A 116,737-nucleotide genomic window follows, 5' to 3' on the forward strand; every position below is an offset into this window, starting at 1 on the left:
AGTTAACAGGAGTTAACTTGCTGTGGTGGGCTGTGGGAAGTGGATGACTCAGCAGGCAAACCACCTGTTCCAGACTGGTGGTTGGCACAGCATCTTTCTTGCATATCAGGCAGACACAAGGGAAGGGAAAAAAGGGTTATTTTAACTCACATAACCATGGTTTCAGCTCTGTGTTCAGCAAAGAGAAAAGGGAAGGCTGTCCTGTGTTTTGGACCAAGGGACTAATTCTGTTTGATTTCCCTTAGAGAAGACTGATTGCCAACTTTTCCATTCCTTGGAACAAGGGGTCTGGCTTAATTTATTTTCAGCACCCTTCAGGAAATGAGGCTGTTAGGTTTATTGTCCTTAAGCTAGAAGACAATTTCAGTTTCTTTAGTAGGTGTAGGGACATGGTTACTAAATTTACTGTGCTTTATCCAAAGGTTTGAGCCTTGGAGCAAGTCTGTTATTCCCTGATGCCTCAGTGTGTCTTTGGCTGAAATCTGCCAGCTCGAACCATGACCTGCCACCGTGAGCAAAGACCTTACACAGACAGCCACCTTCAGTTGGCTCTGGTAAAAGAGAAATCCTGAGAGCTGTGTGTATCTCCATGTGAGCGCAGCAGTGGTATCAGTTCAGGGCAGTGAGTGCAAAAGTGATTAAGGAGGCTGGTTTACAGCAACATGCCAGTCTCCTACAAGACAAAAAGAAAATCCAGATAGCATTACACAAGAGAAAGGTACATTTCTTTCTCTGATCTCTTTAGTGCTTACAAGATTTAGATAACATGCTTATCATGAGGCAAACGGAGATATTTTGCAAGTTTTACTTGGTGTGGTAACAACTGTTACCCTTTATATCTTTGTAAATACCCTAGAGTTCACAAGAGTAAGCGCATAAATAAAGTGAACAAACACAGCTTAACTCCAAAACCTCTTGGCTTTTCATGTATATCTCTAATTAAGTGATGAGGATGAATCCTTGTGAGGTAGTAGTAAAATACAATTATTTAAATAAATATCTGACAAAAGAGTCATATGGCCAGAATAAATTACCATGATATTTTTAATTACTGAAGTAAGTTTTGGTAGGAGGGAATGGATAATATTAAAAGATTTAATTAGTGAATTCAGAGAGGGAGTATTTACAGCACTAACACCACCAACAAAAAATTTAACATAATTAGAGATCAAAGAAACTCTACCAGGCAAGCAAGACCCTTCTTGCAGAAGAAGATGTGGTCTCCTAGTCTTTAATTCTTGCTTTTCTCTCCTTTAATTTTTTTCCCAAGTACTTTTGTTTCCTCTAGAATATTTAACCATAGGTAATTAAATAATTTTTGTAAGGGATCAAATAATATGCAGCAGTTGTCTGTTGGTTCTACAGAAGCTAAACATCAGAAATGGCTGAAGAATCCTGACTTCACAATCCCACTTCATATGAGAGCAACAGGGGAAGGGGGGGCTAAATAACATCACTGTTATTTAGCTCATATGCTTGTTTGAATTTTTTTCTCAAGGTACATAAAGGGTCCTTCTGACCTGGGTAATTTCAGCAGTGCTTTGACATGGTTGGTCTATGAAGTTATAGGGCAGAGGCCTTGTTCTACCTTGGCCTAGTCCTGTGCCTTTTGATGACTCTCAGGCATGTGCAGAGTTTAGAATAGGAAACCTGCCAAGAGGCAAAAATTAAGTAGATTAATTAGATGCAATGAATTAGACGGACATTTTTGAGGATTTTTTTTTTTTCTACATGGAAGAATTTTCTTCCACCCAAATGCGTCATATTTACTTCTGCAATTTCTCTGACTTGATCCATGTTTCCTGTCTGCACTCAAGAACCTGTTCCGGTCACCGAAAAGGATCCTTTTTCTGTCTAGACTGAAGGCAAAGAGAGACTATCTAATAAAAATATTCAGGAGAGGAATTTATTTTCATGAAATTTATCTCCATTTCTCCTTCCCCACATTTTCTGTCAGAATTTGAAACCATATGGATAGAAAATATGAAAAAAAAAGTTTATAAAAAGTCAATTAAAATTTCCAGATGAAGAAAAATGTAAAACTTGTTCTAATATATATTAGATCTTTGAGATTCCTGCACAATCCTCCAGGAGAGGGAAATAACAAAATGAATAAAAGGCATTCCTCTTCAGTAATATTTTTGTAACTTGACAAACCTAAAATTCATCTACAAAAGTGACTATGTACTGAGTAAACCACGTAGAACTTCTGTACCAGCCCCAGACAACATTAGAATGTCTCTAAAAGTTTTTGTTGTACAGTTTAAAATTAGTTATTAAAAGCATTTATTATCAACAAATTACATGTTGGAACAGGAGAACAACATGGTCTCATTTTTCTCCAGATTTCTGTGAGCTCCAAAGGGCTCTCTCCTTGACCACCTTCCCTCCTCCCCTTGGAGAGGGCACCTCCTCTCTGGGGAAGGTTGTCTGTAAACACAAGCTCAACTGCGGAGGACTCAAATCCACTTGTCTGCTCCCTTCTGTCCCAGCCCAAAGATCAGCCTGCTTCTTTCTGAATGTCTCGCCACCGGCTCAAGCTCAGTACAGCTCACCAGAGCTCTTAATCTGTCTTCTAAGCTCTCATTGCTACTGCTTTTTCCAGTCTGTGGCTAACATCATTGGCTCATCTGTTGCCTGGGCCTTGAATTTGCCCAATACCTTCAATCTAGGATTTTCTCCACCTCAGCTTCTCGTATGAAGGCTCTGTGTAAATTTTGACACACAAAAATTTAAACCTTTGACCTTCCTCATACTTACACACACCTAAAATTACCAGTCCACCTTTCACCCTTCCACCACAAGATGCTTCTCCCTGGTTTTGACAGAGTCTATTTCCTGCTTGTTCCTCCGTGCCCAAAGATGTAAGCAGATTTCCTGTCTTCTCCCATCTTTCCATCAGCTCCCCTGTCATCAAGCACAACATAATTCTCGTCTATGTAGATTGCAGCCCCACTGCCATCTCGGACAACCCATGGCACCAGTTGTCATCACACAGTTGTAAACCTCATCACATCAGTAATGTCCTCTTCCTACACTGCTCTGCCAATCAGGGAGAAGCTCTCTGTAAAAATATACAGCACTCTGCCACTACGCACCTTCAACATTTCCCCGTGAGCTTTCCTTTTTCACAGTCTGCAAAAAATGGGTGGCTGGCAATCTGCAAGTATTACATTCACAGTGACCAGTAACATCATATTATTTTCCTCCACGTCTCTGAATGTAGCCACCTGTTGTTTTGCGTTTTGTTTTTTTGATTGAAAGCATTAGATCATAAATGCATGGAGTTTTGCTACCACTTGGGCCTGTGTGGAAAATGGCACAGTACAATGGCCCTGGTCTACATCTGAATTACACAGACTCTGCAGTACTAGAAATACAAAGATTTCATATTCAGCTATACAGATCTTTGGAATGCATTATTCAATTTCAGGACTAGGTTTGAGTCATTCTCCTTTAGAGAAGAGGTTAAAGTTAAAAAAGAGGCTAAATGTTAAAAAGCCCCCATGCATTATTTACAAATATAATTATTTAGTGTCTACCAAAATCAGACACCTTTCTTAAAGGCACTTCTGAAATTGAATTTTCTTTAATTCTTCTTAGTTTTGCCTTCATTGTAGAATTGTAGCAATACTTTAAATGAATAATTATCCAGGGTGACTAGAGCACTACTGTATGTGATAACCTTGCACACTCTCCAATGCAGTTTGAATTTCAAATTTGGTGGTCACTGAATTGCATAGACTTTTCTGTATTTTTCTATCCCCATGTATTGAGATGTTCTTCTCAAAGACATGTGCAAGTCTCTCTTGGAAGCACATTTCTGCAGGGATCTATAGTTGCTATAGTGTTATAATCCAAACCAAATATTTTCTGAGGCATAATAGAAAGCTCTATTTGTAAGCTATTTGAACACATAAATTCAAAAAGTATTAAATATGAGTAGATGATGACTGCAGAAGAAAATATTTCTAGATGTGGAGTCTTTTAAAAGGAGCTAAAATTGTTTTTTCTTTCCAAGAAAAATATATCAGTTTCCCTATGTTTAGTATATTTCAAATTCTGTCAACAAGTTATAAGCTGGTAAAAAGAAGCTGCCTTCTGTTCTTCTCACTGCCAAGATTAGGGATGACATTTCTATCCTCTTGAAATCAGTGACAAAACCTCCTTTGACTTCAATAGGCAAAAGATTTCATCCAAAGCAAGAAAATTATTATCCTTAAGTTTTCAGAACTGAAAAGAATTAAAAGCCTCCTTCCAATTCATACTTATCTCCATTTTCAGATACTGCCATGCAAGAATTAATTATACCGTCATCAATTTCAATAGAAAGTTTGTTTTAGTTGATTTTGATGCCTGAAGATGGAAATCAGCTTATGAAGTGTTTTACAGCATGCAACAACAATAAAAGATTCTTCACAAAGGCAAAAGCAAATGTAGAAAAGTGAACGCCTATCTTTCCATTTTATTAATATGGATTTGCTACCTTTCTACACAAAAGAATTAATATAATTTCTTTATATAGAAAATTATACTTATAAAGATAGTTCTTTTTGCGGAGCGATGTTTGGTGGGAGGAGGTTTTGTCAGGAGGAAGGGCTGATTCAAGGATCAGTGAAATGGGGGAAAAAAGTAGACATGAAAACTTCTATTGACTTTGTTGGACTTTATGTCACACTCTTCTCCCCTGTTAAATACTGTGTAGGAATAAAAGTTCAAATTCTTCTAACTTTTCTGCAAGAACCTTCTTAAGAAGGACAGCAAAATACATGAGCCATGGAGTCCCATCTGAATTGTATAAGATTAGGATAAATTTCCAGAAATACCTAAGTAAGTATAACGCAGGTGTCAAGAATACACAGTGATTTGGTGCATAAGTAGGCACCAGATCTACAAACCTCGCAAACACCGGAGATCTCTGTGATAACTTATAAATGACACAAGCTCACCAAATTCAGTAAGAGCTGAGACTGGGTATCTACCCAGCGACACAAGAGTGCAGATTTTACTATGTGATCTCTAGTTTTTGGCAAATCCTTATTTTAATGGCAAATTATCTGATACAAATTTAAGATTTAAAAAAAAAGGTGTAACTAAAAAAAATTTGGTCATCAGTCTCTTCTAGGATTACAATTTTGTTCATTCTTCATCTCACAAGAAAGGTCACTGCAGAATGAAAAATTCCTTTTAAGAAAAGTTATTTTTAATTGGGTGTACTGATACTATGATCTGTGTGTTCATCCTCATACATCAATTTAGGTAAGTTTATCACACCATAAATATGGTTTAGATTGCCTAGCTGATGAAATACTATTTAATACTACTTTGCAATTGCTATTCCATACTAACGCTTCACAGACATCACTACATCACTTAACTGACTTCACAGGACCTGCAGTGTAAGCACACCAATGCACAGCCCCAGGGCATGCTAGAGTATGATTCTGCAGCATGACACTGACTTTAGTGCACCCCTCCTATTCCGCGGTGTGCAGAGCAGTTTACCACAATGAAATATTGCTTTGCTTGGTCATACATTCAAATATTGGCCAGACCTATGTCATGTAGTAGTTTCTGTAACTGAGATAATAAAACCATATTTTGTCACGTAAGCCACTTCGCAATTCAGCTCAAAAAACAAGCAACCCTTTAATTATCCATAAACAATATACAATGATCGTAATTAATGTGTGCAGTAGATTAACATAATTTAGGAATCAAAGATTCAGTGAAAATCAACAGGATTTAGGCTCTTAAGTCAGTGCTTCCAAAATAGCAACTCATCAGGGCAGATAATTTGAGAGTCACATTCCTCTGCAACTCGAGTTATTTGCACACCTCAGCACATGCTCATAGTAGCATAAGACTGAGGTTCTGCTGACACCTGTTGATAAATGTCTGAACAGCAGAACTGCTGTCTTACAATTAGGTAAATGAAATAAAAAACATGTAAGAAAACAGGAGTAGAGGTACAGACCTGTCTTCATTCTATAACAGAAAAGTTTCCAGTCATTGCTAAGTTATAATGGGAGTGAGGTTGGGGAAAGGACAAAAAGGAAAGGTAAAAACAAAATTTGCTGCTAGATTTTCTGTCAGATCTGACAGGGTGATGAAGTCACTTCCTACTGAGTCAATATACTACTTGCAGTTAGTCATTGTGGAGAGGCTGACTAAGCTGAAAGAGATTTGCTAATGACTGGATGATCAGCAGAAGTATAATTAATATCAGCAGAGACCAGTATCTGTTTTTCAAATTATCAGAATCATGCTAACATGGGAGTGTGATGACATAGACTACTGAGAGATTTTCAAACTTTCTGTTTTAAATATAGGAAGATTGTTTTTGGCTTACTCAGCAGCTTATCCTCAAAACTCAGTAAATATCATATCTGAACTCTGCTGGTTTTGGTTAGGCCCAAGAAAAGGGAAAATTTTAGTAGAAACTTTTCACTACAATACTAAACAATTAAGATAGACTTCAAATTTTCAGTTACAGCACAGTCTTAACATGAATCAATTTTAACTTTGTGTTAAGTAAACACACTGTAAAAGGGAGAAGATTGCTAGAGCTTTCATTATAAGAATTTTTGTTATTAGACTGCACAGTACACTCCCTTTTATCTGAATGGGGAGTGCATGGTGTCAGGTAAGAAAAACATGTTTTGGGCAGTGTTTTAGACACTATATAAATCTGTATTAACTGCTTTTCTGATAAGAAAAGATCAGACAATGTAGATTTGCTCCTTTTACTGTTGTTCATGTGTGATTCTTTCCTTCTCAAGCCCCGCTTCATCCCCCCTCCTCTCCCCACAAGAAACAAAGGAGAAATTTACAGTAAAGAGAAAATTCACTTTCTGTCCCTGGTGCTCACCTTTAGAAGAAAATTACTGCTTGTAAAATACAGGTCCAAAGATCTTATCTTGGACAACTGTGTACTTGGGTTTCTTTGTACATTCCCTCCTTCTCTGTATCCAGGGTGAATTGGAAGGTATCATAATGGATGATTGCTGTGCTTCCTGGATGCTTGCCAGCTCATTCAGGAATTACCCTGCTCTGCACTGAAAGGGCTGCTGAAGCCTGAAAAACCACGGGCACTGCCATGTGCCAGCTGCCAGCTGTGCAGCAGCGTGCAACCAGACTGCCCTCTCCCGCCAGCTCAGGACTCTGCAGCTGTGTGAAGCACAGCTGCCCAAAACTTCCAATACACCTCAGACTGGCTGCTTTTACAGCATAAAGCTCATCTGCGCTGATGTTGCAGGAATGCCCAAGATATTGGGACGTACAGCTGCTCAGTCAGAGCTACTCACAAGCCTTGACCAAGCTGCTAAACATCCAGATATTCCGGACAAACATAAAATACATTCATCTAGGACAACACCTTGAGGCTGAAAAAGACATTTTCATCAGACAAACTGCAGCTCTGAATCAGATGCAAGGTCTTCGCTGCCTGTGAAGTTGCAGTCGAGACTGCTCAAAACTCCCAGATGTACTGTGCACATACAGCTTGTTTGTGTAGCCCACAGGCAAGTTGAATGCTTGACAGAGGTATTGAACTAATAATTCTCCATATGATGCAAATTTCTGTGCATATATAATTCTGTCTGAAAAGCTTTAGTCAGAAACAGCCTTTGCCTGCCAGTATTTACCTGAGCAAGTTGCTTAGACAATTAACAAGCTTTTATGAGCATTGGGCACATGAAGACATTGCCACTAACCACCTTGCTGGTGGCATGTTCTTGAGCTCTGGAACAAAAGGTGTAGTTGGCAGCTGTCCTGCAGCCTTGCAAAGGGAGAAGATGAGCAGAGAAAAAAGTTCAGAAGGAGAAGTGACCAAAAGAGAAGGGATGAGAGACAAGAAGCCATGTAGGTGTTGTTTAGCGTGTAAGCAGAGTTGATGAACGCAGTTATGTCACTTAGTAAGAGTTATCATTATTTCCTGGCATATTTCCTCATATTTACACAACCCTCAGCCTCCCCACAGGATCTCCAATTAGAGACAGTAACTCTTTCCATTAAGAGTAGGCAATCGAGGCACAGTTCTGAGCAGGTAATTATAAAGGTTTCATGCCATTTTGGAAATGCTTTAGATCATTGTCATTTCAGGCAGTTACTTTATTTGCAACCATGAGCATTTTTGGGGCTGATCAGACTTTAAACACCACCACATGCAAACCTCCATGTCTCCAGCTGGTGCCATGCACCACATATACACACGAGTTTACCCTGAATGAGAAGCTGGGGTAAAGTCCTCCCCAGGCTGACAGGACAGCATGGCAAGGGCTCCTGGCAGCAACTTCATTTGGAGGAAAAGCAGTTCATCCATCTTACTAGCCAAACCATCATCTGCCCCCTGCATGTTTCTGGTGTATGGGAGGAGTGCACTGGGTCTCTTCCTTGGATGTAAAATGTTTGCAAGTTTTCTGACCTAGGAAACCCTATTGTAGAATAACCACTACGTGGATGAGCCTGAGGTCACCCACTTGCAACACCTTTGCCGGATGCACGTTCATCCAGACCTGCTGCACAGGCCAGAGCCTGCAGTGGCACCAGACTGTAGCCCCTGACAGCGGGAGTGAGGGGGATGAGCACCAGCCACCAGGGCTGTGCACTTGGAGTGGCCATCTTCACTGGGACTGGGTGGCCAACTTTTCCTTTGTTTTTAGGGTGAAGGGGAGTCTCTGGCAACTTGTAGAAGTGTGTTGGATGGAAATGTTCTAAAGGTTTGGGTGGACCAAGCCAGGTTTAGCCTGGAGGAGGCTCAGGGGTGACCTTACCACCCTCTACAACTACCGGAAAGGAGGTTGTAACCAGGTGGGAGTTGGGCTCTTCCACCAGCAATAGGAAAAGAGAACATAGTCTTAAGCTGAGCCAGGAGAGATTTAGATTGAACATTAGGAAGAATTTCTTCACAGAAAGGGTGATTAGACATTGGAATGGGCTGGCCCGGTTGGTGGTGGAGTCACTGTCCCTGGAGGTGTTCAAGGAAAGACTGGACGTGGCACTTAGTGCAGTGGTCTAGTTGACATGGTGGTATTCGGTCATAAGTTAGACTCGATGATCTCAGAGGTCTTTTCCAGCATACTCGATTCTGTGATCTGTGCCTCGGCTTCGAGCTGCCGAGCCCCTCCCCAGGAATCAGCTGCTGTTTTCGAGGCAGCTCTGCAGGTCAGACCCTCTGCCAACGCTCAGGAACCGAAAGGAAAAAGAATGAAAATCTAAGATTTAAATTTGTATTATTATTATTATTATTTTGGAAACGTTCATTACAAGGAGGATGAGACCCGAGCGGTGCCCGACACACGGCTCCGCCGGAGCTGGGTGAGCAGGAGGGGTTAGCAGAGACCGGGGGCAGCGGTGACGGGCGGGACGAGCCCTCGGCCCGGCCCCTCCTGTGCCGCCGGTGCCGCGCGTGCCCGGCAGGGGGCGCCACGTATGGCGGCGGCGCTCCGCCTGTGCCGCGCTGCGTGCCTGCTGCCGGCTGCTGCCGCCACGGCCCGAGCCACAGCCACGGCCCCGCCGCCGCCGCCGCGCCTCTCCGCCTCCTCCTCCACCTCAGCCTCCTGCTCATCCTCCTTCTCTTCCTCCTCCTCCTCCTCTTCTTCTCGCCGCTCTCCGCCGCCGCCCGCCATGCAGGCCTTCCAGTACCCCGAGGTGTACCGCGACGAGACCGCCGTGAGTACGGCACTGGCCGGGGCAGCCCCCGGCGTGCGGCGGCCGCCGGGCCTGGGCGCGGGGCTCTCCGCTGGCCGGGTCGCCTGGGGGCGGGTGTTGCTGCCCCGGCTCTCGGGGCTTTGTTCGGCTCCAGCCTGCTCCGTGCGGAGGTCTCGGGCTTGTCACGCCTGCGGGCCGCGGCGGCTGCCGGGGGCTGGTTGGGGCGGGATTCGGGGCCTGGCGCCGGTGCCCCCGGGCACGTCCCGCGTGTGCGGGGCCGGCCGGGGCCGCAGGAGCAGCCGAGCCCACGGCGGATCCCGGGGCTTCGGCACCACTGCATGTGGCAGGGAAAGCCCAGGCCTCCGCCGGGGCTGGAGTAGCGTCAGCAGAGGAACAAATAGTCTATTTATATAGGATGGCACATCTGTAACATAGTCCTATCTCCTCATGTTCCGACCGTAACTGGATACACAAGGATTACGGTGTTAGTTTGAGTAAAATGTGTTCGGTTTTTTTTCCCTTCTGCAAAGCGCTGTGCTTTGGGCACCGGCCCGGTAATTATTTACAGAACTAACATCGCATTTAAACCAAAATGTTTGCCCCCATGAGCCAAAGCTGTAAAAACTAAAGTATTTATTTTCGTAGTTGGCTAAAAGGCTGAACTGTGCAAGTCCTAACAGGAGGTATCTAGTCCTGTTTTGTATACTGAAGGAAGTAAGCAGGTTAATTCAACCACGTGGATTAGTCTTTTGTGGGTTTTTTTGCTTGCTTGTTGTTTTGGGGGTGGTTTTTGGTTGGAGGTTTTTTTAATTATTATTTATATATGTACATTATGCACATGTTCGTGGGCAACAATAGTAGGGAGGACTAAACTAGAGACAGTTCGTGTAACCAGGAACCACATTTGGAGTACCTCCAGTAATCAGGTTTGATAATTTGGCTCCAACACCTGGATTTGGAGGAAGCTTTAGGTTGTTTGATTTTTTTAGGGATATTGGTTTAGTGGGGTAGATTTTTTACTTACTAATCTATCTTGTGGTAGGACTGAATGTTCATTTCACCCTTTTTCTGGTGCTCTGTGTTTTTTCTGAGGACTACTCTTAGTGATGCCTTAGTGCCATCACCAAAGAATGGTTATATTAGCAACTCACCTGGGAGCAATGTGTTGCTTTTCTCTTTCTTTGCTCCTTAGCACTGTATGTTTTCGTGAAATTCCGAATACCCTTCATCGTGATGACTATCATTCCTTGATGGACCGAGTTTGCTTGCGAGTATGTCTCTTTAAAAATTATTGTCTTTTATGAATTCAGGTGCAGGATTACCATGGATGTAAAATAAGCGACCCATACTGCTGGCTTGAAGATCCTGATAGCGAACAGACAAAGGTAACCTTTCCTTGTATGAGAATAACTGTTTTCACATGGTTCTCCTTTATAGAGTCTGTTTTGAAGAACCTGCCAGTACTTTCTGAAAAGTTACATAGTGAATGGAAGTGTAGTTCATGTGATACTCATGGCGCCAAGAGCAATGCTGTTATTTTGTCCCTGTATTTTAGTGGGAGAAAGGTCAGATGGGGCTTGGAGCAACCTGGACTACTGGAAAGTGTCCCTGCACTGGCAGGGGGCTTGGAACTAGATGATTTTTAAGGTCCATTCTGACTCAAACCATTCTGTGGTTCTGTGAAAGACTGGAACACTTTGTATAACCTAGATCACAGAATTTGCAAAATTAAGGCCTTGTTTATCTTGCACCCATTTTTCTTAGACAATTTGAATGCTCAAAGTGGTGTTGTCACACTGAAGAGACACACTCAGATTTCAGAGTGCTTTATCCACTGTCCTAAGTACATCTAAAATTGCCATAATAAAATAGTTAGGAAAGGGTAGAAAGAAAACTTCTTTGGCTTGCTTTTCATACAGTGATCGAGTGTGTGAGTATATTTTTTTGTTTAATCCTTTTTAAAAGCAAAATAAAAACAAAAACATTTTCCTTCCTGAAGTTAGGCTTTTTTAGTGTCTGCTATTATAGATTGCAGGTGTTGCGGTGTTTTCAGCCTGCAGTCTGGTATAGCTGGACTGTGCTGTTGGAATCGGTCTTTCGCTGAGAGAGAATCCTGAAAAGTGATAGGAACGACTGTGAGCTAGGTCCTCTGATATTAATGGCATAGGGACTTACAGGGGTGGTGGCCTGAAAGTGGTAGGTGACCTTGTGGAAGAGGTTTCCTCTGTAATGGCTAGTAACTTTGTGATAATTGTAGTTCCAGATCTAAAACACTGGTGTCTATCCAGTATGCATGGCTTTGTCAGGAAGATGATGGAGGGCAGGATCTCCCTTCAAAAATATCCCACAGTGTAGCTTTCCATTAGTGAGATTCCTTCTAGGTTCTGTCATGTATGTGCTTACTTAATACACCTTGATGAGCCTGAGGTTGATCAAATTGAACTTATTGTAACTGTCAAGAAAAAATAAAATGTGTACAGTTAGGAACTCATTCCCTACTTATAAATCTGTTAGCGTATTTAAAGACTCATGGGATTAAAAAGCTTGGTTTGGGATCTGGTTTTAGTGAAAAACTCTGCCATGGATGTTAATACTGAAAATTATATATTTAGGAAGTTGGGAGAATTTTGATTTTTTAATTCTGGTATCTTTCAGAAACAGTGAACATAGGATAGTCTTGAGGGGGATATATGTGTGGGAGGTATGGTTACATCTTTTTTTTCATGGAGGCCTTACAGATACCTATTAAAGTGGTTTTTGGGATGCTGTGAAAGAGCTGTGATTGTGAAAATGCCAAGACATGATTTTTGTGTCCCTGTGTTCAATACTGTAGCCACATGCTGTGAACAGGTTGGGTGAGAACAGCTGGAGGACAGAGAACTGCATTCTCCAGAGGCTGTAGTTTATATAGGAGGCAAAATAAGGAATGAGGGATTAGAACATCCTCATAACAGTGCAGCAGCCCAGACACAAGATGTCGTATTGGTGGAATGAAGATCTTGTTATATCTTACTTGCCTACACTAAAAAAACGCATGCCTTGGCAGTGCAGCAGTAGTATGACACAGAGTGGAGAGAGTTCCTGTATGTGTAAGTATGCAAGGATATCATCTTATTCCAAAGTTTCAGGAGTTACAGAACAAAAGGGAGTAAAAGTATTTTGCTGTTTTACTTCTTTCTTAAAAGAGGTCAGAAAACGATGGTCTTGAAGTGCTAAACTCCTTGGATCTCCTTTATCATTCACTTCTTTGTGCTCTGCAGCAGAGGTTGCTGATGACCACTCTTTCTTGCTAGCTTTTAATAGTTTTATCTCCCAAGTTCTTGAGATGGTTTGCAGGACTCCTGCAGAACAGCCATTCTGAACCTACCAGATCAAAAAATAACCAGACACTGCTATAGAGACAGTTGAATGACCATATGGGCTTCAGAGAGAATATGGAGCGTGCTTTGTAGGCTTTTCAGACCTTCATGTCACTGACCTTGAGACATTTGTCCTTCCCATTCTTCTTCCAAGTCACTCTCTCTGTCCTTATATAGTCCTTTATATCCCAAATCTGCATTCATTTTTTGGAAAAGCAAATATACCCTGTGTACACCTCCAACATAATGCTACCTTTAATTTTCTACATATTAAGTACTGAACTAGAAGAAGAATTCCTTGGACATTTATGCTCATCTGTAGTGAAAGAGCCCCTATTCAGTTCCCGTTTACAACACGCTTGCTTGATTTGAGTAGGTGTAACTTGATTTATGCCAAGAGGGAAGAATGAACATCATTCATTTATTGTTAGAATCTTTTCTCATATGCAAACAATCAAAATTATTTGAATGCGTGCTGTCAAATACATACAAAAATATGTTGGAATTCTACTTTTCTACGTGTAGCAGAAATAGTTGTGTCAACTATTGGTGTGCTCACAGAAAATAAATGAATAGGCTTCACTTAGTTTCTGTTTTGAGTCAGTGAAACATAAAGTTTGCTATTCCCTGAAGCATGGGGAAATAAGCAGGTGAGATTGGTTTTAGCTCTGAAATGTTCATGGTAGTTTCACCTGATGTTCACTGTAGCTAATACTGAAGGAAATTAGAACAGTTATGAGTATAAAAAAGTCATATTTGGCTTTTGCTTCAGCTAGTCCAAATTATCTTGTGGACCTTGATAGTTAGCAGTTTACAAGCAAGTGAACACAGAAGGGTAGAATTTTTTTGTAATTGGCTTAATCAGGTATTTTTGCAGAAAGAGTAGACTGCAGATTGTGCTGTACCTGTTCAATTGTAGTTTGAATGTTTCCATTAAGCCAAGTGGCTGTGTAGTTGCCGTCCCTCTCATTCTTGTGCTGACATGAATGCTTCTGTCCCTCCATTGCATGGGTACAGACATCACAAGGTGATATTTTGGGAGGGAAGACTTTAATGGATTAGTTTTCTATTGACATACATGGTTCATATAGGTCACCCCAAGGCCACATGATAGTTGGATCTAAGATGTTTCAAGAAGGGGATCTTTCCTTTTCTAGCCACCCACACTCTACTTTTAATTAGGTGAAAGTCAGATAGATCTAGAAATTTTTCAGCCAGGTCACCAGGATGATCTTATTCTGTATGCGGTGCATTTATCTGCTACAGAAAGGAGGTTATTGAAATCTACATGTGGCTAAGCAGGACTGTTTCTTGTCAAATGCGCAGTCTTAAGAGTCGATTAAGCCAATCATCAAGTCACATCCTCAGTCTTTTGTGCAAAAGCTGTTATTCAAGAAGTATGAACTTTCATATTAACAGTCTATGTTCTTTACTACATCCCTTTTTTCCCCTGTGTGTGCTTGGTTGGAGCAACCAAGGGCAGCTATAAGCAAGCAAAACTCCCTTCTCCAGATTCACAAATGAAAATTAACCCCTGGGCAGATGGGGAAGTTCCTATTAGACTGTGGAGAAAGGAAGTGTAGAATGTGGGTTCATGCTCTGCTACTGTTCAGCCACTGACTTTTAAGACAAAATGAGGAAACATCCCTGGCATAGTTAAAATCTGCTACACTGGTAAAATGCTTCTGGTAATGACGTAGGCCACAATTGCAAAACCACACTTTCACTGTTGTTTTAGGTTTGGCTTGGCTGGACTTTTCAACTTCTTGGTTTGTTTTAACACTTTGTGGGAAATAAGCTGGGAGATAAGCTCTTTTTTAGACTGCAGCAAAGTCTTTTGCTACTATGTCAGTCATATATAGCACCCTAACTCACTGATGGTGTAGCAGCTAGTTCCAGAGATAAGGGATGGACAAGGGATGAGAAAGCAGGGATCATGTAAGGTCAGGTTGTACTATTATGAACACGTGTATGCTTGGATTAAGACTAGAATCAAAACTCTCAAAAATACAATTAAGTGGATTTTTAGTTACTAGAGACCAGTGTTTAGTTCACATTTTGATACATTTCTAATTGCACTTAATTTTTCTTTGTAAATACCAAAAAAGTAAATTCCAAGAGGCAAGCCACAAGAAGTCTGATTAGTTTTAATTTGTAATACTTAACAAAGGTATGTGCCCTCTTGTAGGAGTTGCACTGAACTACCTTTTACTGAGAATGTATATATGAACTGTAAATATTTTGCAGACAAATAACAAAGACTAGTAGTGTTAAACCAGTTTGTATTCTGAGACTTCTCCATGGAAAGTATGCTGTGAGTGGAAATCATTGTCTTGAGAGAGTGTCTTAGTGGATTGTAGAAAGCTGATAGGTTTTAAAATGGCATGGTCAAAAAAAGCTTGTGTTTCTTAGATGAAATTTAATTACACTTTTTAAAAAAAACAAAAACAACAATTGGCCTGCTCGAGTAATGGCCAAACACTTCAGCCTCAAGTAGAGCATCTCTACTCTTAGTACAGTGCTTTAGACCCTTACTCTGTTCTTTCTTCTGCTAGCAAATTCTGTCCTGGTTCAAACCTTATGACAGATTGTCAGATGCAGGTATAATAAAAATCTTTCTCTTTAGGTTCATGAAGATGTACAGTTACTGTTAGCCCTGTAGCATGAGTGGCACATGTTTTGCTCACCGTGGTGGATGGAGTTGTTTACTGTGAGAGTTTCTGGTGACATATGTTCCTGTACCTCACCTAGAGCAATATTTCAATTAGGTATTGCTTTTTGAACATGAGTGCAACCTCATGCTCAAAGGTGCAAGAACAGAAAGTTGCCAAACTGGACCGGATTCTTCTCAGTGGAACTCTTTCAAAAACCTGTAATTCCTTCCTCCTTTTTCAGACAGCAGTGGCACTCCCCTTTTCATATAATCTTGGAATATTTGGTGCATATTAAGAGGAAATGAGAAAAATACGTCAAATTCCTGTAAAAGCAAAATTACTAATGATTCAGTTGTGAGTGCAATAATTAGTATGTAACCATGCTTTTATGCAGTGAAGGCTTGTAAGAAAAAATTTGTGTCTCCTCCTTGAATACCAGTAATGAAAGCAAATGTGGTAAGGTGTGTCTGCAGTTAAAAGTGAGTAATGTACAGTTCCAGTATACCCTTGCAGTGGTGGTGTAATTTCGATTGTGTTATTGATAGATGAAAAAAATACGTGTGCCAGTTTCTGTCCACTGAATGCAAATGAAAAGTGCTTTTGCCCATCCAGTACAATGGATGGTTGTATACATGTTTTTATAAGCCATTTTTTCTCTGAAAATGTCACAGCCCTTGGAGAAGTTAGTTTATTTGTGTAGGATCCACTGTCTAGATTTTTGTGTATGTAGTCTGAAATTCATGTGTTTCCATTTAGAGAAAACAAATTCAGAGACACATAATTCTTAGGTAGATTTGGTTAAATTCTTTCATCATCTGATGGGGAGAACAGTTATAGCACTGCAATGTGGACGCTGCACGCTGTTTTGACTTATCACTGGGATGTGCTGTGTACATATTAATTCTTCACTTGAAGAATTAATAAATGACTAAACATTGGTAGCAATTGGTATATGTGTGCCAGGTACTCTCTCTGACAGCAGCTGGCTTTTCTGAAGAACTGCAAAACACATTTGTAGCCCTACTGTCCTGTAGTTCCTGTCCTGCGACGAAGTGTAACTCAGATGTTACAATGCATTGATCTGATTGCTGTGTGACAGATTTGGGACAGGTAGAAACAGTAGCCTCTTTCAAAGCAACTGAGAAAGAGACCTGTGTATGCAGGAGATGAATAGACAGGGTTTCATGCTCTAGGCAAGAGGCTGGAGTCCAAGAGCGATACTGCTGCTGTCACTGCGACATTTGGCTGTGTATTACAGCCACGCAGTGTCCTGTCCTACCTACTTCATGTTAGATTCAGAAAGGCCTGCTTGTTAGCAGCTGTGATTCACCTTAAGATGCTTAGCTATTAATTTTATGTTAATGTACCATGCTATAAATAGGGATGGCGAAACACCAGTAGAGTACCCCATTTTCCATGCATGCCATGGGAGTGGCAACCTCTAGCAAACAGCTGGTGTGGTAATGATTTTGACCACTGTCCTTAAGTGTTTGTGACAGGGAGTTGGAATGTTTTAAAGAAACCAGACTTCTCAAAGCTTTCAGAAATTGCATATTTTTGCCTTTTGTAACTAAGAATTGATCTGTGTACAGCACTTTGGCCTTCTCAGGAAATACTGGCTGGGACTAATTCTGTGTGTTATGTTAATAATATGAACAGATGATGCATGTGAGATTTTGTATCATCTTCCCAGCTCCTGAAATGATAGTGCAGTCTGTGGGCAATATTAACCATTTAGGCAAATATAAAGAGAGTTTTTAAAAGCATGGGGTGTTTTTTTGGGTTGTGTTTTTGGATTTTTGTTTTGTTTGTTTTTGTTTTGCTTGATTGTTTTTTATTTGTTAGGGGTTTCTTTGGTAGTTGGGATTTGGTTTTTTTTGTTTTTAAGGAGAATGGCAGGAATGTCTTGTCTTTTGGCTGGTTACCCCTGTGCATGCCCTGGAGAGACATTAGTCAAGATATAAGTTCAGTCTTATTACAGAATTGTGGTATAATGCAAATAAGCATGTAAGATTCTTCAGGTATGATACTGCACAACCTATGTGTGCAGAAAGATATCTGTGATGCATTGCTTCTGAAAACATTTCCTGTAGAAAATGTGCATTTCTACTTGAGTTCATATTTTTTTTGGGGGGGGATTGCTTTCTTTCAGGCATTTGTGGATGCTCAGAACAAGCTTACAGTACCCTTTCTCGAAAAGTGTCCTGTCAGAGGACTGTTCAAAGAACGAATGACTGAACTTTACGATTATCCTAAGTACGGTTGCCACTTCAAGAGAGGAAAAAGGTATGTGAGGAACGTCTTGGTGATGAATGTGAAGCAAGTCAGAAGCAACTACTAATTGGGAAAACAAATTATAAATTATATTTGTATTTATTCTTTTATAGTTCAGAAGTAGGAAAAGTAAGCCAAAGTTAACAAGTGTGGTTGCATGATGCTGAGCACAAGATGCTTGACTGTCCTCTTCTTGTTCTTTTGTTGTCTTTTCTTTCTGTAGGAAGAACTGTGAGTTTATCAGAACTCGGACAACTTTGTAGAATAATTATAGTAAAAGTAAGGCTTTGAGGAGTTCCTTTCGGGCCTGGTCATCCTGGAAACAGCATAAGTCTGTCATGTTGTTCCAAATATTTGCTAAAATACTGCTCTTATGTTGGTCATTCTTTTAGCAGCTGGTAGGTTTCTTTTGTTTAGTCATAGCCAGTGAAAAGCAGTGGGAATTCCTTTGTGAAAAACTGCTTCTTTATTTGCATGATGATAAGGGAAAAATAATTTGGAGGATTTAAGAGTACTGATGCAAAAAGATCTGTTTTTTAAGAAACAAACAAATCCTGCTATGTTCCAATGTCTAGTCTGCTTGTATCCCTGTTTTAATTCTGTGGCTAGGTAGAGAGATGGTGCTTCTGTGGCTTACCGAAGATTACGAGACTGCAGCTGCTACTGAATTTTGTGTGACTTCTGTTAGAAACACTATCAGGCTTCTAAAGAAAGGGAGTAAAGGGATGAAATGCTTGTTAACTTAGTAACATCTGAAGATTGTTTTAGCAATTGAAAAAGGTAGAGGGAACAAGCAGCCATTCTTAATTGTGGGAAACACAAATAAGGTTTTTCAATATTTTCGATTTGTTTGATCCTGGTTGAGTGGTATGCCAGGTATGTTTTCACCATCATCCATGGATCATGAGAAAGAGCAGAGGATGTCTCATTGTCTTAAGATTTCTGCACAGATATTGAGGGAAATTTGCTTTAGTTATCTGTGCTGTGGGGAAGGTGTAGATATAGATAGAGAGAGAAATTCTGTACTATGTGGGGTTTTGTGAAAGAATAATGTGGGCAGTGAACCCAAGTTGATGTTGATTTCAATTGTCACAGATATAGCTCAGCATGTCAGTGTATAGAGGTGTCAGGTTTAAGCCCAGAATCAGTGGAGATTTTTAGGACAATGCTGCATCCAGGGAAGTATGCCTTATTGAGAGAGTCAGGCAAAGCTTATTAGTTTGTATGTGATGCATCCAGCTGTAGCTATGCTGAAGCAGATTCTAGAGCAGGCCTGGTCAATGACTGCTCTAGATTCTCTGCAGTGCAAACATGTCTGGATGTGGTTACCTTCAATGCTGTTAAGGCTTGATGTTGCAGAAGTGCTCATGGCAGTAGTCTTCACTACAAGATACAAAGTCTTAATTTGATGCAGCTGACTGTCCTCCAGGAAGAACACTTATGCCAGGAGCTTAATGTGCTTATGATTTACGACACTTTACTCTGATCGTAATAGATGTCTCTTTGGTCTTTCTGAGTGATACTCTATTTCTTGGCATGTGCTGAAGTTTAATCAGAACAATTTAAAAATAATACAAAACCCCCCTATATTATGATGTTTGAGGCAATCAAGAGGGCTTTACCAAGTTAAGTAACACTAAGTAAGGGGTGAGGGAAGGAACTGTTCTGTTTGAAGAACCATCCAAACTTCCCATGACACTTAAAAATTCTGAAATTTAATTACTCCGGTTTAGTGCTGAAGAACAGCTGATAAAGGACAGTGTCTCAAGAGTTCTGCAGAATCTGCATACAGGAGTACTGGGAGGTGCTGTACCTGTCACATTGTTTGAGGTTTGCTTCCTATCTTGTTGCCCAGCATTGCAGAGGTGAAATAGACAAGAAAATGCCTGGTCAAACTGAAAATTCCTTTTCTTTTCCTTCTATTTTTTTGAATCTTTCAGTTTTGCACTTGCTGAACATTACTGTTACTACTTGAGCATATTACTAGCTCGGACTGTTAGCCAGGCCTTTGTGAGTACAGTTTCCCCTTCTTGGCTTTACCAGGTTCCCATGCTTGTATCCAAGTACTGGTTGGTCTTAGGGGATAGATGAACTTATTTTTAGATTTGAATATTGCCCCATAAATTCCCCTGTTCCCCCAGGTGAGGCTGCTATTTGGTTTATTAAGTCACAGGTTTGTGTAGCAAAGTTCTGAGAAGGAAGAAAAGTGTAATACCTCTGTCTTGTGTAGAATATGGGTATTAATTTCTTTGAGGTCTGTAGTGTTTTGTGATGTGAAGAGTATCGCTCGCTAAAGACAATTCTGTAGTTCCTACAACTCTTTCAAACACTGTTTTAGGGACATTAGTAAATACAGATTAAATAGTTTTGGTTCTGTTTCATTTGAACATAAGTCTACCACTCAATATGGATTGAAAGCAGCTATATGAATGACAAAGTTGAGAACTTAAGGAATGGGAACATGTGCCAGTTCTTGTAACAGGGAAATGCTGTGGCTGCCAGAGATGTTTAACACAGACAGTTATGTCAAGTTTATAGTATACTAGGCGTTCTTTGAAATGCACTGTGGCAAACGCAGCTTTTTATTTTTAAATAATGGTTTGGATGCATCCTACGGTCTCTAGCCATGATTCCTACTCTGCTGCGGAGCTTGTGTTTCCCTTATATATTTATCTGCTTTTATTTCCTTCATGACAATCTCATACAAGTTTTTTTGTGCTTGCCTAACTGAAAATCAAGAGTTTTCCTGCTTATTTTCCCCTCTTGTGTTCTTTTAGGTATTTTCACTTTTACAATACAGGACTGCAGAACCAGCGAGTTTTATATGTACAGGACTCCTTGGATGCTGATGCCAAAGTTTTTCTTGATCCAAATAAACTTTCTGATGATGGCACTGTGGCTTTACGAGGTTAGTGAGACCGCGGTTCTCAGGCTTCAGCAGACATTGGAATTTAATCAAAGTAATCACAGTAACCGTATGGGGATTTATATAGTGTTTCAGAAGAACACTTCTAAGTCTACACTGTATCAACAATTAGCTTGGTTCAGTTTCATTGTGCTTTTTTTTGCAACTCTGTAGCAACCTTCCACTGAAATATGAACAGGTCTTGAGGCTGTCCATAGAAAGGACAAAAAGTTTATGTGTTTTTATTGACAAGTTGTCTTAAAATTGTATTTTACATCTTTAACACAAGCCACCAAGTTAAAAAAGTAAGAGACTGTGAAGGAATATGGCATTAAGTTTTATGAGAATCACAACATTTCTTGTTTTCACTAGGGCTGTAATTTCTGTTAGCTGTCCCTTTCCCACTTGCTAGTGACTTAATGTAAAAGCAAGATTCTTGTATCTAGAAGTCCTATAAGTCTGTTCAAGGCCAGTTAATAAAAACAGAAGACGGAAATAGTGAATGTGTCTCTAAGTGTGACCTAGTTGAAAAGAATCAATGTGACTTTTTTTAGTGAGCAGTCCTGCCTTGAACTATAGATGTAAGGAATTGGGTTCATATGTTTTTAAAAGTCTTACGGCAAAGTCTTCTTCCAAATGCATTTAGAAAACCAACAGCCGTGTAACCAGAGGGAAAACTCATGGTGTGGATAAATGATTGATTTAAGGGCAGGGAAAGGAATTACTGATGGGCTGTCAAAGTGGAAATCATCAGTAAAGTTCTGTTAGGGACTATGCTAGGACTTGCAGTGTTCAGTACATATTAGAAAAAGGATTGAACCTTGAGGTTGCAGAGTTTGGTGACAATACGAAGTTATTCCAGGTAAAGGCTGAGGAATGGCTGAAGAGCTACAGGAAAACCTTAATAATAGTGAGTGGGCAATAAATTGTCAGGTAGAAGTCTATGTGCAGATAATTAAGTGATGCACAGGGGGCAAACAGTCCTAATCTCATTTGTAGGGGAATGGATAGAATGAACTCTCGAGCTGCTATGATCACGTGATTGCCAATGCTTAGACTGTAATACATAGTTCCATGAAAATGTCAGCCTGCTTCTCGTTAGAAGCCGAACAAGCACATCAAATACCAATTTATTTGTCAGGGAGAAATTAATCCCTGGAAGTGTTCAAGGAACGACTGGATGTGGCACTTAGTGCTATGCTTTAGTTGTCAAGATGGTGTTCGGTACAACTTGGTGATCTTGGAAGTCTTTTCCAACCTTAATGATTCTATGATTCTATGAAATAGAGTACAGAACAGAAGACATCATTTCATTAGCAACCCAGGAGTTTATACCATAGCGTGGGATACTAAATATGGTTCCAGTCTCCTCAGCTCAAAATGGGCTCTGAAATACTATTTGGAGGAGAGCAGTAGGAACGATCAAGGGTATGGAGCAAAGGTCAGAAAAAACTGAGTGTGCCTGGATCAATCAGCTTGGAAAAGGGACAATTTAGCAAGGATATAATAGAGGTCTACAGAATCATTTGTGGCATGGAGCACGGACAGAGGAAATAGGAGTTGATTAGTTGGTTTTTCTATTACAAGAATGAGGGGATATCAAATGAAGGCAATGGGAGTTGAGTCCAAAGCAAACAGAAGAAAATGACTTTAAACTGAGAGTAGGTTTAGATTGGATATTAGAAAGAAGTTCTTTACTGTGAGGGTGGTGAGGCATTGCAACAGATTGCCCAGAAAAGTTGTGGATGCCCCATCCCTGGGAGTGTTCAAGACCAAGCTCTACAGGGCTTTGAGTAACCTTTTTCTTGTGGAAGGTGCCCCTGTCTACAGCATGGGACTAGAAACTAGATTATCTTGAAGGTCCCTTTCAACCCAAACCATTCTATGATTATAAGATCGTTCTTATTCATGTAGGCATCACATTGTGGTTACTCCTGAGGACAGCTAAGTGGAATTTTACTCTGAATCAGTGGCCACTCCTATGTTCTTATAGGGAGAATAGTGAGTGCACAGTAGTACCTCTCAAACCTATGATGTCTTTGAAATACGACTTTTTTTTGGTCATTTTTTGGTGAATACTTTCAGGTCCATACAGGCCTATGATAATTCAGTCTCTTGACTTGAATTGGTTTGCAAGTAGTGAATTCCATCCTTATCAACTATGACAGAAACTCTTCTGAATTTTTTTCAGAATAGTGCTTTCCTCACAGTTTGGATAAAGTGAGGAAATATCAGAGGTCTTATCTGAGAATACTGGTGATTAATACATTTGTGTACTAGTGGCAGAGCTTTCCAGTTACTTCAGTTTTTGTGGTTTTGCAGCATCTAGTTTTCAGTGACTCCATTTTTTAAGTGGTATTTACATTATTTGAGGATACATTGCTTGCATCGCAGTTTCTGTGGGCTTCTTTGATACTGTTTCTCTCTGAAAATACCACTTTTAAGTTCTCTACTTGTGTCCATTTTCATTTTCCAACTCTTCCCCCCAGACTCAGGAAAGTAGAAGAAATATGACTCAAATCATAATTCAGATGTTGAGCATAAGTTATGCTACTGAACATGAATACTTACTGAATATCCTTGCCTAAACTTGGATCTGTGAACAAATTGATAAAAGTGCTGTGCATCCCAAGTCATAGCAGATGTAGTTGCTTGCACTGTCTTTTAGAAAATAAACCGTCTTCTCTCAGTGTTTGGTGAACACAGTTCTTTTAACTAGTATCCCAATTTCATCTGTTTTCCATTGGGATTTGTCTAGCATGTAGTAGATGATAAAAAGATGTGTGGCAAAATAACTAGCACTTTTTTGAAAATACTGTTTCCTTGTGCTGCTTTTCACTTCATCTTGTTTCTTTCCAATTTCCTAGGTTATGCATTCAGTGAAGACGGTGAATACTTCGCATATGGCCTGAGTTCTAGTGGCTCTGATTGGGTTACTATCAAGTTTATGAAAGTAGAAGGTCCTGAGGATCTTCCAGATACACTGGAGAGAGTTAAATTCAGTTGCATGGTATGGACCCATGATGGAAGAGGCATATTCTACAACTGCTATCCAAAACAAGATGGGAAAAGTGATGGTAAGTATGAGTGTGCTAATTGCATGCTATGTGGAAGCAAAATGACCTTTGCACTACATTGGTGCAACAAATGTTTCACTTTATACTGAACTAATTAGCTGTACTAGTTTATACAGTTAGAGATCAAACTACGCCTTGTATGGCCAAAGCCTGTGCTCAGTTACTGTGAGTATCTTCTTGGCTCCTGTTTTTCTTTTAAAAGTTTGATATTCCTTTTCTTTTTGTCTGGAATGATTTACTTAGCTTTCATACAGGGTTCTATTGGGTAGAATTAGATGTCTGGTGACAGCTTACTTAGATCTTTCCCCTTATGTATTTGTGTGGGCATAGATGAGCTGGTTTGGGATGCTGACCTGATGAATAGCAATCTGACGCATAAGGCTTTTGTTATTCGACCAGATTAATTCGTCTGTGGTTCACAGTACAACAACACAAAATGTTTATGCTAGCAGAAGTCGAGGAGCAGCACACAAAGTGGAATAAAGTGCTGAGAAGCGTCAGCAGGAAAGGCATTTAGCAGCTCTTACTATAAGGCAGAACTACTGAAAAGTTTTCTGGAGCTGTGCTCTTTGTTAAACTGGAGAGAACCTGAATTTTGCCTCTGTATTTGCTCTTGAAGCCTATCATTTTGCCTAACTTGCAAGATAGATACCCACCTTTTTTTTTTGTTGGGGTTTTTTTACCTCATATTTGTAGTTCAGAAGCTGGAGTGTTGGAAAACATTGCAAGAAGAAAATTACAAAAAAGTTGTAACTCCTCAGTGCTTTAAAATACACCACTTTTATATTTTCAACAAATGGAAATATGAAGGTTTTCAGAAATGTTAATTAGCAGTAAATCTCCCCTTAGTTGCTCAGGGTAAAATGGGAGTGAAAACATCATTAGAGGGGTTGTTTTTCCTTGCTTTGCTTGCTTGTATTTCTAGAAAACAAAGCTTGAAATGATAAATATTAAATGTGAAGAACATACTATCAGCAATAAAAGGAAAGGGTAACTGTTTGAAGAGGTTTGCAGTGTGAAGTTTTATTTTGTTTTGGAGGAGGGTGTTTGTTTGGAGGGGAATGGCTGTAGTTTGGAACCATTCCTAGTTCTCTCTGCTGAATTTCTCTTTCATATACAAAGGGATACAGATATTTCTAAGGGTTGCATATGGTTATTGCTGGATTTCTTTGAGAACTAATTGGTTTAAATATCTGCATTTCACTAGGCACTGAGACCTCTACTAATTTGCACCAAAAGTTGTATTATCACGTATTAGGAACTAACCAGTCAGAAGATATCCTATGTGCTGAATTTCCTGATGAACCAAAATGGATGGGTGGAGCTGAGGTATGGTAAACATCCTGCAGCTTGTCATTGTCATGTTCTGTGTTTCAGATTCTAACTGATAGTAGGTGTTAAATGGAAAACATTTTATTAAAAGAACATGTTTTATTAGTGTTGTAGAGGTGACAGTTGAACTAAGAATCGTTGATTAAGAATTCCCAAAAATAAGACTATCTGGTTTGCTTTAAATCAATCCTCCAGCCTGTAATGACACAATCTCATATGCTTTTTCTTCATTGAGGTCATTCTGCCTGATACACATTCCAAGACAGAGAAGGATCTTTTGAGAGATAATGTGTCACTGTTCTTGTTTCTTCTTCGTCGATGTTTAGCCCGATGTTTAGCAAAAAGCTTGTTCCAATAATCAGCGTATCTGGATATTCCCTGCCATATATTTATTTTGTTTATTTTCGTTGTGTCTTTCCTGAAAAATAAATATGTCTATTCTGCTTAATTAAAGAATGGAGACATACAGTTCAAAATCTGCTAATACTGTGTGCACAACTGGAGAATTCTAGGTTTCCCTGCAAAAAGTTTTATCAACACAGATAGAGTACAGACTGTGTTGTTGGAAATGGAACCAGTGACTGCTAGTGCAATTGATTTCTTAAGCTTATTTTGTTGAACTACTACTATATAGTGCAAAGGTTTTGTAATTAATATGTGGTTCATTCTTCATATTAGGTTTAACGGTGCTCAATTCAGTGTACTAAGTGCTATTGGAATGGAGTGTTGGTCATTCTGTTTATCAAGGAACTGATGTTTTTCCAGTGGATGAATTCTCCTAGCTACTATGTTTAATCAATACATTTTGTTTCTATATAGGGTCTTTTTTGGTCTGATGCTTTTGATAAATATGAAGTGTTTTTACTCTGATTTGGGTCCTAGACTACTTTTCCCTGAGAGTGTCCCTCTTAAAAAATTTGATCATCAGTCTGTGTCACTTTTCAACACATTAACCCATGAAAATGTTGGTGGGAGTCTTTTCTGTGGGCTGCAAGAAAACAGATCCTTTCAGAGAATTTGAACAGTGAGATTTAAAATAAGACAGTGAGTGAGAACATGAAGGGCTTCCCAGCAAAGTGATGACACTGAGCTTTCTCTATATAAATCAGATTTATCTGTAGGTTCTGTGAATAACAAAAACCTTTTTTACACAATCTGATGTATTCATGAAACATACATTTAACAACTGACCTGAATATCAGTGTAAACTTGCAAACAGGGCTTTGGATTTATTTTTTTTTTTTTTTAATTTTCAAAAACTAGTCAGTTCTGTTGAGTTTAACTGGCAATAAAATGGAATTTAGAAATCATTATCCTTATTTTCCCCTAGTTCCATGAATAAATGGACTTTCTGTTGGTGACAGATGTCTTGTAGTGATGTATCCACTGATTCACATGAGTGATGTTCATTATTATTATTATTTCTTTCCAGTATCATGAGCTAAACTCCACATGTTGTTGAGAAGGCAAATTCATTTTCCATGGGGGAGGACTGTTGCAGTCTGATTCATTAGGCTCTTGCTGTAGAAGGGGAAGATGAAAGAATATGGTGCAGCTATGAGTTCTGAAACCAGTGGAGTTGAAACAGCCCCATAACTCTTGGGAAGGTGGGGAGGGTGGTGAATAGAGAAAACACCTCCCTCCTGTGGGTTCTTGTTTAATAGATTTCTATCATAGAATGGTATGGCTGCTTATGACTGTTTTCTTGACCTCTAGGAGGCATAAATGTCCAGAGATGTTCCATAAATGCTATTTTAAGGAGTGGTAAAACAGAGATCCGCCTCAGAAAATAATCATGAACTTATCTAAGTGAGAGTACTTTGAAACAGCTGATATTCTGAGGTTGTGCTGTGAGCTCCAGCTGTAAAATATGGCTCTGTTATAGTGATAGTAATGAAAAAATGGATTTTAATGGCCAGGAGAAAAAATATTCTGCAATAAAAAAACCCAAAACCAAATTAAACAGTGCAGTTGCAAAATGTGGTTTCATCCTTGTGCAGCAGGTCAAAAAATCTTCTTTTCAGGCCATTCCAACAAGTTTTCTGGTGAATGTTTTAAAGTGTTTGAGGACATGGAAGACCACAAAGTAATGGGGGAAAAGTTAAAATATTGTTAGTAAAAATCAAATTATATCTCTTTTTGGTGCTTCCTTGGTGCCGATATGCTGCCATAGATTTTAAAATACACAGCTCAACATGCTGTGAAATGAATGCTTTCATGCATTCCTATCAGATAAATAAATAAATGTTTTAATTTTAGCAGCCTTACTGGTCCAAATAGGTAGAGCCCTCTATAAATTGGATTCTTTTTATGTTTTACACAAGCTTCAATGAAAACAGTTGGATTATGGTGTAGGAGTTCTAATCTCAACTACCAGACCTTTCTCTATGGTGGGGCTTGAGTTGAAACTTTCATACTCAGAGCAGAATTTGCAGGTCTCGCAACCACTGGACCAAGAAAGAGAAATAGAAATTCCAAGCTTGCAAGTGAAAAGCACTGAGAAGGAGATCCTTCAGAGACTGCAGCAGTAATAATGTTGCCACGATACTTCAGAAAAAATGAGTAATCTCAGGTACTGTAGGAAGTCAGAGTGGTGTGTATTCTTAATGGAGAAAAGAAACTAGGTCACTGATGAGGACAAAAGAGGCTTGTATAAAATTCTGTCAACTTAATATATGTACAAGACAATATGCAAGAAAATAGCTTCGGAGTTTTTTTCCTCATTACACATTCAACACCAGCCCCAAGTATGCTTGATTTAAACAAAATCTGTGGTGCTGAAAATGCTATTGGCAGAGAAATATATATATATTTCCAGTTCTTCACTTGAAGGGATTACATGTTTATCTGTTTATTTTTAGTCATACGTATAAGTTTTGAAAAAGAGCCTATGAAACCTTTTTTTAGTTTAGAGAAAGCATGTGCATTTCTGGTACAGATTCTAGGATGATGGGGGAGTTGGGAAGAGAAGGGATGGAGTTTAATTGAATAAACATCCCAGTAGAGGGCAGTCTGCTATGAAGATTTTAAAACCTTTGCAATGTCTTAGCTACTCTGGAAAAAGGAACATCCCATGCTTCTCTGTTTAAGTGGCATGTTCTTGCTTCTTCTTCAGACTGACTGAGCATATCTCTCTTTTGCAGACAGGCTGTTATTCTCAGAGTTAAACAATAAGTTATATAAGAGTCTTTCATGGCTGGTAGTGTTAAAAGTCCCTGTGGTACTGGCAGCAAAGTAAACAGGAGAGAAAGGAGGGGGCGAGGGGAACTCTCCTAGCCCAATTCTGCCAGCAGTAAAACAAGTACAATTTTTCATGTTGTTGTTTAACAAGCACTGCCTCTGAATTGGCTATTTTTTTTTAATTTTTTATTTTATATTTAGAGTTGTCACTTAACATCAGTGGCTCTTAACTAGGGAGGTGATCTTGCAAATGAAATTCAGAGCACAGAGGGGTAAGCTGTGCTAGGAGAAAGTGTGCTGGCTGTGGTGTGTTTTCACTGCAGGAACATTGACATGCAGCATGCTCAGGGGAAGAGTGAGTAGCATGGAGGGGAAGGGCTGAAAACATTGTCAGCTTGCTCAAGTGAGACATACTGATGGTTAAAACAGGGCTGTGGGAATTTTTCTAAAGCCTTACACTATCTTTGTCAAGCCAGGATCTGGAATAGAAAGCCTACTATGACTATCTTCCTGCAGCCCTGGCAATAGGTCTGGAGAATTTTACTATCAAGAAACAACCAGGTAGTAGTTTTATTATTTATTTATTTTACTATAAGCTGAAGGCCATGGTAAAAGTTGTGTGTGATGTTTCTGACATCAGAAGATTACTGATTTTATTCTGGCTAGACTTAAGAAAGAGAATGGATGTAAATATGCATGTACGTATTGCTGGGGTCCTCTTCTGAACAGGGCTGCCTGGTGTCCTGTTGGAATTGAAACAGTTGTCAGCCCAATGATCTAGGGTCAAAATCCCACTTCTGTGGCTCTGGTAGGGCTCCTTCAGCCTCAAACTTAGCAGAGGCTCAGAAGAATATGGTCAGAATAGAAAGGCTCTTTATACCAGCACATGATATCTAAAATCCCAGAAGAAAAATCCAGCTGGAATAAGGAATTTAAATTAATGCCCAGTGCAAGTTTTCTAACCGGGGAAGTGGGTGGATAAAACATATCAGACTGTCATTTACATATGATCGTATCCGTGTCCTGCATAAGGTATGTTGGGTCTGCTCTCAGAATGTAGTAAGTAGTTTCTGTTGGACCTGATCCTGAAATTATGCAATCCTGTGATCACCCATCATGATGGTTTCTGAAGTCTAGTCGATTAAGCCAGTACTCTGCAAATAGAAAACAAACAAAGCCTTTGCAGCCTGAGAGTACCAGCTTTGGGTGGCTTGGATTGTTCAGATGGTCCCAAGAGGTCGCTATTTGAAAGGGAGTTCTTGCCCCAGTCCTCAAAGTCTCAAAAAACTGCTAGAACATAAAATGTGACAGGAGGTATGAGCAAACTTCAGTGACTTACTGGAACCACTGCAAAGGTAATATCAAAACATAGCTTTATGTTCCTTTCATTAAAAAAAAAAAAAACTACACCTCTTCCCTCCCCAAGAAAAAAAAAAAAAAAAACCAAAAAAACTCCAACCCTTCACAATCATTTTATCTAATGAAAAAATTTAGATAATAAAAGTGGAGTTTGAAAGGCTGGGAGATTACAGTGGGGGTTCTTTGTGATCATGCAGGCAGATCTTTGTGGCATGGGAACATGTGCACATCTGTGATATTAGAACACTTGAGGATGTTCAGACAGCATAATTGCTCTTTACTGATCAAATGTTTCAGCAAATGGTACAGAAATTTTTTCTTTTTTCTTGTAGAAGCCATGTGCTTTTTGGTTTTTTCCTTAAATAACAACAGATAGGTAATTTCTGCATCAAGTGAAATTTTTCTTGTATGTGAAATCTTCTTAGTTGAGTCATATTCAGGGTCAGTGTTATGCAAAAGTGCAGTATATATGTAAAGTTAAGGAAGTAACTGATGTTATGACTGTTTTATTGCGGTGACTAGGTACATCCCTAAATGTAGATTAAAAAAAAAAATCTAGTCAGTCACTCTGTGTTTTTAAGCTGTTACATCCATAACATATAGTGAAAATTGTGGCAATGTTAAAATGCAGCTTATTGATGCAATGAGTTTTTAGTTCCTAGTTATTAAAGCCATGCATTGCACAGTTGCATCTCTCTTGCCACCCATCTTTCTTTCTCTGGATGCTTTCATCTTCCGTGGCTGGATACACGGAGTCCAGTTAGTAATTTGACCTTTTGGCTGTGTTTGAAAGTTTTGATTCTGTTTGTGATTTTTGTGAACTTCAGTGTTTATTTTTTTCTATGAGATTGATTTGATGTATTTCATTGGAAATGCGTTAGATAGCAATGCAAAGGGCACTAGTGCATGAAGAACAGTAGTTTGCCAAATAACCACAGATAAAGATCAGGCTGTAGATTATCATGGTGTTAATGTCTGCAGTTAAAGAAGAGAGTTTATCTTTTCCTATATACAGGCATATTATCTAATAACTGAATTTTACTTTTTTAATTTTTAGAACATTGTTATGCAGAAACAAATTATGCAGTAATTAGAGTTTTTTCCCACCTTGAAAATAAAAAGGGGAAAGGCAGTAAAACTTGTAGTTTATCCTCTTAAAAAGGAATGCCTTAGTATGATACTATGTACTCAAAGGGCCCCTATTTGTGAACTAAATATAAAGAACTCTTCCTTGTCCTAAATCTGGCAGTGGTGATTTTCCAGGTAGTGTTTAAAGAACTTGCGTTAATAGTCACTGGGGTTGCTGGCATGCACATTACTTGGAAGTAGAGCACTCTGATGTCTGTCCTATTGTCATTTTAGTTGAGGGGTAATACATAAAGCCAGGAAGTCTGAAAACCACCTGCCTTCTCCTGTTCGTTCTTTTTGTTGTTGTTGTTTGTTTAATTATGTATGAATTTTTGGTCTGAAATGTGCTGCTACTAGACAAAATATTTAACTTTGCTTTTGCTGTGGATCCTAATAAAGCTTTGGCATTCCTTATATGGCTTGTATGATGAATCAATTGGATTTTGTAATGAAAGAAAATATTTAAGTGATTACAAGATTCCTTTTACTAATTGGGCTTTAAATAATTTTTCTTATTTTGATAATCATTGATTTATTGAAATTGCAGGTAAATCACTTCATCTCTTAATGCTTACCTAAGCTGTGCTTACTTTTCATCAAACTGAAGAAAAACAGGTAGCATTGAAACAAAATTGCTAAGGGAAAAAAAACAATTCACAGAAAATACTCCTCTAGAAACTAAAACTCCTCTATAAAGGTTTTACTTTAAAGAGTTTGATGCTTGAAAGATTAAATAAAATAGTACTTGGGAGCACAGCTGTCTTAATGATACTGCTGTGCATGTTAATGTGTATGGTGTAATGATGGTCATAACGAATGTTTAAGAAATAATAAATATAACAAATTCAAAATTGCCAAGTGACTGAATGGCAGTAGTGAAACTAAAAGCTATGTACCAATGTCAGCTCTTTGAAGTAATCCTTCCTTTACTAGTGCCGAGTTAGGGATTATGTGTTGTGCTGTGTTATGCTGATAAAATCATTGTTATGCTGAAGGTTTTTCAAAGCTCTAATTGAAAGGCTACAGGATCTTTTCTGTCCTGCTTTGACAGATCCTAAATGTTGTTTTGAGAGTTGCAATTGCTTTATAACTTCCTTACTTTTACCAGTGGGTGTTGTTCGAAATGATAGTAATTATTTTAATGAGAGAAATGTGCACTGAGTGGCATTCCAGAGCTCCTTCAGAAATTATTGAAATGTGTTTCCTTTTCAGTTTAGATGGAGGAAACCAGGTCTGACATTACAGCTGTCTCCCTTATGCTGAACCATGAATGCATTCTAAGATTTGACTGAGATGTTAGTGTGAAATTTCAGTTCATAAATTTGTGAGCCAAGAACAAGGATTGCAGTTCAGCTCATGAAGATGATGTAGCTGTATAAGAATAACCCAAATGGTAGTTGGTAAATCCTATTTCCTTTTGCCATCCTGAAACCCAGGATACTGTCTGTTTACAGTATAGAGTCAGTGGCATTCAGGCTGTGATTCCACATTCGTCAGTGCTGCAATCTGAGCTGCCTTAAGCAATCTCTGCCCCTATTATTCATGTTTCCAGCTGCTTGGTGCAGTGTGTTAGCTTGACCATTTGTGCAACTGCACAATGAGTGGACCAAGATAGTAATATGGCAGAGGGACTTCTTTTATTATTTTTCGTTTTTTGTTGTGTTTAGTCTTTTTTTTTTTATTTCCTCCTTCCCCTCCTGGATTCTTTGTTTTGTTTATTTTGGATTTTTTTTTTTTATTTTTTTTGTTTAACATGCTATTTTTTCAACTGGATCAGTTCCCCAGACTGGTTTACTTCACAAATGGCAGATGCTTGTACTGACATGACATGGGGAATGAACTTGCATGGATACAAGCAAGTATAGCAGTAGAAAGAGCTAGAGGTAGAGACCTCCTAAGCTGATACTGCTGCCAAGATTTGCTCACCAAACTGTAACTTTGCAACGTGAATGTCTAAATCTAGGGTATAATGCTAAACATTTTAGCGTGCTGCAGTCAACTGTATCTTGTCCTGTTTCTGTCAAATTCCTTTGGGTTATGGAACGCACTGATGTAAGAATAGCTTTAGACAGACATAATTGGTATCCCACCAGCAAGATGCATTGGGAGTTCCTACTTCAAATTAAACATAAACTGCTATCAACTCTTAACCAGTCCAGCTGGGAATAATGAAGGAAAAACTCATTAGATGTACTCAGATTTGCTGTCATCAGAGGTTCTGAATTGCCTTTGTAACAACAGAAATTTGCAAGTCAGTGTTCTTTCTTGGGGAAAGCAATCGGTCTTCTCTTAACTGTTTAATTCACAGTATCAAAGAACAGATTTACACAGGTTCTGACTGTGACTGAAAGACTTTTGTGTGTCATACTCTGAAGTTTAACTGAAATTTATATTTCTATATACCACTTAAATTACTAGATATGTTTTTTGAGTTTGGGAGGAAGAGGAGGAAACTTGGTGCTTTTACAGGTATGGACAGATGTTTAAGCAGTGCATTGCAGTAATTTTCTTAATTACAACTGACACCTTCAGTTATTGTTTCTCTAATAAAACACTTATGATGCTTCTTTCAAGACAGATCACCTAATCTTGGCTTCCTTTTCTGGATAGACTCCCTTCTAGGAAGGAGGAAACAATGTCTCAATTTTGCAGATTACCCAATTAAAGCTATCTTTGCTGTTTCATATAATGGGGCTTTTTTTTGGTCCAGTAGGAATCTTAGGTGTTCCTTTCTATTTGTGTTGTGAGATTTCAGCTCTGTAGATATTTTTTAGTCATATAATTAGTTGTTAACAAAATACCTGTAAAAAATACAACTTGGAAACACTCATTTGGGGTTTGTTTTTGTTTTGAGGACTCTCTGATTGTCGGGGCTTTTTTGTCAGCTTTCGTACACTGACATTTGTCTCTATTCTACTAGGTCCTCTTCTTGTGTCTTCAGAACTGTGGATTTGTTTGAATAGCAGTATCGTTAGAACCTAATTCTTTGCAAATTTATTTTCCTTAACTCATTCTACAGATATTTTGCACAACTAATGTTACAAATATTAACCAAAATATGTCTAAGAAGTAGTGACAATGTATGAATAAGAATCCTTTGAAGATGTGTTTAGGGCCAAGTGGAAAGTTGCCAGAACCCAGATTCATGTTTTTTGATTAGGGGTTTAAATTTCCATTAGATATTGTCGTGTAAGGACAATATGGACAGGAAATTGCCTGTGTCAGCTCAGTTCATTAAACATCTATGGTACTTATGGAATATGCTCAAAACAGCTCAGTTAGGAGTGGGAAACTTTAAGTTGATGACTTCTTGTTACTTCCTGCCTTTCCTTGTTGGGCTTGCACTTTCAAAAGCTTTGCCAGGAAACAGAGTATGTTTGGAAAGCCCAAGTAGCAAGAAGGATTCATTTTGAAAATTTTATCGTGTGTTATGCATGTGCAAAAGTGAACCAGAAGCTTCAGAAAATTTATAACTTAATGCTCATTTAACAGCAGCACTAGATTTTTGTGTGTGTAAACGTAATGAAAAGGTCAAAAATCAAAATTCTGAGTGTCATATAGTTTGCCATAGTAGGCAAAGCAAGGGCGAGGAGGTGCTCCAGGTGCTGGAGTAGAGATTGCCCTGCAGACTGTGCTGAAGACCACGGTGAAGCAGGCTGTGCCCCTGCAGCCTACGGAGGTCCATAGTGGAGGAGATATCTGCTGTGACTTATTTAGACACCTGTTTAGCTGGAATACATTTAATAATAATAAACTTTCTCTGTTTTAATTCATGGTGAAAATAAACAGATAATGCTGTTTGGTTTTGATCTCCTGAAACGTTAGCAGACTGTACTTACTTTATTTATTGATGTAAGTGATAAATGTGGGTTCTTGGTGAGTTCTCATATTCCATTCGTGTCTGTTTACTCAGCTAACTGTAGAAACAATTCATTTTTTCCTCGGGGTTTAGGTAGTAACTTTTCAAGTTAGACTTTTTTTTTCTCCAGAGGATGAATTTTCTTTGATTTTTCTGTAACTTCTTATAGGTGTCGGATGATGGTCGATATGTCTTGCTGTCTATTAGAGAAGGCTGTGATCCAGTGAACAGACTGTGGTACTGTGATCTACAAAGAGAATCTCAGGGTATATCTGGTATGTGTTTTCTTGCTTTCTAAGTTTTGCTTCATTTTAAGGCAATGTATGACTTGAATTACTTTGTTTAAATATATGTATTTCAATATGCCTATTGCTTAACCTCCTTAATGCAGAGATCATGAGAAAAAATAAGCACTGCTTCCTTCTGCTAGCATTCCATTTTCTGTTATATATCAGTAGATGGAAAACTCTGTTCATAGTTCTGTGGTTTGTTTAAAAGGTCTCAATGAAAAATCGATGTAATATAGGCAGCCTTACCCAGTGTATGTTTCATTTCATTCTACCCCACTAGTACTTTTCCATGTTTAATTTCTTTTTTGTATTTTAAAATAATTTAATTTAATTTAATAATTTAAAATAATTCATGTCTCCCTTCAAGCACTAATAACCTTTTTTCAAAAAAACATAGCTGCTTTATGGATAACATTTTTTTCTTCATATAGTACTAGGAAATGAACACAAATCTTCTGATTTTGTTTTGTAGCAACACTGTTATTACAGTAGAAGTATCTGCTCATACTTCGAATACACTTTCATGGAATGTTCCTTCCTTGCTTTCTAGTTGGATTAGTGTTTGGTTGTGTATTTGGCTTTTTAGCCTCAATGGTATGGGATGAAAGTATGGCACTTTGCTCCATGTGGCTGTTGTTGATGGTTGGCATAGTTAGCTGTTTTATTGATTGGTGGTTTTCTATTTCCAGAGTATTGGATTATTGAAATGTCATCTTCGATATGTGCTTTGCGTACAACACAACTCAGCTTTTTTCCATTCTTTGCAACTTTGTTTTTGTTAAATACTGGATCTCAAGAAACTTCTTCTTTTGTTTATTAACAGAATATTCTAGGCCTAGGAGTGTGATTAGGACTGATAGAAGCTTTGCAATATGGAGTGTATAGTTCTGTTTCACCCTGCCTTTATTGCACTAGGTGGTAGTTGTGTTCTTCCCTTAGTTCATCAACAAGTCTTAGTACAATATTTTGCATTTTGGTGAGTTTGGTGTTATTGATGATAGTTAACAGTTTTATACTCCTTTCTGGGAGTAATTTTTTGAGGCATGTCACACGCTCATTTTATAAAGGATATTTCTTAATTACTTCTAAACTTGTCTTGAACAGCTGTAGTTGTTTAATGCCCTCTTGAATGCAGGAAGTTGCAGGCCTAGTCAAAGTCATTACGTGCTTTCTATGCAATTATATTTCAAACATAAAATTGTGTAGATAAACTCTTTAGTATAGTGAAGCATTTTTGTAAATGATAAATTGCATTGTCATTCAAGTTGACACTCTCCAGCTGGAGACAGAATACATGAAAAGCATAGCTCTCCTCCCATATTCACCCTCCCATTTATAGAGACACTGGACAACTTTGAAGAGAATACTATCATCAAGCCTTGAAATGACCATGAATGAGATAATGAAGCATCTATTTTGTACTACCTGGTATAAGGTAAACCTACAGTTTAACCTTTTCCAGGCTTGAAAATGCTTCTTTAAAAAAGTGTTTTCTCTGAACCAGTCTTTGATTTGTCTTGCTACTTGTTTGTCGTTGGACAGGAGTTATGCAATCCTTCGAAATTCTCCCTTTTTGCCTATAAAAGGAAAGATCTAGCTGTAACCATTTGTTTGCACAAATTCCCTATTCTATAAAGTTAGGAACTCTCCAGATCTGTCTCACTAAGTTGCCAAGTGCACTTTCATTACAAAGACTCTTCTTTACCCATGTCTTACCTCCATGTTAGTGAGCACAGGCTTAACAGTAAATGTCTGGGATACTTCCTAAAGTTGATCTTCTGTGGAACTGTAAATATGCTGAACCTTCAGCTTTTGGTGGCCAAAGGCAATAAGTTGAGCAAGCAGTAATATATGTAAGCTTAAATTTTGGCTCTATTAATCTAGCCCACAAGAGGTGTAATTTCAGTTCAACTTTTAATTTTCTGAGACAGCAAGTGTAGAACAGGTTGCTTGTGAAGTTAGGAGAAATTAATGCCAAATTTCAGTTAAGCTGTTCTAGACAAGTAAATGAGCAGCTCTGGAGTAGTGGAGTTAAATGGCAAATCTGTTTCTTAAGACTTGCATTTAACTGCTGGTGGTACAGGCTGCTCAGTAATATATCAAGATATGTTCAGATGGGTTAAGTGATGCTTAGAGAATTATGTATAACAGTAGCATATTCTTAACAAAACCGTGAGATACAAAAATACTGGCTCTTGTTACGCTATCTTTGGAATGCAGTGTTAGTACAATCATCTGCGTAAGTATCAAACTATACCTCGTTATGAAATTTTAGGAGAATCAAGTGACTTTGAAAAGTATCTCTACTTTTAAAACATGTTACATGATCCTTCTGTCTTTTGGAACAGACTTTATTTATGAGTAGATCTCATACCTTTGGTGACATCTAAGATAGTTCTTGCCTTCAGAACTATTGAATGTTTAATCTATGACTTTCTACTTGAATTGTTTACAATTATATATTTGTTCAAGAAGCCATTCTAGTGTTCAGAATACCACATCTTAGTTTTGAAAAAAAAAAATACAAAGGAAGAAAAAAGTAGGCTACCTAGTGCTTTTCCAGTCTCCTTGGTGGTACTTGATATAGATAAATAATTAGATTTTCAAGCACATTTTTTTTCCCTACTTGCTCATTTAATCCAGGTTGTCCAAGAATACTCTAGTTCTTTAGAAAATTTTCTCTTTATGCTAGAGATCTTTTAAGTCTCAAACCTCTTTAGACTTATACAGAGACAATCAAACACAAAAAGCAATGAGGCCTTTTCGAAAGGTAACAGTTATATTTTACATAGAATCCATTAGTTATACCACATGTTTCTTTGTAAGGAAGTAAAAGCAACTGCTAAGCAAAAGCTAATGGGTGAGATTCAAATTCTTATGAAGTTTGTGGCAAAACCCTAATTGTACAATGACATGCTTCAACAGATTGTTTTCAGTGCTCCTCTGTAGCATATATGGTTTATAAAATAGTGTTTCAATCATGTAATCATGGATTTATCTTTTTTAAAATATTTTGTGTCCCAAGGTAAACATATCACTGTGTAGTTTGAAATGCTACATATAAAACCAGGAGTGAAGAAATCTTTGGTTACTTAGACTTGCACAAAAATGCAAAGAACGGATTCCCATCTGTGACTTATTAACTAAAAAACCTGTTTCAAAGTGTTATGTTAGCTACATCAGGGACACCTTTCTTGATTTTTGATTGCTAGTTGTGATTTGTTTTCCTTTGACAGGAGGAAATCAAATATCTTTATCGTTTAAAGAATTTTCGTTAAAAAGACCATGTTCTCATAGTCAACAAAACCATCCACTGAAAAGTGAATTTGTTTTCCTTCTAATCCACTGAGGCCTTGTGGAATTAACTGCAGTTCTGTTACTGTTTCTTAGAGATGATGGTTGCAATGATAAAAGCTTCTTATTTGGCCACTTGCAAACAAATGACTGTGAAGAACTCAAGAAGTTCAGTGTGGCAGCATTAGTACTGACTGCCAAAATGCCAGGTGGTCATCTGCAGGAAAACTGCAGGAATGTCTATCAAAATGCAATTCCTTATGGATATAGATTAATAGTTCATTTCCAAGATAAACTTGTATTTTTGCTGGAAATAAATCCATATTTCGTGACTTAAGAAAAGTAATTGGGAATAATTTGTCTAAATTATTTGATCTTGTCTAATTGCAGTGTCTTCGTTCTTGTTTTGTGGAGAATGAAAATACAAACTGAAACCCGCGACACTAGGGAACTGTAAGAGAACAGAGGAAAATATATTTGGCCTCTTCAAAGAATGGTGTGGAATATTTTCATAGTGTGCCTCTTAATCAGTAGTGATCTCCAAATCTGACAAAAATCGAGTTTCTAGGGCCAGTAGGTTCCACTTATCCTGAGAACACTTCCAAATGCAATTAATGAACTGATTATCTTGATAAAGTCTTATGAACAAGCAACATAATTAATTATTGCTGTCCTTATAGGTTAAAAAATGAACTGAAGGCAGCAAAAAGTCAACTCCCATCTTACGTCAGTTTATAATTTGTACCTTTTATATTGTATTTTCTGAAAGGAGAAGATAAGTCTGAGATACTTGGCTCCCCTCTGCGAAGGTCCCTGTCAACATAGTCTCTACTCTTTATTGCTATTGCTGAAACAGAGACCTGGCACAGAATTTGCAAACAGAAGTTTGGATGGAGCAATGTAGCCATAGGTGTATTTGTGATGTTCTCAATACTGTCCTTGTGCTGGAATTTGCAAGCCTTTCAGATGATGGCAGTTTTAAGCATGTGTTCAGCCAGCATGGTTTAGGAGGGGCAGGTCCTGTCTGACCAACCTGATCTTCTTTTGTGATCAGGTGACCCACCTGGTGGAGGAAGGGAAGGCTGTGGATGTGGTCTATCTGGACTTCAGCAAAGCCTTTGACACTATCTCCCATACCACTCTCCTGAAAAAGCTGGCAGCCCACAGCTTGGACAGGGGCACCCTGTGCTGGATCAGGAACTGGCTGGAGGGCCGGGCCCAGAGAGTGGTGGTGAACGGAGCTGCGTCCAGTTGGCAGCCAGTCACTAGTGGTGTCCCCCAGGGATCAGCGTTGGGCCCAGTTCTGTTTAATGTCTTTATTGATGATCTGGATGAGGGGATTGAGTGTACCATTAGCAAATTTACAGATGACACCAAGTTGGGGGGCGTGTTGATCTGCTGGAAAGCAGGAGGGCTCTTCAGAGGGACCTGGAAAAGCTGGAGAGATGGTCTGATTCCAGCAGGATGAGGTTCTACAAGGCCAAGTGCCGGGTCCTGCACTTTGGCCGCAACAACCCCCTGCAGCGCTACAGGCTGGGGACAGAGTGGCTGGAGAGCAGCCAGGTAGAAAGAGACCTGGGAGTCTGGACTGACAGGAAGCTGAACATGAGCCAGCAGTGTGCCCAGGTGGCCAAGAAGGCCAATGGCATCCTGGCCTGGATCAGGAACAGTGTGGCCAGCAGGACCAGGGAAGTGATTCTTCCCCTGTACTCGGCATTGGTGAGGCCACACCTGGAGTCCTGTGTCCAGTTCTGGGCCCCTCAGTTCAGGAAAGATGTTGAGATGCTGGAGCAGGTCCAGAGAAGAGCAACAAGGCTGGTGAAGGGACTCGAGCACAGGTCCTATGAGGAGAGGCTGAGGGAACTGGGGCTGTTTAGCCTGGAGCAAGCTCAGGGGAGACCTCATCACTCTCTGCAACTACCTGAAAGGAGGTTAGAGCCAGGTGGACGTTGGTCTCTTCTCCCAGGCAACCAGGATAGGACAAGAGAGCATGGTCTTAAGCTGTGCCAGGGGAGGTTTAGGTTGAATATTAGGAGAAAATTTTTTTACAGAGAGAGTAATCAGACATTGGAACGGGCTGCCCTGGGAGGTGGTGGATTCACCGTCCCTGGAGGTTTTTAAGATGAGACTGGATGTAGCACTTAGTGCCACGGTCTAGTAACCACTGCAGTGTTGGATCAAGGGTTGGACTTGATAATCTCAGAGGTCTTTTCCAACCCAGTCGATTCTATGATTCAGGCTTCCCACTGCTTCATTGTAGGGATGGCATACACTGCCTATGTAACTTAGAGACTATATCCATACAGTGACAGGTTGGACACAGCCTGTATTCTGACTCTGCAACTAAGGAGTGTGCCACCTCACCTCCATGTGTCAAAGCTCTCTTTCTCCAAGATATCATAACTATATCCAAGTTGCCTGTTGGGAATGATTTGGGCAAATACTGTCCCCCAAACTGTGATTGCATGTTGTCTGTTAATTGGCAGAGACTAAAAATGTGAGGGGGGATGTGGTAGTCATTAAACAGTGCAGAAGTTGGAGCCTGTGTCTCACCTATATATACATATATATATATATATATATGTATATAAAACCAGGTTGATTTCACATGGCAGCCTGGTTTGTGTTAATTTCTTGTGCAGTGAGATGTGAATTACCTGGCCTTGATTAAAGACTCCCTGTCATGATCTGTTTCCAGATGAACTATTCAAGAGCTGAGATGATGGATGTAAGTGAGGAAAGGAAGCAACACAGTTGCAATTTGCCTGCGTGAAAGTTATGTTCCTTTAGGAAGCACTGGTCGCAGAATGAGAACGATAGTAATTGCTGTGATGGTAATGACTGTAATAATGAAGTTGTCTTAAGGTAAAAGTAAACTGAAAAGGTGGTCTCCATCTCTCCTTCTCTCTGGCAATTCATGCAATCTGACAATATTGCACTGGATATACAGAGGTGGGGAGGTGGCAGATTTCATATGATCTCATACAACTCTTAAATTTTCTCTGTCATGTATAGAGATTGTTGATACAGTTTTTCATTATATTCATCTTTGGGGGCTTTTTTGATTTAGTGAACTTCAGCACACAGATGGACATATGAAAGTGGGTTATACTGTTATGAAATATTTCAAGTCTGGTGTCAACAAATTTCTCATAGTTCTGAACTGACTTGTTTTGTAAAGTCAGTTTAGAAAGATAAATGCCAATAGAGTAAATATGCTGTACTTAGGGGTCGTAAGAATTGAGATTGACTAGCTCATTGTGGGCTTTGTTTCTAATTTACTGTAGATTAATGACATGGTACAATTTTTTTGAACATTTTTACCTATATATTAAAAGACCTGCTTGCTCAGAGTAAAGTTTTATTTTGTTTGTCTGAAAGACGGAAAAAAATTGTTTTCCGTCAAAGAGCACAGTATCTGATTGAACTATTTTGCAGGCTAGAATGGAGAAGTGAGGTGAAAAGGGGGGATCCATCTTGGGAAAAGAGAGAGAAGAAACAGGAGTGCAAAATGAAACAATATATTTCATGTGTGGAAATGGAAAACACTTAACAAATATCTGCCTTGTGGAACTCAGAAGATGGCTGTGAATTCAGGGATGAGTCAGCTACTGTGGGAATCATTAAGCAACACAATATAGCCCATAACAGGCTTACAGCAGCTCAGAAATTTCTTTCCCCAGCAGGTGAAAGGAACGTGTAGTCTTTGCTTTTTACTCTTATTTATATAAGGCATGATTTTATAGCAAGAAAATTATTTCCTTTTTAAATTTCAAATTAAACTCAACAATTTCTGGCTGCTTTGAAAAGATTAATCCAATAGAATAAGCACATCCCGTTGAAAAAATTAAGCTGTAAAACCTTTTTTTGCCTTCTTAAATTGTGAACTTTTCCAATATTTATGTTCAGTTACATGCCTGTCCCGTTTTTACTGGCTGTCTAGACAATACAAATAAAAAAGTAAATTTGCAGTAAATTTTCGATCTGAGAGGCTGAAAAGAAAGATCCAGATTGTTCCACAAGAATGAGCAAGAAATGGAACAGAATGATTTTGCTAGCAATCTATAAGTAGTCAGAGTAATACCTTTCTTTCCAAAGTGACAGAATAATATTGTAGTTCTTCCTCTGTTTCTCATCCCAGATGTTGTTGGGGTTTTTTGCAGTTCCTTTAAGCTTTTCTTTACCACATTGGTCTTGTTTTCTGACTGAGAGTTAGGCAGTGGTGCTAAATCAAAATGTCTTGTTGTTTTGACGTGCCTGGCGTAGGTTTTAATTGAGTGACCATTAGTTATTTTTGTTGTTCTAAATAATTTTCATTTTTTCACAGAATGTGTTGCTTTCTCCTGCAAGAAGACAGGTCATCTTCAGTCTTGCTAGTGAAGAAAGAATAATGGGCCTTACAAATAAGGAACATAAAGTATATTTTCCTGGTTTGTCCCATATTGGATAGATCTGTGACATGATCTGGACATTGCAACACTGAAATATTTCAATATTTATCTTTCAGATTCTCTGCTACTCCATGGTTCATGCAGTCCTGAGCTACATTTCCGTTCTATAAAATTCAAAGAGATAGGGACCACAGAAAAGAATGCAGGAAAACCTACCTATGGAGCTGTCGAAATGGGGAAATAGGCAGTGTTGAGGGGTGAGGGGCAAAGTTCAAACTACATGGGATGTAGATACTCCATGTTTAATAGGTAACTACCTTTCTGAGGTATCACAAAATATACAAGGGGTTGGTGTTTTTCCTGTAATGGCATAGAGTGGAGAACACATACTGTGTCTTTGCTTTGACTATGGATGTTGTCTCTTGGGATGAGACACTGTATTCACTCCATACTTTGCCCTAAGATGAGCTTCTTAGCTTGGATATTACCTAAGTACTTGTGGAAAATCCGTTCTTTGTGAAAATCATCTACTGGTACCTCAGTCACTTCTGTGCATTTCAGGACAATATTCTAGGTGCCAACCAATCCAAAGTAAATTGCTTTGATGTGGAGGAAACCTCTGACTTAACTTTCCCACAAGTTATCTTGTTATGAAACATGGTTTACCCAATATTTGCCATTTCATTGTTGCTTTAGTAATGGTGAGTAAATGCATTTCATTAACTTCTTGCACAGCATGAGTTGTTGCTTCTTTTTGCATACTCCCTTTAAATAAGTGAGGTGATAATGATATCATTAAAGACTCTATACAAGCATGACATTTGACTAGATCTGTACTGAGGGCAGTTGTGTTCTGTGCATTTATTGATTCTTGATGTATTTCTCAGGCTATGGACTAATGGTAGTTAACTTGCCCTGTGTTTAGCAGGAAATTACCTTGTCTCTGAATGGAAATCACATCTAATAAATGAGAGTAGACTATTTCTAAATGTTTAGGAAACTTAAAAGAGTTCGACTTGTTTATTTCTACATTTGAAAAATTAAGTGTGTCAGATAGGACTTCCCCCTTTACTGTGTATGATTACTCATGATATTTTTGTCAAGAGCTATAGATTAATTGAACTTGCAGTGCAATCTTCTGTAATAATTCTTGTCAAATTGTATTCCTCAGAAGGTAATCTACACTACTGTTTCTGTTTCTTTCCATGAATAGTACAGGGAGCATCTGAACATCTTTTCTGCTTCCCAGAGTGCTTCCCTTCCCCCTTTCACAATGTTTCTGCTGTATACAGACTGAGTCATTTTCCTCTTCAAATGTTCGGGTTGTTTGCTAGGTTTTCAAGTGAGCCATTGTGAGCTATTTGTGCCAAAAATGGTCCTTTTTAGAATAGAAAATCACCGTGATAAGTAACCTATGACAAATACATAATAGCTTTTTTTTTTTAAATGGGAATTTTAAATTAGTCTGAAAAGGTAAGAGGTTTGGGGGATAATTTTCCCCTGCTTTTCTACTACCCCGGGCCTCTCGTGAATCCTACCAGGTAAAGCCAGTTTGTGGTGTAGCTTTTAAGACAAAACTCTTTGTGTTAGAAGTGACTAGATTTACCGATTGGAGTTTTGTGTTTACAGCTAACTTAACTAAACCCACTTTTTAAAAAAAGCTTTTATTATCTGATATTGGTGCTTTACAAATATTCCATTTCTCAAGACTGGATATCTGTGGCCATAATTCACAGTATTGTGGCAAGGCAATAGTGAGGAGACATCACTGGGAGAAAACAAGAGGGCTGCTCTTGGGGTAACTCCCTTGCTGTACTCTGCTTCAGGTAGCTGTGGATATGGGAGCTCTTCCCTTCATGCTTGCTACTTTGGTTGCTTGTGGGGTGAGCTTTAGAAAGATCAGGCAAAATTAAAATTATGGGATTCTTGTTGGGATTTGACCACTCTTTGTCAGCGACTGAACCAACTCACACAGTTTAATTTCGCTTTATGAAATTTCAGTAGCAGGAGTGCAACAGCTGTGTGTTGGGTCAGGAAGGACAGCACTGTAGGTTCATGTGCAGAAGGTTATCCCTCATTCAGGGCTCCAGATTTCCCTACTTATCTTGCCAAACTGCTGATAGGCTTTTCAACCCTTGACTCTTGTAACAAACATTTAAAAGTGATCAAATACTAAGTATTTCTTTAAAAAAACACACATGTTTACCCAGTAGCTGAGCATTATAAGGCACGATTTTTAGTAACTATTTTACCAAACTTGCCTTCCAGAACACAGACAGCACTCAGGTTTGCTTGTATGTTGAACCAGTCAAACAAGAAAATGCTCTCATTAATCACTTTGCTTAACTGTTTTTGGGATATCTGAAAATGTCTCATAGTAGCCAAGCAGCTGGATACACAGTAATCAAGCGATTATATATAAGCAACCTTGTTGTGCACCTTGCTAAAAAAATCCCACAAAACCCCCCAACCAAACAATGACTTCAAAAAAACCAAAACCAGTGGTTTTTTTCTGTAGCATGTCTCTTCCTGTTTCTGTGCCTGATAATAATTTTGTTCTTCCCTTTTCTTGAGAAATGAGTTTGTTTCTTTTCTATTAGATTGTCAGGCTTTACTGTTTATTCTTTTGAATATGTGGTTTGGTGCAGCGAAGAAAGAATTTAGCACCAATCTGTTGGTGTGGAACAAGAGACAAATGAAAGCTGTTTCATCACCCTTGGCTATGAACTTAAACCAGCATAACATAGCCTGTTGGTCTTGCTGAAGTTGTCCTTAATATTGACCTTTTTCTTTATTTTGTGTTATGGTAGCCACTATGCAGCCTAATAAAGAAATCGGGATCCTCTTGTGAGCCCCACAGAACTGTTTTATGAGTCACTGACGCAGAGCCCTGGGCAGAGCCCCACTTTGCTCTCTTGGGGGGAGCTGAAGCATGAGAATAGAGGGGGAAAAGAAGGGATATAAGGCAGTGCGAGGAGCAAAAGAGGTAGCTCTTGTTATAACCTCTGGGAACATAGAAACTGTGAAAGGCTGCTGTGACTCTGGAATGCAAAAAGTCGAAAGGGTTGGCTAATTGGAAAGCACAGCCTGAGTTGTTGACCTGGAAGGGAGACTAAAGGCAGGTTCGTCTAAGCAGGAGGTACAAGGGCTTTGTGGAGAGAGGACAGTGGTGTAGGGGCTTTTATACTTGGGTGCTGGGCTGCTTGGAGATTGGTAGTTTGTGTGTGATGGGAACAGTGTGAGGTAGTAGGAGGACACATAGAAGCTAGTGTAAAATAGATGAGAACCACTGCCTTGGAAAGATGAGATAAAAATTGAGCAAACACAGAAGTTCACAGCTTGCTGGTTGCTTAGTCACTGTCAGTTGCAACTGCTTTGTACTAGACTGGTAGAGAGAGGTTGCAAGAAGGAATTTGAGAGCAGGACTGTCAGCCTCAAGAATTTTTATTTTGCTTCTTTGTTTAGAAGATTGTTCTTTTTTTCCCCCTCACTGAAGAAAGCATGTACGTGACTTGAGGGCAGGTGGAAAAGAAAAGGTAATGTTTGTCCAGTTCCTGTTGAAAATAGGATTCTTTGGCCTTTTGTGTCTGAGTTTAGCCTTGCAATTTATCAGGCTCTCTTAAAAATAAATAAATAAGCAACGAACAGTGCTATATACAGTTACATCAAAGGGCTGAGTCACTATGTGCTGGGTAGCCTGAAAAAATGGATCAAAACCTTTGTAATGAAAATAAACAAGAGATACTGAGGAGACAGTAGACATCAGCTATAAAGTGGAATGTGGTGGGAGAAAACTCATCCCTTTTTGAAAGACTTTCTGTGATTGAAGTAACTTTAAAAAAAAAAAAGTTTCAAAAGTCAACATCAAAACAAGGCCATTATATCCTAGTCCCTAACAAATGGGGAGAAAAAAATCAGTTGTCTTGAAACATATGTGGAAGCCTCAACAATAGTGTTTACTTTAAGAAAAATGTTTCATATCCTTTAAATGGCAATTCCAAAGAGTTTTGCTTTCAGTGTATTTTTTTAATTGGTACCAAATTATTAGTAATAAAAATGAATAAAATTAGCAACAAAAAAAGAGCTGCATATGTCATCTGTCTGAATTTCTGTAAGGCCTTTGACATGGTCCCCTACAACATCCTTCTCTCTAAATTGGACAGATATGGATTTCATGAGTGGACTGTTCATTGTTTAAGGAATTGGCTTCAGACCCCTCATCATCTTTGTGGCCCTCTGCTGGACCCTCTCCAGTAGCTCCTTGTGTTTCTTGTACTGAGGAGCCCAGAACTAGACATGCCTGGAGAGGTGAAGGCTTCAGGGAGACTGCTGACTCTCAGTACTTAAAGGAAACCTATAAGAAAGATGGGGACAAACTTTTTAGCAGAGCCAGTTGCCAGCGGTAATGGTTTTAAACTAAAAAAGAGTAGGTTTAGATTAGATATAAGGAAGAAGTTTTTTACAACGAGTGTGATAAAACACTAAGGTTGCCCAGAGAGGTAATAGATGCCCTATCCCTGGAAACATTCAAGTTCAGGTTGCATGGGGCTTTTCATCTAGTTGAAGATGTCCCTGCTCATTGCAAGAAGGTCAGACTGGGTGACCTTCAAAGGTCCTTTCAAACCCAAACTATTCTATGATTCTATGAAATTAAATAGCTTGCTATTAATTTGAGCAAGGAGATCTTCATGCTGCCACTGTCTAACTGAACATTACATTTATAAATAGTATTCATAATGAAGTTATTTTTTAGATTAGGTATTTGTGCTTTTGTTTGTGTATATTAGAGAAGTGTGGTGTGAGAGAGAGATTACCTTTGATGCCTGTTCTTTTGTTGCTATGTTCTTCTACCTGAGGACATAAGCTATAACTCTCTCAAAACAAAGCATGTTCTCTTGTCCTGTCTTTTGAGTGATTATCCCAATGGAGGTAAAATAGAAGCCTTGAAACTGATTGAGAAATGTCTGCCCATAAAGGTGTTTGATTTGTTTTTTCTGGATTAATCTTTGGTTGACATGTCTGAACTTATTTAACTCAAAGGAATAAATAATGCTCATTGAGTAGCTGTCATCCATTATCTGCAACTTGAGTGGTACAAACCCAATGAACTTGCATTCCTTTCAGAGACATCTTAATATCTCCTCTCCAGTCTTCCCCCCTTCAGACCTTCGTAAGTGAAGTCAGGTCCCAAGAGATAAAGAGATCTGGCTTTCAAAGAGAGTCCAAATTGTTTGAAAATCTCTCTTGCCCTTTGGAGACCAGAGTGAGACACTTAATTAAACATTTGTGGCTCTGAAGAAGAAAGAGGGGAAAAAAACCCCTGAGTTCTTTCACACGGTTGCCTGGCTCAGACCAAAAGCTTGAGAGCAAGCTGAGTATTGCATGATTTAAAAAGAAGTTAGATTCTGATGTGGAAGTAGATGTCAGAGTGAAGGGCTTTGGTTTGCCATTCAGTTCCCAGAATATGTTATGAATGTACCATGAGGGCCCTGAAACAGTCTCTTTCAATTTGAAGCATGCTGTGTACCATGAGATTATCTGTCTTCTATCGAACGTAAAAACTAGTTTGGATTAGTACTGTGACAAACTCCAAAGTAAATGCCCAGTTTTCAAAATCTTCTCTTGTAGAGAATACTTGAAATTTGGAAGCCTTTGAGTGTGCATATCTTAAATAAGTCTGATAGATCTAACTTGCTTTAGTGAGCCAGTATTCAGCAAAGAAAATAGACAGCTCTCTGATGTGATGAGAAATACAGTGAGAGTGAATTGTGGCCCCGTGACATGCAGCAGTTGAACATTGCCTGTTAAGCTGTATAGGATAAATCTAGGACAGGAAAAGAGAAAATGCAAATGGGAGAATACTAAAAGGAGATGTTACTACTAGCCAAAATTTAAATTACACCATGAGATTTGTGCTGGGGATTTTTTCCCCTGTGATGGAAGGCTTTATGTATCCTATGATTAAGGTTTGCAGAGATGGAATAGACCTCTAGCAACTGAAAGAATTTTTCAGTTAGTAATTGACAACCCAAGTGCAAAAGATGTCTCTCTGCTATAGCAAACTTAACGTGCCTATATATATACACACATGTGTATTATAAATTTTAAGCCTTTTTAAGTATACTATAGGCTATGTAGATTAGTTAATATTGGAAAATGGAATCTCTAAAGGATGCAGAGGATTCTTTAAGAAAATAAAATTTGGTGTTTAAGAGCTGTTTCTTTAGTGAGAAACATAAAAAGCAGAAATTATGAGAAAAAGAGTGGCCTTAATCCACTTTCCTGAGACTGAGAAAAAAATAATAATCCACTAGCAGGGATGACTTGCACAACTGGAGTGGAGCTGGGGCTGTTCAGTCTGGAGAAGAGACAGCTCCAGGGTGACCTAGTTGCGACCTTCCAGTACCTAAAGGGGGCCTGCAAGAGAGATGGAGAGGGACTTTTTACAGGGGCACGTGTGATGGGACAAGGGGGAATGGCCTTAAACTGAAACAGAGCAGGTTTAAATTAGATATTAGGAAGAAATTCCTTACTGTAAGGGTGGTGAAACACTATAATAGGTTGCCTAGAGAGATTGTGGATGCCCCATCCCTGGAGGTGTTCGAGTCCAGGTTGGACGGGGCTTTGAGCCAACTTGATCCGGTAGGTGTCCCTGTCCGTGGTAGGAACGTTGGAACTAGACAACCTTTAAGATCCCTTCCAACCCAAATCACTTTATGATTCTATGAAAATCTAAGAGTTGAAAAATCAGGATCTTTCCTTGAGTAGAAGTTTATCTGCTTAATGCAGGTACCACAATGAAATGTGGTATGGCTTTTTTAGTTAGAAAGCCTTCCTATTGTTATGAGCCAAACCTCTTCATTCATTTTCTGAGCATTCTCAGCACGGACTGATTTCCAGAAAAACTGTCTTGCAAAAAATAAAAATGACAAGTCAGAATGGAATATAAATTTATGGAGATGAACATTTATATCTTCACTTGATAATTTTGACTGCTAGAGTATATGAAAAAAGCCAAATGCCAATGTTTGCCTTTTCAAAACTTTTTTTCACAACATCAGATAGCCCTACTTGATTACTGAGCCCTGTCTCTCCAGCAAGCACAGTCAAGAGGTTATTTGCCATGAATTGATTGTTTGGCCTTTCCATGAAACGTGAAATATGGAAGGAAGTATTGAGAACATTTTGTGAACTGATGATCAGTGACTCTCAGCTGCTTTATCCTTTCTGTCTAAAGACCGTTGGTAACAGACTCTGTGATCATTCATGCTGTTATCAGTTTGTTCACATTAGCTTCTCCTTCTCCTGTAGCTGTCATCATTCACTTACAGACCTGCTTCATCACACAGAGCTCTCAGCAAACCGGTGAATCTTTTACTATGTTCAGAGACCAGTACAAGATTGAGGGCTTATTCTGTGATGCTTACTGATACAATTTCCCTTTTGATCTTCTGTGGATCCAAATTTTTTTTAAAAAAATTCTATCTGTTCACTGACTGTTTCTTTTGTCCTTTGCAGAAGGGCTAGCTCTGTAAGATTATGATTTTCTGTTGTGTGGTATGGCTTTATTGTCCACTGAATAAAGATTATAGGTCTTCTACCTGCAGTTCCTCTTCTACTGCAATTATTTGATGATGGATAACTGGCTGGTATAAGGTATAGAGGCAAAACCATCTGTATATCTGTATGTTTTCAGCAATGTGTTTTAATGTAAGGGCTGGCAGGGGAAGGGATTAGGTTATAGGGGCAGCATACAGTAAACTGTCATTCTTTTCTTATATATAATAAGTCTGTCTCATTGTAACCTTATATGGATTAAACTTCAGTGGTTCAGGTGTTAAGAACAGCCTGGACTACAAATGCCACTTCTCAGTGACTCTCCTCAAAGATTCATGTTCTCATGGGCTGCTGGTTAAACCTGTAAATGTCTTATCAAGATCTAGTTCTTCAATTCCTCCCTCCCCTCCTTTCTTTTAACAAAGAATGAACTGAGTGCCCATCCTTCACCTTGTTTTTTGAGTATTTCTTGAAGTCATAAGTTATAGATATACTGTTCTTTTTGCTACTGAGAGTGCTTGACAGGGTGGCAGAGCCATAGTAGTGAGCTGCATGGGCCTGCCCCTTCTTTATGCTGCCACTGGAATAACCTGGGGATAAATGATGTGTGTCCCCCCATCAGTTTTCAGCCATATTAGTGACCAGTGAACTGGCTGTGTTTGTCACCAGGTTGTTATTCCTAGCCCAAAAGAGAGAGCTAAGCAAGAGAATCTAAGGCAATGCTAGAATATCCCTTTCAGTCACAGCTGCAACTAAGGTCACCTGGAACTGGCCATAAAGAAGCATCCTCTTACGTCTGATATCTGTGTCATTGCAAAGGGTTTCTTCCTCTCCCTGGAAAACTACAGCACATGCTCTGTACAGTAATGGAATTGTCTCTTTCAGCTCCCTGTAGTTGCCTCTTTACTGTCTCTGATCTTAGATTAGGTACTGACTTATTTAACCACTTCAGTGAGACAGTGGTTTAGAGGTAATTCATCTGCAATATTTGTCTTCTAAGGACTATATCACATCCACTTTAATAAGATGAATGCTTTTATTTTTGTATAATAACAACTAAGTGTACCCCTGTAGAACATCAACCCTCTTGCTTTTTTACTAGCTGTTCATTTGAGAGTGGATGAATGACTTGCAAGGCAGCAATGTAAATCCCTAATATCACATTATTGTCCTTTTTCTTCATGGAATCCAAGTCCTGTTGCACTTAAGGAGACTACAACTATTGTGAACATTTAGCATTAAAAAAGTGGGTTTTTTCAACAGTCTGGTGATTCCTTTTTATGAAGTCTTGTTCTTTAGTAGGACGGTTTCATTCTATTAGATACTAAAATACAAATGTTCCAATATTGTTATGGTGTTACACTGCAGTTAGTGTTTTTATTTACTAAAATGTTTGTGCGTGCGACTTGGGATCTTAAAACAGTTTCACTGGTGTTTATTAGAGTTCACTGTAGGTTGGATTTTCTTTGTTTTACTAGGCATCAAAGCAGGTTTTCTCTGTAGAACTCACAGGAACTGGAGTGACTTAGCAGGATTTTTCTTCAAGATCAAATCAAAACTTTGGACCTCACAGCAAAAATCAAGGTTTAACAGGCAATGTATTCATTCAGAGACAGGATACTAAGTTTATATTACAGCAGTATACAAAGTAGAATTTAATTGGCTAATCTATCACTTTGCATGAAGAGACAGGGAAGTTTTTCTTAAACCAAAATGGCAATTAAGAACTTTATGAATGTACCGGGCCTAATTATACTCTGTTATTACATCTAATGAGTTTAAAATGACCTTAGTCATCTCACTGCTTCCTCAATTATTCTTTCCTTTTTTTAAACTTCCAGTAGTTACAGCTCAGCTGTGATCTACTTCCATTATTCTGCTCAGCTTTTAATATTATAAAATAAGCTGAAATGCTTTTTATTGATGCAAACATTGCGTTATAGAGTTTTACAAACAGATTTATAAACAGTTTATTTGTTTATACTTAAAAGCAAAGACCCAACCTTTAGTTTTGGGAAAGAGGCAGAGAGTGCACCAAATGTTATTTTAAGATATAAGTACATATCAACAGGAGTTGATCAATTTAAGATATCATATATCAGTAAGGGTTTTGATTTTTCAGCACAGCTAATTTTTGATACTTATAATAGAAAGTTTGGATGATAGGCTGTGTTGTGGATATAACAAGTATACTGCATATCTTATCTAGTCCTGCTACTTTTCCTTTCTGCTAGCCTTTTGACCTATTACAAAACAATAAAGTGTGAATAAAAAGTAGTGAAGTCTTAAAATCCCAACTACCAGTTGAGTCAATACTATTCACTCTGTATCACAGTCTGAAACTGAGGAAATTCGTGTTTGAGAGAACTCCACTTCTGTTCCTGAGTGTGATATTCTAGAAGGTTGATAAGGAGAATGCAGTTTCATTCTTGAAAAACCCAGATGTTAACATTTTAGCTAACTGTGGTTGTCCTTATAGGTGGTGACAAGCTTCTGCCGAACAGCATTTCAGGAATGTTGTTTCTTGAGTTGAAAGGGAAATTCCTTATGTTGAAGTTTATTGTACTCATTCAAATAGCATAATTTCTATTCTGTGGGAAGTTCTGGGCTTTTAAGAAGAATGGAAAATTTTCCATTCAAAGTTGTTTTTTTTTCCAGAAAGAAAAAAACAACCCAGAAACATTTCTTTATAATTATATAATAATTTTAGAAAAGCTATTTGAAATAAAATGGAGCTTGAAAGCTTAGTGCAGCTTTTGACTCAGCTGTGACTCTTCATTCTAAGAAGTCTGTAGAAGTGGGGACTTGTGAGCTCCATTGACAAGAACCTGATGTGCTCAAAGGCATTGGCTTCACGGCAGTCAGTGTAATATTGAAGCACTTCTGTAGCAAACATCTGAGCTTTCCAACAGCCCCTTAGGAAAGCTGGTAAAACACTAGCCGTAATCCTGTCAGTATTCTGCATGTATTTCCCTAGAAATTCCTCAAAACCAGTTATGTTAACATGTCCATGAACTGGCATTTTTCCACTGCAGCCTATCAATCTGGAGAATTCTTGGGAAGTTCTTAATACTTAGTAGACATTTTGGCCTTTCCATAGCTATACTGCTTCTGGTCACTGCTGTTGTTAAAGAAAGAGCCTACAACAATTGTCAGGAAAGCCTTGCCCTCCGGTGTTAAAATGTTTTGTTTCAGGAGATGAAGAATTTATATTCTATGTTTTATCTTTCAGGAATTCTTCACTGGGTGAAACTGATAGATAACTTTGAGGCTGAGTATGAGTATGTCACCAATGAAGGAACAGTGTTCACTTTCAAGACAAACCGCCATTCTCCAAATTACCAGTTAATCAACATTGACTTCAGTGATCCAGAGGAATCCAAATGGAAAGTTCTCGTCCCTGAACATGAAAAAGATGTTCTAGGTAAGAGTTCAAGTCAAGTTAAAGAATTCCTATTCTGCTTTTTTCAAATTAATTCAGTAATTAGTCTATTGAATGATCTTTTACAGGCCTTCTTAATTTTTTCCTGTGTTTAAACTTTGTATAGGATTCGCAATTAAAAGTTTTCCTGAGATACAAGACATTTAGAATCACAGAATATGCTGAGTTGGAAAGGACCCACAAGGATCATTGAGTCCAATCCTTAGCTCTGCACAGGAGCATCCCCAAGAGTCACACCATGGCCCTGAGAGTATTATCCAAATGCTTCTTGAACTCTGTCAGGCTTGGTAACCACTTCCCTGGGGAGCCTGTTCAAGTACCCAGCTGCTCTCTGGGAGAAGGACCTTTTTCTAATATCCAATCTAAACCTCCCCTGACACAACTTCAGGCTATTCCCTTGTGTCCTGTCACTGGTCACCACAGAGAAGAGATCGGTGCCTGCTCCTCCTCTTCCCCTCATGAGGAAGTTGTAACTGCAATGAGGTCTCCCCTCAGTCTCCTCTTCTCTAGGCTGAACAGACCAAGTGATCTCAGCCATTCCTCATAGGGCTTCCCCTCAAGGCCCTTCGTCATCTTCATTGCCCTCCTTTGGACACTGTCTAATAGCTTAATATCTTTCTTATATCGTGGTGCCCAAAACTGCACACAATATTAAATGTGAAGGCTGCACCAGTGCAGAGCAGAGTAGGACAATCCCCTCCCTCAACCGGCTGGTGATGCTTTGCCTGATGCCCCCCGAGACACAGTTGGCCCTTCTGGCTGCCAGAATCAGTCTCTCTCTCCTTCTCTCTCTCTTACATCCTGTGTGGCCATAGTGAAGTTGCTTCATCTGTCCTTGGTTTAATTCTGTGTTTGTAGGAAATGAGGGGAAAGTATTTTCCTGCTTTATGTCAGTGTAATAAATGTTTACTAGACAGTCAGGGATTACAACAAGAGGGACTTTGTAAGCAGAAAGAAGGAAAAGAGTAAATCTGGCAGTAGTGTAGCACACTTTGAACAGAATTGATCAGAATTTGAGACAGGATTTTTTGTTGTTCCTGGAATAAGAGGAGTAAACAATACTTCAAAAAAAAGCCTCAGGAAAGTTGAAGAGCATGGAGGTCTCTTAAGTGTAAAAGCAAGTTCGAAGCATAAATCTTTGGTTTTGATACAATTAAAAAAAGGTGTATTTTTTAATGCCATTATTTTGCAGAAAGTTCTATGAAAGCTAGAATTAGTTTCAGATAATGCAGAAAAACCTCTTCTGAGCTGTTTTTTGACAGATGCTTAGTGTACATTTATGTAGTTTGTTCTCCATACAGTACAAGGTACAATTCAGTTTATCTGACCAATATTATTTATTCAAAAATACACTCCTTTTTTATTAATAATTTTTTATACAAACTTCTTCATGTTTGCTACTTTTCTAGTGAAGAGTTGCTTTGTAGAATGAGTAGAATTCTCTTTGTGTATATGATTTGATATGCATATTTACAGTAACATCTGTCTTTCCTCACTAAAACAAACCAACAGGCATTCAGCTCTTAAACACTTGAAAGCAAACATAATCTATCATAATCTATAATCTAACATCATCTATCAACATAACCATCAGAGTGACTTTAAGGAGTCTGTTGTGTGTCATTAGTCTTCTACTGTATTTGAATGTGAAGCCAGAGGAGGTAGTCAAACGTCCACTTCTCTCTCTAGCTTTTTGGAGTGGTATATAAAGGAATTGGATTAACTAACAAATGAAAGTGTCTCCATAAGAAGATGAGTTTTAAGTAGATCTTAGTAGATTTGTAGTAGATCTTACAGGAAAGTAAGTTTGAATTGTTCGGTTGCTTCTTTGTGGCGGACAAAGAATTACTGTATCCTTAGCACCAAGGTATGGGAGTTTTCTCACCTTCAGGAAGCTGTAGTCCTGAATAAATAAAAAAAACCCACTCCTTCACTTGATGAAGCCAGTAAGCAAGCCAGTCTCCATGTCATCCTTTTCGAATCATTCTAAGATTTGTTAAGGAAGACATAATTATAGCAATGACAGTTAATAATTCATTGTCTTGAAAACCTTGTAGTCAAGTGAATTTGATTTTGTGTGATCCAGAGATGACAATGTGAACACCTTCTGCAAAAGCTATGACAGCAGTGATTCAAAGGGTAAATGAGTATTGCTACTTATCCAGTTGTACATATGTGTGGGAGTGACTCCTTAACAAGATGTAGTTTAGCTGTATCAGTATTTCTTTATAAACGTTATAGTTAGTGATGCCATAGCTCACAAATATGTTTTACTTGGATATACTGATCCTTGGTTTAAGTTTCCTGCTCTGTTGTGATCTGCCTGGAAGCCGTAGCCTGCTTTATTTCTGTGTGTTAAATTAAATTTCATAAAAGCTGCACTTGCACATACAGAAATAGGTTTATCTACAAATAATAAATTCAGGATTAAGAATTATGAATCCCTGCCAGTGTCCATCAATGGCATAAAGAAATGTTCTACAAAGTATCATAATGCATTCTTTGGAAGATTCTATAGCTAATATAATTTAACCAAGAAATACACATGCCTACAAGGTGGTGTGAATGTCATTTAGTTTCTTCAACTTATTAAGATGGACTTTTTATTATCTTTGACCTTTTTTTTTCAAGAACTGTTTATAAAGGAGATAATTTGGGAAATACTGGGAAAAAACCAAGCACATTCCCGCAAAGGGGTTGTACACACACCTCATTTTACAACTGTCAGCATGAATTTCACACAGAGTTGAGGTAGATCTCTACTCTGTAAGCTGAGGGAAAGAAAGAATGACAGCTATTTTAAAATGAAATTGAAGAAGGCGTCTCGGAACATATTGTAGTGTGATGAGACTCATTTCCTCCCCTTTGGAGTTTGTTTATAAAGAGTTATTTCTCATTTTCAGGGAGTCTAAAATAAAACCATAGGAGACATTCACATCTAGCACTGAACTTATGCTTTAAGTGACCACATAGCTACAAGTAGGTGTGCTGAATTGGTTGAAAGGCAGCTTTGAAACTGTAAATGCAGACTGATCATTATAGACACTGCAACCTAAGACGTAGGATAAACCTGCTGGCTTTAGAAGGTTAAAGGATTAATTTTGAGATCTGTGACAGCCCCCATCTCCCTGCCCCTGCAAAATGCCCAATACTGGTAGAGCAGGGCAACTTGAGAGTAGCAGTTAGTATCCAGCCCTTTACTTGTGACAATGTAAAGAAAAGCAGCATAGATCTCCTGAGTAAGAAGAGCTGAGAAATAAAACAAGTTCATGAACGTGTCATAGATGTGAGTGTGATCTTGAGCAGTTCCTTGAATCTCAATTCACCATTTAACAAGCAGAGGCAGAGCTAGCAATTGCTCCCTGTACCTCACTGTACCTACACATCTGCACACCTAAACTCAGTGCATGTAAAATGCTTCCCTTCCCTCAGCTAGAATGTGCACTCCCAAGTGAAAAATGGTATTTTTCTTCATACCTTTAACCTTCATACCTGCTAGCTAATTCATAAATGGTTAAGAGATAGGGAGGGGAGTTACTGCAACTGAAGTTTATCTTTTGGCACTGTAGTGAAGACAGGAGGGAAAGTCAGAATGAACACCATGAGATCGTTGATCCTGAATGACAAGAATGCATGGATGTTAGTAATCTTTCATGCTCGTCTCAGCCATCAGGAAGCTTGTGTGCTCAGTTAACCCTATGGTGTTTTTCAGAGTACTCATAGGCTTACACGCTTGGGAGTTTTCTCATTTGGTTCCATGTCCTCATTTTTTGCTTCCAGCAGATAAGAAAAGACATTGTCCAGTGCTGGTACCTTGCCCATGATTTAGAGTTCCAGTCTGACTTGTCGGGGAAGAAGTTGCACATACATAGTTGAAAGAGAATAAGAATCACCTCCTTACCTAGTCCTACAAACAAAAAAAAATGCCCTCATTACCTTCTCCAGGATGCTTTTTCTTAACTTTTAACCTTGTTTGTCTTTTTTCTTGTTTGTATTTGATTTGTGAGTTAAGGAGAACTTGAAATACTTTTGTTGCGAAGTAGTTTCTTATATGACAGAAATACTGAGTGAGATTGAGAGGTTTCAGTCTTTTTCTTGCTTGCATGAGTAAACAGATTTGTCACTAAGAGTAAAGCCAGCGACACAGGAGACAGGAGTGACTATATTACATGATATATTCTGGGTGAGCCGGAGCTCTGAAGGATACAAAGACAGAGATTGAAGTGAGATGGTCAGTAGGACTACAGAGATTTTTTTTAGAAATTACCAGCCCAGATTTTTTATTGTAATTAAAAAAAATTAGCATGCCGTGAAGAAAAAGTTCACGTATCTCTAGTAACTGCTCTGAGGAACAAACTCAGAATGTGACAGTTCTGCTGTCTTCTGTGAAGCAGAAGCTCTCATTCCTGCGCAGCTGCACAGACAAAGTGGGCAGGTCTGCAGGAGCCCAGGACTGCCAGGAGAGGCATAAAGGCAATGAACCTCTGCAGAGTTATTTGTTTCTGGGTCCTTTTGGTGGATTGTGTTCACTGTGCTGCATCCTCCTCCTCCTATTTTACAGTCTCAAGAATGATGTTTAGCAACATTAGTTCCTTGAATAAGCATGTGGGGTATTTTTAATGGCCTGTTGAGAATATCACTCCAGAGTAGCCCTTTTCTTACACCCAGTAGAGCTTACTTACAAGAATAGCCTCCTGATTACTTAAGCAGTAAAACCAAGACATAGTAACCTTTAGGTTCTATACTTCAATGCAATATAGGATCACGTCTTTTTTCATTAGTTTAGTTTGAGTATAAATCATAATGATTGTTTTGATTTTCATGAATTTCTGTAAGTATTGCTGGAAAAGATAAATGTTTTGCTTGGGGTTTGCATTGAAATATGTGATATTTAAGAGCAATATTGTTCTATAAACATCCCAAATGCATAAGCATATTGATTAGACAATTCTTTATTCCTATGTCTGCATAAATTAGCTTCAAGTGGCATGGTTAGTGCATTTCTAGAGAATGTCAGACTTGATTTTGGGTTCACTTTTTTGTTTCAGAAGGCAGGTGACTTACAAAGATTTAAGAGTTCTGATTGTTTGCTTTCTTACATTTTTTTATTGTGCAGAATGGGTTGATTGTGTGAGATCAAATTTCCTAGTTTTGTGCTATCTGCACGACGTGAAGAATATCCTGCAACTTCATGACCTCGCCACTGGTGCACATCTCAAGACTTTCCCCCTAGAGGTTGGCAGTATTGTGGGATATAGTGGCCGAAAGAAGGACACTGAAATATTCTATCAGTTTACTTCCTTTTTGTCTCCAGGTAAGACTTTTTTCCTTCATATTGTTGTTCTTTTTCCTGTGAACAACATCTGTCTCTTTTTCTGTTGTTTAGTTGTTATTTGGTATGTTTAAGATGCAGATAAAACTGCTTCACCCTTCCCCATGTAGTAAGCAGTGGTTGTGCGTTTCAAAACATACCAGTCCTTCATCCATCAAGCCTAAATAATATGCCTACTAGTATTTTAGAGGCCTGCGTTAAGAAATTAGTCAAGACAGACTTGTAGTGGAGATGAAATTGTAGCATTCTCACAACTCTTGCTTCATACAGCAAAATATAAGTTGACAAATGCTGTTGAAGACGATTGTTAATGTATTTAATGTGATTTTTATCAAAATTTTAAAGAACATTAATAAAAGTCACAGAAATTCTTCCTCTGAAAGTTTAGTGATTCATTTATGCATAGCTCATTAGAACAACCTTACTATGTGTCCTTACAGCACTTGCTGTTGTTGGATTGCTGTAGAAATCTTTCTTCTACAATCCTGCAAAGCTGGAGATGTCCAAAGCATTATGTAATGCATATGTGGCACACCAATAAATATTCTAGAATTCTGCATAGGAAGGGAGTTTCTACACTATAGTCTAGCTAGTATATGATAAGAAAATGTGTTTGCTGTTTGCTCTTTTTAATTCCTCTTCTTCAATAGCTAATAAAAGACAGGATTCAAATATGGAGGGGAGGATATAGGCTTCAGGATCTTTATCTTCTTCCAAGGTTGGGAATCATAAGATGATCAAAAATGTTCTTATAGTATCTGACATATATTTTTGCTCTGTTTCAGTTAGAGCACAGCAACATTACATTTCAAAATGGCCATATTGCAGTTTTGATAGGTTTGCTGGTTTTGCTAGAAAGGATCATGTGAAATTATCAAAATTATCTTTCTTAGCAGATAAGAAGTGTGATTAATTTCCTGTTATCTTACTGTTTACATAACCAGGAATAAGATACCTTATGTTTTCAGTTCGTCTTTTAAACAACATTCAGATCATTGCAGCTGGATAGTAGCTTGACACTCTTGCATTTACTTCTGACTTCATCCAGCTTGATGGTGCAGATAGTTCACTTGCTCATGTCCTGCCTCGTGGGCCAGTCTTACAAGCCTCCACTGTTCATTTCAGCTGAGCCAGTAGAGTCTCTGTGGCTGCTAAACGCGTAGGGGAAGAGCCTGGAGATCTGTTTGAGCCCATGGCTTGCCAACCAGTCAGCAATGGCTGCTCTCACTGCCTGCTGGTTGCTTAGGCAGAATTTTTTTCTCCTTTTGATTCATTTGCTTAGCATCTACAAAGAATTCGCCATGGCATAGCTCTGTTAACTGGGGCAGAGTGACCTGGAACCTAGAATTAAAATGGAAGGTAAGAAATGGAGGCAGACTGTATGGGAATAAGGAACGGGTGAGGAAAGCAGAGCAGAGAGGTAATTTTTAGGAAGGTGTATGGATATTTTTTAATTTGCATACAACCTCCATTCACCCAATCATTGGAATAGTCTGACAAAGGGTATGGGGCTGATCCTTGATTAACCTAGATCTTTCTACTTTACTGTTAGAAATCAATACAATTTGCACTTGTACTATTTTTTTTCTAATGAGAAACAAATTAACATACTGGTGTTTAATACTTACAAAAAATTAATAGTAAACATATATATGAAATAATGAATAAAGCGGTTCTAAAACCTTAGATGTTGATACCATAAAAATAATTTTCGTTATTCCCTGAAAAATATCGTTATCCCTGCTGTCCACTCCAATCAGACATTTAGGTGACCACTCTGGTATTTTTATTTATTTAGAACACCGAAAAAGAATTCAGGCCCCAATATTACAATGTTTCTTGATATAACTGCTGTGACACTAAAAATAGAAGAAAAGATTCAGTACCAGGGGCTGAATTGCATGTTACTGTAGCATTAGGCTGATTGGCTCCTGAAATGCAGTCTGTGACTGTGCTTATACTTCATCATGTGGTTTACTAAGATGCAGCTCTTCTGCCTGCTCTGTGTGTAATATTTGCCAGTACATTATCCAGCTTGGGCAGCTGCATTTGTGTCAGTTGGCTGCTCTGCCTGTTACTGCCTCCAGTGCTTTACATTGCTCTTTCACATCGTTTTCTGGATCCTAATCTTTAAGGGAAACACTGCTTTAATGCTTGTTTGCATCTGTCACCCTGATTAGGTTTGCTAGTCATTTTGTGATAAATGAAGAAAAAAAAAATCCCAGCAGATTAGGGTAGTCCTACTTTTAGTCCCCTATTAATTCACCATTATGGAAAAAGCCTTTATCAGTTATTAGAAATGTTGATTTATATCTGTATTCTTTGCCAATCTGTAACTTCCTGATCTTCCAGAGTCTATAAAAGCAATTTAATGAGGCAATTCCCTTGTATCAGATATGTTTCCTCATCATTTCATGTTTCAGTATAAATTTTTATAACTGTAACCTCTGTATTAATTACATCTGGTTTCCTGAAAGTATCTAAAATGTACACAATACAATATGGCATTATTTCAGTCAAGTCCTGTCCACATTGGTTAGTTTTATTACCTTAAGGATCCTAGTAGAATACTTGTTGCCTTAACTTTTAGTGTTATTTTCCCTAATATATGTTTCTAATTTTGCAGGGACCAGCTTGCTGTAAAGGAGAAAAACATAGAATAATTAACAATCAAGTTTGTTTATGGATCATATGTATCTCTAGTGTAGCCATGAATATTAGGGTTTTGTAGTATGTTAGCCAGTGTGCAAACATGATAGTCGCACTGTATGGCACATACTCAAATGTGTTAAATTATATAATAAATGAAAAAATGTCAGAAGCTACTGTTTTTCACCCTGCCAAGTTACCTTCACCATTCATTCATTACTGCATCACAGTGTGTAAACTGGCATCCTTTTAATGGTGGATATATACTAAATTGATAAACTTGCACTGTATTTTGTATTTTAGGTATTATATATCACTGTGATCTGACCAAAGAGGAACTGGAGCCAAGAGTTTTCCGAGAGGTGACAGTGAAAGGATTTGATCCTTCGGTTTATCAGACAGTTCAGGTAATAAACATGAACCCTGCTGTCTTGCTCTAATCACTTATGCAAGAGTTTAAATTTTTGCTTGGCTGTGAATGAGAGGGCTTTGATTAGCTCCTGAATTCAGGTCTATGTGCATGCTGAAGGAATCCCACCAAGTCTTGATAGAGAAACTGAAAGATGCCACTGCAAGTAACCAGAGCAGACTCAGTACTCCCATCATCTTATATTAGGAGGCAATATGTTCTTTAATTTTTTTTTGCGTGTTACAGTATTCTTTTCATGTTTATGTATCTCTTCCATCAGGACAACTTTATATGGCTCCCATAGGCAAGTGATAGGACAAGATTTAAAAAGCAGTGGAAAAATAGAGGAAACTTGGAATAACCTGTTGTCTTCCCAGCACTTCCACAGTATTCCGTGGCCCATCGTGGGAAGTGACAACAATAGATAAAACACTTCAGTCTTCACCACTCTTGTATGAAAATAGTGATAATTTTTGCCACAAGTTCATGCTGTGGATCGCTATTAAGACCTCAAGAAGAAACTGAGAAGAAAGAAGGAAATGCATTGATTCATTTTTAACTTGTATCAAATATAAAATCTGCCATAGAACTATGAAAGGTCTTACTAGGACAGAAAGTAGGAAAATATCTAGTGATGTGAACAAAAACCAAATTCATTCATGTTATGTAAGAATTTCCCATTCTGTTCACCTTGCCAAGGAGTGCCATAGCATTGTCTTCATTAATGCATCAGTGCAGTTAGACATGGAGCAACTCACTTTGGTTATCCTAAGAACAGGATTAGACCCTTTGTTTACAGTGCTGGGAGGACTAGAACAAGGAGCAAAAGATGAAAGGAGTTTAAAATACATACATATATGTAATTATAATTTCTAATATAAAACTCCATGAAGCAGTTATTATAAAGGTCTAAGAATTTTTAGTGTTATTCAGGAAGAATTTCTTTATGGAAAGGATTGTCAAGCATTGGAACAGGCTGCCCAGGGAGGTGATAGAGTTCAGCATTCCTGGAAGTGTTCAAGAAACAACTGGATGTGGCACTTAGTGCTATGGTCTAATTGACAAGGTGATGATCAGTCAAAGGCTGGACTTGATGACCTTTTAAGATCATGGAGTCCAACCATAAACCTAATATTGCCAACTCCATCACTAAATCGTGCCCCTAAGTGCCACATCTGCATGTCTTTTAAAAGCCTCCAGGGATGGTGACTCAACCAAAATAATTAGGGATCTAGAAAAACAGTCATTATATTGTGATGCTTAGCATATTTAATATCTACAATTTATAGAAAAAATATTGGAAGGTGGATTCATTATTTTCTATGTAGGATTTTTCATCTGAAGAGTAAGAGTAGAACAGAAGCTTTTTCTTCTATAGACAAAGGTATAACAGGATCTAGTGCCAAAAGTGGAATTTAAATAAACTTAGCCTGGAAAAAAGTGAAATTACGTAGAAGATGAGCAACAGTGTGACAGCACGGCTTGGAGTCTTTGAAAGGAGATTAGATATTTTTCTTAATATCTTATTTTTAATTTTACCTCTGGCACATGCACAGGGCAGGTTCTCGAAAAACATAAAGACAGTAGTGTGTGTGCATAAGGTGGTTGTAAACAACCCCATCTGTTTGTCTCTGCATCTCCAGACAGAAATAACAGTGTGGTAGAGGACAGTTTGCTGGAAGTGTTCTTACAGAAAATGTGTTTTTACTGCTTCACTTAAATTCATTAATGGACTTTGCAGGATAACTTCAGGGCATAGTAAGCTGAATAAAAGAAAGAAAACTGCATTCTCTTTAGGAAAGAACTTGCTGCAATTATAATACTGCCATCAAACCCAGAAGTATAATAATGGAACACAAATACCCATGTAATTAGAAAGGATATAGAAGATGTTGCTGTGAATTAGAAATAATGTATTTTTCTAGTAAATATAATTTTATAAAATAAATGTCCGGAAAAACAAAATCTCGTTTTATATTTAAATCAATTACATGCTAAATTAAGGTAAAGTAGAGCAGTAATACAAATAATTCAAGGAGGAAGCATGTTGTTGCTATGGCCTTGTAACCTTCAGTTTGCAAAGCACTGGCAGAGCTTCAACGCTAGGCTGTAATAGCGTGGAAGTCAGTATCACTGATTCTGGTTTTCTCCTTAGTTACTTCTGCTCAGTTCCAGCTCTAGGGAAATGTGACCTGTGTAGTTACACTGGGATCAGTGCTTCTAAGGAGTACTCTTGGCTCACCAATCATCCAGTTTTGCCTTTTACCAACCAATTATCTCGATATGGCAACATCTTGGAAATTAGTTTCTGATAGCTTTCATTCAAATACATGGAAAAATCTCAGCTGAACTGTGAAAAAGACTATTTGTAAGAGTCAGGACTGAGACTGCATGGTCACTGCTGTGGTAACTCAGCCTGTCAGTGCTACACACTTCAGCCAGACTCCAGTCCTCATTTCCATTTGTGGAGTCCTACTTAGAGCCTTGATGGTTCTTCTGCTTGGAGGAGGGAAGGGGAGATGGAAGCTTATCAAAGCAGTGTATAAATGGCTATCAGCCTAGATGAAACCTTTGCACAGCCATTCCAAAACCTGGGCAACATTGCAGGGAATTGTGACAGAACCTCAAAATTAAGAATGCAAGAAGTATACTGAGAGTAGGCAAAAACTGATGACTATAGGAGAATGAACAGTGCTGCAGAATTTATTGAATAGTTTTAATTTCTGTCAGAATTACTAAGTAGTAAAGAAAAATGTTGCTGAATCTGTCCTGATCCGTGTCCTTAATGAAAGGCATGTCTCCTGCCAAGGTTCTTCCTTTATTCTCATATACCTGAAGAAATACCTACTAATACTAGCAATCTTCCTAGCTTTGCTATGTAACATGCACGGAACTATAATGAGTTGTTGTTCTTTAGCAGTCTTTGAATATAACTGAGTCAAGATTTGAACTGAAATGTAAGGTGTCATGTATATGAAACCTGAATTAATGGCAGTTGGAAAATGCCACAATGCCTGTCTTTTGCTCTTTCAAAGATTTATTACACAGATGTTGTACAGTGCAGGGGTGGACCAGTGATAAAGATTACTACACTAAGAAAATTTGTGGTAGAGCAGCTGCAGTGTTGTACCTAAGTTTAAGATCTTACACTTTGACAGCCCAAAGGAAGAACAAATTACCCACCTTACCTTGCACTGAAGGGAGAGCTGTTTCAATATACTTGACACACCAGGGTAAGAGCATGCCTGTAAGTTGTTGGCTCTATATGACTCCCTGCAAGTACATAGTCTAACTTACTGTGCCGTAGCTTGTACATATGCCCTTACCTTGAAAGACTCTATGACCTTCATGAAAAAGTCAAACTGATTAAAATGCTTGCCACACATCAAAAATTTATCCTGGCTAGTCTTGTTGAATGATACATTAAGTTGCATTAATAACTTTTCTGCTGCCAAGCACTTCTTGAAATTTGTTTTTACTTCCCTGCTTACTTCCATCTATCACAATGACAGACTTTTTCAGGAAATAGCCTGGGGTGGGTTTTACAGAAGGAAGAAATACTTTTGCAAGGACTTAAAAACAGCACTTGCTCTAAGGTGTTTACTGCATTAATAACTCAACTGTTGTTTTAAATAAAAAGCCTTTATTTTATCCTTACAAAGTTGCCAACTAAGTTCTTATATGCCTCTCCATATTAGCACCTCACAGTGACACTTAATCATGGATAAAGAGTCTTCTGGTCTGGCTCACAGCTCACCTACTTCTAGGCTGATATGTAGGCTTATAAGTGTTAAAATTGCAACAACAAAATTGTTGTTTGGCTCCTTTTGCCATTCTTTGAATACCTTCTAGTACTGTGCTTAAAATAGTTTGAGACGAACCAAAAATAGATGTTGCTATTGACAGATGCACTTTGGATTAGCTCTTGCAGAAGAAAGATGGAATTTAATAATGCAACTTGCTTTTACAACTTAGTTTGATTTAAAAGCAGCTGCCATTTAGATATCGTTGCAGAAATGAAAGAAGGTCAAGTCTTTAAAAGGATATTTCTCATCTTGGGGCTGGGATGAATTTCTTCTGATTTCTTTTGCAGGAAGTTTTCTAGGTGAAGTAATTTTCCTGAGTTTGTTTTCTTTTTCAGTCTTTCACTCCCATCTTCAAGCCCTTACAGCACTGATTTCAAGTTGTGAGGCATTGATAGGGAAAATTTGTCTATAGTCATTCTCATTCCAAGCGGAACTTTACACTGTATAGTTTGGCACGGTGATTATTCTCTGCTTCAGGAAAATACAATACTGAGAGAAGATGAGTCAGACTTGGGGTTGATTGGCAGAGCTGTGGGAGAAACTTGTGTACAGCACCTGCCCATGCTATTCCTGGATCTTACCATTACCAGTGGTGTCATTCCATGAGCATTAGATTCCCTCATTAGTATAAAAAATAACAGAGAGAAGCAGAGGAAAGCAGTGTCCTCTGAAAACTGTACTAAGCTCAACCTGCTAAGCAGTGCAAGAGCTGATGATATAATCAGCTCTCATTTTTTTGGTATGGTTATAGAGATGGTCTTAATGTTGTTTCTTTCCCTTATGCACAAATATATCATAGAATTAAAGAATGGTTTGAGTTGGAAGGGACTTCAAAGATCACCTAGTTCCAACCCTGCTGCCATGGGCAGAGACATCTTCCACTAGACCAAGTTACTTAAAGCCCCATCCAGCCTGGCCTTGAACAGTTCCAGGGATGGCACATCCACAGCTTCTCTGGGGCAACCTGTTGCAGTGCCTCACCACCCTCACAGTAAAGAATTTCTTCCTAATATCTAATTTAAACCCACCCTCTTTCAGTTTAAAGCCATTTCACCTTGTTCTATTACAACATGCCCTTGTAAAAGGTACCTCTGCAGCTCTCTTACAGACCCTCTTTAGCTACTGGAAGGCCACAGTTAGGTCACCCCAGAGCCCTCTCTTCTCCAGGCTGAACAATCCCAGCTCTCTTTGCCTGTCTTCATAGAAGAGGAGCTCCAGCCCTCTGATCATCTTCATGTCTCTCCTCTGGACCCACTGCAAGAGGTCTGTGTCCTGCATATGGTGGGGGCCCCAGAGCTGAGTGCAGCACTCCAGGTGGGGCGTCACCAGTGGTGACCTGCTGGCCATGCTTCTTTTGATGCAGCCCAGGACACAATTGGCTTTCTGAGCTGCGAGTGCATATTGCTGGGTCATGTTGACCTTCTTGTCAACCAAGACCCTCAAGTCTTTCTCCTCAGGGCTGCTCTCAGTTCATTCTCCACCCAGCCCATATTTGTGCTTGGCGTTTTCCTGACCTATGTGCAGGACCTTTCACTTGGCCATGTTGAACTTCCTGTCATGGTCCCACTGAGTGGCATCCCTTCCCTCCAGCACGTCAAGTGCACCACACGGCTTGGTGTCATAGGCAAACTTGCTGAGAGTGCACTCAATCCCACTGACTGTGTTGCTGACAAAGATGTTATGCAGCGCCGACCCAAATGCCAACACCTGAGAAATTCCACTCATCACTGCTCTCCACTTGGACATCAAACTGTTGACCATAACTCTGAGTGTGACTATCTATATGGATAGTCACTGGAAGTTGGAGAAACATTCAGTAGCTTTGAATTTCTCTGTTGAGAGAAAGCATTCTCATACCAGAGAATAAAGGCATGTACTTTTTACATGGATTCTCAGCAGAGACAAATAATTCTCCCCTTTTCTTCAGAAGAGTAAGTTATTTTGGCATCATTTTCATCCCTCTCCTAAGAGTCCATCACAAGCAAAAAGGGATTGATTTTTGAAGAGTTGGACTTACTTTCTTCTAACAGTATTTGAGGTTTGAATCCTTCCCTGGTCTCATGGGATGGGAGGGTAGAATGAATACTTGAGGAAAACAAGTTGCATATTGTTATTTGTTTCTGGTTTATTCCTTTTGTTTTCTTTGGGATTTCATATTGCAGTAAGGAAGAAAATGAAGAAATATTGGGGGGAGAAAGGAATGTGACAAACACCACAGTTTTAGTGCTCACCACAGTGTGGTAGACACCTGCCCTCTTGCAGGGAGAAAATAAGCTTTGAGCCACTTCTTTCAGAGCTCCCAAGAAGAGGGCTGAAGTCTTCAGCTCTGATCTCACCTAGTGGTTTGGCAGTGACTGTGGTTTTGGCACCAAGGCATCAGTCTGGCTCTGGAGGACCTCAACAAAATGATAGTGACAACTGTGACAGCATTGGCAGTTTGCCTATGTGAATTTAGCATCTTACACCCTTGGCATATGGTTGTTACAAACACCACTTTAATCTGCCATTACCTCTTCTAATTGGAGGTGAGTGAAAAAACACTAACTGAAAATGTAGTGCTCTAGTTTTAAGGCCACATAGTTCTTGAAAGCCAAGAGATTGTATATTAAATATGTTATGAATTTGCAGCCACAGTACACTCCTTTTTAAGGGTCGAAATTGTCAGAATCAAGGAGTTTATGTCTAAAAAAGTATCAAGTAAAAGATTTCTTATGATGACCTTACATGTCCTTGAACTTTGAAATCCATATGCTGTGGAGCAGCAGAGTAGCATTTGTCTCTATACCCATTTAAGTTGATTCTACACTCATATTTGAGCAACTCCATTGAATGCAGTTCAGATATTCCTTAAGTATCTGGAATAGGAACAAGATCTATTTCAAGTAAGAGGGTGAAGGGATAGACTTTGCATTGCTTTCTTCACCAGTCGAGTTCAAATCCTGGTTTAAGGTCTAAATGTCTGGATTTGCTTTGTCCCCTTCTTATATACCACAGGGGATTGATGCACAGTTTAGGAAGTTGGGAGCTTTTGTTTAGCAGAATGCACAATGGAAATGTGGTTTGGGATGGAGGAGTACAAAACTGCTTTTAGGAGAATTAACACAATGCTAGTCCACACAATGTGGAGAGTAATGCTAAAATACTAAAATAATATTCTCTGTGTTCATTTGGATCATCATATAGACTTTGTGATTCACTAGTTCCAAGCTTGTAATAGTACATTGTTTATTTTTTCTGCTAAGTGTGCAAGGAATGGGAGAGCTTCTTAAAATGTAAGATTCTGTAGAACCTTCATGCTCTAGACTTTATAAAAGCATTCGTTTTAAGCCTTTGAGAGAAGCAATTGCTTAGTAGTTTAACTAAAACTCATTATGAAATATTATTCTTGTACCTTGCTCAGTAGAACTCTTGTTTGAACTTGCAGTGATTTGTTTTTCACTTTTCTAGTGAATAGAGATGTTACTTGATTTACTTAACCCAAGCTGCATTCCATGCTCCATTTCCTTGTCAGAATTCCTTAAAACACAAGGCAAAATAGCATGGCCTGGAACATACCTGTAACCATTGAACACAGTGTAGAGAATCCCTTTTTAAACACAGGAGTTTCAAACGAGCTTAAGCAATTGTAGTAGAGCTAAAAGAATTGCCTCCCGTGTCTTAAATAATTGCATTGTTAATTATAAATAAATAGTTTTGATTTTTACAATAAATTACAAAATATATTTTCATCATCAGGAAAATGATTTAAAAACTTGTTCACTTAGACACCTGAAATGAGCATGTGTTGTTGAGCCTTCAGGAATCTCAGTAGGTAGATTCTTTGCCAATATAGAGATACTAAAATGATAATGTTATTGTAGTGAAAATGCTTAGGTTTTGTCCTTTTTCTGAATAAGTCAGTGAAGATTTTCTTCCCTTCTATTTTTCCTCCAGCTTTCATATTCACTCCTGTGATTGAATGCACCTCCAATAATTAAGCATGAACACATTACTGTTTTAATTAACTTTCTTACTCACAAGATAAATAAAAATTCTATTTATTGTTTCTCAGTAGGAATTTACTTTCAACTTTTCTTCTCCCATTTGTATAGGCTTATCAATGTTATTTCTCAAAGGTAGTGAGTATTATTAACTTCATTCTGTAGGAGCAGAAGCATTCAGAATGAAATTTGTCCGTGGCTGCACACTGGTGAGGTGTTGCACAGGGGATATTCTTTGCTGTTCTGATAGCACTGGTTTGCTGATCCTCAGAGTTGAGTCTTCAGGTGTGGTTTGAAAACTTAATCAAGACAGTTATTAAAATCTTACACAAATGGCAGTTCATACAACTTCAGCATCAATAAAAAGCCACCATCTTGATATCTCTAATAGTAATAAATGCTGAAAAAACACTATCTTTTGATCACTATGGTGTTTGTGTGTCTTGTGTAGTGCAGATTGAATGGCCAATACCATCACTGGTGGAGGATCAAACTTCTACAGAAAAACTGCTCTGAAGCTGCTTTGTGGCTGTTTAATTCTTGCTTAGACCAAGTAGTCATAAAAATGGGAAATTTTGGCAGACTAAGGACTGCCTGCATAGTCCTCTGCTGAAAGTAAGAAGTGGTAGCTGCTCCTTTTCTTTTCTTGATCACTTTTTTGAGACTAAATGTCAAATTTTGGCATGCCAGCATTGTTCAGAATGAGAGTGCTCCTTTTCAGTGTGGGAATTTTTCTATCCATCTGCCTACCCGTAACTTTGCCTCATGGAGCCTGGCTGGGGGGTTGTTAAATTGTGCTGATAATGCTTCATTGAGGACAGATTGCTCTGGGACAAAAATTGTTGCTTTTATTCACACAGCTGGCAAAAGGTCATTAGATGATTGCAGTTGTCAGTCATCACTAGTGTGGGCCAGCATTTGAGCCACTGATCTAGCAGGGAGACACATTGAATTCCTTTACCAGGTCACCAAGATAACCACTTTTCTGGTTATATTTTTCAGTACTGTGCTAGCAGTGTCATGTAAGTCTGTTTAATAGTCATTGGGTTTCTGAAGAAGGGAATTTACATTTAGTAAGAGTTAATTACACAGGTATGTATCTGTCTCTGCCAGAGAATGGTTTTTAAATTCAAACAGATTTCCAGAATAATAGTAATTATAGTCATTTATTTCTTAGTGAAGCTTATATTACTTGAGAATAAAATATTGTGCACTCTGTTAATAAGTATTTACCCATTCTGTAATATATATGGGCAAGTTTTAAAACTATTTTCTTTCATTTTAACATGTAAATGTTTAATATATAAATATTTAAACCATTTTCTGAAATTTAACTAATACAGATTCATAATTCAAGTGGTGAATTTTTGAATGTATCTCTGTTCTCACCAGCTGCTCCTGTAGTTTTTATTACATATGTAAACTCCCTGGATGTCCTTCATGTTCCTCGAATAGTCGTGGTTTTGCGAAAGGCAAAAGGCAGTGAGAATGGAGACACTTGTTCTCTTTCAGAGTCTGTCTTCTCCACTTCTGGTTTTGAAGCTTCTCTTCTTGATATCATATAAAAACTGTATAAAAACAATCTCAAAGCTCAGTTGGAGCATGCTGATCTGTCCTGGGCATTGTGACAGGCCACTTCTGCCTGTACCATTCATGACTGGTTCTTCGTCTGCCTTATTCTTAAAAGCCTTCAGACTCCCTAGGCAATCTGTCCCAGGTTCTCACTGAATTTACTGTTAAAAAGCTTTTGGAGGGAGCAGGGTATATGCCACAAGGTCTCACCTAAACTCCCTTGTTGCAGCTGAAATGCACTACTTTGTGTCCCTCACTGACGTGGAAGACAAGTAGTTCTCTTCTAGTTACAGCAAGCTTCTGCGTATTTAGAGACTGTCACCATGTGTCCCTCAATTTTATTTTCCTTTAGACTAATACCAGACCAAACAAAAGAAAAATCTGCACTCTGTTGGGTTTTTCTAGTGGATTCTACTTCCTGGGCCTCCTGTCACGCTTCTTTCTCCTCCCTGGAATCTGTTTAGATGCTCATACACACATATGGTGTGCCATGGTTTCGACTAAACACAACATTCTGTCTGAGGCTTTGCAAATGTTGAATGCAGCAGAAGGGGTTATTTCATATGTCTTGTGGCTGAGACTGCTTTATATGTCTCCACGTAGAGTTTGCCTTTTCTCTAATGATTCCCTGTTTGTTCAAGTTCAGTTTGGCGTGCACTGCAATTCCAAAATACTTTTCTAAATTACTTTTTAGTCAGTTGTTTGCTATCGTGTATGTGATTGCACCTGTCAGAGTACAGTATGTTACATTTCTGGCCTTGCTGGATTGAGTTTTACCTTTTCAGGTAGTTTTGTCTTCTGTTTGTTACTCTTTCAAAAAAGCACTCCCTCTTTTCTGCAGTGTCTCAATGTTTCCTGTTAGCAATTAAGCTTCACCGCAGCTCCATACTCCATTTAAATACTTTACAGTGAATGCATCTCTCATTCTGAATGGTGTCCCTGTAGGCTACCAGGGGACTGGAGTGCTTTCAGAATAGACATGGCTCTGGCAGAGCTGGGAGGTTTGTGTTTCAGAGCTCCAAGCCTCCAAACACACACAAGTTGATAACTATTTTATGCAGTTATTTATTATGCTTTGCATACAACTGTTACAAAGAGGTTTAAGATAGTAGAGCAGCCTGCAGAGAACAAACTAGAAGGTTGTTGCTCCTTTATTTACTTGCATTATTGCAGCTCTTTGGAGTCTTAGCTGCAGACCACATTCAACAGTGTGCTGGATGGCATAGAAATGAAGACCGTCACAAGGCTCTTCAACCACAGCTTGAAGCAGAACAGAGAGATATATTATGTTTGGAAGATTAATAAAGATTGTTATGCATTAACTACATAAAGGAGATAAAAATAAATTAGAATTGCTAATATTTAAAGATAATTAAAGTGCAGATAAACTTCTGAGATATGTATATCTCAGTGATATTCTGAGTTATAATTATACTCGTAATCACTGCAGCCCAATAAAATTATACTTACTGTCTTCACCCAGGGTCAAAACTACTTGGTGGATTAGGATTTTTGTTGTTGTTAATTAACATTGATCATCATGGTGGAAAACAGATGAATAGAGTTGAGAGTGGAAAACAGCCATTTCAAATGTTGGTGAGATTTTACATAGACATATGTAAGATGAGAGCCTCTGCAAAGTAAATGAGTCTGTGTGGCCACTCCTGGGAGCAGACTCTGCTGTTGAGAGGGAAAAAGGGAAGCAAATTGTAGCATATCTTATAACCTTAAGTTATGACTCTTGCATTCAGTGTGAACATGATTACCGTAGAAAAGGATACATATTAATCAAGATGAACATATAATAGTTATGAGCAGTTCAGTTTGTACTGAGAAAATAATTTTAATAAAAAGTAATGAGGAGGTTTTGGAGAACCTCTCCTACCAGTTTTCTATGGCACAATCACACCTCTTAATAATACATTGGTGTTGCTGGCCACTTTCAAGGACTTTCACTGTTTGCACCAAACAAAAAAATTGCACTAATAGCAGGTAAGGAAGAGCTAAAAAATCTTCTTAGTTAATAGTTGTGTCAACAGATTTTGTGGGTTGTTCTTCTTAATTGGCATTCACTGCTGAAGAGAGAGGACTAGTTAAATGCAAAGTGCTTTGATAAGTATCCAGAGATGCAGTTGTAGACTTGTATAAATGGAACATATGTGAGTGGGATTGTTCAGGAGACCTCTCTGTTCATCCTCAGTATAAGAACTGAAGTAGTAAAAACTTAGAAATCACAAAATCTTGGAGCATTCTGAAAGAACATTTTTTCAAAGGAAAAGAAAGGAAGATAGCACTTCACTTTCTACTCAGAAACAGTTCAATCACTAATTATGTGAGCTTTTTTCTCTTGGCTTTTTTCTGCTTATGATGCAGCAGAAATTCATCAGTGTGCAGTTTTATTGAGGGTAATCTAGTTTGCATCTTCATTTAGCTGTTGATTTGATTTTATCAACACTGCTCAGAAGTACTGATAGAATATTATCTTTCCTTAGATTAATAATTTCTGCTCTGTCCTTGAGACATCTCCCAGGAGATTTATGGGACAAGGGAAGCCTCTAAGAACTATCATTGTTATTCACAATAATTAGTTTTTCAACTGTGTAGATGACTGATATAAAGAAATAGATGATTTCCTTAATTCTGGCTTCCATTCTCACAGACAGGGAAAAATTGATACATAAATTCTCCTTGACAACTCCCTGAACTGCTTGCTTTTCAGCCAATTTGTCAATTATTTTTTAAAGTAATAGTGCACAGTTATCCCTGCTAACAGCTAAAAATAGACAAGATGCAGAAAAGCTTCAAAGCATAATTGTAGAATGCCTGAAATCAGGAAATCTTTTATTAACAATAACATCCATGACATTTTCTTTCTGCTTACTGGTGGTTTTTGAACTGTTAGCACTCACTCGAGTTGATTTGACATCATTAGATACTTGATCTTATTAGTAGTTGATTATTAGTCGTGGATTTCCTTATGTATGAAACAAGTTTGTTGAATTTTGCTGTCTTGTTCACATTTTGCCCAAGAAAGGATTGCTGCAAACTGTCCTTAGCTTAAAAAAAAACCAAAAAGCATTCCTTTTTTGTTACTTGTTTATCTCTGCCCTGTTCTTACAGTATTACAAGGGTGCATCAGCACATTCCTTGGTGTTTCTGTTATGAATTATCTTCAAAGTTTTTGTTTTGGCATCTATCTGAAAATTACACCAGAAATTGAACTTTTTGCTGGCTTGCTTTATACTGGATTTGGTTTAATTTTTTTCCTGAAGTATTGTTACAACAGTGAATGAAAACACATCCGCATAATTCTCTTCTGCTTCTTGCTACTCACTGAGTGATTTTTCCTTCATTGTACAAATGAGTACTGCAAATCTGGAAACAATAATACTGTCTCCAAGGCAAGGAAGTGGTCACCAAGACAGAACTGTTGAAATCAATAGCATCTGATCCTTAGAATTATTTTTTCGAAGATAGCACCACAGATATTTTCTAGGGCTTTAGTTTTACCTTGACCATTCTCAAGGACTTTTTTCCCTTTGCTACCATTTTGGTGTTTTTTTAATCATGTAGGGGCACAAATGGGTAACTTTAAATTCAGGCTTAAGCTTTAGAAAGTAAATTTATGTAGCTATAAATTGAGCGAGAAAACACACATGGAAGTGCTTCACAATACTTGTATTGACCTGTTTATGTCAGTAAGTACTTCAGAAAAAATATGCACAGGATAAGTGATTTGGAACTGATTTTGAAACATGCACTGCCCAGTGCAGATGATCTCTGTTTCCTCTCAAACCAAAAAGCAGGAACGAAGAGTGTCAACTATTTTTTCTATTTTTGTACTAGCCACATGCAGAATTTTTGTAGGTGTTTAGTGATTTATAGCACCTCTGATTTTGGGTAACCAACTTGACATCTATAAACATGATTCTCTAAGGAAGAGAGAGTAGAGCCCTCTGAAATTGCCTGGCTGTTGAAAGTCACAAACAAAACTTCTTGGCAATGTAAGGGGAACACATTGGTCTTCTTGGGGCTTTTCACAGAAGCTGGGTACTTGACATCACCAGTGTCAAAATTGAGTTTTTTCTGTGCAGGAATTTTTGAATACAGGTTTACACCTGATATTTGAGCACCCTGAACTCTGTAGATGCCTCTGTGTTAGGGAGAAAATCCAACAGTGGTTGTGTCATCTTTTCGAAGCTTGTAAACACTCAGAAGTGGGGCCGTGTGGAGATAACCAAGCAAGTTTTGAGCAAGATGGGGTCAGAAACAGAAAAGCTGAATTAGCTAATTACTGTTTGAGTGAATGTGTCTCTTTCTCAGCACATTGGATTACATATGTGCCCCTACCACAGCGTAATAAATAAGAGTAGTTATTGTGCAGTAGTTTGGAGAAGGTAAGTTCTCTTCCTTGCTCTACCTCATGTAAGTTGCCTCTACATTTTTATTCTTACAGTGTTTCTCGTTACAACTTGAACTGATTTCCAGCATGGTAAAAATAAGTAGTGTTTACTTTCTAATGCCTACATACTGTTACAGTGAGTTGTCTGTCTCCTGTCAGGGCAGTTTACTCAATGAAGTAAAGCTTGATTTAATGACAGAAATTGGACAAGCCGGCAGCTGTTATTTATGTTTTTATTCAAAAAGGTGTGCTACTTTCATCAAGACATCCCTTTGTTTATCTCATGCTATACTACTTCATAGTACTGGATTTCCTGAATACATAAGCAGAGAGGTAATTCAGAAAATAGACTGTAACTTACAAAGGCTCCTGGGATGTTTTTCTGTTCAACATGACTACAACGTACATTTTAATGAAAAGGTAAATATTATCTATCTGGTATCTGCCTGCATCTACACTGTACACCAAGTCATCTTCAAGGCAAATTGATGAAAGACAAGGAATAACTGTGTGGCAGATGCTAATTATTCTACTTCAGGAAGCTTGGAGATCCCACTGAAAGGATAAACATTTAGAAAAGAGGCAAGAAGTCTTTCAAGTGAATGTGGGGGGGTCTCATTGGATCCCATTTACCACTAAGGCTTTATGTGAAGGGGAATGTTGCCTTTTAACTAATCTAGAAAAGTGGGGTTTAAAAGAAGTATCTGCCATGCCAATCTTACAGGATTTCTGATTTTTCACTTGTATTTTTCTCATCTTCCCCTACATCCTCCCCCCATCCTGTTAGATACCTCCCTGCAATCAATTGCATCTCAGCAGCTGAACTTATTACCAAGGCATTTCTTCTAACTGTCTCCTCGCACTTTTCCTCTGTCAGCATGAGTCTGCTTTTTGTGCTAGTGGGTAGGTGGTGAAACAATTTCTTCTAAAAGGTTCCTTGATTATTTTCATAGTGCCTTTGCAAACATCTGCAGGGGGTGTTCTTCTTTCTGAGTTTTACCTGCATGAATTTTTACTGTGCTGAGTTACGTTGGCCCATGTCCAGCTCTGTGTTAAGCAAGCTTTGCAACCCACACAGAATTGCTTTGAAGCTAATTTAATAGGCTTTAAGACTGATGAGAATTCCCCTCTGAAGAAGGGAAGCCACAGATCCTGTGGATTTGCTCTGTAGTGGTAATAGTTCTCTATTATTTCTCCAGACTTCTGATTCTTGCTGTATATAGGAATACAAAAACCAAAGTGTGATGAGAAGTCTTCATCTCTCACTTAATGAAGGAAATGCTTTGTGTGAAACTGGATGCTTGAAATGCAGTTCCAAGGAGTAAAAACTGAAGTAGGCATTCCCTATAGTAGGCTGCTCAGCACAGCCGTGCCTGTGGCTGCTGAGACTGAACAGGGTGTTTTGCTTCCCCAGCACTGTCTCTGACCTTGTGGTGGCCACGGCAGTGTGGGGGCAACCACACTTATCTAGAAGCAGGAAACAATTGCTACATCTCACCAAGACTGCTAAATCCTGTGTTTGTTTCACATGAAAAAAAGTTCTCTCAGGAAAAGTATATAGGGAACTTTGGAACAAAACTAATTTTAAAGGCATTGTTGTGGCATTATTAAACCTAAATTATCGAAGAAGCGTTTTTAATAAGGAGTATTCAGGCTTGGTTTATATGCCTTTTTAGTTGCTCTTTGTATAATTCTTTGGGATTTTACACAATGAATGTCAATCTAATGAAAAGTGTAACTCTTACCTGATTTTGATCAAGCACACAAAGACATGGAAAGAATTGCTATTTCTGATATGTAATATCTAATCTTGAAAGAGGGTTTGGGAGAGACATTATTAGAATCACTACTGGCTTTCTAAGAATAATTAGCCAACTGTGGCTTAGGGGATGTTTTCGAGTCCCAGAAATCAAAATTTCTTTTCATGTGTAAATTTCATGTTTTATCTGCAGGAAATAATCCTTTCTGAAAAGCCAAACTAACACTTTTTAACTGGATTTTAATTCTCTGCCATTAATGAGCAAGTCAGAAAAATGATAAAATGTTTCTAAACATTCAGATATTATTCACAGTTTAAAAATATATGCATTAGACCCATATGGATAATATTATCTTGAATTTGTGTTTTACAGCAGTATTTCAAAACCTGTGTTGAATCTCACCTTAAAAGGTTAATTTTAAATGTGTGCAATTTTGGAGTTGGTTTTTGCATAGAAGGATTTTAGGTTTTGTAAAAGCAAGATGATTTCACGTGTACATTCAGTTTTCTTCACCAAACAACTATAATTACATTCTTTAATCTGGCCATTATATAAACAGAGAAAATATTTCTGAAAGCGAGAAAAAGTGAAGCTAAATACTCACAAGTGGCTGAGTTTTTTAAAAATGGAAGTTTCTATTCAATGTCAGTAGTCTTCGGTATTTTTAATTATGTGACACAATATGAGTATTCAGGCAGATTAGGTTTATTTATCTGTTGTGATGATTGCATCATTTCATTTAATATTCATAGATACTGGTTTCATATTTACTCACAAAAGAAATGCATAATGGATGATTGCCAAAATTATTTTTAGTTCTGTGTTTAAGTATAAATGTCTGTATTATCTCTATAGACAAATGAAAAAAAAACTTTGTCTTCAACCTCTTACTTCGAAATTCTCTTAGCTTTTTTAAAATACTTAGTTTTGCCTCCTTGTGACCTAAGATGGAGAGGATGCTTCTTGTCACTGCAGAGGCAGAGGTGGATAAACATAGTCTTTCTGAATTTAGGTCTCTGTCTACAATGCCAGCTGATTGTTCCTATCTTCCTTAAGTAAAGATTCACCTAACATAAATACTGCACATTTAAGACAAATAATAAAGAGGATGAAGACCTTTCCAGGAATGAATGTATAGAACCTTTTAATCCTGTTTAACTCCTAAGTAAATTTACAAGCCCAATACACAGCCATTAACTGTATTTACCTGTAAAATTTACTCTGTAAACTGTCTTAGAGGTAAACTTCCATTGACTTTTTTAGTCCATGAAAATGGAATGTAAATTGCTTTCAAATGTTAAGTTTAAAAAACAAAATAACACACCACTCTATAAATATATATCTATGCATGAAGGAAGAATGACTGAGATTTGTTTTTGTGTAGCTTATATACCTTAATCTTCATGTAGTTTGTAGTAATGACTAACTGTGCAAACAGTGTTGCTTTCTGCCTGAGTCACAATAAGTACACTAGAGGCTGTAAATTTATGCCTCAGGTTCCAGCATCTTAATCGAAAGTGATTCTTTCTGGCACTGAGGCCCCTCTGGCATGTGACAGATAGGGACTTCAGTGTGAGACAAAGTGAGCTACAACTATTTCGGGGCTGTTGTACTGCTCCAGCTCCTAGAATAGCACCAAGGGTTGAATGCAGCAGGAGTGCCCTGTCAACCACACAGCATTGCTGGTGCATTCCTAAAGGCTGAAGATGCTTATTTTTGGCATCTCCCCCCTTGAATGGTGAGTTCCAGCATTCATAATAATGTTTCTGAAGTGTTTTTCTCCGTCCTTTTCCCTCCAAAATCACTTTGCTAACTTGTCCTCTTATATATGCTGACTATAGTGACATGAGTCCTTATTTGAAAATATATGAGCAAGAAGTAATGTAATGTGACTGGCACAAGTGGATCACTCCTATCTGTGATAAAACAGAAAACAGGAGTACCCTTTCATGAGCATTTACCACTGTAAAAGCTGAGGGCTTCTAAAATTAGGCTGAAACACCATCTTGGGAAATTCTTCTTTTTAGGGCTTGCCCTTTGTGGTTTACCTTAATCTTTGAGATAGAAGCACATCCATTTATCAGTTATGTGAATAAACCATTGGACTTGCTTCAAAAATAACACCTAATTTAGAGATGAGATTGAATCAGTTGCTGAAAATAGTCTATTTGGAGAAGCTTAAATACCTTCACGTATCTTAGTGTCTCACTGAATTGATTTCCATCCCACTTCCGTGTGTTCATCTTGGTGGGAGAGGTAATCATTATTTTAGCAAAGATAGGAGTGAAAACTCTTAAATTGCAAATGTCATCTTGACATACATCTTTTATTTTTTTTCGAGTTTTCATTTAATGCTATGTTATTTTATCTAAACTGATGACAATAAAATCCCTACTGAAGTCAGTTTTTAGAGAGCTATTTAAAAAAAAAGGGGCCCTTTTTCAGAAAGAAGAAGTAAAATTAGTGGCATCCTTTAATCATCAGGAAAGGACTGGCCAATGGCAGTAAGTTTCCGGAAATGTAGGAAGGCCAGGTGCTCACTTCATGTGAGTTGCCAGCAACAGCTGGAGTTGATGGATGGCATTTTAGGGAAGAGTCTCTGGAACTCCTCATTACCAGCCTCAGTGGTTCTCCTATTTGTCGTTTACTTTTTTTGTTTATAGTGTTCAACTAATTACTTAAAGTGAAAATTCTTTGTATTCTACTGTTCTGCAAGCACTTCGTCAGCAAAGATACAGTTATGGCAGTAGTTGGAAACAGTGATTTAATCTGTGTAAAAATGCCCTTAGGCTTTCGTTTTGATTTTTTTTTTCCCATCTCCTGGATACTGAAATACTGAATTTTTATCTGTAATATGTCTACAAGTTTTAGTGAAGCCTTCAGAGGTAGATGTGGTTTTGTTTGAAATTTCTCGCATTTCATTAGCAATGATTAAAATTAAATGTGATTATTTTGTTTTCAACGTGCCGTGTGGATTTACATGTTTCACATTACAGGCAATGCTCAGAATAAATGTGTTGTGCAGGTTCATATTACTGTTGAGGTTCATGTGTTGTAAAAATAGATCCTGTTGATTGTGTGCTTTATAAAGCATGCTAGGACTATTTCCTTTAAAGGCACAGAAATTATAAACACACAACAAAATTATAAGAATGTGTCATTTTTCATTTACTACGTTTTTGTTCTAATTAGAGTTGAAGCTGCAACTAATGATGCTAAAACAAAGCAATGAAAACTAATCAACCAGAACTTTAGGACATGCAAACTCCATTCACACCCACATGTTTTGCTTGACTGGTAAAATATGACAGGCTGGATTCTAAATTAGAGTATGCAGGCAGATACATACATCAAAACAACGAGATGTGAGAACTGTGTTAAGCAACTACAATCTATGTTTGTGTACGTGGAGTTCAGCTTTTAACTTCACACAGTGCTGTGGCAGTAATAGAAAGACATCTGAAAGCACGTGCTATGTGGATACTTGGTGTTTTGGGAGCTAGTTTCCTGAAAGCCAGTGGGCAGTTCAGAAGTCTTGCTGGGTGGATTGGAGATTCTGCAACATTGGGGCTCCTGGTTCTAGTTGCCTGGTAGTGTCTGGAATGCACCAAGTGCTACGAAAGTTTCTGTCATATGGCTTATGTTACCACCGTGATGAGGTGAACTGGTCGTTCAGACAACCTTGAAAGACTGGGCAATGCTGAGTCCACTTTTGCTGGATACAGACTTGCTTTGGTGAATTCATGCTGCATGTGCAAGAGTTGAGTAGTCAGCTTTTTGCTGTTTTCACAAGGCTGAAAAAACAATGTCTTCAGCTATTCAAAGTTTTTTATCTTTGCACTTGAATTCAGTGTGTGAATTGACTCCACTGAGAAATGTTAATGCTAATATATTAATGCTAATGTATTAATAAGAAAACAAAAATACTCTGACTTTTTAATATCTGTGACCTTAAACTTGTGGTGAAATTTATGTTTTTACAAGCAAAGACTGCTGCATCAACTGATATGAAGGAATTTTCGGTGATTTCAGAAGCACAAGACCAGATCTTCAGAGAGTTTTACCTATTTATTTGTGCTAACAGCTCTCTCATGTCTGAAACAGTGCAATGCATGAGTTTCTTCTCTGTCTGCTGTTCTCTAGTGTCTGAAGTTTGAATTTTTAAAGAGGAGAAATTTTAGAAATTATAAATTTAGATTGGAAATCTGATTTTCGTTCTGTTTGTTCTCTGTGCCAGCTCAAGTCCTTGCTGCTTTCACTATGATGGACCATGCAGCCCTTGTGTTTTCACAATGCCAGTCTTCCCTTGCAGAGAATTATATTATTTTTGTAACATTTTCTTTAACCCTCTTGTATGTAGAATTAATGTATAAGGTACATAAACATGATACTGTCATACCCTTTGTACTGTCTCATTTTGATACATTTTCCAGAGCTGTTAAGCAACCAATTAGGTGATGGTCATTACTGAACCTGACCTGGGCCATTGGCACAGATTGCCTGGAAAGTTTCACCCCTAGGACACCTTAGAAGGGATCACCTCTGATTCTTGTCAACAGCAGTTGTGGAGAGTTACGACACTTAAGATCATTATGGATTTCTTTTCTCGTCTTAGGTTTTCTACCCTAGCAAAGATGGTACTAAGATCCCTATGTTTATTATTCACAAGAAAGGAATTAAATTAGATGGTTCTCATCCTGCCTTTTTGTATGGATATGGAGGCTTCAACATATCAATTACACCAAGCTACAGGTAAGTGGGGTATTTCGTGCCTTCTTCTGAAGTATCTGGTATTAACAGCTGTCACAGACTGAGAGCAGGGTGGATGATGGATCTGACAGGATGCATTTCAGGTCCTTGAGACGCAAGGTGAGGGCCATAAGGACTGCACATCAGTGCCCAGGCACCATTTGTCTGCTTTGTTAGTTCTGAATTCAAGGGTTTTGCCCAGGCTCACAAAAGAAATTTATGTCAGAGTAGAGAAGTGCTCTGCTCTTCTAAGGTTTACAACAGGCACCCTGCCCTTAGGATTATACCTCGGCTTCTTCCTGCTCTGTCACTGAGCTCAACAGAAAAGCATATGGACATATATTAAGCAAATATTTGAACCCTTTGCTGAACTAATGTCATTGGAAGTTTTATTTTTTCCAAGTTAATTACCTATGTCTACGTATTATAGAAGATCAAATGTTTGTCTAAATTAATGTAAATAATTAAAATTTCACAGCATTTTCATATAATACTTTAGAGGAGATTACATCAGAAGCGAAATCCTACTGTGTCCCAAAGGATTGGGAAAGACGAAAGATGATTCTGTCTTGAGAAGTAAATGATGTGATCTCTGCAAATGCAAAGCAACACATTGTAAATCGAAAATGCTGTGTGCAAAACAGGATTTGTAGCCCTCAAAAGCCATAAGCTTTATTGAATAGATGATCTTTTTAGAGAAAAGGCTTATTTCTTCAGCAAGGGAATTTGAATAGACTTGCCGAGAGGCAGCGATTTTCTGAATACCTAAGAAAGGCTCCTAGGTGAGGCAGAGGAAAACAGAAAGGGAAAGGATTGAATAGAGAGCAGTTTTTCAGATAGCAGAAGAGAGCTCACCAACAGAAAAATAATCTACTGTGAAACAATCCTATTAAGCTAAGGTACTACTAGTCTTGCTTTAGAAGCAGCACATTTCAAGAAATCCTTTGCAGTGCTCACTTTTCCAGGTCGCAGTGATTGTGTTTCTGAATAGCATTTACAGTTTCTCGTCCTTTCTATCAAATACTTTTTCAAACAATGGACCTCCCATCTTGTGTTCTATGATTATTTATAAGCTTTTTATCTGCCTTATAAAGCTACAATTTTAATTTCCTGTGGTTTTTGAGAGACACAATTATATAATCCAAATAGTTTTTAAATTCCTTTTTAGTTAGGTTCAACCACAGATTTATTACAGTTTACTGTAGATGCTGAAAACTGTGATAGAACTTACCAGGTTTTCTTTTTTAAAGAATGTAAAATAAATATCATGTATCTGTTGATTTAAGGTAAAATTTCACATTCTGCAGAGCTGACACGAGCGGGCTGTTAGCAAAAGGAGAAGGTATTTCACAGTGCCTACTTCCACTTCCCATCCATTGGCCCTGGTGCTTGCTGGAATCTTTGCTAAGCTGATTTATATTGCAAGAATGACATGAAACTATCCCAGCAAAATGGAGTGGGTGGTTTTCTGCCATTTTGGCAAGTTAAAAATTGATTCTCGTAGGAGTCCAGCAAACAGCAGCAAGAGGGTGCAGCTGACAGTCAGAAGAGATGAAGATGGGAGGTGTGAGCAGTGACCTATGTTTTCCTGAACCCTATGAAGCCTTTTTTATACAGTTCATAAAATAAGAATATGAATTTGTAACAATCCCTTAAAATTAAGTGCACAGAGAACTACCAGTGACCTCCAGTTCAAAACACATTATCCCACTGACAATATAAATAAAACATGATTGCCCATACCTCCCTCCTAATTCTGTCCCTGTATTATCAACATATCCTTTCTCAGCTTTCTCTTTCTAAAAGAAAAATAAGGATAGCAGAAGCCTTCAAATGCATCTTTATGGTTAATAACTTGAGAATTGAGTACTTGGCGAGGAACTATGTTCCAAAAGTAGGCAAGCAAGATCGGGGAAAGGTAATTCTAAGAGAGAATTTTTGCCAGGAAGGCAGAATATCCAGTTCACCCTTTACCTGGTAAAGTCCAGTAATGTTTTACTACGTCCTTGTTACTATATACTGCAATACTCCACAAGGACTTCCCCAATCCAAGTGCTGTTCCAAACACAGCCCAACACCATGATTTGATCTTTTTTTTTTTTTTTAGATGACCACAGGCAGGAGTGCTAGAAAGCAACCACAGGATGGTCGAGGCTGAGGCTTGCCACATCATTCACCTGATGCTGAGCTGAAACATAGCTATGGAAATGCAACCAAGTAGTAGCCAGATTACCTTTAAAACAAAACAAAACAAAAACAAAAAAAACCAAAACAAAACAAAATACTGGATAAATATTTCTGAGGTTTTTTTTTATTTAAGCTTAAGGCTCTTATAACTTTTCACAAAGTATTTAATTTTCTCCTTTCCAGTGGTTCAGTTCTGTCCTGTATTTCTTCCAGACAGTACAATGTTTTCTCATTGGTATTTCACTCCCATTAACATGAGCCAACTCTCTGACTTGGGGATCTTATTTCTGCTTAAATCAGAAACTAGTGTTCCTCTTTCTTTTTTCTCCAACACTAAAAATTAAAATAAATTTTTTTCACTGAAAGCAGTAGAAACAAACCAACAGGTTACAGGGTCCAGAAATAACTACAAGAACGATAGCCTGAAGTCATGAAGTCAGTTACAGTAGGGATTTATTTCTGAATGCAAGCATGCATCTTTCATATGCTTCTCTGGACTGGAGAGCTACATTTCAAGATGGTGTTTGCCAGAGCATTATCATTAATTATACAGCTGGCATAGCGAGTGCAAGTGAAGGCTGATGGAACCAATACCCAGAGAGCCGCTGGGAAAATGCCATCACAAACCTACCACTAATGCCTCAGATTTGGCTAATTACCCTATAGGAACCAACATGTTTCCCTTCACTGTTCCATATGTGCCTGTGTGGGTACAGGAGAAGCAATTTCTAATGCATCCTGGAATATAGCTGGTTGTGCAGCAGACTGTGAAATTGCATTTCACTGGCAGTTTGTACCCAGCCTTTAAAGCAAAGAGGTGGTGCAGGGAGAGACTGTAAGCCCAGAGAAAGGTCAAGCAACATAGCAGCCCTGGGTGTGGAGTGGAAGATTACTCTTTTCGGTTACTCTATTACTGCTCCCTTCTGCTCCACAAAAGCCAAGAAAGCAACGAAGTCCAGTGACTCAGGACTTCTTTCCCACCACCAGTGCACTAGCCTGCATTTCTCTGTCAGCTGTAATACTTGACAGCAGATTTTCTGCTCTCTCTACTGTCTCCTTCCTAACCCTTTTGCCCTTTCATTTACCCTGCTCCTAGGAGGGAAGGAAAAACAGGGATAATGAGCAAAAAGCTACAGAGACTGTTGGGAAGAGCAGGAAGCCAGACTTCCCTCTGCAGAATGAGACATTTCGTTGCCATCCAGGGTGACTGGGCAGTTTGCTGTGACTCAGACACCAGGTTGACTGGAAATCAAATCTGGAAGCAAGAATACACCTGGAAGGACATAGAAGGCAGTAGCAGGGCTGTGTGTGAAAGTTGAGTTTTGTGCTGGCTGATCACTTGGAATTTTCACTTTTTAAAAAAGTTAATAAATTCTGATTCTCTGCTTATAAAACCTGGTTCCTTGAACTTTAAAGTCCCTTTAGGAAAGCTTGTTTTAAGCTTGAGACACATTTGCCTCAAAGAATTGGTCAAGTAAGGGTCCTGACTCAACTTACTACTGACCATATGGGGGTGGGTATTAATTAATCACCACTGGCAGTGACATGACTAGTTGTTTATGTTGAGGCATCCGGGGTAATGTGTTCTGAGTAGTATTACTGAGAGTGAGCACACATAGACTAAACCTTGCTTATAATTTGGGCAGTATAATGGTTGTTACCAAACTCTGAACTTTATCCTGTTGAGGGTCTGTGCATCAGGAAAATTGTTTGCTTGTGGAAATGGGGAGTAGCTACCGATAACAAGAATACTTCATATCCTATGAGATCCTAAGTTACTTAGACCCCTCCAAAAATCATCATCATCAAAGTACTATCTCTGTTAGAGGAGTCCACAGGCAGGATAGGATACACTTTGGTTTTGCATTGCTCATGGGTACTTCACTTGTTAAATATGGTGATCCCTCAGTGGGCACAGTTTATTTCAGCAGATGGAAGAAGACGGACTCTGTTCCAGAATTTTTTATTTTTAAAATATTTTCAGGCAATAAATTTGGGTAGCAAGCTCTTGCCTTACCTGTAATACTTTCTTATACTTGCTGCCTTTAATTATTGAGAATCAAATAACTTTGGACCAAGAAGCCCAAAGTTTGAGACAGAGACAGAGAAAAAAAGTGCAGAATATTCTGAGAGGTTTCGTGACTCTAACATACCAAAAATTAAAAAGCCACAATCTAATGAGGAAACCTACTGTCAGGTTACTCCACATTAGCTGTGCAGCAACCTGTTGAAATTAGGCATCCTGGAGTTTGACAGAATAATTCCCTCTGATGTTTGCACAATTATAGAATATCAATCTTGCGTCTGATCAGCATGTCACAGCAATCTAAGGAAAATGCAATTCACAGTGACGGACTTAAGTATTGATTTTACAGAAGCAGAGATAATTCATGCATTCTGAGCAATCTGGTGGCCAGATAACCAGCCTAGGTAGAAAGTTTTTCCTTTGATGGATTATGAAAATACAGAAATCTCTTATCAGTTATCCTTCTGCTTTTCTTTTTTTTTTCCTTAACCCTTGGTATATACTTTTAAGAACATGTGCTACTACATAGGTAATTGCTTTGGGAGGTAGGAAGATTTTACTTGTTTTGATACTACGTCCACATGAGACACACTGTAGGACTACCATCTTTCAAGCCATTTCTGATAAGCAGTAGTAGGACTTAAAGGTAACAAGACCCAATCTTTTTTCTTATGGTTGAACAAAATTAATTTCTGCAAACAGTGGTTTCTTGCGTGAGTAAAGATTTCAACTAAATAAGAAATTTAAACCTACCAGAGGGGGGAAAAAAAAAGACTTGTTAAATTTTAATATTTTACCTATCTCCTTGGCATATGTGCAATTGGTCTTCTGCAGCTTCTGCTAAGTTAAGCTACTGCCTCTACAGATTACTCAGGTTTGCTATCAAGGGGGGACTTCATTCACAATTTCACAATTGATTTTGGGAGAGATCTTTCCCTCAAAGTATTTTTACAGAAGTGGTATGTGTATAAAAATTGGAAATTAAAAATAATCCTCTGTCGATTTGCTTTTTCAGTGTGTCCAGACTTATATTTGTGCGACACCTAGGAGGTGTTCTAGCAGTGGCAAACATTAGGGGAGGTGGTGAATATGGAGAGACCTGGCACAAAGGTAAGTCAGTCAAAGCAGGGAAACAAAACTGCAGGGTTAGCAATGAAAATTGCAACATTTTCTCTTCATTCCTTCTTTCATGTTCAGATCTCCTTTTTCATTTTACTTATTCTGTAGAAAAGTAATTTTTTTTCCTTACTTACATGTTAGATCTGTACATTGTCCAGCGTTAATCTGATAGTTTTCACAGATTCTTTTAATTTTTGCAACTTCTTAAAAATAGCTTTGCACAAAGACAATATTTTCCAAGAAAATATTTTTTTTTAAGCAAGATCAAGTTTCCCTAGACTTTCAGAAAATTTTCTGTATTGCAGAAGACCTGTCTGGATTTCAGAAACCTCTGTCACAATTTGCAAGTGCACATGGCCCTACAATTCTAAATCCCCAAGACAACAACACTGACTATTTAGACTCTCTTGGTATCATACCAAAAAAAAATCATTTGCAGAACCTTACAGAAGGTGTGAATGCTTGAGTTCAGAATGTAACTCTTCCAGACTTGTTTTTGCATAATTTATGAATAGACCTTTTTTTTTATATTTCATGAATGTGATAGGAAAAACTTCTTCACCAAAAGGGCTGTCAAGCACTGGAACTGGCTACCCAGGGAAGTGGTTGAGTCACCATCCCAGGAGACAGTTAAAAGACATGTAGGTGTGTCATTAGGGACATGGCAGTGCTGGGTTAACAGTTGAAGATCTTTTCCAATCTAAATGATTCTATGATTCTGTGAGTGAAGTTCATATGAAAACAGTCAGCTCTGGAAGTACAGTGACATGTGATCCCCTGCACGCTCATAGGGCATCCAACTTCAGGTTTTTTTAAGCTGACTTTTGTGCTACAGGGAAACCAAGTCACTCACTGCAAAGCTCTATAAATCTCCTTGCCCCTTTTCTTAATTTTTTTTCTTTATTTCTGTCCATGTTTTTCCCATCCACTCTTTGTCTTAGTCCTTTAATTGTCTTTGTCCACTTGCCTTATTGCTGACAATTGTCTGCATCCCTTCACCAGAGAAAAAAGCTTGGAAAAGTCCTACTTATTTCTGTAACATACCCATCATTATTTAATAGTGATGCTTTACTCATATCCAAGAATCTGGAAGATATGTTGCTGGAGATGTTGTCAGCAAGGCAAATGTACCAAAACAGTGGTGTTTATGATGTAGCAATTTGCCATGGCAGTAATCCATAATAACTTTTTATCAAACAAAATGGTATTTCCAGATCATTGCATCTTGATTTTACTGTTTCATCTGTGGTAACTATTTGTCTGGGTCATTTCCTCACAATTGAGTTAATTATGTAATAGCTTCATAAATAGAAGCTGTATGTGCTTGCAGATACAGGATATTATTGCTAAAGATGAAGTATCCTTCATTAATTTTAATTTGCTGATCGATTTGTAATAGATTTTAATAAAATTTATCTTAATATGATAATACTTCTTTGGTCCACCTATTTCCTGCTTGATTTTGACCCGAGTCTTTTATTGCAGTTGCAAATATGATATGTATCTCTTCTTTGTTACTTCCAGAACCAATTACGAAAGTCTATTTACTTAGGTTTAATTATATAGATAGGATTCTGACCTTAGACCAGCCCAGGATTTTGAGCAACGAGTAAGATTTATTTCTCCTTTATTGCCACATATTTGAAGACTTTTCTGTTGTCCCGGTATATCTCTCTACAATGATGTTGTTAATGTGATAATGATGTGTATTTGTTAAAAAAAAAAATACAAAAAATTAAAAGTGTAATGGTTCCAGTTCTATAAGATCTGTATGACTAAATGTCAGAGTTATCTTGCCAAACTTCTGCAACACAGAAATAAAGCAACCATTGTAACCTGGGTGTCCAGGATCACTGGATGGGCAGTGGAGTTAAAGAGACACCTCCAGTTAAAGAGATGTAGCTCATCTCACTTATTTTAGGGTAAAATTAATTGTCCTGGAGGTTCCTAGACCATAGTGGGAACCTTAGGCAATCCACTTAGAATAAACATCCACCCTTTAAACAAAGTAAAAGGAACTGGAGTTAGATTTCTGTATCCTTTGAGTCCCTTTTACCTGACTGGGCCACAGCCTTTGCTACACAAATACAAGGATTTTCTTCCTAGTTCCCATTTCTTACTAGCATTTATTTGCCTGAGATTACCATGGTCTTAAGGTAGGGTAACCTTTGAAGAAGAGCTAGTTTTAGTCTGTCACCAAACAAGTGGGAAGATTATGAGATTTGGGCAACTTTGAGTTCTAAAGGTTGATATTCTTCTACTAAAATGATTGAAAATTGTAGGCAAAACTATGCTTTTCTTTCCCTATCCCACCCTGCAAAATTTTTTGTTTTCCGAACTGGAAGTCTCATCAGTGATGTCATCTGGACCTATATTTTCAGTCATGATTTATTCCCTCATACGTCTGAGGACATGTGGAATTCTGTTCGACAGGATGGCGGTATCTTAAGCATTTCCGTATTGAAAATTAATTCATAAAATTTCAAACCAAGAATGCAACTCTGAAGTTCCTTTTTCACCATAGCTATATATCATCTGATTTGAAAAAAACTAATAGGAAAAAAAGTAGATTACCAGCCACATATTATATGTCCAGGAAATTAGAAGTGCTTATTTTATATAGCTTATTTTATAAGCTGAAGCTTTATTACCTTAAGAAACTGTAACTGAGTTTAATGATATCAAAGTCCCATTAGATCAGGCCTCAAGTGGATTGTATGTGGTCATTTTGTATATATTTTGCTATGCAAAGCTTTTAGCTTTCATTTTAGTGATTAGGAACATTACCTGGCTCTCACTCCTCAGTATAGGTATATATTATTCAGAATTTCTTAAAGCATCAGGGTTATTGACAGAACCATCTTATACCCTCTCAGTGCTGAAAGAATCTTTTATTTTTGCTGTCTTTCTGAGCTCCATCAATTATTAAAATGTTCATGAAACTGGAATTGTTCCCAGGTATTTTTGCACACATGTTTTTCTGAAGAGATGATATCAAATGGATTTTATGGCATCAGCTGATTTGTTTTGTTTCTGTGCTAGGTGGTATCTTGGCCAACAAACAAAATTGCTTTGATGACTTTCAGTGTGCTGCCAAATACCTCATCAAGGAAGGCTACACATCCCCAAAGAAATTGACTATTAACGGAGGCTCAAATGGGGGCCTCTTAGTTGGTAAGAACTGCACGTATATTTCCCGGGTTTGCTTCTGGGTTTTTTAAAGTAACCAGACAAAAATTTATGAAATCTGCTTGTCCAAAGTTGCCAGAATGTCAATGCATTAATATATACAGCTGTTAAATGTATACAATTATACTTAATTTGCTGTTTGCATGGAACATTGGGATTCTGCAGTCTCTAGCAAAGGATGAAAGCCATACTTAGAGTCTTGTGTGGTAAGAGCTAATCTTGTGGTAGAATCACACAGTAAGTAAAAATTGTTTAAGAAACATTTGCATTTTTTTATTTTTCTTTCTCAAGGCTAATCACTACAAAATAACTATTGAACCAGAATTCTATTATGTAGCATATTGGGGAAACTGTATGTGGTCTGTAATGTAAGCCAGGAGCCCATGTCCTGCAATCCTCCATCTTGAGTTTCTCATTCACTCCTTCTGTAGTCATGCATTCTTGTTCTTAGAGAACGAGTGAGAACATAGCAGTTCTGCAAATAAAGCCTTTGTACAGAAGAGTATTACAAGTTGACTCAGCTTTCATTGTGTAGTTAAAATATGACCACAAATGAAATCATGAATGTCTCTGATGAGAAATTGGGGTTTATCTGCCTTTTTTTTTTAAACAGCATGAAAGGCATGTGACAGTAGCTTGAGTTACTTATGTGAGAAGGGGAAAAAAGACACTTCAACTGCATAAACCATAGATATATAGAATGTATAGATATATAGAAAATGAGCAGATTTACTAGACCCACTCTTTACTTGCTCTTCTTTTTGTACTCCTTCCTGTTTATCTGCTTCTGAATACTGGCCCTATTGATTTTATTCTATTTTTCAGTGTATTAGCATCCAGCACAAGAAAACAGAATTTGACATCATATAGGTCTTTTGTCTAAGCCATCTTGGCTATTCCTGCATTATTATTATTTTTAAAAAGCAGTTGTTTTAAAGATAAAGTAACAAGTACATCCAAAGTTGTATTTTTGCTTTCTGCTTATGTTCTTCTCGATAACAGGTGGCAGGAGGTATTTGTGCATTGAAAATAGAAATGGATGAATATGATAAAGGATTAAAGGGTTTACACTCCATTTGAGAGTGCATGCATTGCACAAGTCAGTTTTATGTGAGCGTAGATATATATTTGGAAATGCAGTTAAACTTTCAACATATTACATACCTTCCGAAAATACTGTTATATATATATGTGGTTATATGGACTTCAGTTTCAGTTAGGATGAGATTCATCCTACCTAGCTTTAGTAATAAAATACCCTGTTTTTCTGGCTGAACGAGTCAGCTGGGCTCCTTGTTTTGATAAGGGGAAGCAAGTCACATCTGCAGGGCGTACATCATTCTGGTAGGAGACAGGAATTAGGAATCTAGACCTCCCTACCCTGAAAAATCTTGTTAGAAACCTTCCTTTGCACTTACAATCCAGCTGGATTTCCATGCTGTTGATGAGCCAGATAGGGATTTTTTTTGACTGGGTGCAATTAGGTCAATTTAGAAAATTCTTGTAAGTGCTTTTTCATCAAAGCAAGAATAAATTTTGCAATAGTTGTTCATGCAACACTAGAGATCATAACTCATCCTTTAGGTGCAAGGACCCACTGCCAGACTTTCTCAGTTCTTATTTATAGAAGAAAAAGCTGACAAGGAAGAGTATTGTCACTCTTCCAAAATACTGTTTCCTTTCAGTCAGACTAACAGGAGGTGACTCTAAGGACTACAGAGCCCTGAGCTCTTGCCTCATTCAATCGCAGAACAAGACTTTTTTGTCCTGCAATGTGATCCCCAAGCTGAGCAAAGCAGCACAGCTGTAAGCTGAAAACCTCCTTTATGCAAATGCCATGTTTGATCCCTCATGTTTGCTTAGTCAAAACCAGTTCTGATGTTTTGAAGGCTTACTTTCATACCGAATTTTAAAGCTCAACGTATATGTAGAGGGGTAAAATTAATGAATAAATTGTTGATCTGGATTACACTTTATTAATGCATTTAATTAAGTATTGTGGCTAATTAGAGGGGTGCAGTGGGAATGGGTGAATATCTCCGTAAGTGATTTCTTACTGAAGTAACTACTTAAGGAAGTAGGAAGCAGCCATTTCTTACAAAATCCTGAGCAACAGACAGTGCTTCAAGAGACACTCTAAAATAAAGAGTATTAAAATGAAATGTTGTGATAGTTGTTTTGGCTTTTTTTCCTACCAGAATATAATTTATGTTCATAAAAGGAAATAACATGAGGGGGAGGGATCTGATCAAAAGCTTCAGTTAAAAACATCAAGCTCTTTTACATAGCATCTGTTTAAGGCACTATATATACCGTACAAAAATGTCTTGGGAACAAACCAGGAAGAGTTAGCATGGTTACATATCAGAGATGACCAGAAGTAAAATCGCATCTTTCAGAAAACAGAATTCATGTTCAAATAAAGAAAATAGGGTAAAGTATAAACTCTTGGCAGGGACTGACAGACCACAGGAGACTGATGAGCAAATTGCCTCTAATGTAAAATTAGCAGTGAAATCTATGCACATCAGAGGCAGGAAACTGGCTAGAGAATCTGTGGGACTTGCAGGTTTAAGGAGATGTAAAAGGAGCATTAAAGAAATATAATGGCAAAGCAGAACAACTAAATGGTCTGTTTGTATTGATGTTCCCTCCTGAGGAGTGTGGGGGGTTCCCTGCACCAGAGTGTTTTCATGAGGAATATTCTGGGGAGCTGACTCCAGCTGGAGCATCAGCAGAAGAGGTTTTGGAATTAATCAATCCAATGAAAAGTAGCATGTTGCCAGGACCAGATGGTGCACATGCAAGATCCTAAGTGAACTCCAGTATGAAATTGCAGGCTACTAAGCCTAAATATCTGAGGAACAGAAAGGGGCAAGTGTAATGCCAAGTTTTAAAATGGTTCATAGTGATCCACAAGCTGCAGATGAGTAAATCTGACTTCTCTAACGGGCAAACTAGTTGGAACCAATAAATAATAGCTGACATAAAAGGAAGAATTTTGCAGGCTGAAGTTGCATCTTTCAAATCTATTTGAGCTATTTTGAAGGAGCCAGGCTGCATATGGTGCTTGTAACAGTGATCTAGGTGAAGAATTATTCTTGGATTTTGAAATGCTTTTGACAAGGGCCCTCACATAAGGCTATGAAAGAAAGTTCTTGCTGAGCTGGAAGCAAGGTCATGGGATAGCAATATCCTGGTTTGCAGGAGGCAAAGAATGGGAATAAACAATCCATTTTCAAAATGGACAAAAATTAGGAGATACAAGAATTTGGGAAAGAGTATACCTACATGTGGATGCACGGTGAATAATTCTGAATTACAAAACGGATTCTGTGATCCATTGTAGTAGTTATGTGCAAATTTCAGTGCTCTTATTTCTTAAAATTCAAAAAAAGCAAGGGAATTTGTAAAATCATGAAAAAACAGGTTTAAATCAAGCAACAGAAATTTGAATTGAAGAACTTACTGCTACAGGATATGATGAATACTAGATGAATAAACATTAAGAAAGGAAATAGATGTGTTTACAGAGGATGAGTATTTTGATGGCTGTTTAACAGGGTGGATAAAGAGAACTCCAACTGAGAGAAAGCTTAAACAACTAGTTTATAAGCTGATAATTTACAGGAGAGATCTTCCAGTATTTGTTTAATGCCTTCTCCCAGAGCATCTGCCAGTTGCCACTCTTATAAATTGAACACTGAGCTAGAAGGGCCTACTGCAGTTATTTTTAAAATATCGGAGGCAAGTGTTATTCTTAAAGAACTTGTCCCTTCCATTTGTAAGAAGATGGAAATCATAAAACAAGAAAATACAAGTTAAGTTGAGGTTATTCCTCTGATTTTGTAGCAGTCTGCTTTTATCAAAACTCTTTCCATAAGGGTTTATAATAATAATTATGGAAGAAAACTTTCTTCAGTAAATGGAGGACTTTTGATCCTTTTCTTTCTTGATGCTAATATTAAAAGCTTAGGCAGGGAATGGTTTAGGAACCTTCAGTTCCGTAGTTGAAAATCTCACATATTTTCAAATTTCACTTCTTCAAACCCAGTTTGCTAGTTTGAAAGGCAGTTTTCAAAGAACAGCATGTTTGGTGCCTGAAGAACAGAGAAATAGCTCTTAAGCTCTTTTGAACGTAGCATCTTTGGAAGTTACATTTTTTATCCATTCGTGTATTCGCTTCCAGTTTTGCTTGAAAGTCCTATTTGAATTCATATTCACTGGCGTTCTTCTCCCAGTGTGATTTGGTTTATATGAGATGTTTTATATTTAAGTTTTTTTGGCTCCAGATATTATATGGTAATCTTATTTTTTTCACGTTATTTTAACAGTTTCGCTTTCTTTTTTTTTAATAAACTTTGAGTTTATGAAAGCTTTTTGGAAGTTGGTCTTTTCACAAACTTGGCAGTGGACCTTTTACTGCTGACCTTAATTCTTTAAGATATGAATACTAATACAATTGTTTTTCTGTTGAAGCTGCCTGTGCCAATCAGCGCCCTGACCTATTTGGTTGTGTTATTGCCCAAGTGGGAGTGATGGACATGCTCAAGTTCCACAAGTACACCATTGGCCATGCTTGGACCAGTGACTACGGTTGCTCCGACTGTAAAGAGCAGTTTGAATGGCTGTACAAGTAAGTGCCTTTAAATACTCCTGTGGTTGTTAAAAAGCATAGTCTGCTCAAGAGTTTCAGGTTGTCATGATCAATATCTATTCAAGTAATTATTTCATCCTGTCCTCCACTGAATTTGGGGAGTTCTGTATTTCCTTACAAGTTGTTTTTGAATTAAAGACTATCTTTGAAGTCCTGTTGAGTCAACTGGTCATATTTTCAAAGACCTTGTTCTCCTAGCAGCTTTTAGCAACTCATAAGGTTTTCTTTCTGGATAATGACTCCTTTAGGCTATTACAACAGAATATTCTCAAGTGAACCGGGACATAAATTGTACTTTTTATTGTAAGAGAGAGAGAGTCACCACTGTGAATTGTGTTATACAATAAGGATGGGATGTATTTGTAGGAATTGAATGGCAAGTAGACCATAGCAGGATATTAATTAGTTTCTTAACTCCTTGCTGAGAGGTCTAGAAAGATTATTTTAAGAAAAATTAAAAATATATGGGACAGGCAGCTGTGTGGGAACAGAAATTATCTACATATTGGCTATGGCTAACATGGTGTGTTAGAATAAGTGCCATCATTTTAAAATATTTTTTGTGGAACCTCATCTTCAGTTACTGCATTTGTGTCTCTTCAATAGTGAAGATTGACATTCCAGAAAAATGCTTCATACATACTAAACAATTTGACTGGTCTTTAGATATTAAATAGATATTTATATATTAAATATATCTAAATATAAAGATATAAAATAGATGTTTAGATATTAAAAAGAACATGGGCCGCATGAACACTCCATACCTATTTACTCACATACTTGCTCACAAAATCTAAATACACAATTTTAGAAACATCTCATATGGCAATACCTGAAATATACCTTTGTCTCCTTTTCAAGTGCTGGCAATTTCTTGTCAGTTAAGATATATATGTAATGTTGCTTAGATGGTGCCTTTACATATACTTACGTTGTTCCTTAGATGAAAGTGAGGAAACAAGGAATCTGTTAGGTTAGACGCTCAAATATTGTCATGTATTCTTAAAAATAATTTGAACTTACTTAATGGGTACTCCTCCAAGGGCAAAGTTCATTCAAAAATAAAGCAAAATTTCCTTCTGTATTTCCAGTTATGAAATAGGGGGGAAAACAGTATCCTACTCATGATTTAAGAAATGTAACATTCTTCTTAGGTGTAACTTTGTCTAAATAAAGAATGAAATGGTTAGATGGAATTTTTTGTAACTTATTATTACGTTTAATTTCTAATGTTAGAGACCACTTTGTGTTGACATATGTAGAGACACCTTTTATGGTATGTTACAGTGACTGAGAGATGCAAATTCTCCTGAAAAGAAGGCAGATTTTGAAAGTTATTCATTGCTCAAAAACTAGAAATCGAAGTCACCTATTGAAAGCAGAAAAACTTACAGTTCTTTCCGTTTCCTGCATGGCATTTCCTCAGCATATGTGCATGTTCAAAGGTGGCCTAAATATTGGAGGGAGAGAGCAAATTTAGTAACTGTACAGCACTTGTGGCTTACCATCAGAGACTGTGTCCAGATTTGCATGGGATGAAGCCATCCACATGCAGAAATAGACTGCTGGGGATATGTATGCTGGGGAAAAGTCTCAATCTCCCTGTTTCCAGCAGGATGGATCCTGCTATGGACTTGATAGCTTCAGCTGCAGTTTCCCTCTTATCCTTCCTGATATTTTGGACATTTCTGTGAGATGTACACATATGTCTTCTGAAATTAAAGAAACACACTTGCTTCACATTTGAGAGCCAGAGATCCTTCTTGTTGGGTCTTAAGGAAAAAAATATGTAAACATTTGTGTGCTTTTCTCAGGTACTCTCCACTCCACAATGTCAAGCTACCAGAAGAAGATGGCATCCAGTACCCCTCTATGCTGCTGCTCACAGCGGATCATGATGATCGTGTGGTCCCTCTGCATTCACTGAAGTTTATCGCTACTCTGCAATATGTTGTGGGCCGAAGCCGTAAACAAACCAATCCACTTCTCATCCATGTTGACACCAAGGCTGGGCATGGAGCAGGAAAGCCAACTGCTAAAGTTATAGAAGAAGTGTCAGATATGTTTGCTTTTATAGCACGATGTCTAAATCTTGATTGGATTGAATAGGCAAAATGCATATTACTGTCTCCTTTAGAAAACAAGGGCTTTAACACCATTTAAAAACAGCCACACTACTACTTGGTGTAGTACTTACATTTAAGAAGTGCAGTTTAATATTTTATTGATCTGACCTGCTATGGAGTTATGATCTTCTGTGCTTCCCTTTTTTTGGCATTTCTTTGAATTTCTTTTTTACTGCATTCCAAAATACATTTTGAAAAGCATGTTCAAATAAATTACTGAGCTAATCTTGGTACTGTTGTGAAAATTAGATTCCAAAGTTAGTGCTAGTTGAGCTTATTTTCTGTAAACAATTTTAATGTATTTCACACCTATCAACATATCCAGATCATTTGTAATTAAATGTAAGTACTGTCCACATACAAGAACTGTGAGCATACTTTATTTACACAGTAATTTATTTTAGAATGTAAATTGAAGATGTTCAGTGATAACCGTGAAGTACTGAAGAGACAGTAATCTGGTTAAGTAAAATATTATTAAAAACCTTCTGTTACATGCTGTTCATAGACATGTTACAATCTATAATAACGATGTTGCTAAATTGTTCTTTGTTTCCAAAGAGACATCAAAATGTCACCAGTTTTCTCTTCTGTGTGGGAATAAATGGCAGAAGAGGCCATTATAGAGGCTGGAAAACTTGAAGGATTCTTAGATTCTCATTGTGATCTCAGTCAAGCTATATAGATCCTCTTCAACAAACCATCAAAAGTTATCTCTTTAATTGTTTCTGAAGAGTAGACCAAACACTGATTTAAACAAATAAACAAAAACAAACACAAAACATAACCAAAAAAAATCACCTCAAACCCACAACTTTGTCTGGATTTTTCAAGTTCACTTTTTCCCGATGCCTTTGTCAGAAGGTTCTCTAACACGCCAAAATCTGAACATACATATATAGCCAAGTTTTGCCTGCAAAACGAGAAGAGCTTGTAGTCAGACTCCCTAATGATTTGACACAGATACAGTATTTGAACTGCCATTATTCCCATCCAGGCTGTAGAGCTGTAAAGTAGATGTGAGTATTTGCCTACTAACTGTCTAAACTCTGATGCACTGCAGCAATTAGAGTTTGATGTTGCAGAGAAAAAAGTATTCTACCGATTATTATTATTATTATTGTTGCCCTTCCAGAAGACATCACTGCTTCTCAGTTTTGGATGAACTGATATATTCTTCCAGAATCATGATTGTCGTCGTATTCACACTTAGGGTCTAAGGCCTGTATTTTAACTCCAGGCTCATCTCTCAGGAGTTTCATCTCTAAGCAAACAGTGTCTCAGTGCAAAAGGAGGAGGGAGTGGTATTTAAAAGAGGAGGAGGTGCTCTAAACATCATCAAAACTAAAAATAAATTTATATCAGATTCACTCTGTGTTTCCCTCATGATCTGGACTTCTTTTGATTCCCTCTGCAATCCAGGAAGGATCACCCCCTTCAGGCCCTTATTATACGTAATTTGATTTTAGGAGGAAAATAATAGAGGCTTTCTGCTTTCCTGTGAAATACCACACCAAAACCTGTATGTGATCTGGGGTTTATTTGTGATCTGTGGGCGTTACAGTTGTTTACAAGATTCTCTGTGGACTGATGTATTCTGATCACAGCATTGCATTAAAATAATCAGAATAGGGAGTTGGGGGAGGGGTGGCTTTTTCCCCTCCAGGCTCTGAAAACAGGGTTCAGGTTCAGCACCCTCGTTTTCCCAGAGGTATGTGAACTGCTCTCTGTGGTCATCTGAAAATTTTCAACAGCTTAACCACGTGGCAAGAAGAGCCCATGAAGCAGTGCCATGTCCACTTGTAACACCTGACAGTTGTGGCATGTGGCCTTCTATTAAATTTATAGTTATCATCAAGAGGGCAGAACTTCACGTCTGACACAGAGCTTTGCAGGATAGGGTGTGTGGAAAAAATGGTCATTCAAGAATGGACATTCAAGAAATAGACACACAACTGTGTCGGTGCGTGGTTTGGGCACAACCACCTCAGTCATCTGTCCATGTCTTTGTTCCTAAAAATGCTTTTCCTTGTTCTCCAGTTGTTCAAACACAAAACTTCTGGCACAAGTTAAAAATAACTCCTTTTTCTCCTGAAGCCTTCTGCACTGAATGACTCAGTGTCAGGACAGATGACACATAATCTGGAGAGTTTGGAACCAAAATTTCTCGTTGAGTGACAATCAGTAATATTGAAGGTGGAGCTGGCTTTCTGGAGAACCACTCACAAAATAGGTGTTCAAGAGTATCCCTTGTAGAATGCTGGTATCAGTACCGGGAAGGCATTTCCATAACAGGGTATTAATGTTGGCATTTATTCTATATTAATCAGGTGTGCCAAGTTCAAGATTAAGGTGCCAAAAGAGTGATGTTGCAGAGCTGTCTTATTAGCTAAGTTGCTGCTTTTGGGGCAGAAAGGGTCATGCTCCAACTGGAATCTGTAATTAAGTCTGAGCTAGTAATGCTCTTGTAATATAGTGGGATTTAAACCTTCAGGGCTTGGATTAAATAGACCTGGAGCCAAACTGTTCCTGCTGTATAAAACTTAATGAAATGTTAGTCTAGTTTCAAGGTTAAGTTCTTTTCTCTGTAGTGGAAATGCTATCTTATGAAGATGCTCTGTATTTTGTGGCTTTTATTTCCAGTACCTGAAGCAAAATTCACTAATTGGGCAAAGTAACCTCCTTACAACTGTCTGCTTTTTCAAAATCATGTCTCTTAGAAAATAGATACTAATGTTTTGCACCAAAATCAAGAAAAAAATCCTGTAAGAGGCTCATGCTACATGAAGTAAAATCTGTTTTTAAGTGGAAATAAATGAACTTTTTACATATTGCTCTTTCTGATACTCTTCAGAACTGATGTAAAAGGTATCTTAGTTGTCTTTGCTCCCGTGAGTATATATTTGCATCAGAGTTGATTTATGTGAAAAAGGTCAGAAGTATTTTTAAAACCTGAGAGTCTTCATATTCTTCACAGAGAGAGATATTTGAATTCCTTTGCAACAGAGTTAATTTACATTTTGGTGGCTGCAAAAAAAAAATATATATACAGACTTCAGCTGGGTGCAGCGTTTTTTGTCTAGCGGTGGAAGAAGGGCAGCTGATCTGTGGGTATGTAAGTATAAAGGACGCTCAAGACAGAGTTTGGAGGCACCTGTTCCTGACACCTAGGGTTTCTCCTCTTTCACCAGGATTTTCTTGACTTGGCTCTACTTTACCATCTGTTTGTAGGAAGGCAGTAACATGAGCAGCAGTACTTTTGGATTTGCTATGGCAAGCAGCAGCTTTCAGACATCTGTGTTGTCAGGTCATTTATTTATTTTTAGCCTGAGGTTACCCCTCAGGATTGCCTAAAGGTCTGCTTATAGACTCTTCCTGACAGCCTCTCCCGTGAAAGGGGTTTTCCAAGCTGAGTAGGATTTAGGGGGAAGGGCCAAGGGAGGGACTTGGAAGTCAAGCTAATAACAAGCAGCCAATTTCTGCCAAGCTCTTCTATTTTGAAAATCTTCAGTAGACAGCTTTTGTGCAATTGTCTCCCTGTGCAGACCTTTCAGGATTTGGATAGGCCATGCTGTTTAAACAGCCAGGTTTGGCAACTTTGTACATTTCTCCATATGTTCTTTTAATTACTTCTACCTTTCTATACTGCATGCCAGGAAAAGAAAAAGCATTCCTCCGGCGTTTTTTTGGCCTTGCCCTGGCAGGAGGGGGAGGTGAGGTAGCTTTCCAGTTCTCATGTCCCTGAAGATAACTACAGTGTGTCCTCAAGATAACATTTCTGACTAGGCGTTTCTGAATAAGCTTGTGTATTCAGTTTATTCATGGCAGAGAAATCCTTGTGGCGGGGTCCCTTAGTGGAAGCTAGACTAGCTACTGTCATCCACAGAAATGAACTGAAATTCTGGACTAGGAGGACTGTAATTTGGCTGTTTCTCCTAATTTTCTGTAACAGCAACTGAAAATTCAACATTTAAAACCAAAGCTAAGCAGTAACATGTCAGTGAGAATCTCTGTTCTGTAGACATCCCTCTGGCTTTCTAGCAAGAGTAGCAGGGACAAGGAACAAACTTGGTGCTCATACCCTTAAACCAACGCAGGGTGAGCTTAACGCTGAAAGTCTGAATAGCAAGAGTCATATGTGGTGATATCCCTAAACATTTCCAGCTTCCACAGCTGGAGTCAATGTATCAATGACGTCCCTGCCATTGTGACATTACTAGCCTGCCATGTGCTGCTCAGAAGACTACAATTTGTGTGTATGCACTACTTTCAATGCCTCTCATGCCTTCTATGTGCAAAAAAGGAAGGAGATCTCATTCTTGAAGCTCCTAAAGTATGGAAACGCATGCGGTTGTAAACAACACACATATTACGTAGGTATCTGATAGGACTAACTAAGCAGTAAATTAGATATTTGTCTATAATCTACACAGGGCATTATTAGGCCCAAAATATTATCTGTAATTTTCATCTTATCCTCACTGTCAAAATACTAGGGAAACAATCAGAATAAAAGCAATAGAAAGGTCCTGAGTTTGTAGCATTTGTATTGACTCCTTTCAGTACTTCAGGAGACTATGTGGATGTTTGCTGTGTGGGCTCCAAAATAAGCATTCTCCCAGACATGGAGGGGAGTGGAATTTCATGGGTTTAGGAAACAAGATTGTATTACAATGTAAGATTGCACACAGTGAAGCTACAGACCAGCTGTAGGTTGAGCTGCATGAAATGCCTTAATTCATCGGGTCACCTGAACTCATAGGTGGCAATTCCATTTAGTTCTTAGCACCATAATTTTCATGCTGCTTTTCTTTCCCTGCTAAGAGCTGTACTTAACCTCTGATGTCTCCTCAGCAGAAGAACAGATAAACATGAAGATTCATTGCATTTCCATGATGCCATCAATAATATATTCTCTTCTCCTGTGGGACTTCAAGAGTGTCAGAAGACAAGAACAAGAGAAAAAAAATTAATGTTTGCTTTGCCACCTAGCAGTCATTGAACAACCATGAGCATACTAAATAACAGAGGAATTTATTCATTAGTTAGTTATACATCAGTTATTGCAAAGTTTTAGAAGTTTGGGTGAGAATGCTTAGCTGGTGAAAAACTGTTCTCTGTGCTGCTTTATGCTTTCAGGCCATTTCTGGTGTGCAACAACAGCATGTCATTGTGACAGCAAGTGATGGAGTGCTGTAACATGGACTATTGTTTCCTTCCTGAGAAAGAAACTGAATAAAGGGCTCAGGCATTTCACTATTTAGAATCCTTTGGAGCAGTAACAGGAGCAGATTGTCTTCTGATTGTTTCAAACTTATTGTCTTCTGATTGTTTCAAATGAAACAGTGTCACTGCTCGACAGAATATGCTGGTTTTTGGTAGTGCTGTATTTCAGAGGAAGCTCTGCTGTAGTAGAACAAGCTTTTTAATGTAGGTATGTGCAGGTATCTCTTTCAGTAGCTGGGCCAAGCTGTTAAATACTGTTAATTCCTACTTCATATATTTAGTGTTGATAATTAACATTCTGGTGAAACTGCTTCTTGGTTTAGTTGAAAGCTTCTTAGTATGAGAACTGCGTTTTCATCATGAATGGCATAAAGCTGAGACCTAAGACCATTCACAAGGACCCAAGCTTCAGCTCTTGAATTTTGTGTTTCATTTTGTGTTTCACCAGGTAGACACAGGTACTAGGAAAACTTTGCATTACAGTAAAAAAGTGAAATGACCATTTATAATCACTGCCTATAAATTGAAGAGCTTGGGAAACCTCTATTTTTGACTCTATGTAAACAAACCTCCAGCTGTATTTTTAAATTAAAGAGATTACTTTTCCTGATTAGAGATGCTTAGCCCTCCTTGAGCTTCAAGGAAATGCAGATCCAAATCTGATCTTCACAAGAGCGCCCGTTACTCAAAATGCGCAAAAGCAAAAGCAGAAATTCTTGAAATTCCTCATATTTGCAATGTGGTTATCCTCCAGCAAAGCTTTGGCTGCCAAGGACAAATTGGAAAACATCCTCCTCTCACAGATGACAGTCACTTGCACAACAACCCAGTCATTAAACAGTTTGCTGCTGTGGGCCTGCTGCCCATTCTTCCTGCCTGCTGGAGCCTCCCAGGGCTGTTGCTCTTGCCAGAGGAAGTCGATTGAGGGGGAGGGGTATCAAAGTTGCAAAATCGCTTCCAACTAATGAATTCTACAGTTGTTGTGACCATTTCATTAGATTTTGGACTGCTTTCATTGTTTTTGGTGCTTGTTCCCTGTTAAGATCTTATTAGTGAGAGATGGCTCTGCCCGAATCGAGGGGCTCATGAGACCATATATCGAAGTCAACAATACGGATTTTATTTAACAAAAAATGTGATGAAGAGAGATAGAAATAAGTAGAAAATTGCAGATGGAAGCGGGGGGAGAGAGAGAGAGATAGTCATCACCCGTGGCTCCAGCGGCATCCCAGTGGCCCTTCTTCACCCTAGGCTTCTCAGTGGTGGGGAGGGGGGCCCAGTTTGTAATTCTGCACAGAAAGGGGTGCTTGGTAGCAAGTCTACAAAGCCCACACCAACTATCAAATCTTTTCACTGTTGATACATTTTAGCAAACAAAGGAATTAATGCTTATTGGCTACAAGTTACATAGTTCTCATATTAATTAGTATTCTATCTTCTATTGGTTAAACTATTCTCTTGCTTCTGATGCTGATTAGTCTGCATGCTCAGTCTCTCTCTTCTTTTGAGTCAGTGGCCATGAGTCAGTGGTTGCCATCTGCCCCTGCCGGAATTATCTTTTACTCAGTCAGACCTGATTTCAGCACAGTTGTTGAGTTGGTTTTATTAGTTTTTTCCTTATCTTGGAAGTTCTGCCAGATGTCCTTGTGGCCCCTAAATGCTGTATTCTTTGTATCTACTGATAGCGATACGTCCTTCTCCCCAAGCTTTGTTAACCCCCCTAGGTCTGAGATAATGGAATTTGTCTTCCTAACACCTGGAAAACAGTACCACCTTTATACAGTCCAAGTTTTGGGTATCCACAGAGCCATATTCAGGGGGCTTCCATTGCTCTTTGTGGTCACAGATGCCGTCTGTCCCACAGCCTGGGATGATCTTTCTTTGACTGGTGGTATGCGTATAAGCAGTTGATCTTTTCCAGAGTCTGTCACAATGGGCAAATTTTGTCCAGATGTGTTAACCAGGATGTGCTAACCAGATCTTACCTTTGCCAGGCCTGGAATTAGCACCCTCCTGTCACAAATTCTTCTCTTCTGTGGCCTTAACAGTGTTTGAGACAAGTAACCATCCTCTTTGACTGCTAACATTCCCTGTGCTGAGAATCGGGCAGCTTTTTCTGCCAACTAGAGACAGCAATTCTGGGTCAGAGAAAGAATCACTCTGATGGTGGACATCCTGGAGAGGCATTCTTTCTGTGAAAACATGCTTATTGTACCTCAGGGTTTAACAACAATGTGCACTGGTTTCTGCTTTACTGATCTAATCAGGTGCAAGGGAGTATCCATCAGAGCATTAACTGCAGAGGGATGTCGTGGCCTCTTCAGTCCCTCGGAGTGACTGAGGGGGGGCAAGACACCCATTGTAGCAGGAGCTGTTGAAAAAAAGGGGAGCAGTCACCAGGGAAATACAGACATGTCACATCTCAGGAGATGATGGGGATAAGAACTGTGTATCTTTGTTTTCAGAGGCACAGGCTGATGGAGTTCCTGCTTAATTTTGATGACAATTCTAGTTTAGCTTACAAGCCAGCTTCCCAGGAATCTTTCTCCTTACGATGGAAACATGGAGCTGATCTCCTTGGCTTGCCAATCCAGGACCCACAGAGACTTATGGATAATGGAGACTCAGCAAGCAAAGAGATTCCTTGAACCAGCAATGGCAGCCAAGGCAAGGAAACTGGGGAGCCCCAGTGCCTCCAGGACTTACCAAAATTCTACTACTGGTTCATTTGTTTGAGCTGTCCAGCTGCTCTGTAAAGCATAAGGCTGGCAGGAACCTACCCCTGCCACTGAACGACCAAGGCCTGTCACTCATCTCAAAGCAAAAGTCCTGCTCAGGTCAGGCCCTCGGCACAATGGAGACCTTTAGCTACCAAGGGAGCTTTCTGGCTTGCATGAGGGACATTTCTGGAGGGAAGCAATGAGTTGACAGGATTTTCTGAATCATAGTTTCAGACTTAGGAACCTAAAGACTTTCTGACATAGATTCTCCTATTGACTCTGAGCCCTTATCTTAACAGCAGCAGCTTCACTCTTCTCATTCTCCCATCCCATTCTCTCTACACTGTGTTGCATGTTAAGGAATACCTTACTTTCTTTACCTGCTTTGAGCTCCATAAGGTGTTCTCATCTTTCCTAATCACACTACATCTGCTCATTTTTCATTCTTTGACCTTCTTGCTTTTTAACCTTGTCTACTTGTTGAATCACCTGGAGCTTCAGCATGTGGGAATCACTACAAATCTTATGGCAAAACAAACAAGCTGCAGGCTAACACACACACACATATGCAGAGGAAGACCTTTCCTTGGGATCTTGCTTCATTTTCTCTCTGCTTTGCTCCAGATCACTTATTAGAAATTCAGAAATCCCTTGAACCAATTTCTTAAGACTAGCTGTTCTCCTTGGGTGACATATGGTTCCCACATACATGGCCCTCCAAAGGACTGTGTTTCACTCAAACTTTAGTTCTGGGATGCAATGGGGACTTGCAACAGCATGCTTATTATCCACGGATGACTGAATCTCACCCGACAGGAATGTTTGGTACTAGCATTACAATTCCCATTTTGCCCTCTGGTTTTAATTTCTGCTTTCTCTATGCTTTCACCATCTGTTGCTAACTCCAGCTGTCGGCTTTTAAAGAAACACTTTTGGAACATTAGCTATGGCTCTGGAAAACCACATCTCCAGGTGCTTCTGTGAGAATTGGGTGTTGCTAGTTAACAAACAGCCAGTGCCTGAGACATACTGCTGCTCTGAACTTCCTCCTGGTCTGTTTAATTAGCTCCTCTAGCTGGAACTAGCTGTGGTTTAGCTTCTGTTGTTTTTTCCTTTCCTTCATTATTTCACCAGGGCAAGCTGTCCTCACAGACTTCTGCCATCTCTTGTTCATCTCCTTCATCTTGAAGTTGCCAATGAAAACACATTGTCTAAGTCTGCTTTCCATGTTGGAAGATGGGCAGCTGACAGAGCTTTCAGCCCTGATGGTGATTTTGCCTCTGCAGCAGCCACTTGTTCCAGTAATTGTCTTAGAGACACAGGCCCCCTGACACGATGTGGGCTTCTCCTCCTGCAGACTCCATGCTGTTTTCATTACTGCATCTTTTTAGTATGTCTGGCACTACATTTCCCTATTCTCAAAGCACAGCCAGCAAGGTCTAAAACAAACAAAATCCAACAGAATGGAGAAGTTTGGAAATCCCTCAAAGTGACCCAGCATCTCCCCAACCCAGGTTTTTCAGTACTGGAAGCTGAAAAATGACTGGCAGCAGAAGACAGTCCTCATCCAAAGCAAAACAAAGTGCAAATCTTCCCATTTTGGCAGTGAATTTTCAGATCAGACCCCATAACAGCAGGGAAATTTTCATATAGTGTAATTTTGAATTTGCAGCATAGATGGTACAAAAGGACCCTCAATCACCTGTTGAGATATTTCAGTATACCTTACTAGGGCAGTTCTGCCATTGCTAATTTTGTGCCTGTATTTAACCAAGTCCTCAAACAATCTGGGAACTGCAGGTCATTAATTATCACAGCCACCCTCAGTGAGGGGGCAGGTGAGAGCACATGTTAGAGGATGGCCGGTAAAGGGTCTGTGCCACAGGGAAGGGGCCGGGACCTGTGCCCTGTCCTCAGGATGCTCCCCAGCTGGCTCAATGCCAGCAGCTCACCCTAGGGAACCCTGCAGGCTTTCCTAACTTAGGATCTCCTTCTCAGCCCTGCCCCTGAGGGAAGCTCAGCATTAGAAAAGTGGCATCCTGACACCCTGCTGCATCTCCTCACTTCAAGTCCTGGGAACTCTGAACCTTACCACAAAAGTGTGGACAATTCCCTTTGAACTGGAGCCAAACAGTTTTATGTACAATTTACTGTTGAAATAGAAAAGAAAAAAAAAGGCATGATCATTCTCAAGTCTTCATGATGCAACCGGGATAGAGATATGGTGGGAGAAAAGTGAGGAAGTGGTTGTAAAAAGGAAACATTTTCCTTCATTCTTAAAACCCTTTTCAGTCCTTGCACACTCTGCAAGATAAAAGAGCCATAGCAGAAAGTGACTGAAGCCATTTAACATTTAAAAAGAAATAAGATTATGAGGAGTAAGATCATGTTTTCTTTGAATGTGACACCCCACCACTGATGGGTTTTTTCAACCAAAGGGATGCACTTCTGTACTCAATCCTTGCATGTCTTCATCCCCTGTGAGATCTGAGATGGTTTTCTAGCCTGTGGAAAGGTTGAGCAGCACAGCATTTTGAAAGAGAAAGAGGTGAAATGCTCAAAGATGGTTTTGTGCAAAGAGCCATGTACATACCTGTGCATTACTGCTCCTTTACCACTTGAATTCATGAAAGAGTCTATCAAGGAGTTTTCTGAGCTCTTTGCTTTCTGATCAAAACAAACCCAAGCTTTTGATGCCATCTTATTACTAGAAATGCCTTTAAACACCTGCACATCTTTTGGTCTCCTCACACTTAATTATAAGATGGTTTGACAACTGACAATTAACCTGATTTCCTTTCATTTTTTTTCCTTCTCTCTTCTGACTTAACTGACTGCACTGTAGATGGTAACATTGATGCCAGTGGTCTCTGGATTTCATTTCCATTTTCCATCCCTGCTGTTTGTGCAAAACCTGGTTTTCAGTTTTTTGGTCAAACTCAGATATAATGGGTTCAATGTCTTTTTCTTTCCTCATTGAAATGCATGTCCTAAAATTCATATTTAATTGAAGAAAATGTGTCATTTGTCCAGGAAAAAAAAATTAAGCACATCTATCACAAAAGGGAGGCAATTTGAAAATGAAATTACTTGACTTTGCCAGCATTTTGTGAGATTGTTTTCCAACGTGTGATCCTAAAATATGGAGTCCTGTTTGTGCACGTTGTTACTCTTCAATGTCTTTCATGCTGTAAATAATCCTATATTACCATAAGACTCCCAAGCTTTTCCTAAAGCATTGTAAATCTGTGAGAGATTTTTGGTGCAGTTCCACCTTTAGTTTTATAAGTCTTCCTCAAAGAATAGGTCTGCTTCTGGCCCTCTGTTTTTTGCTACCACATTGCTGCTAAAAACTTATAAGGTCTCTACAGCAGTGCACAATAGCATTAATCAGTGTCTCCGGCCAAATTCTTGCCAGTTCAGAACAGCACTTGGGGAAATATTTCTCAGACTCCATTCATAGTCAATGACCTCTTGCTTATTATTTTCACTGCAGTGACAATTTTGCTGAATTGAGAGACTTCCCCATGTATCCTCTTTGGATTTGGTCTTCCTAAGTTCATGTTTGGCTGCAAGTTTTTACCCTGTTGTCTCATCTTCAGATGTGTCTCCCAATGGATTAAAACTGACTTTGACCCCTCGTACAGCTACTACATATACAATGGGTTAGCATCACAGGGGAAGCATGTTTTCTTTTTTCCCCCATTCTGCATGCTTTGGTTTCCCTTTCTCTTACAGTCTCAGAGAGATGCAGCAGGGAAAACTCCAATCTTCAAGGATAATCTGAAACAGTAGTGAGAAATTGTGGGTTTCAACCTCCTTCATCATTTCCATTTTTCAGGAAACAAAACCTGACCCAGCTACATAGCAGCAGCGGCACAGGAGCCCTCAGCCTCCCAGGGTTCTGTGGTCCCTCCATGGCAGCTGAGTCCTGCCATGCTCAGGCATCATGTCCAGGGCCTGGGTACCTCATCTCCCACCAGTGACACTTTCCACTACTGGTCACCCAAACTCATTCAGTGAAGGGCTGCCTTTCCTATCAGAAAGAGTGGTGATGCTGCAGGTTCCATGGATGTGCAGGGAAAGGCAGGAATGATTCCAGCAGTAAAATGGACGTTGGGATGCTGTTACCTCCCTGCTGTGTTTCCCAGTAACATTACTGGAAGATGTGTGCACCAAGCTCAGTTTAAAGACACTGGAAGACAAACTTATGAGCAGTCTACCAGAAGGTTTCTCCTGAGTCTTTCAGACAATTCAGGTTATGCCATCCCATTTTTAGTTCATTCTTTCCCATTTACCATAGTGCTACAATGAATCTCATAGACACATCTTCAGAGGGAAATGGAAAATATCTTTTAGTTTGCCAGATGCAAAACAAATGTTAACTGCTGTTGTCAGCTCTGTTAACAATATCTTTTGCAGATTTGTCCAATCTTAGTGTTATTTTCATGCATAGTGAAGTATTAGCAATTACTGCTGTCATAAGCAAAAAATTCCATTTCTTTAGCAATGTGTTAAAACCTGGAAAAGAAAAATTGTGCCTCGTAATTCCTGACAAGTCCATTATATGGAAAAGGAAAAAGTATTTTGTATTTTATGTATTTTATGTACACAAAAAAATATGTCTTGAAGGCTGTGATGCTTCTGTTCCACAAAGAATATTCTTCCACATCAGTGCAGTTACTCTAGGACAACATACCCATTATTCTTCTCCAAGTCTTTCATCTAATATGACAGCACGTTCTGTGGAAGACACATGATGACTTTCACATCACATCAGAATTAATCAAAATATCACAGAGAAAATATTTTTTCTCAAAATCTTTCAGCCTAATAAATTTGGAACAGAAATCTGTCATTTATAACAAACAGATAAATCTTAACCATCTGAATAAACTACACAATACTGTTTCACCACATAAGTTTGCACCTCTGGGGTTTTATAGCAAAGAGAGCTGTAGGAATCCGACAGCTGAAGATGAAAAGGCAAAATCCTTCCCTAATAAAAATTCTTCTAACTTCATCAAATTCAAGCTAGCTACAACGATGTACGCTTCCCCGGAGTGTTTTCAGCACAGCCTCTTTCATAAGTAGAGGGGGGAAATGGGACTAGGAAAAAGTAGGATTACGGATAAACAAAACAGAGAATGGAGACTGCATGAAGCCTGCTAAGGCCCCCTGCTCAAATGTAATTCAGCTAGCGTGTGTGCTTTATAGTCCTGTGGTGCACACACACACACACACACATACACACACAAGACATATTTTTAAAAGATCTAGAAAATTAACCTATTATGCCCTGTGTAGCCCTTGTGTCAGATGAGCTCTTCTGTGATTACTAAAAATCCCAGTTCAATGATGTGTCATTAGGAGACCAGTTCAGTTGCCCATACATAGATGTTTAGCAACATTTGAGATGCTTTCAGGCATTGCCTCAGCCTCCAAATGCTCTCCCAAAGAGTGCAGGTTCCCCACGTCTTGGGAGGTATGTGCCATCCCTGCACAGACATCACAGACATCCTTGGGCATCTCAAACTGAACAACTTTCTTACATCTGGGCACCTGAAACCGTCTCCTGGCAGAATGCCAGCTTCAGGGTGACACCTACATTTAGATGCCTACATGTGTCATGGTTTAACCCCAGCCTGCAACTCAGCCTCCCACAGCCACGTTCTCACTTCTCCCCGCTGGAGTGAGGGAGAGACCCAGAAGGGTAAAAATGAGAAAGTCTGGGTTGAGATAAAGACAGTTTAACAGGTAAAGCAAAAACTGTGTACATGAGCAAAGCAAGCCAAGGAATCCATTCACCACTTCGCATGGGCAGGCAGGTGTTCAGCCATCCACAGGAGAGCAGGGCTCCATCAACCATAATGGTGTCTTAGGAAGACAAACACCATCATTCTGAATGTCCCGCCTTTCTCCTTCTCCTCCTAGCTTTATATGCTGATGTAGTGAGTTGGTTTTTTGGATTTTTTAAGCCTTCCTTAGCAACGGGGTCAGAAATCTAAGGAAGTATTCCATATCATCCCTTTCCGTAACACAACATATAAAAAGGCACAGATAAGAGAGTTCGCTCCTCTTCGCTCTTCCCGTGGCTGAAGACGACAGGTCCCTCTCGCAGACAGTTTTGTTTGTATAGGCCAAAGCCTGCCTGCTCTGACCTGCTGTTATCTCCATTCCATTCAGGAGGCGTGGGGAGTTAGTTCTGCTGTCCCATTCAGGGAAGTATTTAATTAGTTTTTTGGTATTTATTCACTAGCTCTCTATTAACAGGTATATTTGGAGGATATTTGTTTTTAGGTTTTTTTATCCCTATTTCCCTCTCCCTTTTCCCTTTTTCCCCCTTGGGAGCTCCCTACTGTGTATAATATATTCAAATTGTATATATAATTGTAAATATATGTAATATATATATATTTTATATAATCCCGTTTTGTTTGGACTTCTTTCAGTTTTTTTTCCTGTGGTTCGTTTTTTTTTTTTCCTTGCTTGGGGAGAGCAAGAGGGGGCAGGAAACAACTTGGACTTGGTGGGAGAGTCAAGCCAAATTAATACAGCTGAGCATGATGCCATGTGGTATAGAATATCTCTGTGGTCAATTGGGGTCACCTGTCCCAGCTGTGCCCCCTCACAGCTCCCTGTGCACCCCCAGCCTCCTCTCTGGCGGAGTGGTGTGAGAGGCAGAAAAGGCCTTGACTCTCTGCAAGCACCACTCAGCAGTAGCTAAAATGTCCCTTTGATACCAACACCATTTCCAGCTTAAATCACAACCATAGACCCATACCAGCTACCATAAAGAAAATTAACTATCTCAGCCAAAACCAGCACGACACATAAGCCATCTGAGATGCCTGGGGTTATCTGCTTATCCACACAGCGCTGCTGGATACAATTCAGGCAGGAGATCCACAGTGCGCTGAAGAGGCAGCAGGAGTTGGCTGGGATACTCCTAGGCACTTCATGTGGCCTTAGGTGCTCATGTTTGGGCACTTAGATGCAGCCCTAAGTCTCCACTGACCATAATGGGAGCCTGATCTAAGCTCATATAGGTGCACTATGTGTCCACAACACGGACAGTAAGGCTGAAAGACTTCTGCAAAATCTTGAGTCACCCAAGTATTAGCTGACCAAAAAAAAAAAGCTTAGTTATTTTTACCTTCTTTGCTAGAGCAGGGCTTGAAAGTGGATGCCCAGTCACAGCTCTGACACCAATATCCCTTTTCTGAGGAGATTACTCATAACTTTACAATTCAAGTGTTTAAATATGTTTTAGTACTACCCTGCTGCCACAAATACAGAATTTATACTCTATTCACTCCCTTGGCTTCAAAAATAGAAACTGTCCAGCAACTACAAATATAAATATAGTCTTTATCAAGTGGCATTTTGTTATTTTCAGATGGGTTTTTTTTCCTGAGACAACAACAAATTAAAGTTGGATACCAAGTTAACTCTTCAAGGGCAAGGTCTCAGCAACTGAAGCTCTGTAGTGCAAAGCTTTCTGGTTACTGATGTGAGTAGGGACTTCAGGGTGATTTAGGAGTTACTTTGAAGATTGGCAGCTTAGTTCACCTCTTCAGATGCTGCCACTTTGCTGTCAGAGTTTATTTCATATGCCCATTTTTCAGTACAAACCATTTCTGAATGTTTTGAAGACCTGAAAAGTGAAGTTGCTGTTTATTGGCTTTCAAGTGATTCTGGCTTGATTTTTTGAATTCATATTTTCTGCATTCATCTGTTCAATAGAGAGAATATTTTCCACTGGTTCAGAAAAAGTAGAGATCTCATTCTACACCGGGTCAAAAGTCTCCATACCTTCTCTGATGTGCCCCAGAGAGCCACAAAAAGCATTTGGGCACCAAATTATCCCAGCCTTGTCTCTGCTGACCCCCTAGTGCAATGCTTAGACATAAAGTCAGGAAATCTTTACTTTAATAATTTCCATTTCTATCATACAATAATCTAGACTAAAGTGCATAAATCTATAAAATGCCACTTTTCGGACATGAAAACGCATGTTCTGACTGAGTTTAGGAATAATGTATCTAGCCCATACTTAAACTTTGCTGGGTCCTAAAAGCCAGACACTCAATACCGTGTATGAAAACCCACCTGGGTCATGCTACCAGAGCACGCACCTGCCCTGTCCCAGGTGTAGCATGTGTGAAGGCAGCTTCCCAGACAGCATTCCAGGCTTTACCAGTGGTTTTCTCTTGTGTCTGTAGTACAGTGGGGACACACAGAGTCAATTCCAGTACCAGAAAATGCTGAAAAGAATCTCAGTGGTTTACTATTTACGATTGCTGCCCTATGTAATTGTTCTTCTGCTGGTATATGCAACAGCAATCCCAAAGAAGGCTTTCTAACTATTTTCTAAGATACTGTTTCACAGAGGACTGATTGGCCTATTTAACAAACAGCGCAAAGAGCATCTGGTCTATACAGAAAAAAACTAAGCTAATTATAAACAATTTTGTCTATACCTCCAATTCCATATTTCTCTAATTTCTTCTCTGATTCAATTTCATTTTAGTACTGTTTCAGGGAAATAAAATCTTTTGCTTTAAGACTTCATCTGCTCTCGCTTGTCATAATTTAGAAGCTAATAATCCTCTTCATGACATCACACACACTCACTGAAACCCATTATGGCAAGGACAAAGTACGACAGTCTCAGGCATGGGGAATAACAGATGAGAGACAGCAACTGATGCAAATTAACTGCTAAAACCAAAGAATTATATTGTACCCTTCCACAGGAAAACTCTAGGAGGAAGGCAAACAGCCCAGTACTGCTCTCTGTACCCTGTGGATGCTTTCTAAAATCCCTTGCAGCAATGGAATTGATCAGACCAAATCTTCTCCTTCACAAAGGAAATGTAGTGGGCTAACAAATGGCAGCTAAAACTCAGTGTTAAACATAGCCTAGCACTTAGCATAACCAACTAAGTTAGCCTTGTGTTGCTTTTCGTTCAAAGTAAGAGCTTGGCTTTACTCCAATTCATAGTGTTATCAGTTTTCCTATGCAGCTTGAAATTATGCTCAGTATTTTTTAAACAATTGTATTTTCTTTGATCATTTCTAAAGGACAGATAGCACTGTGAGCTGAGCCGAGTAGGAGTGATAAAAATGATCATGACATTTTGATAGCTGCCAAGCTGATCAGTCTTATGTTTAATGTGGTTTTAGCCAAAGGAGTTCCACCTTTATTGAAAAACTGAATGTTTTTAATAGCATTGTACAATAGTTGAGTCGTGGAAACATGTTCAGGGACCACAGTGGCCACAAATACAGCTTTTACTCAAACAAGGGGATCCCTGTGAGTGCTCTCAGCTGGTACAAACAAGGAAGGAAGGTGAGTTTGAAGGGTGCAAAACCGAGCTCAAATGTAAAGCATAAAACAGCATGTTTGTCTTTTCACTGTAGGTTTCTGTTTCCAAACTTCAGATCAGGAACCACTTATCCTAGGAGAAAAAAAAATCTGCTTTTCTGCTTTTCTTCTTTTTTTTTTTTTTTTTTTAACATTTAGAGCTGCTGTTTACAACGTAAGACCAGAAAGGTTCTTAAGGTGGTGCCTTATCTCCAGCAGTGACTGCAAGTGACTAACAGCACCCTGTAATCCTCAGAAAAGCTCTTTTCCATGAGCTTGTCCTGTGCCCCCGGAGTCCATGCAAACTTTGGACATCTGTGATGTCTATGAGCAGGGACTCATAGCCCAGGGACACCCCGAGGGTGGAACAACCTCCTGTGCTGTCAGCTGAGCCTGCTTCCTACTACTTCCATCTGCCAGAGCCCCATTCCTCTACCAGAAGGAGTATGCTGTTGATCCCCTCTTTCAATGCCTTCTATAATTTCACAAATATCTGTGCAGTTTCCCTCCCTGCCATTTTGTTGTCTCTTTTTCAGACTATTTTGTTTTCTCTCTCTTGTTGTTCCTAATGCCAAAGCAGTCTCATACTTTTGTTAATTCTTGTTGCCCTTTTCTGAAGCTTTTTCAGTCTCTCCACACCTTTTCGAAGAAGAAAGACCAGAACAGCATGTAGAATACAAAGAATGAGAAATCACAGACATATATAGTGGCATCAGGATGATGTCCAGTTTTCTCTTTCTTTCTTTCTTTCCTGGCAACTGTTAATACTTGCTTTGTCTTAGACTTCATACCGATAGCAAGCATGGATAGTTTTCATGGCACTATCTGTCATAGCTCAGGGTTTTTGCTGCTGAGGGAAGCAATCAACCCATCTTTTTATCTATGAAATTAGGATTGGTTTTCCCCCACCTTCATATTTGTCTACATCAAATTTCATCTGTCATTTTATTGCCCACTCAATCTAGCAGGCTTCTTCTGCAAGTCTGCACAATGATCTTTGCTATCCAGAATAAATTGTTAACTTCATATCATTAGCAAACCTCTCTCCTCATCCTGTTTCCATATGACAGTGTTGAAAAGCACAAGTCCCAGTAAGAATTTCTTGCAGGATCCCCCTTACAATCTCACTTTACCACGAAGAATGACCATTTGCCCTCACCCTTTGGTTCCTTTCTTTTAATAAATTATTTATCCACACATCAACTTTCCCTTTTGCCACACAGCTGTTTTGCTTCCTTAAAAGCTTCTGGTGAAGGACCTTGCTGAAAGCCTTTTAGAAATTACAGTAGACAGCATAGCCAGCTTTTTCTTATTCCATTGTTGTTGACATTTTCAAAGAACTGAAGGTCTGAGAAGGTGATGTTCATCTATAAAAGCTATAACAATTATTCTCTAGCAAAAAGGATTGCTGCTACTCCAGTCAAGAAAGTTTTCTTGATGAAATGATAGTGCAGTGCATCTATCACTGATAAAATGGGTGATTTTCCATATGACTTATTACCCAGCACTCATTTCCAGAGGAAATCACCCAGATCAAGAAGTCAGCAGAATTCAAAAGAAGGTTTGGCAACCGCAGAGTTCTCCTGCTTGTTTTTCACTAGTGTAGGAAGAGATATCATGAATAGGGCATTAAATTATTGTCTCAGTATAAAAGGTCAGGATACAATCTAATGAAATGTAGTAGATGATCAGATGATCCCTTT

The 116,737-nt window shown here is 38.7% G+C and overlaps 1 protein-coding gene across 1 annotated transcript; it reads left to right on the forward strand.

Moving 5' to 3' along the window:
- The first annotated feature begins 9,411 nt into the window (after positions 1-9,411).
- On the forward strand, positions 9,412-99,088 carry PREP (prolyl endopeptidase). Its single transcript, XM_064649865.1, has 15 exons — positions 9,412-9,672; positions 10,962-11,036; positions 17,817-17,950; positions 20,716-20,846; positions 23,711-23,920; positions 25,128-25,249; positions 34,948-35,053; positions 53,543-53,734; positions 58,869-59,066; positions 62,037-62,140; positions 82,278-82,414; positions 87,640-87,734; positions 90,786-90,917; positions 95,412-95,568; positions 97,407-99,088. The coding sequence occupies exons 1-15, from the start codon at positions 9,433-9,435 to the stop codon at positions 97,699-97,701; spliced, it is 2,328 nt and encodes a 775-aa protein (XP_064505935.1). The 5' UTR covers positions 9,412-9,432; the 3' UTR covers positions 97,702-99,088.
- The last annotated feature ends 17,649 nt before the right edge of the window (positions 99,089-116,737 follow it).

Source organism: Pseudopipra pipra, chromosome 3, assembly GCF_036250125.1.
Source record: "Pseudopipra pipra isolate bDixPip1 chromosome 3, bDixPip1.hap1, whole genome shotgun sequence".
Lineage (NCBI taxonomy): Eukaryota > Metazoa > Chordata > Aves > Passeriformes > Pipridae > Pseudopipra > Pseudopipra pipra.

Coding starts and splice junctions, on each gene's coding strand:
- PREP (XM_064649865.1), top strand. CDS start 9,433: ATGGCGGCGGCGCTCCGCCTGTGCCGCGCTGCGTGCCTGCTGCCGGCT. Junction 35,054..53,542: donor AGAATCTCAGGGTATATCTG/GTATGTGTTTTC, acceptor TTTATCTTTCAG/GAATTCTTCACTGGGTGAAA. Junction 82,415..87,639: donor TCAATTACACCAAGCTACAG/GTAAGTGGGGTA, acceptor TTGCTTTTTCAG/TGTGTCCAGACTTATATTTG.